The sequence below is a fragment of the Lemur catta genome, chromosome 15, assembly GCF_020740605.2.
Source record: "Lemur catta isolate mLemCat1 chromosome 15, mLemCat1.pri, whole genome shotgun sequence".
Classification (NCBI taxonomy): domain Eukaryota; kingdom Metazoa; phylum Chordata; class Mammalia; order Primates; family Lemuridae; genus Lemur; species Lemur catta.
In genome coordinates, this window is record NC_059142.1 from 12253406 (window position 1) to 12394525 (window position 141120).

The window sequence follows — 141120 nt, forward strand, 5'->3', positions numbered from 1 at the left end:
TTTCTGGCCCTTGAGTCATCTGGTGGAGACTGATGGTAAAGGGTTATGCCATTATCTGATTGGTGTAGTCTGTGAATATCTGCTGACTGCTGGCATGATACCTTCTAGTAATAAAATGAACTTTTTTTCCTAGATAGAGTCTAGATGTCAAGAGTGCTCGGTACACAAGGTCTCATTGTGTTGCTCAGTCTGGTCTCACACTCCTCACCTATAAGCCAACCTCCTGCCTTGGCTTCCCACAGTCCTGGGATTCCAATATACTTATTTTCTCATTTTACAACAGGGTGGCTTCCATCCCTGTTCTTAGGGATTGGGGATAATCCCAAGTGACAGGAACAGCTCTGGACTGATCTCCTTCAACTTTCAGGAAAGATGTCAAATGACAAAAGGGAGGGATGAAATGGCAGGACAGCATTGTACTTAGTTTTCAATCCCCTTTTCCACCTCTACACGTGTTGAATGAGATTTACGTGCTTGACACACCTCCATGGGTGTGTTCAGGTTACAGGTGAGAGCATAAGGTGAGCTGTAGTTCTATAGAGTGGAGAGCCAAGGGCTCCAGCACCCTCTCTCACACAAGAAAGCAAGAGCAAGTGACATTATTGATGGGATAACTGGAGTCCCTTCTAATTTAAATTTAAAAATCATTCTGAAACTTAGGTTTGAATCTGTGTTCCCTCTACCACATAACAGTTGTGGGGTCCTCCAGTGTCCTACACTTTTTCTCTTTTGTGCCCAAGAAACACAGGGTGCCTCAACTGCTCTGTGACTAAGCAGCTGCATGCTCTCCCAGCAGGCTTGAATATTCCCAGACATGGATAAAGGTGTTTAGGTTGTTGCCCAAAACACTGAAAGAAACTGGTCCGGGCCCTAAGCCCAGTTCCTTAAGCCCTTCTACAAACTCCACACGGTGAGGCCCTGGCTGCAACATCCCCAGCAGAGCTCCTCTCTCGCTCCTGTCTACTGTGAGGAGCGCTGCAGCCCACTCTATGTGTAAGTTCCCCAATAAGTGCTCTTGACTCATCACCTTGGTGTCTACAGTGTCTTTCTTTGGAATCCCAACTGACCCCAGCTGACGATGGTTTGAGGCACCCCCTGGTGGGGACTCCCCTGCTGCTGCTTTCGGGGTGACTAGGGTGACTTCAGCTGTGGGTTTGGCCAGGACAGAGCACAGCTATTACTGATTAGTTCTTTTATGCTACCTCAGAGCTCTGTGCTTAACTTCCATGTGCCTGACTTCTCATCTGCAAGATGGTATTTATAATACCTCCTGTGGGACTGTCCCCCAATATCCACTCTCCCCTTCTTTTTTAACCCTTGGTGACTAGAATGTGAACACGATGGCTGGAGCTACCCACCCAACTTGGACCATCAGGAGGAGGTGACGTAATAAAGATGGTAGAGCCAAGAAATAGAAGGAACCTAGATCACTTACAACAGTAGAGCTACTAACCAGTTTGCACGGCTCCCCTTCAGACTTTGCTCATACGGGATGGGCGTTTATTTCAGTTTTCTGTCAGAGGCAAACCCAATCCTGATGGATTTACTAAACCTTTCGACATTGCTGTAAGGATTAAAGGTGATAATGAATATGAAATGCCTACCAGTTTGTCTGGCACAAAGAGAACAGCAATTTTTTTTTAAAGTAACGAAACATTGAGGCTGTTGGAACTTGGTTTTGAGAATTTTGAAACATGTGGAAAGACCAAAGAAATAGTTTCTACTTTCGTCATCACATCTTTGAAATTGGCAATGATCAGAATGGTTTTGACTGTGTTGGGGTGAGGGGGAAACTTCCTCTTTCCCCTGAAAGTTCACTGAAAGATCAACTCACAATTAAGGCAGATTAACAAGAGGAATAGGTTTGTTTACCATGTGCAGGGGGAGAATCACAGAGTGATTACCCAATATCCCAATGGGATCCATATATTTTTATACCCTCCTTTGGTGGGGGGGGCAGTGAGGAATAGAGGTAATTCTGTTTAAGGGCAATAAATGGTTGCTAGGGAGGATGAATGGATGGGGGAAACAGATTGACTTATGAATGACTCTTTGCAAATTAAATCAAGCTCAGAGATGGGTATTATATTTCACATGGGCCAGGTTTGGGCCAGGTATGATTGCATTCTTGATCATCTTTCCTACAATATATTGAGATAACAGACAGGGGAAGGGAAGTCAATTTTTCTTTTTGATGGATCAGTCTGGTTTATGTAGATAGAGGGAAATGCTCTTCCAATGCCTGTTGATCTCAAAGGGTCTTTAATTCAAAATACTTTTTAAACCAAGGAGTCATATTTTGGGGTGAAATTTCCCAAGCTCCTTCAACTGCTGCTAAATTTTATGCACTTTCAGAAAAAACCTTTCTGAGACTTGGTTTCCTCATATTTTTAAATGAGAATATTTAAATTTACTATATAGGCTTTGCAGAATTAAATGAACTAGTGCTGAGTACTTGGAATACACAAAGTACTTAATAAATGGCTATAGTTATTACCCAAGTATGATGGTTAATTTAATGTGTGAACTTGGTTGGACCATGCTGCTGACACATTTGTTCAAACATTATTCTGGATGTTTATTTGAAGGGTTTTTTTTTTTGGATGAGATCAATGTTTAAATCTGTGGACTGTAAGTAAAGCAGGTTGTGAGGGGGGTTGATCCAATCAGTTGGAGCTTGAATTGAACAAAAGACTGACCTTCCCTGAACAAGAAGGAATTTGGGCACTAGATGGCCTTGGAACTTGAACTGAGACATTAGCTCTTCCCTGGGTCCCCAGCCTGTTGGCTTACCCTGCAGAGTTTGGCCTTTCAGCCTTTGTAATTGTGTGAGCCAATTCCTTAAATCTCTCCCTTTCTCTCTCTCTCTCTAACTGCCCCCCCCCCACACACACACCTTATTGATTCTGTTTCTCTGGAGAAGCCTAATATACAAGGTGCAATGGACTGAATCTGTCTGTCTCCCCAAAATCCACATGTTGAAACTCTATACTCCAAGGTGATGTGTTAAGTGGCGAAACCTTTGGGAGGTGAGTAGGTCATGAGGGCAAAGCTCTCATGAATGGGATTAGCATCCTGATAAAAGAGGCCCCAGAAAGATTCTGCACACTGCCACCATGTGAAGACACAGTGAGAAGGTGCCATCTGTGAACCAGGAAGAGGGGCCTCACCAGACACCAAATCTTCCTTTATCTTGGTCTTTCCAGCCTTCAGGAGTGTGAGAAATAAATTTCTGTTGTTTATAAGTCACTCAGTTTAGGGTATTTTATTACAGCAGCCTGGACAGACTGAGACACCAGGAATATGGCATCATCTTCTGAATCAGTAGAGAAGCAACAACTCTTTAGGAGGAAAGAGGTGTGTAGTTAGTGGAGGTTGGTGAGATAGCTGGAATGTTAGAGGAGAAACACTGCCCTGATTTTAGTTTCTGAGCCCAAGAACTGAGAGTTTCAATGCTTCATACAATCACTTATTGCTTAATGATAGGAATATCTTCTTAGAAATGCGTCATGTGTTTGTTATTGTGCAAACGTGACAGAGGGTACTTACACAAATCTAGATGGTACTACACACCTAAGCTGTATGGTGTAGACTATGGCTCCTACTCTATGAACATGTAGAGCATGTTAGTTGTACTGAATACTGCAGGCAATTGGGACAGATGATAAGTGTTTGTGTCTTCAAACATCTAAACATAGAAAAAGCACGGTTAAAATATGGTATGAGAGATAAAAAAGCTCACTGGGCACAGTGGCTCATGCTTGTAATCCTAATGTATTGGGAGGCCCAGGCAGGAGGATAGCATGAGGCCAGGAGCTCAAGACCAGCCTGAACAAGAGCAAAAAATCTCTACAAAAAATAGATAAATTAGCAGGGCGTTATGGCCCTCACCTGTAGTCCCAGCTCCTCGGGAGGCTGAAGCACGAGGATCACTTCAGCCTAGGAGTTTGAGGTTGCAGTGAGCTATGATGCCATTGCACTCTAGCCCTGGCAGCAGAGCAAGACTGTCTCAAAAAAAAAAAAAAAAAAATTACACCTACATAGGGCACTGTGATATTGTGATGTATATATATTGAATTTTGTCCATGGTTCTTGGCTCATAACTGCTATAGACCTTGTTACAGTCTTTTATTATAATGTTGGGCCACTTTATACCCTAGAAGCAGGCCTCAGGAAACAATCTTTCTCTTTGACCTTCTCCTGACCTCATTTTTTCAGCCCAATGCGGGACTCTAATCTCCTTGTGGGTCATAAGACCCCCATTCTAGACAGGGTCCTGCCCCATACCCTGGAAGAAGGAAAGGTGCACAGAGAGTCTAAGAAGAATCTATGGACAGGCCTTGCTGGGTTTCCCCAGTCTATTAGTATTAGATCACACCCTTTCTGTCCAGTCACATTTCTACATGGTTGTCAATCATGCCTATCCAATGAAGTCTCCATATAAGGCGCATAAAGAAAGGGTGCAGGGAGCTTCTGGATAGCTGAAGGAACAGAGGCTTACAGGGAGCTGAACGTTGGATGGCAGCAGAGCAAGACTCTGTGAAAAGAAAAAAAATGACACATACATAGGCCACTGTGAAATTGTGGTTCATAGATGGCACCTCCAAGCTTTCAGACGGCTTATAACACTGGCTTTTCTCCAAATCTCAGCAACTCTCCCTAGCATCCCCTGACCCTGCTGGGAAGTCACACCAAGTACCAAAGTCAGTCTAGGGGGCACTTAGCAGCAAATGCTCCCATCGATCATTTCACAGAACCATGCTTTCAGAAAAGTTTTTGAGAGCCATCTAGCCCAATTCTCCCCATGAACAAGGACAAACCAAATCCAGGGAAGTGAAGGTGATGTGTTTTGTCGTCCTAACTGGAAACGGAGCCCCCCAGGCCTGGTGTTTTAGCTTCTTGGCCTCTGAAGGTTCGTGCCTGGCACAGAGTAAAGACACCTCCATAAACAAATCTGAAGAGCGCTTTCACCTACTCCAACGTTCCACGTGGAAAAGACACTGAGGCGTGCAGGGCAGGCACCGTCGGTTTTACAGTTAAAGTAACTGAGTTCCAGACAAGAACCGGGACCAGAAGGCGGCGGTGCCTGGAGATGTTCAGAAATATCAGCCAATTGGATCAAGGGAAGCAACCGTCCGGCGCATTAGACCTTTTGCGCTAATTGGCGGAGGATCAATCAAACCTCCGGGGATCTGGCCGGAAGGCAGAGAGAGGAGGCCACCGAGCCTAGCAGTTTTGGTTAAGATGCCTGACAACACTCTCCGAAGACCCCTTACCGCTCCATTGTAAGCAACAGAAGTCCGGCCCTGACGCCTCAGCGCAAGCGCAATGGCGCAGAGCAGCTGCAAACCACGACCCGCGAGCCTTGCGGCCGCCGGCACCACCCCAACCCACAGTGCGCACGCGACCTGCTCACCGGAGGGCTAAAGTTGCCTGAGCGCAGCAGCGATTTGGAATTCGGAGACACCGGCCCTGGTTCCTCGCCGGCCTTGCCTCAGCCAAGCGGTCCTGCTGGCGAAGCGGTGAGCGCAGTCCCTCGTGGTGACAGAGCTGAGGAGATGGAGATGGGCAAGGACAGACTGGTGGACAGACTAGGGGGCTGTGCGCGCGGGACCTCCGCATGCAAAGCGGCGGGCGAAGTGGACGGCGGGAAAATGTTCCGGAACTGGAGGGGCGGGCCCGGGTCTGATTGACAGGCGAGAGACCAATGCCGGGGAAGGGCCGGCCAATGAAGCCGCCAGCTGCAGTTGAACTGGAGTGGCCGGTAGGCGTTATTAATATGATAGCAGGTGACGCGTGTCAGGGTCTTTAACTTGGCCCAGCGATGGTAAGCACTTTTCATAAATTGTCTTATTTAGCGGTCACTACAGCAGCATGAGTGAGCACTGCTACCCATGTCTGTTTTACCTATGCGGAAACTGAGGCTTAGAGATACTAACTGAAGCAAGGACACAGCTGGGATCCCAACTTTGGGAACCTCACCCTAGAGCCCATCCTGGTAAGGGCTCTACAGTTCCACTGGCCCTTGGAACTGGGAGTCAGGGCGGAGCGGGGTCAGTAAGAGGACTGGGATGAATGCAACGGACCAGATTGTTGGCGGAAGTGTCAAAGCAGTGAACATAAATACGAATAAATACCTGGGTGGGTCCTACACAGTCTGAGAGCACGGAGGATGGAGATGGGGGAGGCAGGACAGAGCAAGAAGAGAAAGTGGGTGTTGTGGGCCAGGCGCTCCCCCCGCTGGTGGAGCGTGGCTGCACTGCAGCATGACGTGGCTCTGGATTAACCACAGGTGCAGAAAAAGTTTTTCTCTTGAGGGCTGTGGTGTTTTCCAGGTGTGTGAAGTTAAAGCATTTTAGGAGCACAGCTCTATTACAGTACCTAGAACACAGTTGCCTGGGTCAGCTGGGGCTGCCATAACAAAATACCATAGACTGGGTGGCTTAGATGACAAAAATTTATTTCTAACAGTCTTGGAGGATGGGAAGTCCGAGATCAATGTGCTGGCAGATTCGGTTCCTGGTGAGACCTCTTCCTGGCTTGCAGACAGCCACCTTCTATCTGTGCCCTCACGTGGTGGACAGAGATTTCTTTTTCCTTCTCTCATTATAAAGCCACCTGCACTTTTACGACTTCATGTAACTTTAATTACCTCCTTAACAGCCTTATCTCCAAATACAGTCACATTGGGGTTTAGGACTTCACCACATGAATTTGGGGGGACAGAGTTCAGTCCCTAGCAATAGGATATGCTCAATAACCAAGTAATGAATGATTGAGCACTGAAGAAAATGAACACTTTCAGAACTCAGGTGCACCTGAAGTGCTTTCACAACTACTACCGGGTTTAATGGGCATGAGGTGTGCTGCGCTGGTGTGAGCCTTAGCAGTGGAGGCGCATTCTGAGAACTTGGGTGGGAGGTCATGGTACCTCCACATGGCCACCCTGAAGTTCTCTGAGAAAGTCACACCACATGTCCTTGATGGAGCTTAGTGAATCCATTATTCCCAGATTTATCTAAACCTTTCTTTCACTGTCTGTGGACCCCAACCCCCAGGGCGGCAGACCAGTATGGGTCCATGGCCTGTTAGGGACTGGGCTGCAGCCACTCCCCATTGCACTGCCTTTCCTTCCCCTGCCTCCCCTCTGTCCATGGAAAAACTGTCTTCCATGAAACTTGGGAACCAGGCTGCACATCAGGTGGTGACCAACAGGCAAGGAGCAAAGCTTCATCTGTCTGTATTTACAGCTGCTTCCTATCACTGGCATCACCACCTGAGCTCCGCATCCTCTCCCATACCCCAGGTCATAGAAAAATTGTCTTCCATGAAGCCTGTCCCTGGTGCCAAAAAGGTTTGGGACTGGTGACTGTGATGTAGCCTGTGGTGCTTCTGGAATAATGACAGCCACCATGACCTCCCCCAGGGAAATGAAATAATGACTTTGTTCTGTATTGTTTCTTGTTGTCGTCATACAGTTTGGTAACCAAGTCCTTTTTCATCCTGCTTGCCCTGGTGGGAGGAAGAGTGGTGCAATGCAAAGCTCCAGGGCTTGGGGGTCTGCAGATACGGTTCCAGTCCTGGGTTCAACCACCTGTTGAGTGACCTAGGGCAAGTCACTTAACTTTTCTGAATCTCAGTTTCTTCATCTATAAAACAGAGCTAAGAAGAATACTGAGAACACAGGGTGGTTGTGAGGCCAGCTGAAAACAGTTTGAAACCATTAAAAAACTAGCCATTGAACGAGATATTCACATCATGGGCCCTCCTCTGCTCACACCAAGAACAGAAACCTCTGCTACAGGCCCCACATCTGGCTGGCTATTCATTCATTCACGCATCAGATTTTTATTGAATACGTGTGAGGTGCTGAAGCACCTAGTTCTGAGTCCTGGGGCCAGGGAAGAATGAGACAGACAAGGTCCAGCCATTAATGTAGCTTATGTCCCAGTGCGGGAGACAGATAAATAAAGTGGGTGAGGTAGTGCTAAGAGGTATGAGGAAATGAAATACAGGGTCATGTGCTGAAAGAGTGAAAGCATGCCCCGGGGCCTGCTGGAGAATCGGACTGGGTGACTCAGTTTGTGCAGGAGAAAGAAGAAAGGGACCTGGTGGACCGACTGAAGGTGAGATGGGGGTAAGAAGAAGGACAATGATGAAGGAAACAGCTTCAGCAATTGCTTTGGGGCGATTGCAAGGTTCGGGGAGCATGTGTTTGTTTTGCCTTTGTGGAGCCTCCTCAGTCTCCCTCCGCTTCCCTGAGTCGATGGTGCGGCCCCTGTGCTGTCTGTCTCCAGCTGAGGTCAACAGGCCTCCACCGGACAAGGGGCTGGTGGTTCCCATTTGTTACTCACCTGGGAAAGGAACCTAATGGTTGCCATTGGCAGCGTGGTTCCGTGGCTGCAGACTCAGTGAAGGAACGAGTGTGAGTGGGAGCATGTGGCTTTGGGAGGGAGGATGCAGACTGCCGCCGTGAGCAGGGAGGCCGGAGCCTGCGGAGGCTGAGGGTCTGGGGAGGGGAGGCTGCAGCAGCCTTGAGTGTTGGCCAGGAAGGAGAGCTGCCCTGTGCGGAGGTGCGGGCTGAGTGGCCCCAGACGCTTTAGGAAAGGCCGGGGCTTCCTGTGTGAGTTTCCTCTATGGCTGCCTGACCCTTTAGGAGGAGCAGATCCGGAGGAGGAAGCGAGAAGAACACCTGCAGCGGATCCATCACAACTCGCAGCTCACGTATGCAGCCAAGCGCCTGGTGAGTGTCGTCTCAGGGAGGGGCTGGGGTCATGTCCAGGCAGTGTCACTCTGCCCTGTGTGGAGACTCTGGGGAGTGGCCAGGCCTCGGTCTCCTCTCCCCGACCCCCGCTGGCTAAGTTCCCTGCACCCTGGAGCTGGGAAGTATGAGTAGAGCCCAGATCCTGGGAGCCTGTCCCTTCTCCCATGGAGAGGCGAGGCCTGCGCTCACGGGCACACGGGAGGCTGGGTTCGCCTGGGCTGGGCACACCCGTGCTGAGACGTCTCCCGCTCATGCACCTCCAATACCCTGGCCAGAGACAGGAAGAAGAAACCGTAAACCATAAAGGCATCCTTAGTCTGAGTTTTCCTTTTTACCTTAAGACTTCTGTTAATCCAGACTGGTAGGTTTCTATTAATACCTTACAAGCCATAACGTGCTGGGTGAGTTAGAAAACACTGCACAGCAGGCCATTTCTGGACCACACGACCCCTTCTGAGAGCCCCGTTTCCATTCACACTTTAACCTCACCAGCACCTTTCGAGCGTGTGCCCTGGGTGTGCACCGCCCAGATGCTGTGGACAGAGAGCTGTGTAAGGCGTGGCCTCTGCCCTTGGAGAGCTTGCATTTCTGTGGCAAGAGACAGATAATAAACCTGAAAACGAATAGCTCCTATTTGAATCAGCATGTTTGCCGACGAGCAGAATGAAAGAGGTGCAGTGGATGGGGTGTGGGGCTACACCTCCAGGGGAGAGGTCAGGAAAGGCCCATGGATGCTCCTAGTCTGGAAGACGGTGGGGAAACGCCCTTGCTGGACTTCCCCTCGCAGAGCATCTGCAGCTCCAGGTTTCAGCCCCTCCCTGGGTCTCACCAGGTCACGTGATCCCCCCGGACAACATCCTGCCCATCGTCCTCTGCAGCAGCATCTCCGGCCAGCCGCTGGAATTCACGTTCCAGCGCAGGGAGCTGCCGCAGATGGTGAGTCCCGGCCGGCCTGCCTGGCCACACTGCGGCTGGGGAGGGGACTTCCTGGGTAGAGGCTGCTCTGGTCCATCCAGAGGCATCTGTCCCGGAGCCCGCTCAGGGTGAGCAGTGTCTGTCTAGATGTTGATCAAGGAAGATCTGAGCTTCCCCCACCCCCACCCCTTAGGCTGCTAAATAAGTTTTCTGGAAACCTCCCACATCCCTTTATGACGAGGCGCACGAGAAAGCTGCTTGTCTCCTTTGGTTCTCTTCCCTTCGGTTAATCCGCCCCTGCCTTGGGCAGGGATGCAGGTCTTGGGGCACAGCTCCATGCCTGGGTGTTCAGCGCCTGACCTGTCTTAGGGGGTGCCCATCAGGACACTGGGAGTTGCCGTTCCCATGGCAATGGGAGTCTGATCTCTGGGACACTAGCACTGGGAGGGTCAGAAAGGCGACTGGTGGCCAGAAGCAGCAGCTGGGGGGGTTGAGGGGACGGTGGCAGGTTCCACTCTGATTCCCACTGAGAGGAGCCTCTGGGCAAAGTCCTTCTCCCTGCCTATAGTAACACTGTGGTTCTCTGTCCTCAGTTTTGAACCCCAACATTAAGAAGCCATTTATGGGGGGACTTCAGGGCCTGCTCCCCATGGGGGAGCTCTTTGTCTTCCTTTCTCAGATGGACGAGGCAGGTTGCATTCTCTGTAACCTGTGCAATGTGGTTCCCGGAGGGGTGGTCTGTTTCTTCCCCTCCTACGAGTACCAGCGCCGGGTCCACGCCCACTGGGAGAAGAGTGGCCTGCTGGGCCGCCTGGCCGCCAGGAAGAAGGTCAGTGGCCCTTCAGCCGCACCTCCGGCTCGTGAGGACGGTGCCACCCAGAGCTCTTCCTGGGCTTTCCCACGCTCAGGAGTCGGGGTGGTTGGGCTTCTCCTGGCTCCTCAGCCCCACGGCTCCCCGTCCCTCACTACAGAGGATTTCCCCAAAGCCCATAGCTCTGTGAGGCTCTCTCGTCCCCCAGCTGGGACACACAGGGCCAGAAGCAGACCTGAGACCCAGCGCTCTGGACCCATCTCTGGGAGACATTCTCTGCTTCCAGATTTTCCAGGAACCCAAGAGTGCAAAGCAGGTGGAGCAGGTGCTGACGGAGTATTCCAAGTGCACTGAGGTGAGAGGGTCACTCTGAGGCTTGGGTCTGGAGACCATGTGGGATTCACAGGTGGAAACATTTCGGGTGACATCCAAGCAAGCTGTGGCTCAGCAGCTCTGGGCTGGGTCTGTCCCACAGCGCTGTGGCCAGGCAAAAGGCCGGGTGACGGGGGCCTTGCTCTTCGCCGTGGTTGGAGGAAAGATGAGTGAAGGGATCAACTTCTCTGACAACCTAGGCCAGTAAGTAGTGGTCCCCGCTCACCTCCTGGGGCTGCAGTACCCGGCTGCCCCACACTCCAGGCCGCTGGGCCCCTGCCTGCGATCTGCTGCCATCCGAGTCTGCCACCAGGCTGTGCCTGCTCGGGGTCCCTCAGCGGTGGGGGGTGTGTTTCAACAACGCGATCTGGCCCTTGGAGAGCAGGTGGGAAATTGAGTCATAACTTTCCCAGGATGCTGTTCATTGTAGACTGGATCTCTGCACTGAGCAAACCCTTTCCAGGTGGTAGGTACAACAGTGGGGAGTGACAGAGCGACCGAGCACAGCTGGGGCGGCCCGAGGAGTGGTGGAACGTAGCGGCTGGTGGTGCAGGGTGAGGATCCGGGCAGGGCCTAATACCACACACACTCGCCCACGTCTCTGCCCCAGGTGTGTGGTCATGGTGGGCATGCCCTACCCCAATGTCACGTCTCCAGAGCTACAAGAGAAGATGGCCTACCTGGATCAGACCCTTGTGAGTACCTCTACTATTCAGAGGATGCGAGGACAGCAGGGGTGGCGGTGACACCCCAGGCTGAGATGGCAAGGCCCACTGACCCATGTTTCCTGTCTACTCAGAGGTCTGGCTACACTTCCAAACCATCTTGATCTCCTCTGTGATGTCACCTGTGGCATCTGCTGCTGCCACTGGCCCTCATAGCCTCCTGGTCCGGCTCTAAAGCCTGGCAGGGTGTTTCCCAGGGAGAGTGGGGACGCTAGGCAGGAGGCAGGACACAGCCCTCCCATGTCACCTCCTTTACCCTTCCCAGCCTAGAAGGCCACGGAAGGCCCCCCAGGGAGGGCTTTGGTGGAGAACCTGTGCATGAAGGCTGTCAACCAGTCCATAGGTAAGCCTGGGACCGCGGCTGGCTATCGAGGTGGACGGGCGGAGAATGCGGTAGCAGGGAAGGGGGCTCACCTGCCCCATCTGACGGCTGAGGAAGGGTAGGGGACCCCGACGGGACGTGCTGTCGGGGAGGCAGGTCTGCCTCAGAGCTCCAGCCCCTCGTGCCCATCCAGGCAGGGCCATCAGGCACCAGCGGGACTTTGCCAGCATAGTGCTCCTGGACCAGCGCTACGCCCAGCGCCCCGTCCTGGCCAAGCTGCCAGCCTGGATCCGAGACTGTGTGGAGGTCACAGCCTCCTTTGGCCCTGCCGTAGCCACCCTGCAGAAGGTCAGTCCTGCCTCTTCCCTCCCGAGAGCCTCCCCCGCCCTGAGGTCTGGTTTCTCACGGCCTTGTCCTGTCCCCACAGTTTCATCGGGAGAAGTCTGCCTCTTCCTAATGCGCAGGGACACCACTGCCCCTGCCAGGCCCTTCCTTCCCCAGGGCTGCCGGAGATGCCGTGTGGCTTGGGCCTGGCCGGCAGGGAGCCTGCCCGGGAAGGGGATGCCCAGGGGAGGGCGCTGCGTGCAGTGTGCTGCCAGGGTCCAGGCACAGGCAGCCGAGCCCGTGGGAGACAACTTGGCCAATCCTGGAGAAACGGGGGGTCGCGGCCATCCTTGGGCCCATCCCAGGGCAGCCCCCTCCCTGGAATCCAGTCTGTCTGCCCATTCAGCACGGCCAGGGCCCATGTGCCTCTGCCCTTTCTCACTAAAATGAGCTGTTCTAGACCTTTCACCCTCTTTTCTAAATTTAAAGTGTCCCCTATTTCCAGCCCCTGGTGGCCCTAGAGCTCCTGAGTGTCCCCAGCCACGTCACTCCTCCCAACCACTTGAGCAAACTGGAAGACACCTTCTACCCTGACATCAGCAATTATGCCAAGGGCCATTAGCCTCTCAGCGTGACTATTTAGAGACCCCACATCTGTCACTGAGACGCTTTTTCCTGTGGGAAGATGTTCTCCCTCCCGTGGGCAACAGCTGCCCCTCTCTGTGTCTGACCCCAGAGAAAGGGCCCTTGGTGCCCCGGGACATTCCGCCCCATCACACAGACCCCTTCGGGGCGGGAGGACGGCCGCAGGCTCTGAGGAGATGTGCGCGCCCTGCACGGCTCCTGCTCCTTAATTAAAAGCCACTGGTGGTTTCTGCTCAGTTCTGGTTACGCCTCTTTATTGACCCGCCTGCTCGTGTCTCTCCAGGTCTCTTCAGGGAAGATGAGCCCTCGGGGGAGGGGTGGCGCACAGTCACACAGTGGGGCCCCAGCAGCCCTGTGGCCTGCAGCCAGCCTCCCCGTCCTTGACAAAGGTCCAGGCACACCTGGGGCAGCCTCCATCCCGGCCCTTCCGTGTGAGGGCAGCAGCCCAGGCCTGGGTTGGGTGGGACGGCGCAGGCCCCTAGGACTCCCAGTCATCCTCATCCTCCTCTCCTTGCGGCTGCTGAGGCGGAGGCAGAGGCGGGATGGAGTCTGACACTCGGGCAAAGGCACCTCCTGGGCCCTCACTGGCCCCTGACCCAGGTCCTTTCCCGGAGATCCCTGGGAGGGAAAAGGCTGAGAGTGAGGGAGCTCAGAGGGGGCACCAGTTCACCAGTCCCCGGAGACTTAAAGAAAGGAGAACATGGAAGATGCAAAATATCCCAGGCCCGGCCCAGGGAAGGCAGCTGTGGCTCCTACCTTTGCGCCTCATGGCCAGCTTGTTAAAGAGATCCGACATCAGGTCCCCGCCTTGGCCTGTGGCTCTCACTGCAACACAGAAGCCACAGTTCGGGGGTTTAGTGACACGGGCCTCCTGGTTCCCTGTCCTCCTGAGACAGTCCCCAGCCCTCCATGGCCACCGTGTTCACCACGAGCTCTCAGAGCTTCATCCCTGGACCCAGCACTGGGCACCAGTAAGACAAAGGTGACGTTTGAGGAGTACTCCCACAGCCACCCTGGGAGACACTGCACGGGGGAGGAAAGTGGCCCAGAGAGGTTGGGCAACCCGCCTGGGACACAAAGCATGGCAGCAGCAGGACCAGGCAGTCTCAAGAGGCTTCGAGAAGTGGCACTGAGCTCACGCTCAGGTCTCTGTCTCTAAAGTACCTGATGATTTCCTTGGACAACTCTTGCAGGGTCTGAGAAGATTTTGTCCTAGTTTGAGCTGGGTGAGCTCAGACAGGAAAGCTCCACTAAGCGGCTCCCAAACCAGGTGGGAGCCCGTGGCCGCCTGGGGCTTCCAGCAAGCGCCCTGGGGAAGCACAGCGGGCTGGCGAGGAGCTGGGGTGTGAGCCTCACCCGGGGGAGGGGGACAGAGGGCACCCTGAGGGACCTGGGTGGTGTGGGAGGGCAGGGTGGTGGTTTGCTTGGAGCCCTCCTCCTGCAGTGGCCCTGGGGTCCCCTCACCTTGTTCCTGCTCCTTCTGTTTCTTCTTCTCCAGCTTGCGCTCCTTGACGCTGCGCAGCTTGGCCTTGCCGATGCCCCCAGCCTGGCGGATGGACTCCAGCAGAGAGGCCCGGCCGCTGGAGGGCTCGGCCACCTCCCTGGGCGCTCCCTGGACCGGAGCTGGGAGGGGAGAAGGTGCGAGGAGGCAGCGCTGCTCAGGCAGGGCTGGGCTGTGGGACGGCCTCGCCCAGCCTGCGGTGGGGGGGACGCTCCAGTCCTGAGTTGTCCCCTCAAGAGCCTGGGGGAGGCGCCTCCTCTTAAAAGAGGAAGCGGGTGGCGCAGCCAGGCCTTCGGAGACCCAGTGGGGCCGGGACACTGATGTCTGAGCCGCCCGAGCTCAGGAGTGTTGTGTGCAGTCACCTCCCGCCCTGTCCACCCCCGTGACCAGCTGCCACCCTGTGAGTTATCCACGTGCTCACAGTGTCTACTCGACACGGGAGCCTGCAAAGCGTTTCTGTGCCGTTTCTGGATCCTGGACACGGACTGGGAGATACGACATTAAACCTGGAATTTTGTAACTTCAGGGACACTGAATATTTTGTTGCTGTAGTTTTCAATTGGTTTTTAGCAGACCCCTTTCTTACACTGGTTTAACTGGGGTATGGGGGTGGGGGGCCAGAGCCCCACAGTTCTGGAGGTCAGAATTCCAGAGCTCTACAGTTTGAAAACCACTATTTTATGAACCTAGTGAAACAAGATACTTGAAATGAGGACTATTCTCAAAATCGAGGATTTATGACCACTTAACATACCTACATAAGATCCCTCAGGGATCCAGAAATTAGAGGCCCCCTCAGCAAAAGCCCCCACCCCCGCACTGCTCCCACCTGAAGGGGACACGCTGCTGCCGCTGTCGTCCTCCCTGGCACCTTGGCCTGCAGAGGCCACAGTCTGGGGAAGGGGGGTGCTGACCAGCGCTGCAGGAGCTGGGGGAGGCGGCGGTGGGGGTGGAGGTGGTGGGGGTGTGCTTAGCACCCCATCTGCTAGGTCTGAAAGGGAAAGTGGGAAAGTGTGAGATGCCCAGGGAAGAAGGTGGCCCAGAAGGGAGCTCCCAGCGCCCAGCTTCCCCCAGCTCACCTGGCTTGAAAGGCTCAGCTACCTCTGTGTTGAAGGTGGGCAGTTCTGGAATGGTGCCAGGGGCAGAGGGGGCGATGCCAGGCCCCAGGTCAGCGCTGTACGTGAGGTCATCCGCGATGCCGGGCAGGTCAGGCAGGTAGGACGGCACGTCGATCTCAGGTACCTGGCCCAAGTCTGGCACATAGAAGTAGTTCTCTGGAACCTGCAGGATTAGGTGGGGGCATGTGAGTAGTGACAGGAACCTGTAGGGGCAGCCAGCAGGTCCTCGTGTGCACCCCACAGAGCTGGGTGGGATACCGCCTGGAGAACAGCCCGGGCAGCCCCCGCCTCCCTCCCCACCTGCTGCTCCAACTGCTCCCTCTTGCTGATGGACAGGGGGGCATCGAACAGCTTCTCCTCCGTCTCTGCCCCCAGCATTATGTGGGTCTTTGTGACAGCACCAGCCAGGGGATCCAGGAGGACATACTTCTTGTACCTACAGGGGCAGGGTGGGGGCAGGCAGGACATCGTCTGTCCCAGGCCTCCAGAGCCAAACCCCACAGTCAGCCCCTAGCTCCCAGCCTCATGCTCCTGCCAGCCAAAGTCTGCCACCCCTGGGGTCCCCGCTGAGCAAGACAAGCCTCCCCCAAAACCCCATGGCCCTGCCACCGTCTGGCCATACAGGTTCTCAGTGGTGTTGAAGAGCAGCAAGGAGCTGACAGAGCTGATGTTGCTGGGAAGAGCCCCCAGCCCCTCCTCGGCGGCGTCCTCGGGCTGCGGCGTGGTGCTCACACACACCGGGAAGTACTGCAGCTTCTCCTGGGGAGGGCAGGAGTGACAGACGGTTAGAAATGTCAGTGCCAGCCAATGCGACCCAACCCCGTCTTGGAGAACAGAACCCACAGTGGGCCCTCTGCCCCTCCCCAGCAGCCAGCCTCTAAGCAAGTGGCCAGTGGCAGGGGTGGCCCTCACCTGTAGAGCCCGCCCATCCAGGGGCCGGTGCTTGCTCTGGATCCTGTGGCGGGGGCGTCTCTGCAGGCCAGGGTCCTGGGCGCCCGTGAAGATGGAGCTGTGTTCCTGCAGGTGCTCTGGAGCCGGGTACTTGGCGCTGGAGAACACCTGTGGACACGGGGCCAGCCTGAGGGGCCCGAGAGGCTCCAGACAGCCGAGGGTTGGGCGGCAGGTGGAGCTGGGGCCGGGGCCCTGGGCGGCAGGAAAGCCCCAGGTCTGGCTGACAGCAGGGGCAGGGACCTGAGCAACCTCTGACACGGGAGAGGGAGGCGCTGCCCACCAGCCACACATACAGGGTCACGAGTGCTACCTTGATGGCCTTCTTGCTGCCCTTGATCTTCTCAATCTTGGCCTGGGCCAAGGAGACCCTCTCCCCGATGGCCTGCAGCTGGCTCCGGCTCAGCTCCACTCGCTGGGAGATCCTGCCACAGAGGAGATCCCTGAGTCTCGGGCTGCTCCCGACCCCCGCAGCCACCGGCGCACCTCTCCTGACAGCAGCCCTGCCAGGCCGGGGACTCGGCCAAGGGCTCTTAAGTCGGTGCTACCCACTAGTCAGGGCTGAGCTCAGTGCTGCCCACGTGACCTCTACAGGGAAATCCGACCTGGAGGGTCTGGAGTTAACTGCACTGGGTCCTCGGAGCTCCCGGAAGGGATGGAAACCGCCCTGGGCCCGAGCTGGCACCTGTACCCACCATCAGTCAGGCGCACAAAGAACCCCAACTGCTCACAGGCAGGCGCACAGCTGTGACAGCTGGCACCGCCTTTCCACACACCTCACCACCACATGACGGAGACAGACCTGGCCTCTGCAGAGGACACTGGAGTTCAGAGAGGCCAGAGACTGGCAAGGCTCGACCTAAGTGCCACCAGCTGAGTTCAGACCCTAGACCTGCGGACGAGGACGTGCCCCTGCATGTGACCAATGTGCACAGGCTCTTTCTGGTCTGGCTGCTCACCTGCGCCCTCTCTCCCCGGACAAGGGTGGGCTCCGGGACATCAGCCACCTGCTATTCCCTGCATGTGCAAGCATGTCTGTTTCATGGCCTCTGCATCCAGTGCACTGCGTGGTGCAGACATCCACGTGGCTGGCTCCTGCATGTCACCGAGTCCCCTCCTCACTGAGGCCCTTGTGACCCGGAATCCGGAGATGCACCTGCCACGTCCCAACCCCACGCCTGCTGTGCTTTCCTCCACGGTGACACTGGATGTGGCACATCTCTTGCCTGCTGTGCTCCAGTCCAGGGGGTCAGGGCTGGGTTTTGTCCCCTGCTGCATTCCCAGAGCCTGGGACAGTGCCTGGCACGTGGTAGGGGCTCACTCCAGAACTAAGGAATGACTGAGGTCTAAGTGTCTAACGCTTAAAGGTACAGGCCCCACTCGCACTTTTCCACATTGTTTGGCCAGAGGGACGTTCTCACTGCAGAGTGAACTCTGAGTCACAGGTGCCCTGCTGTCCTCCTCTCAATCACCCGTAGCTCCCCTACTCCCAGGAACCCCAGCCCTTGGCGACGACAACCGTGCTCCACATCCAGAGCGGTCACCTGAGGCCCCCTGCGAGAGCAAGTGTGTGACAGGCACGAGAAACTAGAGGCAGAGGCTCAAGTCTGCTTTTCGGGGAAAGGTAGGAGGGCGAGGTGGGGTGACACAGGGGCCTCACTGTCTCCAAGGTCAGAGACCCCAGGACCAAGAACGACTGTGATCTCGCTAAGGGTGAAATGCACAGTCAGGAACCTGCCCAACCTGCCTGAGCCACTCCCACCAACTCCAGAAGGTCTCGGCCTCCAGAAAACCCACCCATCAGCCACTTGCACAGTCCAGGGGTCTCCCGGCCCCTCATGGGTGGGGGCGCAGCGAGGGGGCGGGGCTGGACTACAAGCAGGCCCCACAGCAGCCAGCCAGGTGGGCAGAGGAGGCCACCGCTTCCTTCCCGCCAGAGGAGGCAGAGCGCGGCTCCGTCTCTCCCGACGGGGACGAGCTGCTTTAATGCAGCCCCATTCTGCCCCCGGGTGCTGAAGCAACGTTCCCTGGTCACCTGCGTGACCACCCGAGGTCCACGGGGGACAGGGCAGGACACTGGGACTGGAGACAGAGGCTGCTCTGTCCGGCGCTGCCGTCCAGGAGAGAAGGGCTGATGGCTCAAAGTGGCAAAGAGCGAGCTCAGCAACAGCCTGGCAAATTTCTCCAGTGGATTCTTACACCGGGTCGGTCAGCACTTACGAAAGGAAGAGGCGAGTCCCGGGCCCAGTGCTGTGCTCGGGTCACAGCATGTGTGCTCTTGGCAGGGCTATTACACTGGTGTGAGGGGAGAACCCGCAACACAGCGCCCCTGGGGCGGATTCTGACGGCTCCTGACGGAACCCTGTGGAGGAGACGGGGCTGTGGGCTGGAGGCGAGTACACAGGGGACAAGTCACAGCAGACGCACCACAGCGCCCACACGGCCCTGCTGGGGAGAGGCTGACCCCAGCCCTGCATGTGGGGCGCTGGCAGGGCCCGTCCAGTTCAGCCAACACCTGAGTAGGAAGCTGGGGACATCAGGCAGTGAGGGCCAACGGCCGCACAGGGGCATCGGTGACAAGAGGGAATTCCCAAACAAGGAACGTGAGGCTGCTTTAGGTTTAAACAACCACGTGCGCACACACAGAAGGTAGAGGGAACGTGGTTTAGAGCAGTTCCCGTGAAGAAAGACCTGGAAGTTTCAGTGAAGGAGAAGCTCGGGAGGGGCCGACAGCAGTGTGGTCTGGAAGGCCGTGCTGGGAAGGGCTCTCAGGCCGCGCTGGGGCTGGGATGTTGACGGGCAGCGCCCACCACGAGGGCGATTTGATGCCCATTCCCGGTCCAGACGCCCCTGGCCTGGGCCTACTTCAAGGCAGGTCAGTTTCCAAGCTCATGGCCGAAGCCGCGCCCTGTGGCACATCTGCCCACCACGCGGGAGGAAGCTGCCTCTGCCGGCCTCACTGGGTCTGCTCAGAGCTTGGCCTCAGTCCCTCTCCCTCCACCTGCCCTGGAGGGGACGTTTCCCAGCATCCTCTCTTGCTGCTTCTCCTCCCAGCCCTCAGCGATCAACACGTGACTTGAGTGTGTTTGGTTCCTGAAGCGCAGAGCTGCGCGGTGCGGCCAGAGGGGATCAGACGGCGCACAGCTGCCCCCAGAGCCATTCAGGTCTAGCGGGGAGGCACGAACTCAACATCCGTAACCACAGCGTCCCACGGACCTGGGTCCCACATCTCATTCGCAGCAGGGTGGCGTTGGTTCACCCGAGAAGGTGCTGGCTCAGCGCTGAGACACAAGGAGCTGCAGCTCTCCAGCTCAGAACCACCAGTGGCCCCTGAGGCCCCGCCAGCCCCTGCTTGCTCCAGGCACACGGGCTCCTTCCAGGTCCTTCCCACTTCTGCCTGTTAGCCCATGCCCTTTCTTTCTGGAATGTTCTTCTTCCCGATCTACCCACTCGCTCACATACATCTCCCCTGATCCCCCCAGACCAAGCCAGGACCTGTCACAAGTCCCATAGCCCATGTCCCCTTCACAGACAGATGCCAACAACCCCACAGAATCTGGGCCACAACCTGGTTTGAATGGTGGCTATGCCATGTGACCAAGTCTCTCAGCCTCTCTGTGCCTCAGTTTCCTCATCTGTACATTGGAGGTAACAACAGGACCTCCCCATACAGTGTAGCAAGCATAAATGAGTTAGTGGTACATACTAAATGCTATATAAATAATAATCACAAAATATTATAAATATGTCTTCACCATTGTCATTAAATAACTAATCATCCCAGTGGTTGTTCGTCTCTCCTGCCAGGATGTCCTCTAGCTGGACAGGGCCGCTGCGATATTCGTTGCTGTATCCACAGAGAGTATTAGCACAGGGCCTCGCACACAGCAGTGCCGGGTAAACACCTGCTGGCTGCAGGAACCAGTGAAGGAACAGGGCCCGCGGTGGGAGGACCAGCACCAGCTGGGAGAGCAGAGGCACCGCCGGGGCCCGAGGCACCCACAGGAAGCCGGAGGCCAAGGGGGGCGGTAGGCAGTGAGCTCCCAGGCACTGAGGAGAAAACGCTTGTGCACTGGGCTCCTGCCTTGGACCCCTCCTGCACAGGGAAGCCAGCCGGGTCCCCCAGGACCAAGAACCAGCAAAGGGGCTGCTCCCAGAGGGTGTGTGCCTGGGACTGGAGAGAGGACTGCAGGGACAGGGGAGGCCCTCTGATCAGGTGGGGGTGGGGGCGGCACCTACCTGCTAAAGATGTCTGCGGAGACCTTCTGGAGGTACTGCAGGGCATCCGCCACCTGCTGGATGGCCTCCTCCCGCCTCAGGTCTGGCTGGATGAGGGGCACCGCGTACGTCTGACCTGCCAAGCAGTGCTGGGTCCTCACGGGAGTCATGGTGCCTGTGTGGGCGAAGCGGAGCTTCAGGACCACCCCACGCTCACCCCTCCCACCCAGCACAGCCTCATCCCACCCGCCTGCACAGGGCAGAGAGCATCTGGTGGGGGCAGGAGCTCACAGGAGGCAGCTGATGCCCGTTAAGGGATTGAGGGAGGGCGAGGGCAGGACCAGGGACCGGGGAGTTGGTAGGGACAGTAGGGGAATTCAGAGAATGGGGCAACATTTCCTGTCTCCCTAAAAGGTGCATGGTACCTGCAGGCACCCTGTCCATACATGGTCTCAGTTCAACTCCCCACACGTGGAGAAACAGGAGAGAAACCCTGGCCGCAGAGTGAAAAAGAGGCTGGAAGCAGAGGGATGGATGGGGGAGGGGGAGGACGCTGCCTGAATCAGCCCCAAATGGTACCAGATGTGGAAAAGCACAGAACATGTGCACACTTGGGTTCTTCCCACTGGAACCCCCAGGAACTCGGGGCCTGCTCCTGACACAGACTAGGCAGTGGCGAGTGACTCTAGGTAGAGGAGCGTCCAGCCTCTGCTCACACAGGCTGGAGCTAAGGGGCCAGGAGGGAGAAGGTGCATGGGGGGCAGAGGACAGGAAGGAAAGACACTCCTCGAATTGCAAGGCCAGGGCAGGGTCTATTCATATTGAGTCTAATTAACTCCTCTCCCTTATGCCACTACAGCAGCAATCACCTGCAGATGGCGCTAATTTGATTGGCAAGACTCAGGCCAGGCAGAGTATTAAGGTATCAGGCCCCTATAATTAGGCCTAATCACAGTGCCTCACTGGAAGACCGTGAGCAAGACATTAATCAGCCCTGGCACTGTGCCCAGATATGCTCCCTAGGCACCACACTGGGGCCTTTGGTTGCAATGGAGGTGTGGATGGGGACTGACTAAGTATGGCAGGAAGGGCCTAGGAGGCTTCATTTGAGCTTAAAGTGCTGTGTGACCTTGGGTAAATTGCTAGCCCTCTCTGAATCTCTGATTCTTTCCATTTCCCATTCTCCAGACTGAGAACTGACACTGCTCTTAAGAAGTGGTTATTCCCAAAACTAATAATGCATATGTTAGACAAATATATCACACAAACACGTTCACCAAGCCGGAGCCCACTCCTGTTCCTCCTGCTGGCTTCTCTAGCCCATCCTTCTACCTTCCTAGTTCTGTCCTACCCTCCTGAGGCCACCACTTTCTGTGCTCCGAGATGACCGTTCTGCTCTTCAGCTCTCTCTCCAGCAGCCAGTTCCTCCACTGCACTCATGCTTCCAGGCAGGACACCCTCAGAGTCCCAGACCTGCACCTGCCCTGAATGCTCATCAGGGCCAAGGAGTTACTCCTCCCCTCCCCACTTCTCTTCCGTCCTGTCAAATAACCAAAGCAGGTCCCCAACCATCTCAGGAACCTGACCCCCTGAGACCAGCACATGCCTTTCAGGAATTTTCTTTCCCCTGCCCTCCTTCCTGTTTATACTGACGCAGATCTGCTGTCATTCCTGACTTAGTCTGTGCCTCTGGCCTTCCAGCTGTAAGATCTGGAGGCGGGAAAAGATAGAAGATACTTTCTGCACATATCTGGAGATGAATTCCTTGTTAGTTACCACATCTGAATGTATGTGTTTGTGTAGGCACACATGGGAGAGGGCACAAGTCTCCTAAACAAGGAAGTAGCAAGTCTGTTCAAGAATTAAGAGACCTGGCCAGGCACGGTGACTCACATCTGTAATCCCAGCACTTTGGGAGGCCGAAGCAGAAACAGGAGGATTGCTTGAGGCTAGGAGTTTGAGACCAGCTGGGCAACATAGCAAGATCCCATCCCCACAAAAAATAAGAAAAATTAGCGAGGTGTGGTAGCATGTGCCTGTAGTCCCAGCTATTCAGGAAGCTGAGGCAGAAGGATTACTTAAACCCAGGAGTTTGAGACTGCAGTGAGCTATGATGCAACTGTACTCTTCCTGGGAAACAGAGCAAGACCCTGTCTCTATTTAAAAAAAAAAAAAAAGAATTAAGAGACAGAATACAGCTGATTAGTGGCTTACCCTTTCTGTCTGCAAATGTCTTCTGATCATCTATTAAACACAGGACAAGACTGCAACAAGGATGAATAAGACACCACACTAGCCAGGGAGATACCTCAGAAACAATGAAACCTCATGTGATAGGTGCTCCAATCCTGCCAGGAATACAGAGCTAAGGAATGATAAATCCCTTCTGGGGTTCGGGGAGTCAGGAAGAGCCTCTTAGCAGAATCTGTACCTCTCTACCAGGCTCAGGGAGACAGGCCAGAGAGCACTCCAGGTATAAGAACAGCTTAAACAAAAGGGGTGTAGGGGAATGGCACGTGGTCTTGAGTGTGAGAATATAATCATCCTTGGGGAAGTATTAAGAAAAAGAATGATGAAGACAGGCCAGTTTGGGAGAAACACTGAATACCAAGGCTAGGAACCTGGACTTGAGCCAGGAATGAAATCCTTAGAGCTGTGCTACCAATATGGTAGCCACCTGCTACACGTGGCTATTGAGCACTTAGAATGTGGCTAGTCCCAAACGAGATGTATTTTAAGTATAAAATTCACAGCGAATTTCAAAGATTTAGGAAAAAATATAAAATATCTCATTAAAATGTTTATATTGATTATATGATGATATACTTGTTTATGGATATACTGGGATTAAAAAATGTACTAGTAATTTCACCTGTTTCTTTTTACTATTACATAGTTTTCTTTCTTTCCTTTTTTATACTCAGTCTCCTGTGATTCCACACTTGATCTTAGCCAAAAGGCCGAGAAGTTATCCGTCTCTTGTGATCCTAAAAAAATAAGTCTCTGTTTCTCTTTTCAAGCAGAAGATACACTAGAATGGATTCTGGCCTAATCATCAAAATTAATCATAACATTATAACTTTGTTGCTTCTTCCTTCCTACATTTGATAGTTCTTAAATTATTATCACGAAGACAATCTTATTGTCCTTCGTTCTGCAAATAGTATTGTATTATGCTACAATACTACTACTAATTACTAACATTAGCTAATAATACCTATATATGTTAGAACCATTCTAACTCCTTCTCAAGAATCATCTCATTTGTTAGTATGTCAATTTATCATCCCCAATTTTAGATAAGGAAATGGAATTGGACAGACCAAATAACATTTTTGTCAACATCAAAACACTAGCGTGTGATCAAGCCCAGTCTTGAACCTATCTTGTCTGAATTCAGAGCGTGTGTTACTTATCAGTATGTTTTATTGGTTTTATACATTAAAAAAGTAAATCTTAAGAATCCAACACTTTGTTATTGCTACCAATTGTAAGACACCTTATCTTGATACTCTGTCCTCACATAAACCTACACTAGATCTTTTCCATATTAAGGGAAAAACAAGGGGATCTCACACTAGCTGAGCCCCTCCTGTGTGGGAAACACTTTCATTACCATAGCAGACATCAACCCAATTGTTTACCTTCACAACAAAGCTTCGAGTTATGTATTATGATCTATTTTTATGAATGAGAAAACCCAGACACAAAGACGTTACTTGACAATTATCTTTTGAAAAGCCTGTGGTGCTCATCTAAATGGATGATGCATAATCTCTTATTTAGTGGAAACACACAATAAATAGTTGAGAAGACACAGGGGGTTTAGTTAAAAAAAAGTTTAAAAATTTAACAGCAGTCTTCTATTAAGGAGTTTTAGAAACCGTAACTCCTCAGTTCCGTAACAGATGATTGTAATTCACTCTAGGTCTGTGATATTTCCTGCTCATCCATTTTTGTTACTGTTTAATGGATTCCATAAATACATATTCTTTAATAACCGTGCTTTTCTGGCATCTATGCCATGTTCAAGCTTTTTTCCAGATTCTTTTAATTGACAAACATTATATATATTTATCGTGTATCGCATAATAGTTCTGTAGGACAGCGCTGCCTTAGAGAATCTGGGAAGAACTACGTAAGCTCCCAGAGAAACGAACTACACCACGCCCCTCTCTCATAATACGGTTTACAATTTCGGAAGTGCGCGGCACCCTTCCTGCAAACCACTCTGACGCCCCGCGCCAGGCTCTCGACCCCAAGTTTGAGAACCTCAGCTGTGGGCCCCGGGCACCGAGCAGGGCTTAGGCAGCGTGGGGGCCACTAAAAGTGGCCGGCGGCCCGCTCAGTAGCGACGGGAGCTGCAAAGGAACCGCGCGACGATTCGCTTCGGCCCGTTCCCAGCACCGGGACGCAGAGGGAGGGAAGGCGCGGGACCGTCCCGGGCGGCGGGCGAGGGAGGCAGCGGGGCCTGGAGCCCGCGGTCCCCGCGCCCAGCCGGCCTCTGCCTCGCCGCGCGGGGGGTTGGGGGGCCGGAGAGACAGGTCGCGAAGCGGGACGCAGACGCATCTTCCGGCGGGCAGAGAGGTCCCCACAGAGGCGGATGTGGGACCTCCGGGCCCAGGCGCCTCTGAGGGCGCTCGCTCGCTCCGGTCCCCCTGAGGGCAGCGACCTCGTATACGGCTCCGCGCCCGGCCTCCCGCCAAGAAAGGGGCGCAGGGGCCGCCCAGCCGGGCCCTCACCCCCACCCCACCCCTCTGGGCCCACCCGCTGCCAGGCCGCCCCCAGACGCCAGACGCCCCCCAGACCCCACCTGCAGCCGGCCGCGGCGGCGCTCCGCCCCTACGCGCGCACGCACGCGCGCTCCCGCCGCCGCTGCGCACGCGCCGCCGGGTCCTAGCACCGCCCTTCCCGGACGCCCAGACAACCTGCCGCGCCGCTTTGGACCCGATGACCTGGAGTGCTCCCTGGACTCCCCGAGTCGCCACCGGAGCAGAATCCCACGCCCCCGCCGAGTGTCCCACGTCCACGCGGCCGGATCTCTTGCCTTCCGAGCGCCAGGCCGCCCCCACCCGCGCGCCCAGCGCTGCAGACCGTCCTCCCACGCCCCTGTCCCCTCTCTGAGTCCCCTCAGGCTCACACCCCGGCTGTCGCCGCCCTCGCCCCCTGCGGGCAGCCCGCGCCCCGCAGGTGCCCCCGCAGGACGCCCCGCTCGGGTCGGAGCCGCGGCCCCTCCCGCCGCACACACCGCGCTGCTCCCGTCGCCTCACCCGCCGGCTCTTCCCGCCGGCACCTCTGCGGGGCTCTCCGGGCCCAGAGTTCCCGCGCACCCCCTTTACAGGGGAGCTCGGGCAGCCAGACGCAAAGGACAGACGCCCCGTGATTCCACGCCCCTGAGGCACCTGGAACAGCCACAGTCAGAGTCGGGGGGTGGGGGCGGCCTGGGCGGGAAGCGGGGCGGGAGCTGCGCAGGCAGCGTTCAGTGCCACAGAGTTTAAGAGGACGAAACGCTTCGGAGATGGATGACGCGATGCGAATGGACTTCATGCCACTAAATGGACACTTAAAAATGGTTAAAATGGTCCATTTCATGTTATGTATATTTCACCACACACACCAAAAAAAGCTAATAAACAGCTGGTAAAAAGAAAGAAAAAAGAGGCTTTAAAAAAGTTAAATATATAAAGGAAGCATCGGTCGAGAGATCCAGCAATAGTTCCTCCTGGAATCCACTGTCTTGCCGCAAGACTTTCTGGCCCTTCTCTTTTAGGGTTGCCAGATAGAAGTACAGGATGCCTAGTTAATTTGAATTTCAGATGAACAACGAATAATTTTTTAGCATAAGTATGTCCCCACTGAGCATGGAGATGACATACAACATACTTATACTAAAAAAGTATTTGTCTAAAATTCAAAATTAACTAGACGTTTTATTTTTTATTTGCTAAATCTGGCAACTCTATTCCCTTCCTCACACTCTCCCACTCTCCCTGTTTTGTCCTCCTTCCTTGCCCCCCTCTTCTGGGGGAGTTAGGTTGAGTTGTAACAAGAACATGTCACTGTCTGGATGGCTGCAGCATATGGTCCCCACAAGTGATGAGGAAAAGAGGTGGGTTTCCACCTATGTTGCAGACTGAATGTTTGTGTCCTCCCAAAATTCACCTGTGGACACCCTAACCCCCAATGTGATGGTGCTAGAATCGGGCACCTTGGGTAGATAATTAGGTTAGATGAGGTCATCAGGGTACAGCCCTTATGATGGGTCTAGTAAGAAAAGAGTGTGCTTGCAGGCATGCTCTCTCTCCCCGCCCCTCCCCCACCATGTACCAACACAGAGAGAAGGCAGCTGGCTGCAAACCAGGAAGAGAGCCCTCAGCAGGAGCATAATCAGCTGCCACCTTGATCTTGGACTTCCCAGCCTCCAGAACTGTGAGAAATAAATTTATGCTGTTAAAGCCATCCAGTCTGTGGTATTTTTGTTTTGACTAATACAACTTGCAAACACATTTCTTCTTCACCCCACATGAGCAATACCTGAATTGCCTAAGTTACCCAGGACATATCAAGGAAGGGGAAATGTCCCAAGCACAAGGCCCAGCCATGCCCAAGAGAAGCAGCCTGGCATAGAGGAGAGCACACAGGCTTGGGGCTCCGCCACTCATTCTTTGTGTTACTTGGGCACGTCATTGGATGGGACCTCAGTTGTTCCATTTGTAAATCAAGATTAAGAGACTTTGCCTTGCCTCCTTTTTAGGGCTGTAGAGAAAGGATGTCAAACCACTTTGTAACTTGTAAAGTTTATTTGAACACAAAAGGAAATGTGCTCATGCCTGTAATACTAGCATTCTGGAAGGCCAAGGTGGAAGGATCGCTTGAGGTCAGGAGTTCCAGACTAGCCTGAGCAAGAGTGAGATCCCTGCCTCTACAAAAAATAGAAAACTTAGCTGGGTATGGTAGTGTGCACCTGTAGTCTCCACTTCCTGGGAGGCTGAGGCAGGATGATCACCTGAGCCCAGGAGTTTGAGGTTGCAGTGAGCTATAATGATGCCACTGCACTCTAGCCAGGGTGACAAGGCGAGACTCTGTCTCAAAAAAAAGGGTGGGGGGAAAATGTGCTTGTGCTGCAGGATGTCTGTGTACATAGACACACACACACACACACACACACACACACACACACACACACACACACACCACCACATCAGAAATCAAGCCTGGCTGTATCTTCTTACAAAAGGGCTGCTAGACAATACCCCCAGTTCTAGAACCAGACCAGCCCATTCGCACTGCAGACAGTTAATTCTCACCTCCATAAAAGTTCTCTACCTTGTCTCCTACTGACAGGCTCATCCCAGACCTAATTTTAAAGATTTTCTAGGAGCTAAATTGCAAAGATATTTAACTTCAGCCCCTCAAGCTGCAATGGGAATCCTTGACCTCAGTCTAGACAAAGAAAAGCTGGATGTTGTTCTAATGTGTGGACAGGAGGCCCTGTGTGGGTCTGGAGGAGAAAGGCTGCGGGTGGTCCTTGGCAGTCTGGCTGGGGCTGCCAGCATTTGCCAGCCTCAGGCATTTCCCATGATCCAGCAGCGGGGATGTTAGAAATTCCTCGTGGAGGTGTGAAGAGAGTGTAGCAGGGTATTCTGGGGCCCAGATCTACAGGAAGAAAACTGGAAACCAGACTGAGAACTTTGTTTAAGTTGTTTCCTCCCCTCCTCCCCCAGCCTCTAGCCCACGTGCCCTTGTTCTTGCAACAGCCTCCCCTCTCCGGGAAACCACATTTCTCTCCAGCACTCAATGGCGCCACGACAACTTGCTGTGTGGGAAGGCTTCCAAGGAGGATGGAAATGTCCCACCCTCTAGACAGACAGACAGATGTAGTCAGATAGAAGTACAACCAGCTTCTCTTGCTCAGGTTCCTAAAGGATTTGAAAGGAGCGTGGGTCCAGAACTCTGTGCTGGGCAGGCAAAGACAAGAACATTCCCCTGTGGGAGCCTTGGGCTAACATCATTGCTGGCACCAGAGCCCATTTTATTAAACACCCATGGACCCCTGTGTTCACAGGACGCTGAGTTACTCACAGCGTCTACTCCTCCAGGAAGCCTCCTTGAGGACTGCAGCCCAGGGACCTCCCTGTTAGGGCGGCCTTGCATCTCCCAACTTTCTAACAACAGCTAAAAATCAACCTTGAGCTCTTCCTACTCTTAGCTGCTAGTTTCTGTCCCAAACTAGCAAGCAGCCTGCTGGGACTCTGTTTTCACAAACATCCGAAAAGAGCCAAAAGAAAGGAAATGTACGTCTTTCTGTTCACATTCCCCAGCTCACAGACTTTAGAATCTGTTTCTCTACCCCAAAGGAGTTCCTAAGAAGCTATGGGACCAGACAGAAGGAGGTAAACTCCAGGCCTTCATTTCTTGCCCAAAACCGTATCTCAGGGGCAAAAATCACATCCCCTGTGATAGGCCTGACTACATCTCAAAGATTACCAAGTCTCCAGGAACAGAAGAAATAACAAAGAGGACAACTGACTGCCTGCTAATTACTTCACAAAATTACTATTTTTCTCTTTGTCTCCATAAAAGCAGTGAACCACATGGCCTTGCCTTGCTGCTGGCATCTCCCTTTTCTTTCTTTGGGATGCCACCCATCTCTCTGCTCTCCCCCCTTCTCTCTCTCTCCCTCTCTCTCTGTCCTTCTAAAGGATAAAATAAATTTTACTTTTATATATCTTAATCTCTGTGTGAGAAATCTTTTTCCACCCACGCCATGAGCACCTACCAGCCTTTCCACCCTAACGCTCCCCTTCTCCGAAATGTGCAACATCTGAGGCTTCACCAGACACCTTAGTCCCCACATGTTACCAAAAGCCCGGCCACTTGCTCACAAGGCCCAATAATGAGGACAAGTGGTTTGAGGAGGTAAGAAACAGTCTGTTTTGCCGGCAAAGGAGGAAATATGGTAGACCAAATATGGTAGACCTTCTGGTCTCAAAATCCCAAATTTCCTGAACCTATGCAGAAATAGAGAGCTTTTAAAGGGAGGGTTCTTGGCTTCAGGCAATTACCGTGGTTAACTATTCTAATTGTCCCATCTCTGCCAAAAACAAGCCTGTGAACCTCTGCAGCCGCCCACCTCCGGGGCTGGTGCCATCTGGGAGTTTTAACAAAAGATTTCACCTACCTCAAGGATGCAGGCCAGGCTGCAGCTCCCAAAAGAGTGGGGGAAGTTTTCCAGCCCATTCCATCTGTTACACACATGGTGCTATTTGGGTTGTAGAGTAGAGCGGTTACTAGCAAGGCCTCCAGATCTGGACTGCCTGGGTGGAATCCTTATTCTGCTTAATAGTCATGTGATCTTAGGCATGTTACTCGGGCCTCAGTTTCTTCTCTATAAATTTAGGGACAGTAGCTGCATCTGTCTTTGTGGTGAGGATTAAATGAGTTAATATATATTACGTACTTAAAATGATGCCTGGGTACATGGAAGGATGAGTGGATAAACAAATTGTGGCATTTACATACAATGGAATATTAGGCACCGTCTAGGGGATAGACACACCTGGAGCTCTGATTGGGGGGAGGGGAGACAAGGGCAATATACATAACCTAAACTTTTGTACCCCCATAATATGCTGAAATAAAAAGAATAATAACTTATAAGAAAAAAAAAAAGAAGGAATGAAGAACAGACACATGCCACCACGTGGTTGAACCTCAGAAACATTATCTCAGGTGAAAGAAGCCAGACACAGGCACATGTTGTATAATTCCATTTATATGAAATATCCAGAGTAGGGAAATCTATGGAGACAGAAATCAGATTGTGGTCTCCAGGGGAGGGGAGAATGGGAAGTGGCTGCTATTAGGTCAGGAACCAAGAGAGAGACCTGCTGTGTAGCAAAATGCTGTTTTATTTTGAGCATCTGGGTGCAGATGGGTGTAGGCCAAAGAGTGTCCACCCCGAGGGAGGGGAAAGCCTTGGGTTTTATAGAGGGTTTCTTTGGGGGCAGTAAGTACGTGGGCCAGAACAGCCGCTGCAATAAAATTTTTTTAAATAACCAATTTCTGTGACCCCTGCGTCTGTCTCATGTTGCAGGGATAAGAGAGGGGTAGGGGAGATAGGAATGCCACAGCTATCTGTGAGATTTTACAACCTCTGGGGATTCTCCAGACTCCTGCAGTTATTGCTTTACAACCCTAAGTTTTCCATTAACCCGCATTCCACCCTGTACATACTTTTCAGGTTCCCACCTGAAACAAACCTAACAGCTGCTTAATGGGTACAAGGCTTTATTTGGGGATGATGAAAATATTTGGGAACTGCAGAGAGGTAGTGGTTGCACAACACTGTGAATGTACTAAATGCCACTGATTGTTCAGTTTATACTGATCAATTTTATACGAATTTCACCTCGATAAAAAAAACAGCACTCAGGGCATAAGAAGTGCTGTATAAATCCTAGTTGTTATCAGCAGGCACGGGTTCCTTTACTTTCCCGACACCAGGGCTGACGCTGTCTTACACTTTGATATCTTCCTTGGTGGGGAAATTTACTCGATGCGAGGTGGAATCAGAGGAAGTGAGATCCTGGGAAGGCCCAGAGATCACAGAGCCGATGCTCCACTGGGGCGGGGAGGACACTGGCCTCTTCTGGGCCCTCCAGGGACACTTTTTTGTTTCTTCAGGTCCAGGGTGGGGAAGATAGCACAGTTCCCCATGCTGCCGTTCTCTCAGCACGCGTTTATTGAGTGCTTGCCCTGTGCCTTCAAACAGGTCAGAGAAGCAGACACTTAACCAAACGATGCCAGTGATGGGTGTTCTGACAGCAGCGGAGGGGAGTGCAGGGTGCTTGGAAGCATGTCACAGAGGAACTTATTCAGCAAAGAGGACTTTCAGTTGTGCCAGATAGAAACCCAACTACAGGGCTTAAGCACTGGGAGTTCATATTTTCCACATAACAGGATAAGGGAGGTAGGCAGAACAGTGGTGTCACGATACCTTCAGGAAACTAGAACTTTCTACTCTACCTGAGCACTTTGTTTTCATTCTAATGGTTGTAATATGTGTGCCCCTAAACCCAGGTATTGCATCTGGGTTCCAGGCAAGAAGAAGGCAAGCACAGAGACAGAGGGTAAAAGGCAGAAACAAGCCCAATCTGGTCATTTTTTTAAAAGCCATAAGTGCACCTTAAGGAAGGTGTGCATGTAGTGTGTGTGCACCAAGCGGCACTGGTGTATGTTTGTGTGTGTAAATCTTTGCACACCCAAGCAGGCGTATATAAGTATGTTGAATGTTAGAGTTTAGCTGATTCACCAGAAGCAAACAGGTGTTCTTGTGGACATGTGAGTTGGGTGCCTGAGCAGAGTTGGTGCTAGGAGGTCAGTTGAAGCTATGTGTTTATGGCTTGGCTGGCTGAGGTTTTATGCTTCTAACTTCAAGAGTCTGTGCTATGGAGGGCAGGATCACAGCTCTTCCATTCACAGCCCAGAGCCCACCTCCTGCGGATGCCTGAAGTGGAGGGGTGTAGTGAGAAGGGGTGTCAGAGGCAGCGAGCAGCAGGGAAAATCATAGCTGTGGGTCTTCAAGAGGCCGCCTAATCTCTCTTAGCCTTAGTTTCTTCATCAGTCAAATGGAATTAATAATAATAATATGAACAATAATAATTATATTATTCGCAGGATTATTCTTAGGGCATTCAAAAGTGTTTTATAAATCAGAAACACTGCACAAACGCACTCCTGGAGAAACAGTGCATGCCCACAGTTGGCGGGAAGCAGGGGGAGGTTAGGAAACAGCGTAAGTGGCTGCTCTGGCGTCCTGAGGCATGACCTGGAGCGAAGCAGCCTCTGAGGCTGGCAGGGGCCTGGTGGACTTGATCTGTCCTCCCTGCTGGCTTTGCCTGGCAGCCAGCCAGGCACCCGTCTGCCAGGTAATAAAGAGATCTCTTGCAAGGGTAGCTGGCAAGACGCAGTCACAGGTCTGGCTCTGTCATTCATGGTGTGCCGCCCAGCCTGGAGCTGGAAGCCCTCTTGGTTCCTACAAAGTCTGCTGGAGTTCAAACAACTGGGACTCCAGGTGGGCAACTGAATGGCTCTGGGGTTGCTGGCAGTGCCACCCTGCTGGGCAGGAAGGAGAGAGGGCCCCAGGAGCCCCAGGACTGAGAGGAAGCCCTGACAGTTCCCGGGCTGGCTAGGGTGGTGAGTGCAGATGGAGAAGGAGGCTGGGGCCTGCCGGCACGCCCGAGTTACAGACTGTTTCCTGTTCAGAGCTGAGCTTCCCCAAGACTGCCAGGTCGGTGCCAACACTGTGCGACATTGAGCAAGTATCTTAGTCTCTCTGAGCTTCCCCATCTGCTTCACGCATCCAGCATTGTCTCATACTCAGACTCAACAAGCCCGCATCCCAGCCAAGACGGTTTACTCGCTTTCCACTGAAAAACACTCCCACACTTCAAGCCCTTCCACCTCTCTTATCTCCACTACCTGTGGCTGTCTTGCTCATTTATTCACCAAAACTGGGTGGGAGTGATGGCTAGTGTTCGGCTGTCATGCTCTGCAGGCTGTTGTGTTCAGCCCATGGCCGGGAAGCGAAACTGGCACCAGGGAGCGTTTTCCAAATAAAGGAAAGCGGGACGGCCCCTTCCAGAGTCGCTGGGAGAAACCCTGGGTAGCGACGTAGCAGAGCAAGGATACCTGGATCTGAGAGGGGAGCATCCTGTGGGTGGGAGGTGGAGATCCTGGAACCCAACACAACGGCGACCCTGGTCTGGGTGCGGTTTCCTGGGGGCTGGCTCTCACTCAGGTTCTCTTTTTGCTGATACTCTCCCAGCCCCACCTGGAGGTCCGGACAAGATGGGCAAGTGCACGAACCGCGTCGCCGCCGGGGGACCCGCTCCTGGCGGGCTGCAGGTGCAGCCGTGGCTGGTGGGCGAGCAGGGCGAGCAGGGCGAGGAGGACCGAGGGAGGCTGCTGGGGCCGATGCTGGGGGAGGTCAGTGCGGACCGCGGCCGGGAGCCGCGTGAGTGTCGGGGACGTGCGACTCCGCCGGTGCCACTGGGGGCGGGGCACCCGAGGAGTCCGTGGGCGCTGGAGAAACGAGAAGGGCCGGGGCGCGAGGTCTGGTGCACGCGGTGCCTGATAGGAAAAAGCAAAGCGACAGGAACGGGAGAGACGAGTGGCATTTCCCTGCTCGAGTGGAGGGAGTGGCGACGATGAGACGCCCGCCGCGGTGCGCAGCGGTTCCCCCACGCGGCCGGGGTCCGGGGGCGGGCGGTTCCTCCTCGCCTCCTCCTGGTTCAGGTCTCCCGGGGCGTGTTCCCAGGGGAAAGCGAGCCGAGCCATCGTGAAGGTTCACCGACACCGCCGCCCTCTCTGCAGACCCCAAACTTGACTCTGAGCTGCGTCCTGTCCCGCAGGAGACGGAGTCGGGCGCCTCCTGCTGGTAACGCTGCGCAAGCACAAAGGCCTGCAGGTCCCGACCGGTTCTGCAAGCGCACCTGGGTTCTCAGTACACCGCCCCAGGGCCCAAGGCGAGGCCCTTTTCCCTGGCCACGGCTGGGTGCAAGACGGTGGCATTATTTGCCTCCCCGAGGGCACTGGTGAGAGCGGTGGGGAATGGGGTGCGGCACCTGACGGGCCGGGAGAAGAACGGATGAGGTGCTATGACATAAGGGGGACACGAGAGAGATGAGGGAGAGCAGGGGAAGTGAAGGAGGGCGAGGCTGAGGAGGGTGGCTGATGGAGAGGCCCAGCGCAGAGGGGGTCCAGGGCAGCGAGTGCTCTCGTCCCCTACTCCAGCCCGGACTGCGAGTGAAGAGCCCCAGAACCTGTGTAAGCAGCAGTGGGAGCAGGAGTTCGAGGAAAGGAGGAAGGTGTCCCGTGAGCACCAGAAAGCCTCTGGTCCCCTACCAGATCCCAAGAAACCCGCCGCCCCACAGACGCCCGACTCTGGTGGGGCTCCTGGAAAGATGGGTTAATCCCGCCTAGAGCAGGGAATACACAGCAGGACCTTCCCGGGGACGGGTGATCCCTTGAGGATAAGGATGTAAACTTTACTCTCTCACTGACAAAAGTGTGAGTGCCGGGTTGAGGCTGGGCGCTTGCATCCCAGAATGCAAGGCGGGATCCTTTTTTGATCTCTTGCACTCCATTCTTTCCACAGGTTGAAGGACTTGGCCATTAAGGGGACACTGGATCTCACAAACTGTGTAAAAAGACTGCAAGATTTTTAAAATAATATTCCCATATGGAAAGACTCTCCTGGCTGGTCAGTTACCACAACCTCCCAAAGCCTATATGCAGATTTCCAACCCAGGGGTTTGAAAGAAGAGGGGCAGAGAGGGCAGGAGAGTGCTATGTTGGTGGATCAGGACTCAGAGCTCACAGGGTGCTCCCCAACAAACCTAGAGTGGGTTTGTTATTCCTGGGAGAATGATGCCCTCTCAGGGCACCAGTTTCTCAACGGTACAAACCCGGTGCTCCTGAGCCTTTGTATGAGCCTTCCAGCCTGGCTGGTGCTGCCTCCAGGGAGGGAAGACTTGGCGACCCTGCTGAGAAAGAACTCCAGGTGCTGTGCTCCCTCTGCTCACCCACCATCCCAGACATCACCCCACCTTCTCTTTGCCTCCCTCTTCTCCCATCTCCTCCTCCTTCCCTCATCTCCTCCATCTACACCCCCTTTGTCTACACTCTCCTCCTCCTGTGCTTAAGCTTTCTCAGCTTTGGCACTATTGACATTTTGGGTCACATAATTCTCTGTTGTGAGGGGCTGTCCTGTACATTGTAGGATGGTTAGTAGCATTTCTGAATTCTATCCATTAGATGCCAGTAGCATCCCCATAGTTGTGACAACCAAAAATGTCTCCAGATATTGCCAAATGTCCTCTGGGGGCAAAGTCACCTCATATACCAGTGAGAACCACTCACTGGTATATGCCATCTCCTTCTGTAGCTCCTTCTTTTCTTCTTCCTCTTCAGTCACCACCATCATTGTTTTCTTCTTCATTGGACATATCTCAGCCTTAGGGAAGAATTCAAGCTTCCAGACAGAGCAGCAAGAGTCTGAACAAAGCCTTAGAGAGCTAAAAGCTAGACCTATTTTTGGGAGGAGTGGATAAAGGAAATATTTTGTGCTATATTTGGCTAAAGCCTGCAGAGGAGGGTAAAAGAAAAAGTTGGTTGGGTGTGTCAGTACATGGCGGAAAGCCAGAAACTTCACCCAGGGAGCTCCAAGTCTGAAGGAAGACACTGGCCATGGAAACTTTGCATTTAGGGCTTCAATTCTGGGGAGAGTGATTGGAGTTTAAAGTATAAGATTTGTACAGGTAGAGAAAGGGTCCACCCTGGCAAATGAGAGAAGGACAGGTTCCAGAACTGACTCCAATCCCTTTATCTATCCTTAACCCTGACCGTACAGGCTGGATCTCTGTTTGAAGCTTATTTCTCCCTGCTGGATTGGGTCAAGCCTAATGTCATTATTTCTAAGTAGCAACATGTAGCCCCTTGGTCATGCTGAAGCTTCAGCCTGAGGGAAGACTCTTACCCATGGTCATCCAGGTAAGAGGACCCAGGTGTGCTGCCCCAGACATTGATCCCCTCTAGGGACTTAGATACACAGGCCCTTAGCCCCTACTCTCTGTCCTGCTGTAGTTCCAGCCCTCTCCACATGGATGCTCCCAACCTGTGCTCTTCCTGCCCTCAGACCACCTCCACCATCGCCTGGCTCTTGGCCAAGACCTGGGTCTATAGCTCGTATTTCCAGCAGCACCAGTTACAGTCATACCTGCCGAGGGGACACCTCTTGGCTGAGGCTATTTCTGTGGCCACAATGAAGAGCTTGCCCAGCCTGCATCCTATCTGCAAGGTATTTCAGCAACACTGTCATTCTGCATCTGACTGTCTTTTGCATTTCACACTCTTTGCTCAGGAGGCATCTACCCAGAGTCCAACCTTGTAGCATATTAGGTTAGCAGCAGTCTGGGTTTACACAGACACACACACACACACACACACACACACACACACACACACACACACATGCATACACACAAGTGGAAGCACCCCGGGCACATACCTGAGTTGGGGGAGAAAGTGAGAATAGCTTTTGCAAAGGAGGTGAAATTTGGGTCGAGGAGGTTGCCAGGTGGGTAGTGAGGAGTAGGGACATTCCAGGGAGATCTGTAGCAGTGAGGCAAAAAAGGAACATGGATAATGGCTGGTATTAGGGCTGATCGAAGTGTAGGGTGAGAGTTCAGTGAGGAAGAAAAAAAGGTAGGAGCAGACAAGAGAGGAAGCCATGTCACTCAGCGAGGAGAAGAGTTAAGAGTTCTATTCTGGCCACGTGAGGTGTCCAGTGCCTGCAGAGACCCCTTCGCATATGTCAGGCGGGCAATTAGATGTATGAGCCTGGAGTTCCTAGAAGAGGTGAGGGTTGAAGATACAGACTTTAGAGTCATTAGAACACAGAAGTATCTACAGTCATTGCACTGGATGAAGTTTTCTAGGGTTTGTAGCTACAGCAGAGAATTTGGACCAATACATAACCTTAGAGGCCCTCAGAAGACATTTCCCCGTCTCTCTTCTCCCAGGTCTTGCCCTGACCAAATCCAATCCAACAGGAAGTCTCTCAGCTTCGCAAAGACTCGCCCTTTCCCTCCCTTTCTGTCCTTTAACATCCCTCCCCTCATGGATCCTGGGATCTCTCTTACTGACTGTGTCCCATTTCTTACTTCCACAATCAGCTCCCGATGCCCCACTTTCACTACACCATGGGGATCGACACGCTGGCCCAGAGTGATCTTGTCTGGAAATGGGGAATTTTTGATCTGGTGTGGAAATGGATGGATAAAGAGGGCGGAGGGTTCAATGTCGGAAGAATCCCACGGGTTGTTTCCCACTCCTCCCCGAAGCTCTGCTTCCTCCACCGAAGGCCTCTCCCTTGTCTGCCTCACACGTGAATAGCCTCCTGGTTATGGGGGCCTGAGTAGGACCACTAGCCTCGAATCTCCTGGTCCGAATCTCTCTCCCCCCAGCACTTGGCAGGGCTAACCCCCGTTTATCTGCTGTGGGTCATTGTCCGGTGGTGAGCACTGGTCGGGGAGGCCATGTGGACATTCTCCAGAAGAGACCAGTCATGCCCCTGCTGTCTGAGTTCTGACCTACAGAAACCGTGAAACCATGGGATGATTTTCAGAATTTCAATTTGATATTTTGTAGATGCCAGCTACCTATTGAAATTTTCTGTTTTCTTATTATCCTGAATATACTAATCATATTTATTTTAAAGTCTATGTATGATGTCTATAATATCTATGTAATTTGTGATTCTTTTTCACTTTTTTCCCTTGGTCTAAATTCTTCCTTTAAAGTCAGGATCCAACCAGTGTTCATGCATTGCATTTGGTTATGTTTTTGTAATTCCTCTTAATAAAAGACAAATTTTCGTATCTTTTTTGTTTTTCTGTTTTTCTTGACATTGCATTCTTCAAACAGTCCTGGCCAATTGTCTTGTATGCTGACATACATTGTGGATTTATCTGGTTGTTTATTGTTATTACATAAGTTTATCGTTATCATAAATAATTCTACGTAAATGATGATAATATCTCTTATTTCACCGTATGAGGAAGTGACTAGTGTCAGGTTGTCCTACTATTAGTGAGGTAAAGTTTGATTCCTTTGTAAGGTAGCAAATGTCATCATGTATTTCAATTGTAAAGATTCATTTTGTTTCATATTAACAAGTAATTGGTGTGAGATACTGTGTTAGTTTCGTATAACAAATTAACACAAATATGGTGACTTAAAACAACAAAAAATTATCTTACACTTCTGGAAGTTAAAATCCAAAATGAGTCATGAGGGCTATCTTCTTTGTAGAAGCTCCAGGGATAATCACTTTGACACTCCTGTCTCCCTCTTCCAAAGACCCTTGGGGTTATATTAGCTCCACTGGATAATCTGGGATAATCTTATCTCAAGATCCTTAGTTTAATAATATCTGTAAAGTCCCTTTTGCCACATAAAATAACAACTCGCAGGTTTCAGGGATTGGACATGGGGGCATTAATCTGCCTACCCCAGGTACTTTTATAAATCTTTTCATTATGAGAAATTTCAAACTGTCCAAAAATAGAGAAAATAGTTTAATAAACTCCCTCATCCTGTGAGCCAGTTTTGACAATTATCAACTCAGACAATGTTGTTTTGTCCATATCCCCATCCACGTGCCCCACCTTGCTTATTTTGAAGTAAATCTCAGTGATTGTATCATTTATCCATGAGCATTTCACAATACGTCACTAAAATATAAGTACTCTTAACATATAGAAATGTTCTCCATATCTTTGTATTTTTCTTACATATCTGTTGAGGAAATCAGATCATTGTCTTGTGAAGTGCCACAAAAATCTAGATTTTGCTGATTACATACCCACCGTGTCATTTCATCTCCTAACTTGTCTTTGTTCCTGTTGTCTTTTCTTCGTGGTATTTTGCCTTCCAATATTTCCTGTATTTTCATTTCAGTGAAGAATAGAGAGGGAGAATATGGAAATGCAATATAAGAACTAGAAATAATGCCTAAATTTTATGCTTTTAAGAAGTTATTGAGTATATTTACTTAGGTAAATATGCACTTAGAACCTAATATAAAGTGTATTTACTTTAGTCTCGGAAGGAACCTCTTGTTGAGAACCTGTTCCCTCTTATGTCATACATAGGTCTAATAAATTTGTTTATTTGATTTAAAAACCTGAAGCATATTATACATGTGGAGATGAAGAATTACAGGTAGACACTACGATTCAGAAGAATCAAAGTAGATATTGAAATTTTAAACAGCATGGCCATGTGGAATCGTTCAGTATAGAAGTGAGTAGTGCCAAACACTTTTAGAGTCAGAATGGCATTCACAATGTTATCATTGATATTTACAATGACCCAATTCATCACAAAAAGGTAAGGTATTTGAAAAACCCTTTCTAAACAAAATTATTAAAATAAAAATGGCTTCTATGATGGAATGAACAAAATAAATAAATAAAAATAAAAAAGAAATAGAATTATTAAAATCATTTCAAGATTTGTATTTCAAAGATCAAGCACTTAACAGCACACATGACTCATTTCCCCTAGCTTTCTAGGTAATGGAAAGTTTTATTTCATTTTATTGAAATGAAATTTATATTACATAAAATTTACCATTTTAATAATTAAAAAGTTTACAGTTCAGTGGTTTTTAACACATTCACAATGCTGTGCAACCACCACTGCTACATAATTCCAGAGCGTTTTCCTAACCACGAAGAGAAACCTCACTCCCATTAAACACCTCTCTCACCCACTGTCCTATATCAGACTGTATGGATTTGCCTGTTCTAGACATTTAAAATAAACGGAATCATACCATATGTGGACTTTTATGTCTAGTTTCTTTTAGATAACATGTTTCAAGTTTCATCCATGTTGTCACATGTTTCAGGACTTCATTCCTTTTTATGTATGAATAATATTTTGGTGTATGCCTATGTCACATTTTATTCATTTATTATCAGTTGATAGATATTTGGGTTGTTCCCCCTTTTTGGCAATTGTGAATTATGTTGCTATGACCATTCATGTACAAATTTTGTATGAACATATGTTTTCCATTTTCTTGGATATATACCTAGGAATGGAATTGCTGGGGTATATGGTAATTCTATGTTTAACTTTTTGAGAAACTGCAGGACTGTTTTTCACAGTGGCAGCACTATTTTATTTTACATTTCCACCAGCAATGTATGAAGATTCTAATTTTCTGTTTTGTTGATTTTAGCCATTCTAGTGGGTGTGCAGTAGTATTTCATTGTAGTTTTAATGGTCATTTCCATAATGTCCAAAGGTGTTGAGCAGGTCATTTGTGTATCTTCTTCGGAGAAATGTCTATTCAAGTCATATGCCCATTTTAAAAGTGACTTGTCTTTTGTTGTTGAGTTGTAAAAGTTCTTTATATATTCTGGGTAGTAGCTGCTTATCAGATATGTTATTTGCAAATACTCCCTTCTATTTTGTGGGTTGTATTCTCGATTTTTTAAAAATAGTGTCCTTTGATGCACATGTTTTCACTTTGATGAAGTCCAGCTTATGTATTTTTCTTTGTTGCTTGTACTTCTGTTGTCATATTTTAGACACCATTATCTGATCTAAGGTCAAGAAGACTTTCACCTGTGTTACTTTTTAGCAGCTTTCTAATTGTAGCTCTCATGTTTAGGTCTTGGATACATTGTTATATGATTTTCAAGATAGTATGAAGAAATCCAAATTCATTCCTTTGTATGTGGATGTCCAGTTGTACAGGCACCATTTGTTGAAAAGACTATTCTTTCTCCATTGTTTGGTCTTGGTACCCTTGTGGAAAATCAGTTGAACATAGATACATGGGTTTATTTCTGGACTTTTAATCCCATTCCATTGATACATATGTCTACCCTTATACACTATTCTAATTATTCAAAATTTGCGCTAAGTTTTGAAATTGAGAATGGTGACACTTACAACTTTGTTCTTCTGTTTTCAAGGTTACTTTTTCTATTTAGGGTCCTTTGCATATCCATATAAATTTTAAGATCAGCCTGTCCATGTCTGCAAAAATGACAACTGGGATTTTGCTAGGGATTGCATTGAATCTGAGATCAATCAGAGTATTGTCATCTTAACAATAGTGTGTTCTAATCTATGAACCTGGTATGTCTTTCCACTTACTTAAGTCTTCTTTAATATTTTTCACAATGTTTTGTAGTTTTCAGTGCACACGTCTGGCACTTTCTTGTTTAGATTTATTCCCAAGTATTTTATTCTTTTTGGTGGTATTGTAAAAGAAATTGCTTTTTTTTTTTTTTTTTAAGAAATTGCTTTCTTAATTTCATTCTAGGATTGTTCTTTGCTGATTTATATATTGATCTTGTATCTTGCAACTCTGTTGAACTCATTTATTACCTCTAATAGTTTCTATTTTTGGTGGATCCTAAGGGCCATCTAGACCAGTTCCCCCCATTGGACTAAGGAGAAACCAAGTCCAGGCAGGTGCGGGTGATGTAATTGTTAATGAACCCACAAGGGGCCTTAATGTTGTCTGCGGCACAGAAAGCAGTTACTGAGACGTTGAGGATTGTCAAGGGTTTTTTGTATGTTGGGAGGAGAAGTTACGAACTGTCCTCCTAATTGGAAGGGGAGCTCCCTAAAACAGGGCTGGTGTTTCATCTTCTCAGCCCTCTGCAAGGTCGTGCCCGGCACGGAGTAAAGACAGTTCCCTAAACTCATCATGGCTCCTAAGAAGTACTTTCACTTACACCACTGCTCCCCGTGGAAGAGATACTGAGGTGTGCAGGTTTTAGAGGAAAAATAACTGAGGTCCAGACATGCTTAGGCCTGACGAGAGATGGGGGAAGACAGGTGGACTTGGATAATTATCGCCCACTTTGATCAGGCCAAGCAACTGTCAAGATCGCCCACCACGGCCTCCACGGAACCCTCACGCCCAGGGTAGCTGGAGCCAGTAGCAGCCCAGCCCAAGGCCTCTGCGCAAGCGCAACAACGCCCGGCGGGAGCAAACCCGCCCCTGCAAATCGTGGCGTCCACAGAGTCGGGGGCTGTGTTCACCGAAGACCCCTGTTTGCAAAGGGGCTGGGCAAGCTGGGCGGATGGGTAGAGGAAAAAGGTTCCGGGACCGCAGGGGCGGAGCCAGTGTGTGATTGACAGTCGTGAAACCGACGCAGGAGAAGGGTCAGGCTAACGGAGACGCCACCTTCGGTTGAACTGTAACGGCATAGAGGAGCTGTGATAAAAGGTAATACATGTCAGGGTTCTTAATTTGGCTCAGCTACGCCGAGCGCTTTTCGTAAATTATCTTGTCTAGAGGTCTGCAACAGCATGAGTGAGCACCATTACCCATCCCTATTTTACAGATGCGGCAACTGAGGCTTAAGGATACTAACCTAGGCAAGGACACAGCTGGGGGCCGAAAACTTGGCAGTCTGCCCCGGAGCCCAGCCTGCTAACGGCTCTACAGTTCTCCTGGCCCTTAGAACTGGGAATCAAAGCAGAGCGGGGTCCGGTAAAGAGGACTGGGATGAATGCAGTTGACCACATTGTAGGCGGAAGTTTTAAAGCAGTGGACATAAATACGAATAAATGGCTGGGTGGGTCCTACACTGTGAGAGCTCAAAGGATGGAGATGGCACGGGAGACAGGGCAGAGCAAGGGGAGAAAGTGGGTGCTGTGGGTCAGGCTGTCCCCCAGCTGGTGGAGCATGGCTGCCCTGCAGCATGACGTGGCTCTGGGTTAACAGCAGGTGTAGAAAGGTTTTCTCTTGAGGGCTGTGGTGTTTTCCAGGTGTGTGAAGTTAAAGCATTTTAGGAGCATAGCAGTATTGCAGTAGCTGGAACACAGTTGCCTGGGTCGGCTGGGGCTGCCATAACAAAATACCATAGACTGGGTGGCTTAGATGACAAATTTGTTTTCTCACAGCGCTGGAAGATAAGAAGTCTGAGGTCAGTATGGTGGCAGATTCGGTTTCTGGCTTACAGATGGCCACCTTCTCTCTCTCCTTATAAAGCCATCAATCCAATTGGATTGGGACTGCACCCTTATTACTTCATTTAACCTTAATTGCCTCATTAAGAGCCTTATCTCCAAATACAGTCACATTGGAGGTTAGGCCTTAACCACATGAATTGGGGTGGTCACAGTTCGGTCCACAGCAATACTTTCTACTCAATAAATAAATAATGAGTGATAATTGAAGACTGAAGAAAATGAACACTTTCAGAAATCGCATGCACCTGAAGTGCTTTCACAGCTCTTACCTGGTTTAATGGGCATGAGATTGGCTGCGCAGGTGTGGGCCTTAACAGTGGGAGGGCATTCACAGAACCTGGGTGGGGGGACGTGGTTGTCTTCCACACAGCCGCCCTAAAGAGGTCTGAGAAGTCACACCACATATCCTTTTTGAAAATAATTAATTAATTAATTTTATTTCAGCATATTACGGGGGTACAAATGTTTAGGTTACACATATTGCCTTTGCCCCACACAAGTCAGAGCTTCAAGCATGTCCATCCCCTAGACAGTGCGCACCACACCCATTAGGTGTGAATATACCCGTCCTCCCCGCTCCCATCTGCCTGACACCCGAAGAATGTCACTACTGTATGTGCACTTAAGTATTGATCAATAAATACCAATTTGATGGTGAGTACATATGGTGCTTGTTCTTCCATTCTTTTGATACATCACTCAGTAAAATGGCCTCTAGCTCTATCCAGGATAATACAAGAGGTGCTAGATCACCATTGTTTTTTGTGGCTGAGTAGTACACCACATATCCTTTGTAGGGCTTAGTGAATCCATTATTCTCAGGTTTATCTAAACCTTTCTTTCACTGTGATGTATCCTGCCCTGCTTCTGGAATAATGGGAGCCATGATGACCTCCTTCAGGGACATGAAATAATGATTACTTTTGTTCTGTATTGTTCTGTATTGTCATTGTAGAGTTTGGTATCCAAGTCTTTATTTTTCATCTACTTGCCCTGGTGGGAGGAAGAGTGGTGCAATATAAAGCTGAAGGGCTTGAGGGTTTGGCAGATACGATTTCAATCCTGGGTTCAACCACATATTGAGTGACCTTAGGCGACTCACCTAACTTTTCTGAATATCAATTTCCTTATCCTTTCTTAAATTTCAAAGTATTACGGTGGTACAAATGTTTTTGGTTACATGGATCACTTTTGTAATGCTTGAGTCAGGGCCAAAAGTGTGCTTGTCACCCAGATGTTATTCATTGTACCTGTTGGGTAAGTTTCCACCCATCCACTCCTCCCTCTTACCCCGGCTTGATTTCTGTTGAGTTTTACATCCCTCTATGCACATGTGTGCTCATCAGTTAGTTCCAATTTAATAGTGAGTACATAGTGTTTGTTTTTCCATTCTTGAAATACTTCACTTAGGATAATGGTCTCCAGTTCTATCCAAATTGTTGCAAAAGGCATTAAGTCATACTTCTTCATGGCTGAGTAGCATTACATGGCATATATATACCACATTTTCTTAATCCATTCATGAATTGGACATTTGGATTGATTCCACATCTTTGCAATTGTGAATTGTGCTTCAGTAAGTATTGGGTACAGGTGTCTTTTTGATAAAATGACTTCTTTTCCTTTGGGTAAATACCCAGTAGTGGGATTGCTAGATCAAATGGTAGGTCTACTTTTAGTTCTTTGAGGAATCTACATGCTGTTTTCCTGAGAGGCTGTACTAATTTGCAGTCCCACCAACAGTGTATAAGCGTTCCTTTCTCTGTGCATCCACGTCAGCATCTATTGTTTTTGGACTTTTTAATCAGAGCCTTTCTGACAGGGGTAAATTGATATCTCATTGTGGTTTTAATTTTGCATTTCCCTGATGATTAGTGACACTGAGCATTTTTTTCATATGTTTATTGGTCGTTTGTTGATCTTCTTTTGAAAAGCTTCTGTTCATGTCTTTTGCCCACTTTTTAATGGGGTGCTTTGATTTTTTTTTTCTTGCTGATTTGCTTGAGTTCTTTGTAGATTCTGGATATTAGCCCTTTATTAGATGAATAATTTGTGAATATTTTCTCCCATTCTGTAGGTTGTCTATTTGCTCTGTTAATTATTTCCTTGGCTGTACAGAAGCTTTTTAATTTAATCAAGTCCCATTTATTTATTTTTGTTGTTGCTGTGATTGCCATTGGGGTCTATAAATTCTATTTTTCTTTCTTTCTTTCTTTCTTTCTTTCTTTCTTTCTTTCTTTCTTTCTTTCTTTCTTTTCTGTTTTTTTTTTTTTCCTAGGAACTATGGCCTGACAATTCTTCATAAAGAAGAATTTTTGCCCAGGCTGATATCTATAAGAGTTTTTCCAACATTTTCTTGTAGAATTCTTATAGTTTCATGCCTTGTGGGGAATTAGCTATGCTCCCAGCAAAAATCAGGTCCCTCTGGCAGGGGTCATCACAAGAGATAAGGAAATAATAGAATATAGAAATAAAAGAATACACAGAGACGAAAGTACAGTTTTATAAAGTATAGATTTTATAAAAGTTGGGGGATCAGGAGACCTCCAGCATTTCCATGAGCTGAGAGGCCCCGAGTAAAGTTTCACAACAGTATTTATTGGTACAGTGATCGGTTGCCAGGGGTAACGGATTTATATAATGACAAGTAGTTTGTTTTAGGTTAAAAGTCTTTTTTAAAACTTCTAGAGATCCCTTAACTCTATCTACGTGAGCAAACGGTTACAAAATCTTTCTAACACAAACTTTTAAGTTCTAAGATAAAACTATCACTTAGCAGAAAGGTTAAACAGAGATACAGTGGCTCTATATTTCTTTATCTAGTTTTTGTGGATTCAGACAGGTAGTCAGGAGTGAAGCAGGAACTGTCCCTTAGGCTAATTGCTTTTAGCTGCAGGTGTCTGTCTGTCAGGTGGGCACTCTTGGATCAGTTCTCACCCTGTGGCTTCATGTATGCCAAGCTTTGTTGTATAGAAGCAGGCGAAAACTGACAGGTTTGAGACACAGTGTCACCTTGGAAAGCGGCTGACTGACCAGTGAGATGCCCTCCTGAGGCGAGATGGCTTTTGATATGTGAACTAACATGTTCACATATTCCTTCAGGGCAAAGCCCTGCAAAACTCCTGAAATCATTTCTGTCTCTATAGGGCAACAATTCTATACAGCAATATTAATCTATGGAACAATATTAATCTATGAAACAATAATGCCTTACATTTAACTCCTTCATCCATCTTGAATTAATTTTTGTGAGTGGTGAGAGATATGGATCCTGTTTCATTCTTCTGCATTTGACTATCCAATTTTCCCAGCACCATTTATTGAATAGGGATTCTTTCCCCCAGTGTATATCATTGTCTGCTTTGTCAAAGATCAGTTGGCTGTATGTGTATGGTTTTATATCTGAGTTTTCTGTTTTACTCCATTGGTTTATGTCTCTATTTTTGTGCCAATACCATGCTGTTTTGGTTACTAGAGCCTTGTAGTATAGTTTGAAGTCTGGCAATGTGATGCCCCAGATTTGTTCCTTTTGGTTAAGATTGCTTTGGCTATTTGGGCTCTTTTCTGGTTCTGAATGAAGTGTTCAATTATTTTTTCTGGATCTGTGTAATATGATGTTGGTATTTTGATGAAGATTGTGTTCAATCTGTAAATCACTTTGGGCAGTATGGACGTTTTAACATGTTGATTCCACCAGTCCATGAGCATGATGTGTTTTTCCATTTGTTTGTGTCATCTGTGATTTCTGTCCTCAGTGTTTCTTAGTTCTCCTTGTAGAAATCTTTCACCTACTTGGTTAAGTATATTCCTAAGTATTTTATTTTCTTTGTAGCTGTTGTGAATGGTATTGAGTCTTTGATTTGACTCTCAGCCTTACTGATATTGGTACATAGAAATGCTACTGAATTATGTACATTGATTTTGTAACCTGAGACTTTGCTGAATTTATTTATCTATGCCAGGAGTCTCTTGGTGGAGTCTTTGGGATTTTCTAGACACAAGATCATATCTTTCAGTGAAACCATGTCACAGTGATGTGACATTAGGTTGTTAATTTGTGATCTTTCTGTCTTTTTGATGTGGGCACTTAAGGCTATAAATTTTCCTCTAAGGAATGCATTTGCTGAATCCCATAGATTTTGATAATTTGTGTCCCCTTTGTTGTTCAGTTCAAGTAATCTTTTGATTTCCATTTTAGTCTCATTATTATAGCACCCAGCTAACTCAGCCAGTAGAGCATGAGACTCTTAATTTCATTATTGACCAAAGAATCATTCAGCAGCAGGTTGTTTAATTTCCATGACTTTGTGTAGATTTGAGTGTTTCTTTTGGAATTGATTTCTTCACTGTGGTCTGAGAAGATACATGATATAATTTTGATTTTTTTGAATTTCTTGAGACACGTTTTGTAACCCAAGATATGATCAGTCTTAGAGAACATCCATGTGCTGATGAGAAGAATATATATTCAGTAGTTTGGGGTAGAATGTTCTGTAAATGTCTGTTAGGTCCATTTGTTTTAGAGTCCTGTTTAAGTCCAGTGTTTATTTATTTTCTGCTTTGATGATTTGTCCAACTCTGACAGTGGGGTGTAGAAATCCCCGGCAATTATGATGCTACTATTTATTTCTCTGCTTAGCTCTAGTAGAATTTGCTTTATGTATCTGGGAGCTTCTGTGTTAGGTATCATACATATTTAGGATTGTTATATCTTCTTGTTGGATTGCTCCTTTTACCATTATATATAATGACCATCTTTGTCTTTCTTTACCATTGTTGATTTAAGTTCAATTTTATCTGATGTTGAGAATGGCTATACCTGCTCTCTTTTGGCTTCCATTTATGTGGAATATTTTTTCCATCCATTCACATTGAGTGTTTGTGCATTATTGTGGTTTAGATGTGTTTCCTTGAGACAGCAGATATTTGGGTTGTGTTTGTTCATCCATTCAGCCAGCCTATGTCTTTTGGATGGAGCATTCTATAATATTATTCAATGTTAACATTGAGTGATATAATTAATGTGTGGGATGTTGTTCTGTTCATCATGTCGAGTAGTATCTTATTGCTTTGTTTTGCCTCTTGTGCTATTTTTTTATAAGAGTTGTGAGCTTCAGCTTTTTGGGGTGATTTTACGCTGGTAGGTATCTATTGTACTGATTCATGTATAATGCAGTTCTATGTATTTTCTGCAGGGCAGGTCTGGTCATGACAAATTCCCTCAGTGTTGGTTTGTCAGAAAAAGACTTTATTTCTCCATCAATTGTGAAATTTAGTTTTGGAGGATACAAAATTCTAGGCTGGCAGTTGTTCTGTTTAAGAAGATTGAAGATGGGGCTCCAATCCCTTCTGGGTTGTAAGGTTTCCACTGAGAAGTCTGCAGTTAGCCTGATGGGTTTTCCTCTGTAGGTTAGTTGTTGCTTTTGTCTTGCTGCTGGTGTGAATCTCTGGCTATACCAGGGAAGTTTTCCTCAATAATTCTCCCAAATATATTTTCCATCCTTTTAGTTCTTTCTTCTTCTCCCTCAGGGATGCCTATAATTTGTATGTGTGCACTGAGTGAAGGAATAAAAGAAAGTGATTCATCCCCTTTCTCTCACTTGCTGATGGGAACATATCACTCTTTCTGGAGATGACACAGGCATCTCTTGGGACAGGAAGAGTGCAGACTGGGATACTCTGTTGTTCCATTTTGTTCTCTCATATACAGCGAGATAGTAAGTCCTGCCAATTAACAAAGAGTGGGTTAGGAATATAGCATGCATGGTGTCCTTAGTATTCTTTTTTCAGTCCTATCATTTAAACCCAAGGCCGTATGATTTCTTCCCCTACCAACCCACTGAAATCTTTTTTTAGGGTCAGTAGTGACTTCCTGGCTAGCAGATTTGGGTATTTCAAGTTCATATTGTTGAATACACCTTCCTTTTGTTGTTGTCATTTAAAGTAATTTTAAAAGTTAATCAAAGAAAAATGCATAAAATGCATGACATTAGGGATATTTGACATCTTTAAAATATTGAGTCTTCCAATCCATGAACATGACATATTCCTCCATTTATTTCGGTATTCTTTAATTTTTTTCCCAACAATGTATGTTTTCCAGTGTTGAGGTCTTTTACCTCTTTTATTAGATATATTCTTAGGCATTTTTTGTTTTAGTACTATTGTAAATGCTCTTTTTAAAAGTTTATTTTCTAATTGTTTATTGCCGGTACATAGAAAGCAATTGATTTGGGGCAGAGAGTTTATGTATTTATTTTAATCTGATAAAATATATACATAACATAAAATTTACCATTTTAACCATTTTTAGATATATAGGTCAGTGACATTAAGTGCATTCACACTGTCATATAACCATGCCAATGATTTTTAATATTGGCTGCATTGAGGTTTAACTTAAGTGTTTAAAATTCCTCAATTTTACATGTACAGTTCAATAAGTTTTAATACATGTGTAAGCATCTAGAACCTTTCCAACATCCCTCAAGGTCATATATGCCCCTGTACAGAGAATTGTAACCTGCCTTCCTTCCTGGCCCCTAGCATCCACAAACCTGCTTTCTCTCACTATAGTTTTGCCTTTGCTAGAATTTCATATAAAATAATTATACAATATTTACCTCTTGTGTCTGGCTTCTTTCACTTGGCATAGTGCTTTTGAAATTTATCCATGTTTTTGTTGGGCATATTAGTAAGTTGTTATTTTTATTATTGCATAGTATTCCATGGTATAGATGTACCATAGTTTGTTTATCCGTTTATTAACTGAAGGATATGTGGGTTGTTGCTGGTTTGTGGCAAGCAGAATGAAACATTCTTGTATGAATTGTTGTGTGGAAATACGTTTTCACTTATCTGGGATCAACATCTAGGAGAATGATGTTGGGTCATATGATAGTATGTGTTTGACTTTATAAGGAACTGCTAAACCATTTTCCAAGGTGGCTTTACAATTTTGTATTTCCACCAGCAATGTGTGAGAGTTAACTGTGCTCTGCATCCTTTCCAATACTGACTGGTCTTCTCATTTTAATAATTCTAGTGAATGTGTGATATATCATTGTGATTTCAATTTGCATTTCTCTAATACATAATGATGGTTAGCATCTTTTCATGTACTTTTTGTCATTTTGTATACCTTCTCTGGTGAAATATCTGGTCAGACTGTTTTCTTATTGACTTATAAGCCATAAATATATGGAACAGGCTGAATAACGTCCCCCAAAGACATTCAAATCCTAATGCCCAGACACCGTGAATGTCTTACCTTACGTGACAAAAGGGAATTTGCAGATATGATTAAACCAAGGATCTTGAGATGGAGAGATTATTCTGGTTGATCTGGGCGGGTCTGATATAATCACGAGAGTTCTTATGAGAAGCAAGTAGGAGGGTCAGAGTCAGAGATGTGACTATAGAAGCGGAGGTCACTGTGCTGTGGGGCCAGAAGCCAAGGAATCCCAGCAGCCTCTAGAAGCTGGAAAAGGTAAGAAAACAAAGTATCTCTGGAGCCTCCAGAAGGATCACAGCCCCGCTGAGACCTTGATTTTAGCCCACTGAGACTGATTTTGGACCCACACCTGCATGAATGTAAGATAATCAATTTGTATCCACGTATTTGTGGTGATTTGTCACAGCAGTGGCATGCAGGCACGCAGCATTTAGTGAATGACTTGTGCTAGCTTCTCTAAGCCCATGTGGTTTCTGTTTCTCCCATATTGTTGTGCGTAGAAGGGAGCAAGGCACTGCAGGTGGTGGGAAGCATACAAGGAAGCCACCCCAAGGTGAACACGAGCCACTGAGGCCCAGCGAGTAGACAAGTCTTAGATGATGAAAAAAGAGTGTGTTGGAAGAGCAGGAGATGAGATTGAGTGGGTGGAGTCTACCAGATTGAGGAGGCAGAGGAATGTGGGATTGACACAGTAAGAAGCCAGGTAGCTGCTGGAGAGCTTGTGCAGTTCGTCAGGAGTATGGGGGCAGCTGGACTGGGCAGAAGCAAGCACCAGGGAAGACAGCCCTGCCCACCCCACTCACGCAGCTCTGATGGGAAGACAAACCTGGCATGCTATTTATTGTTGTTCTAGAACAGTGTTGCACAGTTCCATGGACCAAGCCTATTCTGTTAATGAGGGGTAGGGCATCTGGGAGGCCAGGGACATCTCAGCCCCAAGGGACCCTCTGGTTTCTTGGACTGCCCAGCACACCCCATCCCTCAATCTCCTCCAAACTGGTGCTGGCCTCACTGATGACATTTGGAGATGACATCCGTCATCCTGATTAGCACTTTCCCCCAGCCCCTCACTATGGTATTCTGTACCCTGAAAATGCATGGAGTTTGTTGCAGGGGTGCCTATTGTGTAGGAACCAAAGCACACTGCTGTCTGGGAGCTGGAGAGGTATGCAGTTGTCTTCTTTGCTGTTCTGACCCTGGTGGCACAGGTCTCAACAGTGAGAATGTGGGCTGGGTGGCTGATGGCTTCACACCCCTGTCTCCCCACCTCAGGATCCAACTGAGACTCTGCTCCTGGGGACCCAGGATGCCTCAGACCACATGAGAATGAATTTTCAGTTTTCTTTCCTATTTCTTCCTACCCTAGAGCACTCTTTCAAACCCAGCCTCCTTCAGGAAGCCTGTACTGATAGCTCTACCTACCTAAAAACACTTATTTTTTTTTTTGTGCTAGACATTTTCAATGCTAAGTGATTGTCAGTTCAGCAAATCATTGCACATGGTCTTACATGGTTCTTTAGTGGATCTGGACAAGCAAGTGTGAGATGGATGCCTTGTCTTCTAGGAAGATCACAGAGTCATTGAGGATGGGGAGCAACCTTTCCTCATTTGTGCCATGTGTCAACAGATATGTTGTAAACCACTGGAGGACAGGTGTTGTTTGACTTGACAGCGGTTTTATGATGCCCTTCTGATCCTTATTCAGTAAACTCTTCAGGAAAGGAATGAATGGACTGAGACTAAGAGATGGGGAGGGATTCTTTGAAAGTCCTGGAGAGATCATTTGTTAATTGGAAAAGGCATTTCCTGTCTAGTAGGGTGGATGTCTAAACATAGGGCCCAACCTGTCAGTGGCTCTCACTTTGTACACTATAAGATAGTCCCCTTTTGCTTTTTTTCTGGACTCTCCTTTCATTTATCCAATAGACAGCTGATGTTTACTGGACGCCCTGTGTGCTAGAGATTAAGGATTCAAAGATGAATGTAGGTGCTCCTTCTCTGCAGGTAGCTGTCTTAGCTGCTCCAAGTCTCTTTTTTTTCAGCTTATTATGGGGGTACAAAAGTTTAGGTTATGTATATTGCCCATGTCCCCCTACCCACCCCCAGTCAGAGCTTCAAGCATGTCCATTCCTCAGACAGTGCGCATCGCACTCATTATGTAGGTATACACCCATCCCCTCCCCCACCCCCCACATCTGCCCGACACCCAATTGATGTTATTCCCAAATGTGCACTTAGGTGGTGATCAGGGAAACCAATTTGCTGGTGAGTACATGTGGTGCTTATTTTTCCATTCTTGGGATACTTCACTTAGTAGAATGGGTTCCAACTGTTTTCAGGAGAGCAAAAGAGATTCTATATCATCATTATTTCTTATAGCTGAGTAATACTCCATGGTATACATATACCACATTTTACTAATCCACTCATGTATTGATGGGCATTTGGGTTGTTTCCACATCTTTGCAATTGTGAATTGTGCTGCTATAAACATTCGGGTACAGATGTCTTTGTAATAGAATGTCTTTTGTTCTTTTGGGTAGATGCCCAAGCTGCTCCAAGTCTTTAACTCTCTCTGTCTATGTCCCATACACATCTTTATCTGTAGTCCCAAGTCTGTTTCCTACCTTAGGTATTAGACAATTTTCCAGATGTCAAGCTAGAGACATTTACCCTGCAGCACCAAGAGAAGCTGAGGTAATGCTTGTCCTGGCCAGGAAGGGGCACAGGATACCACATGTCCTGTGGAAGCAGCGGGCCAGTGTGGGGGTGGGTCTAGGCGCTCCCCCATATCTGCGGCTTCCACATCTGTGGGTTCAACCTGTCAGGGATCAAAAATATTTTTTAAAAATTGCATCTGGTGGGTAGGGGGAGGGGATGGAGGTATAACTACATGGTGAGTGCCAGGTGCACTGTCTGGGGAATGGACATGCTTGAAGCTATGACTCGGGGGGATGGGCGGGACATGGGCAATATATATAACCTGAACTTTTGTACCGCCATAAGCTGAAATTAAAAAAAAATTGCATCTGTACTGAACATGTACACACTTGTCATTCCCAAACAATATAGTATAACAACTACTTACGTAGCCTTTACATTGTATTAGGTATTAGAAGTCATCTAGAGATGATTTAAACTATTTGAGAGGATGTGCATAAGTTGTATGTGAATACTGTACCATTTTATATCAGGGACATATATCAGGCATATATAAAAAATACTGTGCCTGAATTTTGGTATCCTTGGGGGAAGGTCCTGGAACCAATCTCTCTGTATTTGGATTTTGGCAGAAAGCTGAGAAACCCAAAACATAGATACAGCCATCCCCCTACCAGTAGAAAGCTGAGTTGAAGTCAGAAGTAGCTAGTGGTTAAATTCAGTCTTTACACACAAGAGCCAAACTCAAGTGTTATAACAGTGGAGGAAAAACTTAATGATGGCCTTAGTTAAGTAAACAAAAGCAGTGATCGTAACAACAACAGGATATATTGAGAAATAAGATGAATTCCAACGAGCTTAGGGTTTAGTAAGGGAGACAGAGCCACCCTAAGGATGTGCCCCCCTGTTGAAGCACTGACCTGCCTTCTGCACCTGTGGGCGTGGGAATGGTGTGGGAGCTGACACTGCATCTCACTGGCCCCTCCATCCAATCTGTCTCCCTAGGCAGCTGGGCAGCCTCCCGCATCCTGCATCAGCTCCTGTTTCTCTGTTTCTGCTTCTCCTTCCTCCACTTGTTTCTGTGGGGCGGGTAAGGGAGGACTCTGACAATGCCTCACATTGCCAGGAGAGGGCAGCACATCATTGCCCCATCCCAGGAGGGGCCTCAGCGCTGTCTAGGGGCCTGGGCACTTTGCCAGTGGTCACTGAGTGCTCATAATGAGCTGGGCTCTGTACCAGGCACAGCGATGCAAAGCTGGTTAAGATATTGGTCCTGCTCTGGAGGAGCCCCTGGTCTAAAAGGGTGAGACAGCCTTGGAAGCAGGTAACGTGCCAAACGGTGGCAGGAGGTGCTAAGACAGAAGGCTGTTCAGGGTCTGTGGTGTCCCACGGAAGGATGGGGACAGGAGGGGCAACAAAGGAAGCCGCATAGGAAGAGATGCTTGAGGTGATCTTGAAAGCTGATAGGTTTCTCCCAGAGTAGGAGCCCAGGCAGGGCACCCCAGACAGGGGCACCAGGGTGAGCGTGACATTGCACAGCAGGCTCAGGCTTGAACTCGGGGTGGGGCAGGAGGAGAGGCTTGGGGAGTTGGAGGATCATGGGGGGCCGTCTCAAGTGCCGTGCTAAGGGGTCTGGGCTAGAACCAGGAAGGAAATGGTAAGCCATCAAAGTTTGTAATTAGGAGAATAACAATCAGATTTGACATTTGCAAGTTCCCTGTTCCTCCCGTGTGGAAGATGGATGTGGCAGGGGTATAGGAAGGGCAGGACTGAGGCAGGCGGCCAGGTAAAGGTGTGCCTGAACCAGGTGGAGTGAGAGCTGGTGGTGGTGTGAACTAAGGTGGTAGCAGTGGGAACGGAAAGGAGGGGTTGGACCTGAGGTTGAAGTGCCAGGTCGGGTCTTTGGTTAGATGGGGCGGGATGAGGGCGGCGCTCTCCAGGTTTCAGGCTTCAGTGGCTGCCGTGAATGCCGGTGGCAGCTGATGAGATGGAGAACACAGGGGAGGAGGAGAGATCTCTGGAGAAAGATTATGAGTCATTGGCAAATGTGGGGTGTCCTCCCCAGCCCTCCATTCCATCCCCACTGGGTCCCCCTCAGCTTGATCCTGAACTGCTCTTCACTGGTTGTGTGACAGTGGCTTCCCATTGGGTCTCACAATGTGCAGTCTCCTTCCTGCTGGAGTCACTTACGGAGTTTTCCGTTGAGAGCGCGTTATTGCCAGTGTGTTCTGGGCAGGCTCAGCGATGAGCTCCTCCCCCCAGAGGTCATGCCCCAGGGCAGGGGTTGGGGAAGAAGGAATAGACACTGAGGTGATAGTTGCCCCACAATGTGAGAAGTACTGTGGTAAGTGAAGAAGAGGCTACAAAGAGGACATCCCAGGAGAGGCATGTGCCTGGATTTAAGGGTACTGAGGAAGGTTCCCTTCCGTTCCCTGCCCCTCAGTCTTCAGCATCAGCAAACCCTGAGAGCCCTCACCTGGGAGGCCAGGCCTGGCTCTCTGTATTCCATCCTCCTGGCGTCCCGATCCTTGCCTCAGGGCTGGGGAGGTCACGCCGGGTCGCTGCATGGCCACAGGACAGAGGCCCTCTGGTTAGAGTGGCAGGAGCCCTGTGGGCAGGACTTGGCAGGACTGTAGGGCAGTAGTCGTGGTGTCAAGGATCCGTGGCTCCTGCCATCAAGAAGGGGCCAGAGATCGGGAATCCTGGTTGAAAAGTAAACATTTGAGGGCTGAGCAAGTAGGTTAGGAACCAACACGAGGAATTCTGATATTGGGAATCCCTCGCGCAGGTAGAGCACTTTCCAAAGCACTTTCACGGCCAGTCCCCCAGGACGCCTTACGGTTACGTGAGGGAGGCCGGGCAGGTTTCCCTCAACGCCACAGAGAGAGGAGTGAAGCCAGGAAGGGTCAGCGCCAGTATCAAACCCGGGTCTCCTGGCTCCACATCGGTCGTGTTCTCCCTCCTCCTGTCGGTAGCCAGGGGCAAAGTTCTCTCTAGGAGCTTCCTGCTGAGTGTGCGCTGCTGCTGGGTGGGAGGGGTTGGGGTCTCGGTGTGCAGGTTCAAGCAGAAGCTGCCTGGAGACAGACCAGGGCTGCTGTGCACAGGGTGGGCCGTGTGGCTGCCAGCAGGTCTTTGGTGGCGTTCCCAGTGGCCCCTGTCCCGGTCAGCACCACCCCTCTTGGCTCCACAGGTGCACACAGGCAAATACCAGCTCATGGGGGAGTTGCTGTCCCAGAGCTTCGGCTTCCTGAAGAGCCCGCAGGCCTTCCTAAGGGCAGCTGCAGTCACGTTCATAGGTGAGGCGGTGGCTCCCGGCAACTCCTCCCTCCTCCTTCAGCAGGGAGCCCCCCTTGACCTCTGCTAAAGGCCAAGCAGTCCCATGGTGTGAAGAAGCAGGTCCCCTCTGTCCCAGCCTGAACCTGATTGGAGAGGTGGGCCTGTGACCAGGCCTCAGATTCTCCCTTAGAGAGGCTCGTGGGGAGAAGGTGAAGCCATGAGCCTTCACCCCAGGTCCGCGTGGTGCCCCCACGGCTGGGCTCTGCTTTGTGGGGCAGAGAGCCACGTGCACTGGAAATGGGGGGAAAAAAACCAAACTGTTGCTTCCACTGGGATCCTGGAACTTTCCAAAATATTTTTGTTTTGTTTTATAGTAGAAGTGTGTGTTTTTTAGTTTTAGAAAAACTAAAAAAATCAGATTGACAAAAAGAAGAAAATAAATAATGTCAGAAACTTCACCATTTGCAGTTAACCACTGCTAACATCCTCGAGTCCATTTGCTGGTATACTGCATTCAGGTAAACACACACACACACACACACACACACACACACACTTATATAACCTGTTTTAAACACTGCACTTTTGTATTTTTTACTTGTTGTGTCACAAACACATATAATATATTCTTCAACATCATTTTTAATGACTGTGTAATATTAATTCCATTGTTTGGATGAATTTATGAAATAATTTATTTAATCAGATAATAATTTTGAGTATTGGGACTATATCATTTATTGTTTTTATAGGAGAGACACAGTGGTTAAATCTCTACATGCCATCATATTTATTTTGTTAATTTAAATTTCAAGTAGAATTGCTGGACACAAAGGGTGTGCAAAATCCTAAAACTTTTGATGCTAATTCCCAAACTGTTCTCTAAAAAGGTTGAATTATTTTCTACAAAAACCAATACTGTATGTGAGTATCCATTTCTACAGACATTTGCCAACCCTGGGTAATATTTTTTAAATCATTACTAATTTGATAGGTGAGTAATAGGATCTTATTATTTTGACGAATAATATTTTTTCTCCCAGCCTGAGCAAGAGCAAGACCTCCTTCTTTACAAAAAGTAGAAAAATTACCCAGACATGGTAGTGTGCACATGTAGTACCAGCTACTTGGGAGGCTGAGGCACGAAGATTGCTTGAGCCCGAGTTTGGGGTTGCAGTGAGCTGTGAGGATGCCGCTGCACTCTAATCTGGGTGACAGAGTGAGACCCTGTCTCCAAAAATATATATATATTTTTTCTCAGAAGTCAGGTTAAAGCTTTTCTCTGTTTGTTGGCAATGTATATTCATTTTTACTCGTTAATAGCCATGTGCCCTTTGTCCATCTTCCTATTGGTGTAGCGTGGGCTCATGCTCTACTTGTCACTTGCTCACAATAATTTTTGGGTCACAGCCACTCTGAAGGTTGTTCTTTTACTAAATCACTGCTATCCAGGCTACAGTTCATCCCTTAGGTGAGACCTAAGTGGTAATATTTTTTAAATTGTTACTGATTTGATAGGTGAGTAATAGGATCTTATTATGTTGATTAATAATTTATAAACAAGTTGGTAGCACTTATTTATAAATGTCCTTGTTTACTACTAAACACGAGGAAAGGGGTAGCCCAAAGTCTAGGAATTCTGGAATGGCTTTACATGTGTCCTGCTTTCATTATAGGATTCACAGTCAAGAGGATAAAGGTGAATCACACACGTGAGGGAGGAGGATGTGCAGGTGATATGGAAAGGTGAGGCTGGGCCTTGTACCTGGGTTCTGGGTTACACGAGTGGGTGGTGTGGAATAGAATGTAGGATGGGGATATTTATTAAGGACGTGTTTCATTCTTTTACTTTTATCATGACCAATGTAATATAGAAAAGTAGAAAATGGAGAATAGTAGTAGAAAGAAACAAATTTTTCATTGTCCTACTAGTTAGATAAAAATACTGCTGACATTTTTGGGATATATCATTTCAGTCTATGAACATTTATTTTGTGCTGTAGGTGCTTATACTGTTAATGGTATTCCAGGCAGACACAGTCCTTGCCCCTGAAACTAAAACACTTGCATTTTTTCTTCTTATTTATTGCATTAAAATATTTTAAACATTAATTTATATTTATAGAAGAAGTACATGAATATATTCTCTTTGCAATGCAATAAAAACATCATCAGTAACAGTAAAGTCCCATTTACCCCCTCACTCCATCTTGCCCTCTCCCCTTCTCTCCTGCTTGTGTTCTACAGAGTCCTCTGTTCTTTTTCTGTGTATACATTATGTGTCTATTTATACACTTGCACTCCTATATATATGAACAGATTCTGCCAACTTGCTTGTTTTCCCACTAATATGTAAGCACACGCAGATCTACAGCATTCTCTTAGCTGCTGCATGGTATTCTATAGTATTGATATACTACAGTTTATTAATCGTTTTTCAACAGATGAACATTTAAGTTGTTCCTAACTTTTTGCTACTCAAACAATGCCACCATAAACATTGTTATAGAGGCCTCTTTGTATATATATAAAGTGTTCTCTGGGCTAGATACCAAAACATAAACTTTGGTTATGCATATTTTACTTAACAGAGTATAAAGTAAAATGACATTTTAACCTTCCTTCCTGTCTTGACATGAATTCCCATCAGGGTCCTTCCCAACTTACAGACTTTGTTAGACAATATTTTGGTTTTATTTTTGTTTTGTTTTGTTTTGTTTTGTTTTGTTTTGTTTTGTTTTGTTTTGAGACAGAGTCCTATTCTGTTGCCCAGGCTGGAGTGCCATGGCACAGTCACAACTCCCTGCAACCTCCAACTCCTGGGCTCAAGCTATCCTCCTGCCTCAGCCTCCCGAGTACAGGTGCAGAACACCATGCCTGGCTAATTTTTCTATTTTTTGTAGAGATGGGGGTATCACTGTGTTGCTCAGGGGGGGTCTCAAAGTTCTAGCCTCAAGTGATCCTCCTGCCTCGGCCTCCCAAATTGCTGGGATTATAGGTGTGAGCCACTGTGCCCAGCCTAGTTCTATTTTTTTAACCCAGAATGTAGATGCTATGATTGTTGTTGTTATTTTATATAAACTGTTTAGTCTTACATACATTCATCATCATTCTCCTCTGCACCTCTGATCATCCTTGGGGATCATTTTCTTCATCCTGGAATATATCTCTTAGAAGTTTCTTTAGTACTGGCATGTTGATGATGTGCTCTCTTGGTTTTTATTGGCAATCATTTTATCTTTCTTGAAAGATAGCTTTACTGGTGATGCAATTCTAGGCTCAGGATGATTTTCTCTCAGCACTTGGAAAATATCATACTATTCTTTAATGGTTTTCTTTGTTGCTATTAAAAGCCTGAGGCCATTCTAATTTTTGTTCCTTTGTAGGAGATCTATCTGTATTTTCTGAGTGTTGTAAAATTTTTCTTTTTGCTTTGAGTGTTCTATAGAAGTATAGAGAATAGTATTGAAGACTCCCGTGTACCCACCCCCAGCTCCAACAAGTATCAATTCAGAGCCACCTCGTTTTTTCTATTTCCCTGCCTATCCCCTCTCCCTGCCAGGATTATTTTGAATCAAATTCCAGACTTTATATTATTTCATCTATAAATATTTTAGTACATATTTCTAAAGCATTCTCTTTTAAAATTAAAGCATTTAAAAATTTATAGTATACTTATGAAGTAGAATGGAAACTATGCCTGAATTTTTAAGATAAAAGAGGTTCCCAGAATTTATAGATTGTATGGGGGTTGGGGCAAATCATACAGAGGCCTGAGGCTACCAGTTGACTCTCTTCTACCTCTGAAGTTAGGAGCACTTCAGAGAAGCATCTACTAGTTCTAATTTACAAGCCTACTAATTTCAGAGGCTGAATTATTTGTCCAAGGTCACACAGTGAATTATTTAGAGATTCACTATGAGAATTTCTAATTCAGGCTCTTCCCACTATGCAATGTTCCCTACATTGTTCTTTAATCTTACCAAAGTCCTGAGAAAGAGGTAGAGAATCCAAGTTGGGGGTATAGAGGAAGTAGAGCTGATATTTCCAGAGTATATCAGAAAAAAATTTGACCTCACCTTTCAAACACCTTTGTTGGCTCCCTTAGCCAAACAACCACACCCATGTTTTTTGTTTGTTTGCTTGTTTGTTTTTAGAGATGGGGGGCATCTCCCTATGTTTCCCAGGTTGTTCTCAAACTCCTGGCCTCAAGCAATCCTTCTGCCTTGGCCTCCCAGAGTGCTAGGATTACAGCCATGAGCCATCATGCCTGGCCAGATTGTCATAAATTGAGTACAGTGAAAAGCAAGAGTTGAGATTAGAGAATACCAGTGGGTCTTGGAGGCATGATCAAGACTCAGGATTTTACTTTGACTGGTGCGGGAGCTCCATAAACACAGTTCCTCACTCCTCTGAGGGAGTGACGAGGGGTTTAGGGTGCAGTGATAGGTAATGGGGCTTTTCATTTTTCAGCTCATTCCAGTAGTAAATGGATATGCTTTTTGAATTAGTTGTTCTTCACCATTTTTCATGCCAGTTTCCTTCTTTTGATGCAGAGACAGAAAGAATGTTTGGTTTCATAAGTTGTATGTCTAAGTTCTTTGTATTTAAGAATGTACATGTATATTTGAATATCCTGATGTGAAGGTCGCAGGTTTGCTGTTGTTGTCTTTTTAGTGTCGGCCACACTTGTCCTCGGGGTGCTTTTCTCCTGGTCTGAACTCTATTAGGCTATCCCAGTGCCTGCTTGGGGGATAGTATTTTGTTTGCTGTTTTTCAGATCCTGGTGCATAGTGCCCCAGACGAAATGCCTAGCAGACAAGTACAGATGGACAAGTTCTGATTTTCTTTATGATTCAGTCACAGCCCTTTGTCTAGAGAATCAAGCATTGAACTAAATGATTTCTAAAGGTCCTTTCTTTTCTCAAAATCAGTGCTTTAATGAGAAAAAATGAGTTCCAGCATCAGTCAGTTGAGGTTCAAGTACTAGCTCTACCAGTAACTCGCCTTGAGAACTTTGGTGCATTACTTAATCTCTGTGCTTCCGTTTCTTCACCTGTATGACAAGGATAATAATGCTGATGTTAAACATTGTAAGTATGAAAGAAGAATGTATGTAAAGCACAGAGCTTTCCTGAGCACATAGATGTTTCACAAATAAGCATTGCATTGACTCAGGCTTTTGGGCTCGGGCAGAAGATGGTGTGGAGAGTGGTAGGTAGGGAACATCCTTATGGCTGTGGTCAAGGAGAAATGAGCTTGTTACTCACTTCTCAGAGAGTAGCTGTGCTACCTCTAGCACACCAATAGCTAAGCAGCAGTATCTGTCCCCTTTGGGCTCTACCCTGGCTTCAGTGCTGACCCTTGAGATTTTGTACCTCTGACACTTTCTCTCCTTTGTTTTTACAATGGTGGTCTCCACTGTATGTCCTACACTCCTCAGTCCTCCACAGATTTCCTTGCCTTCCCAACCCACTAGCCTCCAATAAAGACTTCATAAGTCATCTAGACAGGAGGTAGTTTTTCCCAAAGAAAGTAATTCCAGTTACACTTACACCCAAATCTAGTGCCCAAGAAACTTTGTGGTCAAGAAATGATCATCCCAATGGCTTACATCTTTTTTTTTCTCTTCTAAGTATAGATGGAATCATTGAGATGCTGTAGACTTTGATGGGTTTGGAGGACTACAAGTAAAAAGGTTGTTGAGCCGGATTCTTTCTGTTGTCTTTGTCCTCTTAATGCTAAGGAATTTTCTGTCTCCATCCCATTGTTCCCATCCTAATGTAAACCCTCACCACTGTGACAACCTCATCCTTCCTCCGCTCTGTGCTGTTCTCTACTTAGCAGCCAGATTTTCTGTAAAACATGGCTGTAAAACACAGACATTGGGTCATGTCCCCCCTTGCGTTAAACCTTCAGTAGGTTCTTACTACTCTGAGGGTCACAGTGTGACCTGGATGCTCTGGCCTCTGCCAGCCTCTCCCCCCTCAGCCTGCATCACTGCCCCCTCCCCAGAAGCTGCAGCCACACTGGAACTTTCTACACCATGAACAGACCCCTCCCCCATGGGGAATGCTTCTGCCCTCGCCCTGCATGGGGCTGGCCCTCAGGCCAGCTCCCCTGCTTTGGATCTTGGCTCAAATGTCCCCTTCTCAGAGAGGTATCCCCTGACTGGCTTGTCTGAAGGGGTCCTTCCTAGTTACTCTCTCTCATTAGTGGCTTCAGCTTCCTTCTTCGAACTGAATTTGTGTCACTTGTTTATTTGTCTTTCCCGCACCAGAGTGTTAACCTCTTGAGGGTGGGGATCCTATGCCTCTTGGTCACCCCTTTACTCCCAGCACTTAGCACAGTGCCTGGTGATAGGATGTACTCAATAAATAGTTGCTGACTGAATTCATGATTATTTGTAACAGCAAAAAAATTGCAAATAATCTAATTATTCACTAATGGGGGGTTCATCAAAAATTATGTGGTAGAGTCATGTGATTGGCATTATGCCATATGGATGAATATTTTATGGGAAGAAAAACGTTAATCCTATTTATGTTAAAAAAAAAAAATCTGTCTGTGCCCAGGCAGGTGACTCATGACTGTCATCCCAGCACTTTGGGAGGCCAAGGGGGAAGGCCTGCTTGAGGCCAGGAGTTTGAATCCAGCCTGGGAAACAGAATGAGACACCATCTCTATGCAAAATTTTCAAAATTTAGCTGAGTGTGGTGGCATGTGCGTGGAGTCCCACCGACTCAGCTGGCTGAGGCAGGAGGATCCTTTGAGCCCAGGAGTTCAAGGCTTCAGTGACCTGTGATGATGCCACTATACTTCATCCTGGGCAACAGAGTGAGATCTTTCCTCTAAAAAAACAAAAAACTTATATACATTAGGTATTTTTTAAAAGAAATACTAAAAGTCTAGAGACCATAATATTAGTGCTAATTCTGGGATGAGTTATTTGTATTTTAAATATTTTCTACAATGAAACAAGTATTGCTTTGATAGTGACAGAAATTATTCTAAGTGGAGTGATGTGGTAACGATGTGGCATGTAAGGTGGAAAAGGATGGGGTTTGGGTCGATGATCCGTAGGCACCTGGAGTCAGAGTTGCCCTCCTCTGGTTTCAGCTCTTGAAAGTATGGAGAATGATCCTTTGGCCCATGGAATTCTCAAAGAAATTGATGCCGATGCTAACTCCAGTTCACCTCTACTTCCAGGATTCCCTGAAAGAGAAGGAACTTTGTCAAAGCCTCTGGCATCAAAGCTCCAGAAAGAAAGAAGCACCTTTTAAAGCTTATCAAACAGGAAGGAGATAATGGCAACCGGAAAAACACAATTTGCAATTGGTTCCAAGGTCCTGTAAATGCATTACACAAGTGGCACAATAAGAAGGTGAAAAATCCTCCATTTATAACAGGCAGTTTAGACAAGCAAGGCATAAGCGCCAACATGTAAAAGGCCAGCTAGAGACTTCCTTGACTTTCCCTGAGCAAGAAGGAATTTTGACAGTAGATGACCTTTGGACTTGAACTACAACATCAGCTCTTCCCTGGGTCTCCAGACTGAAGACCTACCCTCCAGATTTTGGACTTTCCAACCTCCATAATCACATGAGCCAATTACTTAAAATAAATCTCTCTTTCCATCTATATATACACGTGTAGACCCTATTGGTTCTATTTCTCTAGAGAACCCTGACTAATAAATGAGATGCAATAAACTGAATGTGTACCCCCAAAGTCCACTTGTTGGAAGATAAAAACTGTTACACCTACATAGGGCACTGTGATATTATGAGGTTATAGGTATTGGTTTTTGTCCATGGCTCTTAGCTCCTAACTCCCATGGCCCTTGTTACAGTCTTTTGTTATAATGTTGGGGTGCTTTGGGCCCCAGAAGCAGGCCTCAGGAAACAGAATCTCTCTCCCTGACCTTCTCTTGCCCTCCTTTCCCCAGTCAAAGGCAAGACTGTAGTCTGCTTGTGGGTCATAAGATCCTCATTCCAGAGAGGGTCCTTCCCTATACCCTGGAAGAAGGAAAGCTGCCCAGAGAGGCCAAGAAGAATCTATGGGCAGGCCTTGCTGGGTTTCCCTACTCCATCTATTATAACAGTATCAGATCACACCCTTTCTGTCCAGTCACATTTCTACATGATTGTCAATCATGCCTATGCAATGAAGTCTCCATAAAAGGCCCAGGAAGGCAGGGTTCGGGGAGCTTCTGGGCAGTTGAACACATGGGGACCTACAGATAGGTGAACAAGAACTCACCTGTGTGCCGGGAAGGTGGTGCGCCCCAAGTCCGTGGGGACAGATGCTCCTGCACTCAGGATCTTTCCAGACCTCACCCTATATGTCTCTTCATCTGGCTGTTTATTGGCATCACTTATAGTGTTCTTTGTAATTCACCAGGAAATATAAATGTTTCCCTGAGTCCTGTGACCACTCTAGTAAATTAATTAAACCCAAAGAGGGGGTCATGGGAACCCCAGCCTAAAGCTGGTTGGTCAGACAATCTGAAGGCCCAGACTTGTGACTGCGGGGAAGGAGAGGGCAGTCTTGGGGCCTGAGCACTCACCTGAGGGATCTGACGCTATCTCCAGGTAGACAGTGTCAGAATTGAATTGGAGGGAGGACACCTGGCTGTCACTGCTGCAGAACTGATTGCTTGATGGATACGTAGGGAGAAACCGCCACAGATCTGCTCATGGAAGTCTTCTGTGTTGACCCCTGTTGTGGTGTGAGAGCATAGGAAAAAGAGATTTGAGTTGGCCTTTGCACACACAGGCACTTCGCACGAATGGAGCTTGCAGGACGGGGAGTTGCTCTGGGCGAGTCAGTGAGTGAGCAGTGAGTGAATGTGGCCTAGGACACTGCTGTGTGGTGCTGTAGACTTTATAAACACGGCACACTTAGGCTAGGCTAAACTTACAACAAATATTTTACTTTGTTCAATAATAAATTAACCTTAGCTTACTGTAACATTTTTACTTTTTAAACCTTTTAATTTTTTAAACTTTTCCACTCTTTTGTAATGACACTTTGCTTAAAACACAAAAACATTGCACATCTGTACACAACTATTTTCTTTCTTTATATCCTTATTATATAAACTTTTATCTATTTTTAAAATTTCTTTTACTTGTAAAACTTTTTGTTAAAACTAAGACACAAGCACACAAATTAGCCTAGGCTTACACAAGGTCAGGATCATTGATATCCCTGTCTTCCACCTCCACATCTTACTCCACTGGAAGGTCTTCAGGGGCAGTAAGGGGCATGGAGCTGTCATCTCCTGTGATAACAATGACTTCTGTAACATCTCCTGAAGGCCCTGCCTGAGGCTGCTTTACAGTAAACTTTTTACCCCCAAATCTCCTTGACACACTTCTGCCCCGAAGCATCTTCTCGCCCCTTCAGCTCACATTCTCCCAGTCCTGCAGACTCTTATGTGCACCCAATTTCCCCTTTGTCTCCTCCTCACACCCACTTGCTTCCCTTCCTTCCACCACAACAGTCCCCTCTCCTCTGGCCCACCGCTCAGTTCTCCTGCTCAGGATGCCCTTGCGGAGGGCGGTGGGGGATTTGATGAAGGAGGGCTCTGGGGACAGTGCCACAATTCTGGGCATGCTCTTTCTCTTTGCGACAGCCTCAAATGTCACCAGGTGCTGGTTGGGTTGCTGGGTGCATGAGCCCTGCAGCTGTGGCTGCGCCAGGAGCTGTCCGTGGTGCTGACACGGTGACTGGCTGGCGGACTGCGGCCCCTGGGAGTGAGAGCTGTCCGTGGTCTTGGAGAGGTTCCTGGGCCCAGGCGGCGGTGAGTGCGGTGGCTGGGGGAGCTGGCAAAGCGGCTGAAGGGGAGTGGAAGAGCCTGACAAAGGCTGGGCTTGCAGCAGGTCCTGGTGCTCCCACAGGCTGCAATTCTTTGCACTCCAATCGTCAGTGCACTGGCGCTGGGTGTGGACGAGGCTCTCCTGGGTCTGCAGGATGGCCGTGAGCTCCTTGAGGCGTAGAGCGCGGCACGCACCGGGTTCTCCAGCAGGCTCTCCAAGTCCCTATCCGCCACCAGCGTCCTTGCTGCCCCTGGGCAGGCGCAGGGGAGCACGAGGGCGTACAGAAGCCCAGCAGCCCCAGCGGTGCCTCTTGCCTCTCTCTCCCGCTGGCCCAGCCTCCCTCCCCGTCCTGGGTGCCACATCACCACACGCAGATGTTCACACACACATTGCCACTCTCACATTTTGAGGTATTTGTTATGGCAGCACCCCACTTCCAGTACTAAAATCTGTGTTAGTTATCTATAGCTATGCAATAAATTTGCCACACACTTACAGGCTGAAAACATCATACATTTATTATCTCAGTGCCTGTAGGTCAAGAATCTGGGCACAGCTTAACTGTGTCCTCCACATGGCTGCAATAAACATGTCCATAGTGATGGAAAGTACACAGTGGTTGCCAGGAGTTGGGGGAGGGGAGGATGCGGAATGACTAATAACCGGAAAAAGGTTTCTTTTTGGTATGATGAAAGTGTTTTGGTGCTGAGCATGGTGGCTCACACCTGTAATCCTAGCACTTTGGGAGGCGGAGGTGGAAGGATCCCTTGAGCCCAGGAGTGTGAGGTTGCAGTGAACTGTGATGATGCCACTGCACTCTAGCCCAGGCAACAAACACGCTGTATCAAAAAAAAAAAAAAAACTTTTGAAACGACATAGTGGCGATGGCTGCACAACTTGGTGAGTGTACTAAAAACTATTGAATTGTATGTTTTAAAAGGGCAAGTTTTGTGGTATATAAATTATATTTTAATTAAAAACAAAAAGGTGAGGGCACATTTTCCCAGGACCCCTTGAGGCCATGTGCTTCAAGCTGGTCATACACATTTGGCTCAGAATAAACTTATTTAAATTAAGAGAAAAAATATGTCAGTCAGAGCTGGATGGGCTGGAATGGGGAAGGATCTGCTTTCAGGCTCACAGGGCAGTGCTCAGCTCCATGCAGGCTGCAGCATGGAAGACCTCAGGCTCTGTCCCCTGGAGGTGTCGCCCAGCTAATTGCTGCTGCCCCTCTGTGTGTGGCAGCTGGGGACATGGCAACCTGCTTCTTCCAAGGCAGCAGGGGCTTGCCTCTAGTAGGATAACATGACAATTTTACAGTTTTATGCAATTAATCACATTTGTGTAATCACATACGTCCTGCCACCTGGCTGTTTTCTCTCAGTCACAGTCAGAAGCAAGTCACAGGTTCTGCCCACACTCAAGAGGAGGGGATTATGCAGGGGTATGAATGCCAGGACATGAGGTCATAAGGCCACCTTCATGTCTGTCACCACCTAGGCTGTTTTAAGGTGGTGAGATGTGAGTTTTGAGCTGAAGTGTCACACAATCTGACATGTTTTAAAAGGATGTCTTTGGTTGCCACGTTGAGATAGACTGAAGGGGCAAGGACAGACACAGGACAGCAGTTAGAGGGCTACTGCAGAAACCTAGATGGAGCTGGGGTCTGGGCTATGCTGTGGGACTAACAGGGACACCATTCCCGTCCATTTCTGAGGAGTCCCAGGAGCTGCCCGAGGGGATGACACTCCTGCTAGCAGGCTTTGGCCCCTCCCCTTCCACTTGGCTCAGGTCCTCGCCTCCTCTATCCTTAAGATCTCTTCTGTCCCACACACACCCCAGCCCCCTACAGCAGACAGCTCTATCACTGCTGCTCAGCCTGTCAGCAGACATGGATGGGGAGTGTCCTGTGAGTGCTGCTGATCCTGGGAATACAGGGAGAAATAAGACCCCGGCCCTGAGCTGGAGAAGCTGGTGGCCCAGGGGTGATTATGCTGCCATAGGTGAGACACACTCTGCCAGCACAGGAACAGAGGCGTGGGGCTTTGGGGATGTCTATGACACACCTAAGCCTATGCTATAGGAATTGTCTCTATACCACTGTCCCCACCAAGCTACCTTTGGCCTTGCCACAGCCAACCTTCTGATCCGCCTTGCTAATTCTCCTCCTTCACTTGAAGCCAGAGTTAGGTTCCTCTTAGCAGCCTTTATGTCCAGAGAAGAGCTGTCCAATATAAATATCAAGTGAGGGACATATTAAAAATTTCTAGTAGCCATAACAAAAATGTTTAAGTGAATTTAACTTCAATAATACATTTATCTAACCCAATATATGCAAAATATTCTCATTTCAACATGTAATCATAAAAAATTATTAATGAGATACTTGAAAAGAATTCCTTTTCGATGCTAAATCCTAGAAGTTTTTTCTGTATTTTTTAGCATAAGTATGTGTCTCCTCCATGCTTAGTTTGGGACATACTTATGCTAAAAAATTATTCATTGTTTATCTGAAATTCAAACTAACTGGGCATCCAGCAACCCTAAAAGAGAAAGGCCAGAAAGTCTTGCGGCAAAACAGTGGATTCCAGGAGGAACTATTGCTGGATCTCTCGACTGATACTTCCTTTATATATTTAACTTTTTTAAAGCCTCTTTTTTCTTTCTTTTTACCAGCTTTTTATTAGCTTTTTTTGGTGTGTGTGCTGAAACATACATAACATGAAATGGACCATTTTAACCATTTTTAAGTGTCCATTTAGTGGCATGAAGTCCATTCGCATCGCGTCATCCATCTCCGAAGCGTTTCGTCCTCTTAAACTCTGCGGCACTGAACGCTGCCTCCGCAGCTCCCGCCCCGCTTCCCGCCCAGGCCGCCCCCACCCCCCGACTCTGACTGTGGCTGTTCCAGGTGCCTCAGGGGCGTGGAATCACGGGGCGTCTGTCCTTTGCGTCTGGCTGCCCGAGCTCCCCTGTAAAGGGGGTGCGCGGGAACTCTGGGCCCGGAGAGCCCCGCAGAGGTGCCGGCGGGAAGAGCCGGCGGGTGAGGCGACGGGAGCAGCGCGGTGTGTGCGGCGGGAGGGGCCGCGGCTCCGACCCGAGCGGGGCGTCCTGCGGGGGCACCTGCGGGGCGCGGGCTGCCCGCAGGGGGCGAGGGCGGGGACAGCCGGGGTGTGAGCCTGAGGGGACTCAGAGAGGGGACAGGGGCGTGGGAGGACGGTCTGCAGCGCTGGGCGCGCGGGTGGGGGCGGCCTGGCGCTCGGAAGGCAAGAGATCCGGCCGCGTGGACGTGGGACACTCGGCGGGGGGGGGAGATTCTGCGCTGGGCGGCGGCTTCGCGAGCCCGGGGGGCGCTTCGGTTCGCAGCGGCCGCACCTGCGCGGAGGCGGGCGGGGCGGCGGCGCGGGAGCGCGCGTGCGTGCGCGCGCAGGCGAGAGGGGAGCTCTGGCCGCTGCAGGGAGAGCGTGGGGGGCGCGCGGCGTCCGGGGTGGCGAGGGCCGGGCGGGGCTGCCGGGCTGAGGGGCCCCGGGCGGTGACTATTCCCCTTCCTGCGCGGGAGGCCGGGCGCCGGGCGGTGTCTGCGGCCACGCGCGGGGACCAGGGCGAGCTAGTGCCCGGCACAGGCGCCTGGGCCTGCGGACCCCGCGTCCGGCTCCGCATCCGCCTCTGCCGGGGTTTTCGGGCTGCCCGCCCGAAGACGTGTCTCCACCCTGTTCCGGGACCCTCCTCCCCGGAACCCTCCTCCCCGGGGCCACACGCGTCCCCCGACCCCCCAACCCCCCGCGCGGCGAGGCAGAGGCCGGCTGGGCGCGGGGACCGCGGGCTCCAGGCCCCGCTGCCTCCCTCGCCCGCCGCCCGGGACGGTCCCGCGCCTTCCCTCCCTCTGCGTCCCGGTGCTGGGAACGGGCCGAAGCGAATCGTCGCGCGGTTCCTTTGCAGCTCCCGTCGCTACTGAGCGGGCCGCCGGCCCCTTTTAGTGACCCCCACGCTGCCTAAGCCCTGCTCGGTGCCCGGGGCCCACAGCTGAGGTTCTCAAACTTGGGGTCCAGAGCCTGGCGCGGGGTGTCAGAGTGGTTTGCAGGAAGGGTGCCGCGCACTTCCGAAATTGTAAACCGTATTATGAGAGAGGGGCGTGGTGTAGTTCGTTTCTCTGGGAGCTTACGTAGTTCTTCCCAGATTGTCTAAGGCAGCGCTGTCCTACAGAACTATTATGCGATACGCGGTAAATATATATAATTTCTGTTTGTAAATTAAAAGAATCTGAGAAAAAATCTTGACGAACATGGCATAGATGCCAGAAAAGCACCATTATTAAGGAATATTTATGTATTTATGGAACCCATTAAAAAGTAACAAAAAATGGATGAGCAGGAAATATCACAGACGTAGAATGAATTGCAGTCATCCGTTATGGAATTGAGGAGTTAGGGTTTCTACTTATAAAACTCCCTAATAGAAGGCTGCTGTTGATAAATTTTTCAACTAAATCCCGTGTGTTTTCTCAACTATTTATGGTGTCTTTCCACTGAATAAGAGGTTATGCATCGTCTTTTGAGATGAGCACCACAGGCTTTTCAAAAGATAATTGTCAAGTAACCTCTTTGTGTCTGGATTTTCTCATTCATCAGAATAAATCATAATACATAACTCGAAGCTTTGTTGTGAAGGTAAACAATTGGGGTGATGTCTGCTAAAGTAATGAAAGTGTTTCCCACACAGGAGGGGCTCAGCTAGTGTGAGATCCCCTTGTTCTTCTCTTAATATGGAAAACATCTAGTGTAGGTTTACGTGAGGACCGAGTATCAAGATAAGGTGTCTTACAATCAGTAGCAATAACAAAATTTTTGAACTCTTAAGATTTGCTTTTTTAGTGTAAAAAAAACCAATAAAACATACTAATAAGTAACACACGCTCTGAATTCAGAGAAGATAGGTTCAAGATTGGGCTTGATCACAAGCTAGTGTTTTGATGTTGACAAAAATGTTATTTGGTCTGTCCAATTCCATTTCCTTATCTAAAATTGGGGATGATGGTAAAATGCTATATTTAGAATTAAGTGAGATGGTTCTTGAGAAGGAGTTAGAATGGTTCTAACATATATAGGTATTATTAGCTAATAGTAATTATTATTAGCAGTAGTATTGTAGCATAGTAAAATATTTGCAGAAAGAGGAGCAATAAAGATTATCTTCATGATAATCATTTAAGACCTATCAAATGTAGGGAGGAAGAGGCAGGAAAGTTATAATGTTATGATTAATTTTGATAATTAGGCCAGAATTCACTCTAGGATATCTCCTGCTTGAAAGAGGTACAGAGACTCATGTCTTTAGAATCACAGGAGACAGATAATTTCTCGGCCTTTTGGCTAAGATCAAGTGTGGAATCACAGGAGACTGATGTGAAAAAGGAAAGAAAGAAGTAATAGTAAAAAGAAACAGGTGAAATTAGTAATACATTTTCTTTAAGCCAATATATCCAAAATATGGTTATATCAGCATGTAATTAATATAAAAATTTTAATGAGATATTTTATATTCTGTTTTTCCTACTAAGTCTTTGAAATTTGGTGTGTATTTTACACTTAAAACACATCTCGATTGGGACTAGGCACATTCTAGGTGCTCAATAGCCACGTGTAGCAGGTGATACCATATTGGATAGCACAGGTCTAAGGATTTCATTCCTGACTCAAGTCCAGGTTCCTAGCCTTGGTATTCAGTGTTTCTCACAAACTGGCCTGTCTTCATCATTCTTTTTTTTAATACTTCCCCAAGGACGATTGTACCCCCACAGTCAAGACCACATGCCATTCCCCTGCACATCTTTTGTTCAAGCTGGTCTTTTACCTGCAATGCTCTCTACATCTGTCTCCTTGGGCCTGGTAGATAGAGAGGCACAGATTCTGCTAAGAGGCTCTTCCTGACTCCCTGAACCCCAGAGGGATTTATCATTCCTTAGCTCTATATTCCTGGCTGGATTGGAGCACTTATCACATGAGGTTTGACTGTTTCTGAGGTATCTCCCTGGCTAGTGTGGTGTTTTATTCATCTTTGTTGTGATCCTGTCCTGTGCCTAATAGACGATCAGAAGATATTTGCAGACAGCATGAGTAAGCCACTAATCAGCTGTATTCAGTCTCTATTTTTTTTTTAACAGAAACAGGGTCTTGCTCTGTTTCCCAGGAAGAGTACAGTGGCATCATAGCTCACTGCAGCCTCAAACTCCTGGGTTTGAGTGATCCTTCTGCCTCAGCCTCCTGAGTAGCTGGGACTATAGGCCTATGCTACCTCACCTGGCTAATTTTTCTTATTTTTTGTGGGGATGGGGTCTTGCTCTGTTGCCTGCGCTGGTCTCAAGTGATCCTCCTGCTTCTGCTTTGGCCTCCCAAAGTGCTGGGATTACAGGTGTGAGCCACCGTGCCTGGCCAACTCTCTTAGTTCTTGAACAGACTTGCTGCTTCCTTGTTTAGGAGACTTGTGTCTATACTACCCTCTGCCACGTGTACCTGCACAAACACTCACATTCAGATGTGGTAACTAACAAGCAGTTCATCTCCAGATATGGGAAGAAAGTATCTTCTATCTTTACCTGCCTCCAGATCTTACAGCTGGGAGGCCCGAGGCACAGACTAAGTCAGGAATCACAGCAGATCTGCATCAGTATCATACAAAGGAGGGCAGGGGAAAGAAAGTTCCTGAAAGGCATGTGCTGGTCTCAGTGGGTCAGGTGCCTGAGATGATTGGGGACCAGCTGTCCATGCTTTGGTTATTTGACAAGAGGGAAGAGAAGTGGGGAGGGGAGGAGTAACTCGTGGGCCCCAATGAGCATTCAGGGCAGGTGCAGGTCTGGGACGCTGAGGGTGTCCTGCCTGAGTAGTAGTAGTAGCACAGTAAAATACGATTTGCAGAAAGGAACAGTAAAGATTATCCTCATGATAATCATTTAAGAACTATCAAATGTAGGGAGGATGAGTGCGTGAGTCCAGAGGAGGAACTGGCTGCTGGAGAGAGAACTGAAGAGCAGAAGGGGCATCTCAGAGCACAGAAAGTGGTGGCCTCGGGAGGGTAGGAGAGAACCAGGAAGGGAGGGATGGAATGGAGAAGCCAGCAGGAGGAACAGGAGTGGGCTTCGGCTTGGTGAACGTGTTTGTGTGATATATTTGTCTAATATATGCATTATTAGTTTCGGGAATAACCACTTCTTAAGAGCAGTGTCAGTTCTCAGTCTGGAGAATGGGAAATGGAAAGAATCAGAGATTCAGAGAGGGCAAGCAACGTACCCAAGGTCACACAGCACTTTAAGCTCAAATGAAGCCTCCTAGGCCCTTCCTGCCATACTTAGCCAGTCACACCCACACCTCCATTGCAAACAAGGGCCCCAGTGTGGTGCCTGGGGAGCATATCTGGGCATAGTGCCAGGGCTGATTAATGTCTTGCTCACAGTCTTCCAGTGAGGCAATGTGATTAGGCCTAATTATAGGGGCCTGATACCTTAATACTCTGGCCTGAGTCTTGCCAATCAAATTAGCGCCATCTGCAGGTGATTGCTGCTGTAGCGGCATCAGGGAGAGGAGTTAATTAGACTCAATATGAATAGACCCTGCCCTGGCCTTGCAATTCGAGGAGTGTCTTTCCTTCCTGTCCTCTGCCCCCCATGCACCTTCTCCCTCCTGGCCCCTTAGCTCCAGCCTGTGTGAGCAGAGGCTGGACGCTCCTCTACCTAGAGTCACTCGCCACTGCCTAGTCTGTGTCAGGAGCAGGCCCCGAGTTCCTGGGGGTTCCAGTGGGAAGAACCCAAGTGTGCACATTTTCTGTGCTTTTCCACATCTGGTACCATTTGGTGGCTGATTCAGGCAGCGCCCTCCCCCTCCCCCATCCATCCCTCTGTTTCCAGCCTCTTTTTCACTCTGCGGCCAGGGTTTCTCTCCTGTTTCTCCACGTGTGGGGAGTTGAACTGAGACCATGTATGGACAGGGTGCCTGCAGGGACCATGCACCTTTTAGGGAGACGGGAAATGTTGCCCCTTCTCTGAATTCCCCTACTGTCCCTACCAACTCCCCAGTCCCTGGTCCTGCCCTCGCCCTCCCTCAATCCCTTAACGGGCATCAGCTGCCTCCTGTGAGCTCCTGGCCCCACCAGATGCTCTCTGCCCTGTGCAGGCGGGTGGGATGAGGCTGTGCTGGGTGGGAGGGGTGAGCGTGGGGTGGTCCTGAAGCTCCGCTTCGCCCACACAGGCACCATGACTCCCGTGAGGACCCAGCACTGCTTGGCAGGTCAGACGTACGCGGTGCCCCTCATCCAGCCAGACCTGAGAAGGGAGGAGGCCATCCAGCAGGTGGCGGATGCCCTGCAGTACCTCCAGAAGGTCTCCGCAGACATCTTTAGCAGGTAGGTGCCGCCCCCACCCCCACCTGATCAGAGGGCCTCCCCTGTCCCTGCAGTCCTCTCTCCAGTCCCAGGCACACACCCTCTGGGAGCAGCCCCTTTGCTGGTTCTTGGTCCTGGGGGACCCGGCTGGCTTCCCTGTGCAGGAGGGGTCCAAGGCAGGAGCCCAGTGCACAAGCGTTTTCTCCTCAGTGCCTGGGAGCTCACTGCCTACCGCCCCCCTTGGCCTCCGGCTTCCTGTGGGTCCCTCGGGCCCCGGAGGTGCCTCTGCTCTCCCAGCTGGTGCTGGTCCTCCCACCGCGGGCCCTGTTCCTTCACTGGTTCCTGCAGCCAGCAGGTGTTTACCCGGCACTGCTGTGTGCGAGGCCCTGTGCTAATACTCTCTGTGGATACAGCAATGAATATCGCAGCGGCCCTGTCCAGCTAGAGGACATCCTGGCAGGAGAGACGAACAACCACTGGCATCATTAGTTATTTAATGACAATGGTGAAGACATATTTATAATATTTTTATGATTAGAAATATTTATATAGCATTAAGTATGCACCACCATTGATCTGAGCGCGTTAACTCATTTACGCTTGCTACACTGTATGGGGAGGTCTTGTAGTTACCTCCCATGTACAGATGAGGAAACTGAGGCACAGAGAGGCTGAGAGACTTGGCCACATGGCACAGCCAGAGTTCAGACCAGGTTTTTGGCCCAGATTCTGTGGGGTTGTTGGCATCTGTCTGTGAAGGGGACATGGGCTATGGGACTTGTGACAGGTCCTGGCTTGGTCTGGGGGGATCAGGGGAGGTGTATGTGAGCGAGTGGGTAGGTCGGGAAGAAGAACATTCCAGAAAGAAGGGGCATGCACTAACAGGCAGAGGTGGGAAGGACCTGGAAGGAGCCCGTGTGCCTGGAGCAAGCAGGGGCCGGCGGGGCCTCAGGGGCCACTGGCGCTTCTGAGCTGGAGAGCTGCAGCTCCTTGTGTCTCAGCGCTGAGCCGGCACCTTCCGTGTTCATGGGGCAGGAACGCGTGGATGGTGTTTGCTGTTTCCGTGCAGGGTCTCAGGTTGTGCTGGGGGAGCAGGTCCTGTCCCTGTCTGGCCAGGAGGAACCGGAAATGAAGCTGGGTCTCCTTCCCCGTGCCACCCTGTGCCTCCCACGAGGGCTTTCCTCCCATGCAGTGTGAAGTGTGTGACTCAGCGTCCCCTCAGGGTCTAGGTCACCCCCCACTGGTTGGACGCCAGACCTGGAGCCCCCCCCACTCCCGTGCATCTCCTCCTGCACCGGCTGGACATCCGCATGTCCTGGAGCCCCCCCACTCCCGAGCATCTCCTCACACGTGTGATCCTAGCACTTTGTGAGGCTGAGGTGGGAGGATCGCTTGAGGTCAGGAGTTTGAGACCAGCCTGAATAAGAGTAAGATCCCATCTCTACCAAAAAAATAGAAAAAATTAGCTGGGCATGTTGGCGTGTCCCTGCAGTCCCAGCTACTCAGGAGGCTGAGGCAGGAGGATTGCTTGAGCCCAGGAGTTTGAGGTTGCTGTGAGCTAGGCTGACGCCATAGCACTCTAGCCCGGGCAACAAAGCAAGACTCTGTCTCAAAAATAAAAAAATAAAAAATAAGGAAAATATGCAAAGCAATGAGACCGTGCCTGGCAGCGAGTAAGCATTCAGGAAACGTCAGCTCTTCCCTGCTGATGTCATCTCTGAGCTTAGAGTGTGGGGTGGGAGAGCACCGGGCTGGGTGATCCCTGGTGCACAGCATGAACTGCGTGGGCTGCTAGGGTTCGAGAGAGGAGAGGAAGAAGTCAGACTCGGAGGCTGCCCTGCCGGTCAGGCCCCCAGCCAGGTTAGGCAGAAAGTGAGCATCAGCAGAGCAGGCTTGGGAGCGGAAGGGCTCAGACGGTTCATCAGGACCTGGTTTTGCTTTCTCTCCACTTCAGCGAGGCTCTTTGTGTTGGCTCCGTTGCCACACAGGCCTTGCTCTCCTGGTGGAAGGTGACAACCGGTTGGGCCAGAGCTCTGCCCTCAGGGCCAGGTCTCAGGAAAGTACGCCCCCCACTGGGCAGCATCTCCTCCGGAGTCACACTCGCCCCATTTGGCCTGGCTTGGTTCTCATATCGACCCAGAATCAATTCCTGGGGCCGGGGGATGTGACTCCGCGATTGGCTTAGACCTGGGTCACTGCCTCAGCCCTGAGCCCTGGCTGTGGCCCCCCTGAAGCACAGGGACCGAGCCTGAGGGAGAGGTGGGTTCCCCCGAGGAAATGGGGGCCGTTCCCCGAACGAGGAGGAAGGAGGTGCGGGGAGGAGAACTGCGCCGGCTGCCCAGGGCCGGGGGCTCCTGGAGGAGGGCAGGGCTGGGAAGGCGGCCGTGCGGCTCATCTGGAGGAGTCGGGACATGGGGGCCACAGGCTGGGAGAGAAGCCCAGATGTGGCCTGGACAGCGGCGTGTCACGGGCTGCCAGGGGAGGCTGGCCTGAGCAGGGCTGCTTCTGTACGGGGGGCACAGACGTGCCACCTGTCCCTTACGCTCGGCTCCTTCACTGCAGAACAAGGTGGGGACACGTGACCTCGGTGTGCCTGTGGGCTGGCTTCCCCCCGGGGTGTTCGCCCCTGCGTTCCTCTGCGTCCTCCACGGTGCTGCGGGAGAGCTCCAGGGCAGGCAGGGTAGCGCGGCGGGAAGGGCAAGGTTGGGTTGAGTGAGTGAGGGCCGGTGGGGTCCTCATAACAGGACAGGTCGTTGAGCTGGACTCAGGGGTCTTAGGCAGCCACGGCAGGTCCTCGCACAGGGAGGTGACGGGACGGAGAGTTCTGGGAGGGCTCGTCAGGCAGCCGTCACAGCGTGGACAAGATGGGGAGGCGATTTCCAGGGTCCCGCAGAAGTTGTCGCTGTGGTGGGGACATGAAAGGGATGAGGCCGCAGTCCAGGGGCCGAGCAGGCGGCAGGGCTGGATGAAACGTTGCAAAGGAAACAGTGACAGGACGTGGTGACAGATTGGGGACAGGATGGAGGAGAGGAGGAGTCAGTGATGGGTGGTGGGGCAGGGAGGCTGACACCCATCCTTGTCCCCTGTCCCCCCACCCTGCAGCCATCAACAAACTCCTGAACTTTTCATTTTTCATGGTCCTTTTTGGTGGGATGTGAGTGGCTTAGACTCTCCTCCCAACATGCTCCTCCTGCAGAGAGGGACAGATGGGTAAGGCAGAGACGGTGTCCCCAGCACCCCCATCTCGGGACCAGGCCTCGGCCCTTGGCCGCTGGAGCCCATGCCAAGTGGCCAGGTATGTGAGCTCATGGCGATTTATCACTCCAACCTGTCGCACCTTCCTCCCTCTCTGCACTGCGTGGAGCCATGCAGAGGCTGGAGAGTGGGACAGTTGCCTCCCTGGCTCTCTTGAGCTGCCCCTGCCAGCCCCTCTCTGCCACCTCCTCCTGCCTGGCAGATCCCAACCCCTCTCTGCCACCTCCTCCTGCCTGGCAGATCCCAGCCCCTCCATATGAGCGGACTTCGCCTGGGAGCAGCCAGGTCCCAAAATACCTGCCCAGAGATGTCACCTGCTCCACGTGACATGGATGACAAGGCAGGAAGGGTTGGGGTGGCCTAGCTCGGAAGAGTTGGACAGCTCCTGTGTGTGGGAGTTTGGATGATGTCATCTGATGTCCCTGCAGCCCCAGCCCAGCCACTTCACCCATGAAGCAGCAGCCACTTTCCAACTCCCTCCTCCTGAGGAAGGGGGAATGTTGTCTGCACGGCTGTCTGTCCTTTCCTCCCCTTCTTCCTTCTCCCCACCTCTTCCTTCCTCCGTTTCCTCCCTCTTCGCCTTCCCTGTCCATCCCCTCCACCTCCCTCCTCCCCCTCCTTTCTCCCTATGCGCCCTCTGTCCGCCCTTCCCCACCACTGCCTGGCACCTGGTGGCCCCCAGAGCACCCAGCACTCAGTCAGCCGCTGCGTTACCAGCTGATCGTTCTTAATTGTCCCAGAGGCTGCAGAAGACAAGGTGAAGGCCAGAGCCCAGGGTCAGGGTCTGCGTCCTTGGGGTTATGACAGGGGTGAGGGGAGGACACGCAGCAAACCTGGGTCAGGGGTGGGTGTTCCTCCTCCCCAGCAGCCTCTGGGGCTGGTGCGCTGATTGTGACAGGCCAGTGGCAGCTCTGCAGGGACTGGGGCCGCCTGGCTTCATAGGAAGCCTCCCATAGTGAATGCGAGGTTGTCTTGAGAGATGCTGGAACAGGGAGCCCAACCCTGTCCTGGCCACTCTGCTCTGCTGGGAGGACAGTGGTCCCCACAGAGCCTCCTCGAAAGCTTCACGCTGCAGCCAGAGGAGCTGCCTGCCGTTGCTCTGACACCTGTCCTCTGTGGCGATCCCTTTGAAAGTGCCTGTTTCCTCTGCCTGGAACTTGCTTCTGCGTCTGCTCAACATGCCTCTTCCCTGAACCTTCCCCAGCCGCCCTCGTCCTGCTGTGCAGAAGTTGGAGATTTCCTCTGAGTGTGTGTAGCCCCCACCCCTCCCAGTCTCACGGGCCATCACAGCAAATGTTAACCTGTCCTGGGCCTTCAGCCAGGACTGGAGCTCTGCACAGGATCCGCACATTGGATCCTTCACGGTAATTCCATGAAATAGAAGTTATCAGATTGTTTTTCAGCTGAAAAAGCTGAGGCGTAAACCAATTAGTGACTTTCCCAAGGCCACCCTGCTGCGAATGAGACGTGGGACCCAGGTCCGTGGGACGCTGTGGTTACGGATGTTGAGTTCGTGCCTCCCCGCTAGACCTGAACGGCTCTGGGGGCAGCTGTGCGCCGTCTGATCCCCTCTGGCCGCACCGCGCAGCTCTGCGCTTCAGGAACCAAACACACTCAAGTCACGTGCTGAACGCTGAGGGCTGGGAGGAGAAGCAGCAAGAGAGGATGCTGGGAAACGTCCCCTGCAGGGCAGGTGGAGGGAGAGGGACTGAGGCCAAGCTCTGAGCAGACCCAGTGAGGCCGGCAGAGGCAGCTTCCTCCCGCGTGGTGGGCAGATGTGCCACAGGGCGCGGCTTCGGCCATGAGCTTGGAAACTGACCTGCCTTGAAGTAGGCCCAGGCCAGGGGCGTCTGGACCGGGAATGGGCATCAAATCGCCCTCGTGGTGGGCGCTGCCCGTCAACATCCCAGCCCCAGCGCGGCCTGAGAGCCCTTCCCAGCACGGCCTTCCAGACCACACTGCTGTCGGCCCCTCCCGAGCTTCTCCTTCACTGAAACTTCCAGGTCTTTCTTCACGGGAACTGCTCTAAACCACGTTCCCTCTACCTTCTGTGTGTGCGCACGTGGTTGTTTAAACCTAAAGCAGCCTCACGTTCCTTGTTTGGGAATTCCCTCTTGTCACCGATGCCCCTGTGCGGCCGTTGGCCCTCACTGCCTGATGTCCCCAGCTTCCTACTCAGGTGTTGGCTGAACTGGACGGGCCCTGCCAGCGCCCCACATGCAGGGCTGGGGTCAGCCTCTCCCCAGCAGGGCCGTGTGGGCGCTGTGGTGCGTCTGCTGTGACTTGTCCCCTGTGTACTCGCCTCCAGCCCACAGCCCCGCCTCCTCCACAGGGTTCCGTCAGGAGCTGTCAGAATCCGCCCCAGGGGCGCTGTGTTGCGGGTTCTCCCCTCACACCAGTGTAATAGCCCTGCCAAGAGCACACATGCTGTGACCCGAGCACAGCACTGGGCCCGGGACTCGCCTCTTCCTTTCGTAAGTGCTGACCGACCCGGTGTAAGAATCCACTGGAGAAATTTGCCAGGCTGTTGCTGAGCTCGCTCTTTGCCACTTTGAGCCATCAGCCCTTCTCTCCTGGACGGCAGCGCCGGACAGAGCAGCCTCTGTCTCCAGTCCCAGTGTCCTGCCCTGTCCCCCGTGGACCTCGGGTGGTCACGCAGGTGACCAGGGAACGTTGCTTCAGCACCGGGGGCAGAATGGGGCTGCATTAAAGCAGCTCGTCCCGAGGACGGAGCCGCGCTCTGCCTCCTCTGGCGGGAAGGAAGCGGTGGCCTCCTCTGCCCACCTGGCTGGCTGCTGTGGGGCCTGCTTGTAGTCCAGCCCTGCCCCCTCGCTGCGCCCCCACCCATGAGGGGCCGGGAGACCCCTGGACTGTGCAAGTGGCTGATGGGTGGGTTTTCTGGAGGCCGAGACCTTCCGGAGTTGGTGGGAGTGGCTCAGGCAGGTTGGGCAGGTTCCTGACTGTGCATTTCACCCTTAGCGAGATCACAATCGTTCTTGGTCCTGGGGTCTCTGACCTTGGAGACAGTGAGGCCCCTGTGTCGCCCCACCTCGCCCTCCTACCTTTCCCCGAAAACCAGACTTGAGCCTCTGCCTCTAGTTTCTCGTGCCTGTCACACACTTGCTCTCGCAGGGGGCCTCAGGTGACTGCTCTGGATGTGGAGCACAGTTGTCGTCGCCAAGGGCTGGGGTTCCTGGGAGTAGGGGAGCTACGGGTGATTGGGACGAGGACAGTGGGGCACCTGTGACTCAGAGTTCACTCTGCAGTGAGAACGTCCCTCTGGCCAAACAATGTGGAAAAGTGTGAGTGGGGCCTGTACCTTTAAGCGTTAGACACTTAGACCTCAGTCATTCCTTAGTTCTGGAGTGAGCCCCTACCACATGCCAGGCACTGTCCCAGGCTCTGGGAATGCAGCAGGGGACAAAACCCAGCCCTGACCCCCTGGACTGGAGCACAGCAGGCAAGAGATGTGCCACATCCAGTGTCACCGTGGAGGAAAGCACAGCAGGCGTGGGGTTGGGACGTGGCAGGTGCATCTCCGGATTCCGGGTCACAAGGGCCTCAGTGAGGAGGGGACTCGGTGACATGCAGGAGCCAGCCACGTGGATGTCTGCACCACGCAGTGCACTGGATGCAGAGGCCATGAAACAGACGTGCTTGCACATGCAGGGAATAGCAGGTGGCTGATGTCCCGGAGCCCACCCTTGTCCGGGGAGAGAGGGAGCAGGTGAGCAGCCAGACCAGAAAGAGCCTGTGCACATTGGTCACATGCAGGGGCACGTCCTCGTCTGCAGGTCTAGGGTCTGAACTCAGCTGGTGGCACTTAGGTCGAGCCTTGCCAGTCTCTGGCCTCTCTGAACTCCAGTGTCCTCTGCAGAGGCCAGCTCTGTCTCCGTCATGTGGTGGTGAGGTGTGTGGAAAGGCGGTGCCAGCTGTCACAGCTGTGCGCCCGCCTGTGAGCAGTTGGTGTTCTGTGTGCGCCTGACTGATGGCGGGTACAGGTGCCAGCTCGGGCCCAGGGCGGTTTCCATCCCTTCCGGGAGCTCCGAGGACCCAGTGCAGTTAACTCCAGACCCTCCAGGTCGGATTTCCCTGTAGAGGTCACGTGGGCAGCACTGAGCTCAGCCCTGACTAGTGGGTAGCACCGACTTAAGAGCCCTTGGCCGAGTCCCCGCCCTGGCAGGGCTGCTGTCAGGAGAGGTGCGCCGGTGGCTGCGGGGGTCGGGAGCAGCCCCAGACTCAGGGATCTCCTCTGTGGCAGGATCTCCCAGCGAGTGGAGCTGAGCCGGAGCCAGCTGCAGGCCATCGGGGAGAGGGTCTCCTTGGCCCAGGCCAAGATTGAGAAGATCAAGGGCAGCAAGAAGGCCATCAAGGTAGCACTCGTGACCCTGTATGTGTGGCTGGTGGGCAGCGCCTCCCTCTCCCGTGTCAGAGGTTGCTCAGGTCCCTGCCCCTGCTGTCAGCCAGACCTGGGGCTTTCCTGCCGCCCAGGGCCCCGGCCCCAGCTCCACCTGCCGCCCAACCCTCGGCTGTCTGGAGCCTCTCGGGCCCCTCAGACCGGCCCCGTGTCCACAGGTGTTCTCCAGCGCCAAGTACCCGGCTCCAGAGCACCTGCAGGAACACAGCTCCATCTTCACGGGCGCCCAGGACCCTGGCCTGCAGAGACGCCCCCGCCACAGGATCCAGAGCAAACACCGGCCCCTGGATGGGCGGGCTCTACAGGTGAGGGCCACCCCTGCCACTGGCCACTTGCTTAGAGGCTGGCTGCTGGGGAGGGGCGCAGGGCCCACTGGGGGTTCTGTCCTCCAAGACAGGGTTGGGTCGCGTTGGCTGGCACTGACATTTCCAACCGTCTGTCACTCCCGCCCTCCCCAGGAGAAGCTGCAGTACTTCCCGGTGTGTGTGAGCACCACGCCGCAGCCCGAGGACGCCGCCGAGGAGGGGCTGGGGGCTCTTCCCAGCAACATCAGCTCTGTCAGCTCCTTGCTGCTCTTCAGCACCACTGAGAACCTGTATGGCCAGACGGTGGCAGGGCCACGGGGCCTGGGGGAGGCCTGCCTGGCTCAGCAGGGACGCCAGGAGTGGTGGACTTCGACTGGCAGGAGCATGAGGCTGGGAGCCAGGAGCTGACTATGGGGTTTGGCTCGGGAGGCCTGGGACAGACGATGTCCTGCCTGCCGCCACCCCGCCCCTATAGGTACAAGAAGTATGTCCTCCTGGACCCCCTGGTTGGTGCTGTCACAAAGCCCCATGTGATGCTGGGAGCAGAGACAGAGCTGTCTGATGCCCCCTTGTCCATCAGCAAGAGGGAGCAGCTGGAGCAGCAGGTGGGGGGGAGGCGGGGGCTGCCCGAGTTGTTCTCCAGGCGGTATCCCACCCAGCTCCGTGGGGTGCACACGAGGACCTGCTGGCTGCCCCTGCAGGTCCCTGTCACTACTGACGTGCCCCCACCTAATCCTGCAGGTTCCAGAGAACTACTTCTATGTGCCAGACCTGGGCCAGGTGCCCGAGATCGACGTGCCATCCTACCTGCCTGACCTGCCCGGCATCGCGGATGACCTCACGTACAGCGCTGACCTGGGGCCTGGCATCGCCCCCTCTGCCCCTGGCACCATTCCAGAACTGCCCACCTTCCACACAGAGGTAGCTGAGCCTTTCAAGCCAGGTGAGCTGGGCGCTCCCTGCTGGGCCACCTTCTTCCCTGGGCACCTCACACTTTCCTACCTTCCCTTTCAGACCTAGCAGATGGGGTGCTAAGCACGCCGCCACCACCTCCACCCCCACCGCCGCCTCCCCCAGCTCCTGCAGCGCTGGTCAGCACCCCCCTTCCCCAGACTGTGGCCCCTGCAGGCCAAGGTGCCAGGGAGGACGACAGCGGCAGCAGCGTGTCCCCTTCAGGTGGGAGCAGTGTGGGGGTGGGGCTCTTTCTGAGGGGGCCTCTAATTTCAGGATTCCTGAGGGATCTTCTGTAGGTGTGTTAAGTGGTCATAAATCCTAGACTTTCAGAATAGTCCTCATTTCAAGTATCTTGTTCCACTGGGTTCATAAAATAGTGGTTTTCAAACTGCAGAGCTCCGGAATTCTGACCTCCAGAACTGTGGGGCTCTGGGTCCCCCCATCCCCCAGTTAAACCAGTGTAAGAAAGGGGTCTGCTAAAAACCAATTGAAAACTACAGCAACAAAATATTCAGTGTCCCTGAAGTTACAAAATTCCAGGTTTAATGTCGTATCTCCCAGTCCGTGTCCAGGATCCAGAAACGGCACAGAAACGCTTTGCAGGCTCCCGTGTCGAGTAGACACTGTGAGCACGTGGATAACTCACAGGGTGGCAGCTGGTCACGGGGGTGGACAGGGCGGGAGGTGACTGCACACAACACTCCTGAGCTCGGGCGGCTGCAGACATCAGTGTCCCGGCCCCACTGGGTCTCTGAAGGCCTGGCTGCGCCACCCACTTCCTCTTTTAAGAGGAGGCGCCTCCCCCAGGCTCTTGAGGGGACAACTCAGGACTGGAGCGTCCCCCCCACCGCAGGCTGGGCGAGGCCGTCCCACAGCCCAGCCCTGCCTGAGCAGCGCTGCCTCCTCGCACCTTCTCCCCTCCCAGCTCCGGTCCAGGGAGCGCCCAGGGAGGTGGCCGAGCCCTCCAGCGGCCGGGCCTCTCTGCTGGAGTCCATCCGCCAGGCTGGGGGCATCGGCAAGGCCAAGCTGCGCAGCGTCAAGGAGCGCAAGCTGGAGAAGAAGAAACAGAAGGAGCAGGAACAAGGTGAGGGGACCCCAGGGCCACTGCAGGAGGAGGGCTCCAAGCAAACCACCACCCTGCCCTCCCACACCACCCAGGTCCCTCAGGGTGCCCTCTGTCCCCCTCCCCCGGGTGAGGCTCACACCCCAGCTCCTCGCCAGCCCGCTGTGCTTCCCCAGGGCGCTTGCTGGACGCCCCAGGCGGCCACGGGCTCCCACCTGGTTTGGGAGCCGCTTAGTGGAGCTTTCCTGTCTGAGCTCACCCAGCTCAAACTAGGACAAAATCTTCTCAGACCCTGCAAGAGTTGTCCAAGGAAATCATCAGGTACTTTAGAGACAGACACCTGAGCATGAGCTCAGTGCCACTTCTCTAAGCCTCCTGAGCCTACAGAGTTCGTCTGCTGTGACTCCCAGACACTGGCGTAGCGTGATGCTGGGGCACGCAGCAGTAGTGTCCCGGCAGCCCCGTCCTGCTGCTGTGCCCTGTGTCCCAGGCAGGTTGCCCAACCTCTCTGGGCCAGTTTCCTCCCCCGTGCAGCGTCTCCCAGGGTGGCTGTGAGAGTGCTCCTCAAACGTCACCTTTGTCTTATCAGTGCTGGGTGCTGCGTCCAGGGATGAAGCTCTGAGAGCTCGTGGTGAACATGGTGGCCGTGGAGGGCTGGGGACTGTCTCAGGGGGGACAGGGAACCAGGAGGCCTGTGTCACTGAACCCCCCACCTGCAGCTTCTGTGTTGCAGTGAGAGCCACAGGCCAAGGCGGGGACCTGATGTTGGATCTCTTTAACGAGCTGGCCGTGAGGCGCAAAGGTAGGAGCCACAGCTGCCTTCCCTGGGCTGGGCCTGCGGTATTTCGCATCTCCCATGTTCTCCTTTCTTAAGTCTCCGGGGGCCGGTGAACTGGTGCCCCCTCCGAGCTCCCTCACTCTCAGCCTTGTCCCTCCCAGGGATCTCCGGGAAGGGACCTGGGTCAGAGGACGAGGATGACTGGGAGTCCTAGGCGGCCCCAGGTGTGCCTGGACCTTCTTCCAGGACGGGGAGGCTGGCTGCAGGCCATAGGGCTGCCGGGGCCCCACTGTGTGACTGTGCGCTACCCCTCCCCCAAGGGCTCATCTTCCCTGAAGAGACCTGGAGAGACACGAGCACGCGGGTCAATAAAGAGGCGTAACCAGAACTGAGCAGAAACCACCAGTGGCTTTTAATTAAGGAGCAGGAGCCGTGCAGGGCGCGCACATCTCCTCAGAGCCTGCGGCCGTCCTCCCGCCCCGAGGGGGGTCTGTGTGATGGGGCGGAACGTCCCGGGGCACCAAGGGCCCTTTCTCTGGGGTCAGACACAGAGAGGGGCAGCTGTTGCCGACGGGAGGGAGAACATCTTCCCACAGGAAAAGGCGTCTCAGTGACAGTGACAGACGTGGGGTCTCTATAAATAGTCACGCTGAGAGGCTAATGGCCCTTGACATAATTGCTGATGTCAGGGTAGAAGGTGTCTTCCAGTTTGCTCAAGTGGTTGGGAGGAGTGACGTGGCTGGGGACACTCAGGAGCTCTAGGGCCACCCGGGGCTGGAAATGGGGGACATTTTAAATGTAGAAAAGAGGGTGAAAGGTCTAGAACCGCTCATTTTAGTGAGAAAGGGCAGAGGCACATGGGCCCTGGCCGTGCTGAATGGGCAGAGAGACTGGATTCCAGGGAGGGGGCTGCCCTGGGATGGGCCCAAGGATGGCCGCGATCCCCCGTTTCTCCAGGATTGGCCAAGTTGTCTCCCATGGGCTTGGCTGCCTGTGCCTGGACCCTGGCAGCACACTGCACGCAGTGCCCTCCCCTGGGCATCCCCTTCCCAGGCAGGCTCCCTGCCTGCCAGGCCCAAGCCACACGGCATCTCCAGCAGCCCTGGGGAAGGAAGGGCCTGGCAGGGGCAGTGGTGTCCCTGCGCATTAGGAAGAGGCAGACTTCTCCCGATGAAACTGTGGGGACAGGACAAGGCCGTGAGAAACCAGACCTCAGGGCGGGGGAGGCTCTCGGGAGGGAAGAGGCAGGACTGACCTTCTGCAGGGCGGCTATGGCAGGGCCAAAGGAGGCTGTGACCTCCACACGGTCTCGGATCCAGGCTGGCAGCTTGGCCAGGACGGGGCGCTGGGCGTAGCGCTGGTCCAGGAGCACTATGCTGGCAAAGTCCCGCTGGTGCCTGATGGCCCTGCCTGGATGGGCTCGAGGGGCTGGAGCTCCGAGGCGGACCTGCCTCCCCGACAGCACGTCCCCACAGGGTCCCCTACCCTTCCTCAGCCATCAGATGGGGCAGGTGAGCCCCCTTCCCTGCTACCGCATTCTCCGCCCGTCCACCTCGATAGCCAGCTGCGGTCCCGGGCTTACCTATGGACTGGTTGACAGCCTTCATGCACAGGTTCTCCACCAAAGCCCTCCCTGGGGGGACCTTCCCCGGCCTTCTGGGCTGGGAAGGGTAAAGGAGGTGACATGGGAGGGCTCTGTCCTGCCTCCTGCCTAGCGTCCCCACTCTGCCTGGGAAACACCCTGCCAGGCTTTAGAGCCGGACCAGGAGGCTATGAGGCCAGTAGCAGCAGCAGATGCCACAGGTGACATCACAGAGGAGATCAAGATGGTTTGGAAGTGTAGACAGACCTCTGAGTAGACAGGAAACATGGGTCAGTGGGCCTTGCCATCCCACGCCTAGCGGGTCACTGCCACCCCCACTGTCCTCGCATCCCCTGAATACTGGAGGCACTCACAAGGGTCTGATCCAGGTAGGCCATCTTCTCTTGTAGCTCTGGAGACGTGACGTTGGGGTAGGGCATGCCCACCATGACCACACACCTGGGGCAGAGACGTGGGCGAGTGTGTGTGGTATTAGGCCCTGCCCGGGTCCTGACCCTGCACCACCAGCCGCTACGTTCCACCACTCCTCGGGCCACCCCAGCTGTGCTCGGTCACTCTGTCACTCCCCACTTGTCGTACCTACCACCTGGAAAGGGTTTGCTCAGTGCAGAGATCCAGTCTACAATGAACAGCATCCTGGGAAAGTTATGACCCAATTTCCCACCTGCTCTCCAAGGGCCAGATCGCGTTGCTGAAACACACCCCCCACCGCTGAGGGACCCCGAGCAGGCACAGCCTGGTGGCAGACTCGGATGGCAGCAGATCGCAGGCAGGGGCCCAGCGGCCTGGAGTGTGGGGCAGCCGGGTACTGCAGCCCCAGGAGGTGAGCGGGGACCACTACTTACCGGCCTAGGTTGTCAGAGAAGTTGATCCCTTCACTCATCTTTCCTCCAACCACGGCGAAGAGCAAGGCCCCCGTCACCCGGCCTTTTGCCTGGCCACAGCGCTGTGGGACAGACCCAGCCCAGAGCTGCTGAGCCACAGCTTGCTTGGATGTTACTCAAAATGTTTCCACCTGTGAATTCCACATGGTCTCCGGACCCAAGCCTCAGAGTGACCGTCTCACCTCAATGCACTTGGAATACTCCGTCAGCACCTGCTCCACCTGGTTTGCACTCTTGGGTTCCTGGAAAATCTGGAAGCAGAGAATGTCTCCCAGAGATGGGTCCAGAGCGCTGGGTCTCAGGTCTGCTGCTGGCCCTGTGTGTCCCAGCCGGGGGACGAGAGAGCCTCACAGAGCTATGGGCTTTGGGGAAATCCTCTGTAGTGAGGGACGGGGAGCCGTGGGGCTGAGGAGCCAGGAGAAGCCCAACCACCCCGACTCCTGAGCGTGGGAAAGCCCAGGAAGAGCTCTGGGTGGCACCGTCCTCACGAGCCGGAGGTGCGGCTGAAGGGCCACTCACCTTCTTCCTGGCGGCCAGGCGGCCCAGCAGGCCACTCTTCTCCCAGTGGGCGTGGACCCGGCGCTGGTACTCGTAGGAGGGGAAGAAACAGACCACCCCTCCGGGAACCACATTGCACAGGTTACAGAGAATGCGACCTGCCTCGTCCATCTGAGAAAGGAAGACAAAGAGCTCCCCCATGGGGAGCAGGCCCTGAAGTCCCCCATAAATGGCTTCTTAACCTTGGGGTTCAAAACTGAGGACAGAGAACCACAGTGTTACTATAGGCAGGGAAGAGGACTTTGCCCAGAGGCTCCTCTCTGTGGGAATCAGAGTGGAACCTGCCACCGTCCCCTCAACCCCCCCAGCTGCTGCTTCTGGCCACCAGTCGCCTTTCTGACCCTCCCAGAGCTAGCGCCCCAGAGATCAGACTCCCATTGCCATGGGAACGGCAACTCCCAGTGTCCTGATGGGCACCCCCTGAGACAGGTCAGGCGCTGAACACCCAGGCATGGAGCTGTGCCCCAAGACCTGCATCCCTGCCCAAGGCAGGGGCGGATTAACCGAAGGGAAGAGAACCAAAGGAGACAAGCAGCTTTCTCGTGCGCCTCGTCATAAAGGGATGTGGGAGGTTTCCAGAAAACTTATTTAGCAGCCTAAGGGGCGGGGGTGGGGGAAGCTCAGACCTTCCTTGATCAACATCTAGACAGACACTGCTCACCCTGAGCGGGCTCCGGGACGGATGCCTCTGGATGGGCCAGAGCAGCCCCCACCCAGGAAGTCCCCTCCCCAGCCGCGGTGTGGCCAGGCAGGCCGGCCGGGACTCACCATCTGCGGCAGCTCCCTGCGCTGGAACGTGAATTCCAGCGGCTGGCCGGAGACGCCGCTGCAGAGGACGATGGGCAGGATGTTGTCCGGGGGGATCACGTGACCTGGTGAGACCCAGGGAGGGGCTGAAACCTGGAGCTGCAGATGCTCTGCGAGGGGGAGTCCGGCAAGGGCGTTTCCCCACCGTCTTCCAGACTAGGAGCAGGGACGGGTGACACTCGCCCACGCACCCCATCGCCACAGGAGCACTGGGCAGGAGGGGCAGTGCAGAGCGTGAGCACCAGGGAGCTGAGCTCAGAGACAGCCAGGACAGGGCGAGGCTCCCACCCTGGGGTCCCCTCAGCCCGGGCCTGACAGCGGTACGTGGTCGCCCTCGTGCAACAGGGCCAGGGCGCGAACGCTCGGCTCGTCCCACCCCGGACGCGGCTCCTCACCACAGGAAAACTCCACCACTCGCTCAGCTTCCGCCCCGGCACAGGCCAGCAGCTGCTCCCGGAAGTCAGACACCTGCAGACCACAAGGTAAGGCCTGTGACCTCCCGAGGACCAGCGCAAAGGACCCCGGGCCTGAGTGTGGCCCGGGCTGGGGAAGAGAGAAGACAGGAGTCTGGGCTGAGAGGCACAAGTTCACACCAACAGAAAAAAGCGGTAAAAGAAAAGGACGGTAACAAACTGGCAGAAAGAGAGAAACGTGAACGGTGTCCAGCACTGGCTGTCTCACTGAAACCACCTGTAGGGACAGCAAAGGTGATTCGACACATCTGATTCTCCACCCAGGCTGTGCATCAAAATCACCGGTGGGAATTTATGAAATACACACGGCCGGGCCCAGCCCAACTGCTGAGCAAGAATCTCCCGGGCTTCACCTGCCAGACTGGCACAAACCCCGCAGTTCAAGCACCCTGTGGAGAAATGAGCATCCGCAGCCATTGCTGGTGGGTACAAAACAGTGCAATTCTCACCAGGGGGAACGGGACAGTATTTAAGAAATGTCCCGTATAACCCAGGACTCCCAGATTTACGAGTCTGCCCCCAGGACACAGCCCACAAACACCAAACAACACGAGCACCAGGATCTTTCCTGGAGCGGCAAGACTGCCCGTGCGGAGGGCTCGGGTCGGAGGAGCTGCGCTACACGCACCCGACGGAGACCACACAGCCAGCGACAGGAGTGATTGCAAGTAACGGCCGACCACGGTGCCGCTCGTGTAAATGGAAAAGGGAAAAATGAAGACACACAGCTGCTGCTTTTTGTATTAAAGAAAAAGACGCTGGAAGTGTAGACTAGTAGCTAGTAAGACTGATCACCTGCAGGGGGTAGGGAAGAGGCTGGAGAGGGATGCAAGTGAGAATTTTCTGAATGTATCTTTTTACATAGTTTTGACTTTTGAACCACACAGATGTTTACATATTTTTAAAAATATAATTAAGTCAAAAAAGAGAAAAGCAACTTCTAAAATTGAAAACAAAATGAAACAGAAACAGCCTGCTGTCTATCAAGCTAGCAACATGACACACACAGAAAAGCTCATCTCAAGTGACTTCCTAGCCCGGAGACCACACCTCAGTAGTGGGATATGCTCCCAGGGCCAAAAATAAATGCAAAGAAGTGCAACTTCAATCAGATTTATTGTGAGAAATAACATTGGTATTATAATTTTGAAACTATTTTATAGTATACTGCAGGATACAGCATATTATGTGAACGTAATTAAGAAACCAAATGTTCAGCTAAGAGAAAAAGAGACACAATATAAGGTCAAATTTCTAAATAAAAATCATAATTTATGTCAATACGGACTCATGATTTTTAAAAACATATTTCCTGGGTCTGTCTACTGAAATGCCCTATGAACAGCCATAATCCAAGAGCACTGCAAACACCCTAGCACCCAGGTCTAGATTTCTAAATACCACTCCCCATTAACAGAAACCAAGGCACTCTGGAGAAATGAACGAGTCTGGCTCTGGGGCCAGGAACATGCATGCCAAGCTTGGGACATTTTGTTGTGCTAGAAAGAAAGACTGACGGGGCCAAGTCAAAAGGACCAGAGGGCCGGGTGCCGTGGCTCATGCCTGTAATGCCAGCACTTTGGGAGGCTGAGGCAGGAGGCTGGTGTAAGACCAAGAGTTCAAGACCAGCTTGGGCAACATAGCGAGACCCCATCTCTACACAAAATTTCAAAATTTATTTAAAATTTTTTATTTAATTAAAAATTAATATAAAAATTAGCCTGGCATGGTAGTGCACACCTATATTCCTAGCCACTCGGGAGGCTGAGGTGGGCTGGCACCACTGCACCCCAGCCTGGGTGACAGAGCGAGACCCTGTCTCCAAAAAAACCAAAAGGTCCAGAGGTCGTACGATGGGGCTCTCACCAGTCAAGTTTGAGACAATGCGAGCCTGAAAAACAGTAGTGACCATAAGCAACTTTAACATACCGAATGAATAAAAACCTATGAAAAATCTATGAATCTGCACAAAGAAATATAAAAGTAAAAAAGCTACAGGTGGCTGGGGCTGGGAACCACTTCTTTTGGATTCTGATCAGCATCTACTAAGTCCTTTTCTAGGCTGAAACCATCACTGTGCAGGAATCTGGTTACATTTATCACAGTATTGTGTGGTCTAAGTATCTAACAAAAGACGACTAGTTGTATAAAATATAATGTACACGCAGAACTGGAACACAGCGCCGGCCAGAGTGGGGCAGAACAATGCAGACTCTCTGACACGGAAAAATGTTTATGACACATTGGTGCTTGTGAAAAAAGCAAATTATAATAACAGCACGTAGAGATAACACCATTTTTGTTTTGGTTTTAAAATACGTATGCACATATGTAAAAATTCTGCATACAAAGACCGTATAATAATATATACCAAAATGAACCTTTTGTTGGCAGAATTATTTTTTTCCTATCTCTGCTTTCTACAATGAAAATATAGTACTGTCATTAAAAAATACACAGTAACACACATTTCTAAGGGAGAAGGTTGAGATGGTGGGTGCGGGAAGAGAACGGCACTGAGGCACCTACCTGAGAGTGTGAACCACACACGGGCTTTCTCTGGAGAAGCCTGACCCCCGGCTGGACGTGTCCAGAGCAGGGTGCCCACCGTCCCCTCCCCCAGGGGGACATCCAGAGCGGGGTGCCCACCGTCCCCTCCCCCAGGGGGATATCCAGAGCGGAGTGTCCACCGCCCCCTCCCCCAGGGGGACATCCAGAGCAGGGTGTCCACCGCCCCCTCCCCCAGGGGGACATCCAGAGCGGGGTGCCCACTGCCCCCCTCCCCCAGGGGGACATCCACAGCGGGGTGTCCACTGCCCCCTCCAGCCTAAAGGGCCGGGCAGTGAGGTGGTGCCCCAGTGCCACCTAGTGGACACTGCTGGGCCTGCTCGAGCTGGCCCCTTTCAGGTCTGGGGACCTGGACAGGGAAGAGGCCTGATGTGTCCTTCCCTCGTCCCTGCCCCACCCCAACGCCTGGGCACAAGAGGCTGGGGCTGGCGTGCTTACCGGCTGCAGGGTGCCCCCCGCAATGACCAGGGCCCGGCACTCCTTCACCACCTGGGCAAAGTGCACGGCTGGATTCAGCAGCAGGAATTTGAGGCTGCTCTGACTGAGGGTGTCTGAAAAGAGGACAGTGACACGTGGGGAGAGGCGGGTGGGTGCAGGCCACACAGACTTCCAGAGTCAGGGTGAAGGGGCTCTCAGGGGCTCCATGCACAAGGCTCAAGAGCCAGCACTTTCTCTTTAAATCACATCCATTGAACCTCCGGGACACCCATCCCTCTGAGGTAGACAGCTGTCATCTCCCCTTTCACACGGGGACACTGAGGTTCAGAGAGACACTGGTCCAAGCCACACAGCTCGCGGGTGATGAAACCATGCCTCAAACCAAAGCCCACCTCACCTTAACCACCAGGCCCCAGGGCGTCCCCCGCAACCTTGCCGGACAGGCCCTGACCCCCAGCACCTGTGTCCCCTCCCCCCATCTCCACCGCTTGCCCCGGCTCACAGGGGGGCTGCCCTGTTTCCTCCTCCTAACCCAGGAAGGTGCCAGGATGGACGGACAGACTCCCCTCGTGCTGTGGCTCCCGGGCTCCGGGCCAGCTCCTGCTTGGGGACAGAGCCTGGCCAGGAAGCACCTAATTACCTTGGCGGCTCAGGATGACCCTGCCGTCCTGGTTGGCCGTGGTGAGAGCTGCGAGGAAGCCTTCAACGTGCATCAGTGGGGACGTGGGGGCTCTGGCCTGGCCCTCGTCCACAGGGACTGCAGGGGCTACACAGGGCAGACGGGGGGAGGAGGCCTCCCTGAAGTCCTGTCCCCACACGAGGAACGGATGCTCTTGCCCAGGGCCTGCAGGTGGCTCAGCCCTGCCGCCCTCCTGACTCACCCTCAGTCACCCCGGGCTGCAGGCTCTGCAGGAACTGCCGAAACCCAGCCAGCCTGGACCGCTCCCGGGAGCACGAGAGGACCGCGCCGTATCGTTCTGTGAAGCCGAAGAGCTGGGTCGGGACAGAGAGCCCCGTGCAGAGGCGTGAGCACCAGCGGAGGGAGGGAGACCGGGTGGACCAGAGGCTCCGCCAGGCCACCTCCCTCCACCCCAGCAAGGCCACTATGCACCAAGAAGGACAGGGAAACAGGGGACCCTGGAGTTCCCTGAGGGCAGGCCCAAGACAGGGAGCAGGTACCTTTCTGCTGACCATGCTCTTCTCACAGTACCGCTGCACCTGCAAAACCCAGCCAGCTGCAGGCCCGTGCACACACTAAGCAAGCTGTCCTCTAAATTTACAAAGAGGCCACCACCTTTCTCCACCCTGGGAGCAGGATGCACTGTCACCTCTTTCTCTGAGAATGCTCAGTAACAGTTATGTCCCCCCTGCTTTCCTTCCAGGGGACAGCATCTAAGCTGTGCCTGGAAGAATTAAAAGTTGAAAAACAGAACTGTGAGCAAAGGCATAAAGCAGGGGGTGGGGCCTGCACAGGGAGGGTGGGGACAGTGCAGCTGGTGGGCACAGCAGTGTAGGTTAGTGCAGCCCTCGGCGTGGGAGGCAGAGATGGGGGTTCGAGCCTGTCGAGCTTTCTGAAGAGCGCCGTCCCTCAGTGAGCACTCACCAGATGGCAGTTCATAAAGCCTACGAGAAGGGGACAGGACAGAAGCAAGCGGAGTGGAAGGACAGCGAGAGTCGCAGCTAGCAGGCGAAGAAGGGACATTCAGAGGTGTCTGAGGCCTGGCGGCCGTGTGGGTGAGGCGGGAAAGGGGAGAAAGGTATCAAAGATGCTCTGGATTTCTGGACTGTCAGAAAGGGACAATGGCAGAGACAATGACCAAATGGGTAAATCAGCGGAAAGCCAGTTTTGAGGAAGAACGCAGGCGGATGGAAAGAACGCAAGGCCGAGTCAGTGTGGCCGGCCCGGACACCAGCTCTGCCGGGCACCATCGGCTCGCTCGTGGGAGGCCCGGGCACACCACCTTCCCGACGTGGCCTCTCTGAGCCTTGGTTTCCTCGGCTCACGAGTGGCAACAGGACATAGTAGCTCGGAGCCACAGAGCCTGGCACACCGCCTGGAATACAGTCCATGCTCCATCCATAGAGGTGCCCACAGTTCCTAGAGTCACTAGGTTGGAGTCAAGTGGCACTGGGCACTCAGGCCTGGAGTGAGCAAGGCTCTGAGGCTGTGAACAACGCCAAGGCCCGAGTGGGAAGACCAGAGTGTGGCCCCCAAATCAGCCTGCTGCTCCCGTCCAGCAGCCCAGGGGGAGACTGTGCCAGAAGAGAGACAGAGTAGGGCGGTGAGGACCTGTGTTCCCATCGGTGCCTGTGAGGCACGAAGGCACCTTCCTCACCATCCCCGCAACCCCTCGCCCTAGAATCAAGATGACTTTTTCTTGCGAGGACATTGCTCTAACGGTCAGGTAATTACAAATGTGTGTGTTTTAGACCCTTAGACCTTACACCGCTGGACGACTGAAGGAATTTGCCCTTCGTTCCCTCCCTCATCTTAACACAGTGCTCCGCCCACAGGTGCTGATGGGAAGGAAGTCTGATGGGTAACATATGAAGAAGAAAACCTCTACCTTGAACAGGTTGATGTTGTCGATCTGGCTCTGAAAGAGGAAGTCGTTGATGGTCTTCAGCTCCGTCCCTGAGAGGAGACAAACGAAGCCCGGGGCGTCAGTCCCAGAGTCAAGCTCAGGAGCGGCTCAGGTCAGCCCCGGGCCCTCTGACCGCCACTCTCTCACCTGTCTGCGGGAGGCTCTGCGTGCTGGGATTTTGCTTAATGTTCCCTGAAAGGAGAATCCCAACAGGTCAGGAGGGAGGTCTGGCCCCACCGCCCATCTTCTCACCCTCCGCCCTGCACCCTCGGGTGGGAGGAGCACGCATGTGCTCAGCGACCGTTCTGCTTCCCGCCGTTCACACAGGGGACCCACGGAGAGGGCAGGAGCGTCCGGGAGTCTCAAGTCTGACCCATGTGTCTGTACGTGGGACCAAAGCCTTGTCAGTTCGTTCTTCTGACGCCTGCTCCAGGAGACAGGGACAGGCAGCAAGCCAGCGGACCCTGCCACTTTACGCAGGGGCATGTGGGCGAGGGACGGGGGGAGGCGAAGGACACCAGCACGAGACCAGATCCCTCAGGAAACCCCACGGGCTTTGTGCCCTTCACTTCTGCGGAAGCCTTCCCAGGGCCACCTGGCCCAGAAGAACGCACAGCGCGTGGGGGCTGGAGCCAGAGTCCCGTCTCCCCAGCAGGCCCGAGCCATAAGCAGCCCCTGCCGAGCTGCCGTTTGCTGGTCTGTGCAGGAGGGTTGAGATGCCCGTGCTGCCCACACCGGCAGACGACACTGTGCACGTGCGAGTGAGTGCTCTGCAAACTCCAAAGCTTTTGTTCAACTGCTACACAAACCTTCCCTGCTTATATTATGATGTGTCATTACTTCACCTGCAGAATAGGGTCTGATGAGATAAAAAGGACTCAGAACATGGGCAAATAGAGTCGTAAGAAAGGATCTTAGGTCTGACAACAAGCTATAAAGGAGAATTTTCCCAATCAATGACCAAGACAATTCCTAAGGACGTAGAAAATCTAGGTGTCCTGCCTGGCATCCAAGGAAAAAGAAAACCAGCAAGTTTTGCAGGCCGGATTACCATGGGGGGGCGCTCTCTTACCCCCCAGCACGGCCACAAACTTCTCCAGCACGTACAGGATCTGTTTGATGTACATCAGGTTCTTGGCCTGCAGACGCTTCCTGAGGGAACAGCAGTGCACATGAGGCGGCCATGCCCCAACGCCACCGTGCCCTCCACCTCCCCCACCCGGAGACTCTGCATCTGGCGCCTCTCAGCAGGGTCACAAGCTATGGCCCCAGGCCCTCAGAGCCCACAGCTCTGTCCCCAGCTTCCCAGCCTGGGCGGGGAGCCAGGACGTGGACAGCACGCTGACCCACCACCCCACTGCGGGTGCAGGCTGAGGTCGTAACCCCCGTGCTCCCCCTCAGAGGCCGAATGAGGGGCCGCTGAGGCCGTGTAGGATTCTCCCCTGCACTCAGAGGGCAGTGTCTCACCCGTATCGTTCCATGTACTGGAGCAACTGGGAATGGGCCTGGCAGAGCTGCGGAGACACAGAGAACGGATGGGCGTGGGGCCAGAGCAGCCTCCGGGCAGGCAGCCAAGGGGGGCCGGTGAATCTCAGACCGTGCCTAGGAGACGCCGGCCCCAGACACGCAGGAGGCGTCCAGGTGAGGAGACGGGGCTGGGTGCAGACAAAAGGTACGGGTTTCAAAGGCCCTTAGGCTGGTGGGAGCTGAGAGAGAGGAAGGAAGGTAAGTTCTGCTCAAGTGTCCACTCTGGGTCAGGGAAAAGCAAACTCTCCCTGCTAGTTTGTACTGGGTTGGGAAAAGACCTGTCGTCTCTAGGAGTGATGGTTCAAGGTCAGCATCACATCCTGGCCTAGGCCAACCCAGGCACTGGTCCGCAGAAGTGGTGGGATGTAATAGGGGTTTCATGGTCAGAGAAGCCAGTGGTGACATCCCGGCTCCCCCCGCACTCACGAGCTGTGCGATCTTAGGCATGTTGCTTAACTATCTCCGAGTTCCCGATATAAACAGGACCCCTGCCCTGCCCCCAATGGGAGAGGCGGCGTGAAGAGCAGACACCTAGTGTCGTGCAGGGCACATCACAGCTGATCAACAGTGGCCTGCGGAGGTCTTGGGCATTCCTCAGTCAAAGCCCCTCAAACCCACATCAATAATAATGAGGTCCAGCCGCACGAGGACTCCTGCTTCTCTCAGGCCACCACCCCAGGTCACAGAGGACTGGCTAGCAGTGCCCTGGGCCAGGAGACTCAGGATGACAAGGGACGTGAAGGGCAGGGAGACGAGCCTCTTGCTGGACCTGGGTCCCCAGACTTCTGGGATTTGCTGGAAAGCCCCAGTCAGCCTCTAAGTCACTACCTTGATGCAGTACACCCTCTCCCAAGCACCACCTCCAGGGGAGTTCCAAGTCTAGGACTTTGGAGAAACAATCCATGTCCCTTTGCCCTGTGGCAGGCCCTGGCCCGGGAGGGCAGCCAACCCACCTGGGAGCCGCTGACCTCCACACTGTGGATGCCCGTGATGGTGTCGATCAGGTTGTGGGCCTCGTCGATGATCACCACCTGGCCCTGCAGCCGGATGCCCGCCGCCTGCCGGGTGGCCGCGTGCAGCAGCATCTGGTAGGGCAGCACCACCAGCTGGGAGGAGAGATGCGGCCACCTGAGCAGGGCGGACTTGCCCTACGGCAGACTGGCCCGCCCTGCTCTGAGTTGCTGGCGTGAACGCTTCTACATGTAGGGATGCTGAGTTCTGCACAGCCCTGTGCTCGCAGCACCCGGCCCTTTCCTCAAAAGTTCTATGTGCAGGCCGGGCGCAGGGGCTCACGCCTGTAATCCTAGCCCTCTGGGAGGCCGAGGCAGGTGGATCGCTCAAGGTCAGGAGTTCGAGACCAGCCTGAGCGAGACCCCGTCTCTACTAAAAATAGAAATAAATTATCTGGACAACTAAAAATATATATAGAAAACATCAGCCAGGCATGGTGGCGCATGCCTGTAGTCCCAGCTACTCGGGTGGCTGAGGCAGTAGGATCGCTTAAGCCCAGGAGTTTGAGGTTGCTGTGAGCTAGGCTGACGCCACGGCACTCACTCTAGCCCCCGCAACAAAGCGAGACTCTGTCTCAAAAAAAAAAAAGTTCTATGTGCAAATGTACAAAACTCGTCAGCTGGAGCAGATCTGACCCCGACTGAAACAAGGGCAGGTGGGGGAGACTGGAACCTGCTGCTTCACCACCTCTATGCCCCAAAGGTAGCCCTGGAGCCCCCAAGCTTCCTCCCAACACTGTAGCCTCTGTGTACCAGAGGCTTCTACTCCTGTAGCTGCTACTTCCCAGCTGTGTGGCTCTGCAGAAGTTTCTAACCTCTCTGATCCTGTTTCCTCATCTGGAAATCGGGCCTGACACAGTCTACCGCACATGACAGTTAAGGAGCAGAGGCGGGGTAACAAAAACACAAGCATCCTATAAATTTTTAATTACAAGTTGTTACAGAGATTTTCCAGTTGAAAAAATACTGATCTACAAAATGAAAATCCAGAAAACTGGAAACTCGGTGCCCAGGTGTTAATACTGGCTCCATCCTTCACTCACGGTGAGTAAACAGATGAATCCCTTAACCTTTCTGGCTCCCAGGGTCCCCATGTGTAGACTGCAGCCATGTCACTGGAGTACCAACAAGGCAAAACAAGGTGAAAAGTGCTTTAAAAATTGAAAGCCACACAATTTCAGGCCATCTTACGGCATCTGTGCAGAAATGGCTCCAGCACTGCTCTGGCTCTGAGGCAGGGACCTGAGGGGCGCCGGACGCCGGTGGGGGCGGGACACGCTCCTCCGACTCTGTGCGCACCCACACTCAGTCCCGGTGGGGCCCTGCTGAGCACTTAGCTGCCCTGGAAAACGGTTACTAACACAGTTCCCTGCAGCTCTCAAAACCTGCTGGATGACACTGAATTCTCCCTGAGTAATATCCTCTTTCCAAAGTCCACTTAAGGAATTAGCAAGAAAACAGTTCAATCATACCCATACCAAGTAACAGTAAGATGCCATTTTGACCTGTCAAATTAGCAACTTTTCCTGAAACTGCTTAAAGATATGGCAGGTCTCAGAGAACAGTATTCTCATGTGCTGCAGGCAGGTGTGCGAGTGGGACTGTCACTCCGAAAAACCATTTGGAACTGCAGTCACGTGCTGCGGTGCCCTTGTTGCACGTCTCTCAGCTCTCGCTGTGGCTTTGCAGGGAATGCACGATCTTTCCTGACTCCCATCTGCTGTCCCCAGGAACGCCAACTGGCCCTGCAGCCCAGAGCCACCAAGGGATCCACGGGCCCCCTCCGACCCATATGCCAGGGGAGAATGGGTTAGGTGCCATCAGCACATGGTGCAGCTGTCAGTCTAACCACAGTGTGTGGCGTCCTCCCAAACTAGAGGAAGGAGGACTCCCCCATGGCCTAGGCCACAGTTAGAGCCAAGAGCTACTTCCCCTCCAGAGTCCTCACCTGGGCTGCAGGAATGGCAAACCGGCTCCCATAATAGGGACAGGCCCGGGCCTTGTTCCCAACGGCCACCAGCTGCTCAATGTCCTTCACCTCTGCCAGGATCTCGTCCCGGAGGAGGTGCATCTGCTCGTGGTTGTAGAAGGGGCAGGAAGCCCTCTTCTGCCTCCTTCTCTTTGGCTTCTCCTCCTCAGCTTCATCCCTCTTCTCTGAAGGTGGCACAGGCACAAGGGGAGCACAGACAGAGAGGACAACGGCTGTCTGTGCAGTCAAGAGTGGGTCTGTCCTGTTAAGACCCATTTCTGGGGGGTGGGGCGTATAAAACCCTTCTCAGTACCCTCATGTGGTCTTGGCAGGACACTCTGGGATTTGGCTTTATGTTCTCCATAAAGAGCCTATAAAATCACCTCCAAGCCAGGGGCGTGGGCTAGACACTGGCCCAGAAGCAGGAACTCCCTTTCCCAAGGAGAGCGTCTTTAGGAAGGAACCAGGGTCTGCTCTGCCATTCCTCCCATTTAAGATACTTATGGTCTTTATCTCCCGTGTCCCTGGCCCCGTATCCTCGGTCACTTCCTGCCCTGCCCCACTCTCCCCAGACCGCAGGATGCTGCAGCAGAGTCCCAGTGACTACCGTGTTTGCTTCTCTGCATGTCCACGCAGCGGTCGTTAATAAGCTGCACAGAACCCAGGCTCTTCACGTCTTCGTTCACACAAAGGTTCTACAAGACAGGAGAAGACAAGAGGCAGAGACGGTGGTGCCAAGTGAGACGCAAGCAACCCAGCTGACCCGCCCGGCCCAGCCCAGCCCGCCCCGCCTCTCCTTTTCCTTCCAGCGACCCACTGGTCAGGCCAGGGAAGGGGCTGAGCGGCCGGCCTCACACCCAGCACCTTTCCAGGCCTGGACGAGGAAGACAAAGGCACAGGGGAAGGAGCAGGATGGCACCTGGGCCGAGACACCTCGCCGCTGTTTACCTGCCGAGAGCCCAGGGAGACGAGCCGGATGTCCTTGCCAAAGGGGCTCTTGTGTACTTCATGCACAAACTGGGACAGCTGGGAGTGTGTCCGACTGCAGTAATAAATCTGCTCGGGGAAGAGAAAGGCATTTCAAAGAGGGGACTCTAAGGCTCTAATGCACCTGCACACCGAGGCACACCGTAGCCTGAGAGGCCGAGGGAACGGGCAGAGCAGCTGCAAATGTCCACCCTGACGCAGGGGACTGCCCCTGTCAGGTGTCGTCTAACGAGGGCCCCAGGGACTCCCCGAGTCTCCTGCAGCTCCAGAAGTTTACGGAAACAACCACAAGAGGTAACTCCTACTAGTCACACTCAGCCTCTAATCCAACTACTGCAAGGGCCTGGCAACCTCAGGAAAGTGTATTTTCCCTGAGTGGCGACTGTCAGCATGGCAAAGATTCCTACCGCCCTCGGGGGTGTCGAGGGAGGGCTGTTTCCACACATCCCCAAAGAGAGAGGAGGAGGCTGAGCTGAATATTCTCTCTCTACTGCTCTAAGGCTTAGAGAAGAGAAAAATAAGGGAAAATTCTACTTTCAACAGAAAACTGAAGTCTGGAATGAATGAAACCAAGCATGTGTAAATTTGAGAAGGGTCAGACCACACGCACCTGACAGCACTCCATGCAGATGGACATACAGAGAAGAGAAGAAACACGCCAGCAGAGACCGGAAGGGCAATGCTTTTGCCTGTCCTCCCCGACACCTCCCACCACCCGCCACCAGCACCCCATGGAGGCAGGAATCACCCCAGACTTCGGCCCAGAACAGCTGCTCCTCGACACCCTGGAGCAACAAGCCAGGCCTCGCTCCCAGGAGAGGCCTCCCCAGGGCCCAGCCTGCCAGGTGAGCAACGAGGGACCAGGTTGGTTCTGGGAAGCCACAGAGTCCGCAGGCTGGAAGCCCCTCCTTCATCGATGGCAGGGTGAGCAACAGCCGGAGCCACTCTGGCCTCTCCCCTGGGGTGGAGAGCCCGGGACGGAGGCCCAGACACGGCAGCACCTGAGGACATGGGTCTCACCTTAGTCACATGTTCTTCCTCCAGGTCATCCTCATCCTCATCCACTCTGCACACGAGAGACAACAGAGAGCAGTCTTCCCTCAGCACACCAGGTCAGCTAAACACCATTTCCTGAGCATCTACTAAGCCCCCACGACAAGCCCTGGATGGCCGGTGACCCTGGAGTAAGACACAGCCCCTTCCTCACAAGCCAACAGAACTGGGGCTTGCGCTCTGGGCCAGAAAGGGGAAACACAATCCCAGTAATGGTGCCACCAAAGCGGCAGGTGCTGCTTGTCCAGAGACAGCCCCAGGCAAATGCCAGCCTGGGCCTTCCAGGTCAGTGGACACAGGGACACTCGGAGACAAAGGAGAAAGAGCACAGCACCCCAACCCCGAGCTAGAAGCTTCGCTCCATCATGCGACCTGCAGTCATCGCAGCTGCTCTCCTCCCCCTGCCCTCCCTCCAGCGAGCTGCACCTCTCAGATCCCCGAGAGACACTTGCTCTTCACCACCTCCGGCCTTCGGACACGCTGTCCTGGCCTGCAATGCTCTCTCCCCCACCTCACCAACTCCCAGTCAAGTCTGAGATCACAACATAAGCATCGCCTCCCCCAGGCAGCCTTCCTTGACCTCCTCAGTAGGCACGGCCGCTCCGACACACACCCACGGCACCTATACCTGCTCTTAACACTCGTCTCATTCAAAATTGCTTCCTCTTGGTCTGTCTCCCCCATCAGATCGTCATGTCCACAAGGGCAGGAACCAGGTCTGTTTCGGTTCTTTGGGGTCCCCAGGGTCCACCCCCCCTGCCCCGAGCCTGGCACACGGCAGGAGCCCCACATACATTTCCTGGATGAAGCCACAACCAACCGATGCAGTGAAGGAAAGACGCTATCACTTATGACCAGGAAAACCTCTTCTCCCCTCAGTGCCTTAGTCTGCCCCTTCAGCTGGGATTATACCACGGGACTGAAACTAGTGGTGCCTATTCGTTCAGGTCAACTAGCTATTGAGCAAACCGTATCACCAAACACTAGGTCAGCTCTGGAAATACGGAGTCAAAAAGATGCGGGTCCTGCCCTGAAGCAGCTCACAGCCCGGGGAGGGAGAGGAGGGGAAACGACAGCTAAAACACAAACGGGTCCGTGAGCGAAGCAGGGAGTGGCTGGCACCGAGGCCACCCAGACAGCATCTGAGCCACCTTAAAAGAGGTGAAGGCATTTGTCAAGGGAGCAGGGCGGGGTTCTGGCAAGAGGGAAGGGCACGTGCAAATCCTCGGATATGACGAGAGAGGCCTGGCACATTGAGGAAAGGCCAAGGCAGCTGGGACATTGGTGTTTGGCGGAGGGAGGCTGGAGGTGAAGTCACAGGGGCCTGGATTATCCTTCACGAGAGTCGGCGGAGGGTTTCAGGCCCTGGAGTCACCTTCCAGACACACGTGGTGACCATGGTGCCAATGAAAACATGGGACATGTCATCACCTTTAGAGAAGCAGGAAAGACCCCTCCCCAGCGGGGGACCTAAGAGGGAAGAATCTGTAGGAATCCTTGTGCCTCTGGGGACAAGCCACGACCTTCAAAGCCAGAATGACCTTTCTGGTGTGCAAATCAGATCACATCATTTCCTCGCCTCCCTCTGCCTCCCCCTGCATGACAGCGACATCCAGCCCTTCCCTGGCCTCTGGGGCCTGCAGATGCGCCAGCTGCTTCCTCTCTGACCTCTTCTTCCTCTCTCGCCCTCCTTCACCTTTGCTCTGGCACCTGGGCCTTCAGCCGCTCACACACCACACCTGTCCCCACTCCCGCCCACTGCACTGGCAGGTCTGTCTGGAACTCTCCCCTCCCAGGCCTTCCCACGGCTCCTGCTTGCCCTCCAGGGCTCGGCTCACAGTCACTCCCGGGAGGGCCTTTCCTGACCTCCCTCCTGGAGGTGCAGCCCCACCCATCCACTGCACCTGCTTCATTCTCCGCCTAGTGAACGTGCCGATTTCAAACAGGCATCATTTGTTTTCAGGTTTATTATCCGTCTCTCTCCACAGAAACGCAAGCTCTCCGAGGGCAGGGGCCACGCCTGTCTTATCCACCTCTGAGTCCACAGCATCTGGACGTGCACACCAGGGCTCACGCTCCAGGGGTGCTGGTGCTTCACTTCCAGAAAGTGTGAATGGAAACGGGGCTCTCACAACGGGTCGTGTGGTACAGAAATGGCCTGCTGTGCAGTGTTTTCTAACTCACCCAGGACGTTATGGCTCATAAGGTATTAATAGAAACCTACCAGTCTGGACCAATGGAAGCCTTAAGGCGACAAGGAAAACTCAGGCTAAGGCTGCCTTGACGGTTTACATCAGAACCTCACACAGTGCAGCTCGGCATTTAGGAGCATGAGATCCACAGCCAGCCTGGCTGGCTCTCCACCCACTGGCCTTGTGGCCTCGGCCGAGGCAGGTCCCCTCCCTGGGCCACAGCTTCCTTGTGTGCGAAGCACAGACACCCGTATTCTGCCGTCACTGGGCTGCCGTGAGGATAACTGAGTCAACAGCTATGAGGCCAGTGACTGAAGGGCTGGCTGTCCCTGGTGCCAACATTTATGGTCCTAAGAAAGAGCGTGGCTTGGAGAAAGGGGGCAGATGGCTGTCATTCCCTCTCACCGGTGCTCTACGAGTGTCTCTGGCAGGAGGGAAATGGCTGCCCTGGCGGGAGCCCCACACAACCCAGGGCAGGGGGGAAGTGGCAGCAGCTGTCTCACCCTCGGGCTGTTCTTCTCTCCTCGTCGCTCTCATATTCGGCCAGGACCAGCTCCTCCTCCCCAGACTCCAGCTGCTCCGGCTGCTCAGCCCCCGTTCCTGCTGCCAGCATCTCCCTGCTGAGGCGGAGGAGACTCTCGGTATCTTCTTCCTGTCTCTGGCCAGGGTATTGGAGGTGGATGAGCGGGAGACGTCTCAGCACGGGTGTGCCCAGCCCGGGCAGAGCCAGCCTCCCCGTGTGCCCGTGAGCGCAGGCCTCGCCGCTCCACGGGAGAAGGGACAGGCTCCCAGGATCTGGGCTCTACTCACACTGCCCAGCTCCAGGGTGCAGGGAATGTAGCCAGCGGGGGTCGGGGAGAGGAGACCGAGGCCTGGCCACTCCCCAGAGTCTCCACACAGGGCAGAGTGACACTGCCTGGACATGACCCCAGCCCCTCCCTGAGACGACACTCACCAGGCGCTTGGCTGCATACGTGAGCTGCGAGTTGTGATGGATCCGCTGCAGGCGTTCTTCTCGCTTCCTCCTCCGGATCTGCTCCTCCTAAAGGGTCAGGCAGCCATAGAGGAAACTCACACAGGAAGCCCCGGCCTTTCCTAAAGCGTCTGGGGCCACTCAGCCCGCACCTCTGCACAGGGCAGCTCTCCTTCCTGGCCAACACTCAAGGCTGCTGCAGCCTCCCCTCCCCAGACCCTCAGCCTCCGCAGGCTCCGGCCTCCCTGCTCACGGCAGGCAGCCTGCATCCTCCCTCCCAAAGCCACACGCTCCCACTCACACTCGTTCCTTCACTGAGTCTGCAGCCACGGAACCACGCTGCCAATGGCAACCATTAGGTTCCTTTCCCAGGTGAGTAACAAATGGGAACCACCAGCCCCTTGTCCGGTGGAGGCCTGTTGACATCAGCTGGAAACAGACAGCACAGGGGCCGCACCATCGACTCAGGGAAGCGGAGGGAGACTGAGGAGGCTCCACAAAGGCAAAGACGAACACATGCTCCCCCAGCCTCGGAATCGCCACAAAGTAATTGCTGAAGCCGTTTCCTTCATCACTGCCCTTCTTACCCCCGATCTCACCTTCAGTCGGTTCACCAGGTCCCTTTCTTCTTTCTTCTGCACAAACTGAGTCACCCAGTCCGGTTCTCCAGCAGGCCCCGGGGCGTCTGCGGTCTCTCGGCAGGAAGCTGAGAGAAGTGGGGGTGGGTCCTTCTCATCCTGAGAGGGGCCAGTTTCCAGGAGACGCGCCTCTTCTTGACGCTTCTTCTCTTCAAAGTCACGGAGCCAGGAGAGGGCCCCACAAATGAGACTTAAGGACTTTCCCTGCAGGAAGAAAAACGATCTTCAGAAATAGAAGGAAAAAGAAAGGCTGGTCACAGTGCCTCACGCCTGTAATCCTAGCACTCTGGGAGGCCGAGGCAGGAGGATTGTTTGAGCTCAGGAGTTCGAGACCAGCCTGAGCAAGAGCGAGACCCCATCTCTACTAAAAATAGAAAGAAATTAGCTGGACAACTAAAAATATATAGAGAAAAAATTAGCCGAGCATGGTGGCACATGCCTACTCGGGAGGCTGAGGCCGAAGGATTGCTTGAGCTCGGGAGTTTGAGGTTGCTGTGAGCTGGGCTAACGCCATAGCACTCTAGCCTAGGTAACAGAGTGAGGCTCTGTCTCCAAAAAAAAAATAAGAAGGAAAAAGAAAACTTCTCAAGTCATCTTTCCCGATTTTATTGAGGGCCTCAAAGGAGGTCTGGCTTTAAATGTTAGAGGATGCTCCAAGACCACCCTAGGAGAGGAAAGGAAGGGAATTAACTATACAATAGCCAGAAAAAACAAGAAAAAGGAAGAAATAAAAGCTGGGCCCAAGAAACAGGAGAAAGCTTCTTTGTTTAATGTTACAGCTCACTGTTCTGGAAAAAAAAACTTTTTAAGTAGTTTATCAGGTTATATATAAATACTGCAAGTTAATGTAATTAGAAGGTGAGCAATTAGGTAAATAGCCCCAAAAAGAATTAAGGCTAAAAACACACAGCGTGAAATCCCATCTACCTGCCCAGGGGAAGCCACCTCGGCCTCTCAGCTTTCACGCAGCTGATGCGCAAATGACGTGGTCAGTCACAGGAGTGCCAGTGCTGACTTTTTTTTTTAATTTTAATTGCTCTGGAAAATATTACTCTTGGCTTAAAGACCAGAATTTTCCCTGCGGGCCCTTGTTATGGGTTGAACTGTGTCCCCCCACAATTCCTATGCTGAGTCCTAACCCCAGTGTGTCACCATGTGACCTTATTTGGAACTGGGATCATCGCAGATGTAATCAGTTAAGATGAGGCCAGTAGGGTGGGCCCTAGATCTTCATAACGACTGGCAGCCCTATCACCAAGGGGAGATTTGGACACAGACATGCACTGGCGGGAGGGGACGTGATGGGACACAGGGAGGACACAGCCACCCACAAGCCAAGGAAGGGGCCTGAGCAGGTCCTTCCCTCACGACCTTCAGGAGGAGCCAACCTCGCTGACGCCTTCATCTCAGACTTCCAGCCTCCAGGGCCGTGAGAGGACACATTTCTATTGTTTAAACCTCTCAGTTTGTGAGCCTTTGTCACAGCAGCCTAGGAAACTGACACAGTTCTCCTAGAGGGGACACTGCTCTGCGTTCCACCAGGCTGCTGCATCTGGGTCCAAAGGGTGGCTCAGTTCAGTGAGTCTCTGCAGGAGCCAACACTTTCTGGTCCTGGGAATCGGCTCCCCGAACGAACCTGCTCAACCCAGAGGGGAGCTCGGGGTACCCCGGGCTGGGTGAAAAACTATGTGTGTCTCAAGTCGGGGCTGGCAGCACAGCAGAGTGTTCCAGGCTGCCCAGGGGGCATCCTGGCTCCTCCACCTGCCAGCCCTCTGGCCTTGGGCTGAGCTCTCCAGGCTCGTTTCCACATATGCAAAATGGGAACGATAAGAGTTGTGCCTTCCTCATGGAGTCGCTGCAGACATTCAGTCAGTCCATGCACACGAAGGTTGACACCTACACCAGGATTAGAGGGTACCTGGCACATTACAAGTGATCAACTGGGGACAGCTGTTTTTTGCTACCATAAAGCAAGAGTAATAAAATTATCATTATCCTGGGATGCAGGATCTGTTAGCTTTCACCAAAATCTTGAAAGGCCCTGTGGCAGAATGACACTTCTGATGAATAGAGGGGCCACGTATTTTTAGAAAAGCCCCATATATACCATTTCTCTCAGCTTTTGACAGCTACTGTCATAAATGGTCAAGAGTGCCAGGCAGCCATCCTCAGCACAACCTGGGGGCAGCTATTCTGTGATGCCTGTGAAACGGGAACCACCAGCTTTAGCTGTCACCGTGCTGGGGGCAGGTGAGACGTCCCCCTGCAACACCGGCCCAGGGACAGCCAGATCAGAGAGTCAGGACTCTCCACTTGACTCCGGGCTGAGGCAGTTCCTGAGGGTCTAGTCAAAGCTATCTTCCAAAAACAACTGTGGGTATGTTCCGACACAAAGACAAAAGGATGGAGACGGTTTTCTACACCCTGTAATAAGACCACAGACATTTTAGATGGGAAAATGTTAAAAGGATGTAGACGCTATGGTCTCATCAGTCATGAAGTAAATTTAATAAAGTACTCACAGGATGCCTAGCTTTGAGCAATGTTACTTCCTGGGGTACCATTTCAGATAACGCTATTGTAGAATTTATGCCAAGACAAGTTCATTCATTCATTCTAAACACCTGTTGGTTGTGGCAAGCACCAGATTTGGTGCTGCGGTCACAGAGGTGCAGAGCCCCTAGGAAATGCTCACGGGCACAACCTTAACACATGGTTTGAAGGACGGCATGGTCCCCATGAAGCACGGACTCCAGGTTTTTGCACTCTCAGAATTGCAGCCTCACACGAGGCATGGCAGGCACGAAGCTGAGATGTCAACTCCAATTGGCAGAATCGTAAAAGGCTTAAAAAGGTGACTCTTAAAGGATAAACAGCATCTCAGGCAGCTAAGGCGGGACACTTGCACATGGAGGCAGGGAAGGGCACAGGAGGCTCGGTGCTCAGGGTGCGAGACAGCGCGGCTTCTCCTGGGGGCAGTGGGCACCCACGACAGGAGAAAGAGAGGGCAGGGTGTGAAGGGTAACTAAAGTCTGGGCAGGTTTACACAGAAGGTGCACAAGAGGAGGCTGCAGAACTGACAACATGAACGATTCAGGGCTGAGCAAAGGACTGAGCTGGAAAGACCTGGGAGGGAGGAGACTGACGGTCAGTTACACAAGGCGGAATGAACACGTGCTCTTCGGTGTTCTTTTCCAAAACACACCAAAATTAAGCCAAAGTCATAAAGAGGCTTACACCCACGAAAACAAAGAAATTCAAAGAAGGGACAGTAAAAAGTTTTAGGAGAGAAGACAGAGAAGTGCGACCGATTCACCAGAGACAATAAAGCCCAGGTACCTCCAGAGATCCCCCAGTTCACCCTCAGAAAGACCCAGAAACCCGCAGGCACGTGACACGGCACTGAAGACAAAGGACGGATTGAAATTCTTTTCAGGAACAATGAGATCCCCAGGTGTAGTCCCCACTCCCTGCGGAAGACAGAAGTGGATTCTCCGTGGCAGCTGAGCCAGGAGAGCTCTGGACACAACAGGCAGAACAAAGAGGGAGGAGGGCGAGGGCCAGGCTGGAGCAGGGCACTGAGGGACAGACTGTGCACCTAGTGCCGCTTTCCCTGGACAGCTGTCACGAAGACCAGCTGTCGGGCTCGTGCCCCTGCGCCGGCCAGGCCAGAGTCAGAGGAGCCCTCTCTGGAGAAAATGAACAGCTCGAGGGAAAACCCCACAGATGTGCCGGCCAGTGGAGGCCCCCAACAAGCAGCCCAGCCCACCGGCCCGCAGCCAGCCTGCCCAGCAGACTCTCGACCTGCCTGCTAGTGGCTTATTCTGCAACACCAAGAATAGAAAGCCAAGGACCACTGGTCATTTGAGGAAAGTCTCCAAACAAAACATAAAACTCGCCAGGGTCTGGATGTGGTTTGTTTGGCCCCACCAAGACTCACGTTGAAATGTGACTCACAGTGTGGTGGTATTGGGAAGTGGGGCCTCGTGGGAGGTGTCTGAGTTACTGGGGTGAACCCCTCATGAACGAACGGCTTGATGCTGCTCTCGCAGGAGTGAGTTCTCGCTCTCCCGAGACTGGACTGGTTCTCGTGGGAATGGAGTGAGTCCCCCGGGAGCGGGTTGTTATAAAGCCAGGACACTCCTCAAGCTTTCCCGTCTTCTTCGCAGGGCTCTGTTTCACCGTGGACCTCCTCCACAATACTGTGAATCTGCATGAAAGCCCTCACCAGAGGCCAGGGCCATGCCCTTGAACTTCTCGGCCTGCAGAACCGTGAGCTAAATAAACGTCTTTTCTTTATAACTTACCCAGGCTCAGGTATTCTTTTATAGCAACACAAAATGGACTAAGACAGAGCCCAAACTGTGGGGGGGCAAAAACAAACAAAAAAATGAAACAATGAAGGGGGAAAAGCCCTTCAAAATACTACTGTAAGTGATACTCTCAGAAAGATGTTGTTTCTTGACATTGAACAGGATGCTATTTCAAAAATCAGGGAATAAGAACAAATTCTTGAATACTAAAAATACAATAGCAGAAATAACCTGAATAGAAAGACTAGGCAATGAAGTCAAAGAAATCCCAAGGAAGTAGAATTTAAAGCAAAATATACTAGGGTTTATTAGTTACTAATAAAGCAGTTAGAAGAAAGACAATAACAGGATTACTAGGAGGTCCAAAACCCAATGAATGGGAACACCAGAAGGAAAACACAGAAAAGAATATTATCAAATCTAAGAAAATTTCTCAGAACTGAAAGGTAGAAGCCCACAGGTTGAAAGGACCCGGCAAGCGCCCAAAAAAGGAATTAAACACACACATCAGGCCCATCAACATGAAATTTCAGAACACAAAGGACAAAGAGAAGAGGCTGAAAACTGTGGAGGGTGGGGCAGGATCAGGTCACAAAGGACTGAGATGCCATCTGTCACTGGACTGCTCAACAGCACCCATGGAAACTAAAGGACATAGGGACCAAGTCCGAGGGAAATTCTTTCAAGCTAGAATGATACCCCAACAAAACTATCAATATCAATCGCGTAAAAAGGAAGAATCAATGTACGTTTGGACAAGTTAAGCCTCAAAAACTTTCCTCCTATGCAACCGTTCACAGGAATGTGCTCTATTGAGATGAGGAAGTAAACCAAGAAGATACAGAATCCAGAGAAAAGACAGCAAAGCAGAAAGAATAAGAAAAGAATACACACAACGACATGAATGAATGCTCAAGATATTACTCAGGCTGATCAAGAAAAGCCAAACACAGGAGTCCACATACTGCATGATTCCATTTTTATGAAATTCTGTTACGATAAAACTACAGAGACAGAAAGTAGATGAATGACTGCCTGGGACTGGGAGGAGTGGGCAGCAGGGGCAGGGAACAACTGCCAAGAGGTGCCAACAAACTTCCTGGAGTGATGGGAATGTTTTGCATTTTGATTGTGGTGGTGGAAATATGGGTGTCAAAACTCACAGAATTTGAAGAATTACAAGTAACACATTTTATTGTATGTCAATTATACTCAAAGCTCTTTTTTTCTGGAGACAGGGTCTTGCTCTTGTTGCCCAGGCTAGAGTGCAGTGGTGTCATCATAGGTCACTGTAACCTGAAACACCTGGGCTCAAGCAAGTCTCCTGCCTCAGCCTCTCAAGTAGCTGGGACTACAGGTGCACGGCACTACACCCAGCTGAATTTTTTAGAGAAGGGATCTTGCTATATTGCCCAGGCTGGTCTGGAACTCTTGACCTCAAGGGTTTCTCCCCCTTCAGCCTCCCCAAGTGCTAGGATTACAGGTGTGAGGCACCTTGGCCAGCCTCAAAGTTAATTTTTACAGAAGGAGAAAGGGAAATCTAGGACTTCCCTAGGAAATGCTGTCAAATAGGTCAAAGGAACAACTAATTCAGATTGGGGCGGGGAGAGGATGGTGGATTAAGGACAGCTCCAGGGTAAAAATGGAGTTGGTAATGGCTATGGACTGAATTGTGCCCCTCCCAATTGATATGTTGAAATCCTAACACCACCCCACCCCCCCACGGGAAGTACTGGAGATAGGGCCTCTAAGGAGGTGATAAAAGTTAATTGCATTCCTAAGGGCACAGCCCTAATCCATGGAGCCCATATCCTTACAAAGAGGAGACACCAAAGATCTCTTTTTCTCTTCTCCACATGAGAACACAGACAGAAGGCAGCCATCTGCACACCAGGAAGAAATCGGTCTTCTGAAAGCAAACCCTGTCCGAACCTTGATCTTTGACTTTCCAGCCTCCAGAATGGTGAGCAAAGAAATTTCTGTTGTTTAAGGTCCCCAATCTATGACATTTTATCGTGGCAGCCCTAGCAGACTAAGACAGTCGTTTTCTCTGTGGAAAATCATATTGAGAGGCCAGAGGATAGTGTGGGAGGGACTGGGATAGGTATATGAAAAACTAAACATACTTTAAAAACATGATTATCAACTCCAGAAACAAAAAATTATTAAAGGAAAAACACACAATCATAATATACTGTTAGACTTAGCAGAGACTAAAACTGAGAACTCTTCTGGAACAACTGGGAAAGGGAGGGAAAAGAGACGGTGAAACCCGTCCACTTATCACAATAGGAAGGGCCCCATGACAAAAAATCAATAAATCAAGAAATAGCACAAGCTTAGGATTGAAAACATACATGCAACTGTAACTGTTCCTTAAGAAAAAGTTTAAAAAGAGAAAGTACTTGCTCAAGGAACTAAATTTCCTACATTGACTTTTTGAAGGACATGCATTACTCTTTAACTTTTTAGTTACTTTAAACAAAAAAGGATGTGCTGAGCATGGTGGCTCACGCCTGTAATCTCAACACTTTGGGAGGTTGATTTGAGAGGATCATTTGAGGCCAAGGATTTGAGACCAGCCTGGGCAACACAGCCAGATCCCACTTCTAACAAAAAACAAATAAATAAAAAGGTAGCATGCCTACAGTCCTAGCTACTCGAGAGGCTGAAGCAGGAGGACCACTTGAGCCCAGGAGTTTGAGGTTACAGTAAGCTATGATGGGGCCACTGCACTCTAGCATGAGCAACAGAGCGTGACTCTGTATATAAAATATGAAAATTAAAAAATAAAAGGCAAATATATTCAAAAATATCATATGTAGCAAGTGGTCAAGTAAGGACTTGAAATACCCAAATCTGTAAATCAGAAAGTCACTACTGACCGTAAAACAACATTTCAGTGAGTTGGTAGGGCAAGAAGTCGAATGGCATTGGGTTTAAGTGGTAGGAATGTTAACAGAACACTATCTAAGAAAACCATGCATGCCATTTTCATGACCCACTCTTTGTTAATTGGCAGGACATACTGTGTCTCATTCACTGTATATGAGAACAAAAATGGAACAACAGAGTATCCCACTCTGCACTCTTCTTGTCCCAAGAGATCCCTATGTCACCTCCAGAAACAGTGACACGCTCCAATCAGCAAGCGACAGAAAGGGGATGAGTTGCTTTCTCTTATTCCTTCACTCAGCACACGCACAGTAAGAGCCTCCTAAGGGCCAAACTTGCTAAGCCCGAAAGGCTCACAGTTCATTCCCCTGTAGGAGGCCCCACCCTAGTTGGGGGCCCTTCAAGGCAACACAGTCATTTTACCATCACACAGTATTGGCTATAACGGGTAATAAACAAAGGGCAGGAGAGACACTGGGGACTGTCACAGTCCTACTCCTCCTCAACTGCCAACGTCTAATACATGCTTTCTTTTGAGCCAGGGAAGAAAAACTAAGGGGCACTTGATCAGATCCCTCCAGGGCTCAGTAACCCAGTTCCTAGGGACTAAAACAATATGTTTTGGCTGGTCACCGTGGCTCACAACTGTAATCCTAGCACTCTGGAAGACTGAGGTGGGAGAACTGTTTGAGCTCAGGAGTTTGAGACCAGCCTGGGCAAGAGCAAGACCTCATGTCTACCAAAAATAGAAAAAATCAGTCAAGCGTGATGGCGTGCACTTGTAGTCCCAGCTACTTGGGAGTCTGAGGCAGGAGGATCACTTGAGCCCAGGAGTTCAAGGCTGCAGTGAGCTATGATGACGCCACTGCACTCTAGCTGGGGTGACAGAGCAAGACTCTGTCTCAAAATGAACCAACATGCTTAATCAGTGAAAAAGCCAAAGTAATTTCTGTGTTTTCTCATCATCAAACCTGTATGTGCCCAGAGAAATCTGGAAAGTTTCAGTGCTATGGGGCATGGCTTCCACGGCCATGCAAATCCTCATCTGCGTCGAGCATAATTTTTCCTCAGACCCTGCTGCTTTCTTTGTTTAACGCTTTTTATAGAAGAAGTGACTATTACTCAGAAAGATAAACTGACACACTACTTTGCTGAACTTCAAACCATGAAAATCTCTGCATAGGCAACTAGTAAAAGTGAGCAAGACCGCCTCTGAGTTTTCTTATCATGGCTCTCACTATTCGTACTCACAGTGCCAGTTGGACTCTCGAATATCCCAATCTTGCCAGCCTCCAAAACCTGGTACAGCTCTGCCATAAAGTCCTTCTGGATGGAATAGGGTGTGAAGGGAAAGGGAAATTGGATGCCAGGAATCTTCTGGGTTCCATCAGCCATGGTCCTAGGAAAAATAAATAAATATGGTAGCTCTCTCATGACCCAGGCAGGGGCTTGAAAGCTAGAGCAGTACCTAAGAACAGTCTCCACACGTGTCACAGCATGTCTCCTGGGCTTGCACATTTTCTTGCGAGCAGAGAACATTCCTCTCCGTCTTTTACAGGCCCACATGAAGCCACCCCACAATCAAGCAATGCATCCAGGGACAATTAATGGCCACAGCAGAATGCAACCTAGGACAGCCCCCAAACCGATCTCTACTACCATTCCAGCACTGCTTAAAGACCTTTCTAATGCCTCCACGAAAGGCTTAGAGCTGTCCCCTCGAAGACGTGCGCCCCTCAGATGAAGGATGAAAAATGACTTTTGCAGAATTCTTCTCACGCGTCTCTGCAATGCAGCAGCCGCACGCCACAGCCGCCTCACTTCACCGTGTCGTGAAGACCTGGAAGATCACGGCACACGGGCAGAGACAGCTGGTTTCGATGGTGCAAGTGAACACACACGTCAGTACCTTACAGGTATCCTTCCTTTGCTTCTTACTCACCCTACCCCTGCTTCCCGTACAAACCAGAGCCGCCTCCTAACACTTGCTCTGTCCTCGAGAAATAAGAGCTTTCTGTTTGGCTCCAGACTGGAGAGCTCCCTTCACAGCCACTGAGCTCTGGCTGGAACAGCTTCCCAATACTGAGACCTCGCCTTTCTCTTTGCTTGCTAGACCAAGGTCTACGAGGAACCTCTGCTCCATGTTTATGTCATCTTTTTTCTCCTCTTCGGAACCTAATTTTCTCTGAGATGGCTTTTACCTACCCTTTCTTCCTTGAGTCACCATTTGGAGGACTGACTCTTCCATCCTGGTTCCCACATCTCTCTCTTTGAGCCACTTCTCCAAGCTATTTGGGAGGACCAACTAAGTACAAATGTTAATAAGTCTAAAACCCATTTTATTAATACTAACAGATCTAAAATCCATCTTTACTACCCTGGCCTCAATAAGATCAGAGACAGTGTCAGTCCATTGAGGAGAGGGAAGGTAGCTGCCCTGATGTTCTTCCAGTTACAATTTAGGGGCAATGAAAAAGATCTCCTTTAATCTGCACAACACGAGGATACAGCCGTTGGATACAGGTGCTTACAGAAACTAAATAATTGCTCAAAGTCAGAGGCTAATAAGAGGAAAACCACAGATTCAAACCCAAGTCCACATGGCTCTGTTTCAGTCAAGTTCTTCTGGGTGCAAGACAGAACCAGCCTACGTAAAAGGGAGGTTAACTGAAATGATACACAGTGAGAGATTAAGAGCTGAGACTAGCTGGGAACACCGAGAACAGCTGTTGTCAGGGCGGGACTTCCTGCAGACTAGAGCTGCAAGGTGGCCTGGATTCCAAGGCAGCTCTAGGAACCTCACTGACAGTTAAATACCCATCGATTTTCATTCTCCTGTCAGTCAAGTGGAGCCACAACCTGACTTCCTCAGCTGACTCAGAGTTTGTGCTTTCCCCAAAGGTTCACCCTTCTACCTTTTAGCTTCAGCTCCCACTGCCAAGTGAAATTCTTTTCATGTCTCCTAGTTCTAAATCCCAAGAGAAAATTCAGATCAGCATCTCTTTCCTTTTCAGACAGAGCACTGGTCAGCCTGCAGACTGGTCGGGCACCAGCCTGCTCTCATCAGCTGGGCCTTGCACGTGCTGCTCCGCCTGCCTGGGGAGTGATGAGTCCTGGACGTTTAGGACTCAGCTCACCTCCTCAGAGAAGCCTCCCCGGCTATTGGGACACCCCACAGTGGTCCAACATGCCCCCACTGCCCGCAGCACACACAGACCCCCGCCGCTATGCTTTCAGTCACTCTTTCAGCACATGACCCTGTATTTAATTTCCTCATACCTCTTAGCACTACCTCATCCATTTTTATTTGTCTGTCTCCTGCACTGGGACATAAGCTACGTTAACGGGCGGACCTTGTCTGTCTTGTTCTTCCCTGACTCAGAACTTGGTGCTTCAGCACCTCGCAGGTGTTCAATAAAAGTCTCATGAATGAATAAATAGCCAGCCAGACGCGGGGCCTGTAGTAGAGGTTTCTGTTCTTGGTGTGGATAGAGGGGCCAGTTCTTTAATAGTTTCAAAGTGTTTTCAGTTGGCCTCACAACCCTGTGTGCTCAGTATTTTTCTTAGCTCTGTTTTATAGATAATGGAACTGAGATTCAGAAAAGTTAAGTGACTTGCCCAAGGTCACTCAACAGGTGGTTGAACCCAGGATTAGGACCATATCTGCAGACCAAGCTCCACAACGACAACATGAAACAATACGGAACAAAGTAATTATTATTTCACTTCCCTGGGGGGGTCATGGTGGCTCGCATTATTCCAGTAGCAGTACATGCTACATCACAGTGAAAGAAAGGTTTAGATAAATCTGAGAGTAATGGATTCGCTAAGCCCCATCATGGACATGTGGTGTGACTTTCTCTTCAGGGTGGCTATGTGGAAGACAACCATGACCTCCCACCCAAGTTCTCCTCAGAATGCTCCTCCACTGCTCAGGCTCTCACCAGCACAGCACACCTCATGCCCATTAAACCCGGTAAGATTTGAGAAAGCACTTCAGGTGCACCTGAGTTCTGAAAGTGTTCATTTTCTTCAGGTCCAATTATTACTCCTTACTTATTGGAGTGAACTGTGTCCTCCCACCAAAATTCATATGGTAAAGACCTGACCCCCCAGTGTGACTGTATTTCAAGATAAGGCTTTAAGAAGGTAATTAAAGTTAAATGAAGTTATAAGGGTGCAGCCCCAAATCAGTAAGATTGATGGCTTTATGATAAGTGAAAGAAAAAGAGGTCTCTGTCCACCACGTGAGGGCACAGTTAGAAGGTGGCTGTCTGCAAGCCAACAAGAGGCCTCACCAGGAACCGAATCTGCCAGCACATTGATCTCGCATTTCCCATCCTTCAGGACTGTGAGAATATAAATTTCTGTCGCCTAAGCCACCCAGTCTATGTTACTTTGTTATGGCAGCTCCCTCCAGCTGACCCAGGCAACTCTGTTCCAGGTACTATCGATAAGGAAAACCCCCATCTATTACTTGGCACAGCAGCCACCTGAGACCCCCACCCCTCACGGAAGACCCACATCAGCATAATACTAACCTATTACCTGGTCCATCAACTAATCTATTACCTGGCACATCAGCATAACACTAAACCTGTTACCTGGTGCTTGAACTACCCTATTACCTGGTGCATCAACATAATACTAATCTATTATCAGACACACCAACTAACCTATTACCTGGCAGGCATTAGCTGCCTGAGACCCCACCCCTCGGACCACCCCAACTTAATAAAAGTGGGAAATATCAGGTAGACGGGGCTCAGAATTTGGTGGCAAGCGAGACCCCTCTGAGCCCGCCAGCGAATAAACCTTGATTCTCCAACTGTCCGTGTGCCTCTCGGTTTGTCCTCGGGACCACCCGCTGTAACACTTGCTGTAACACTATAGTACTCTATACTCCTATAATGCACGCCTGGAAAACACCACAGCCCTCAAGAGAAAACCTTTCTGCACCTGCTGTTAATCCAGAGCCACCACGTCATGCTGCAGGGCACCCACGCTCCACCAGCTGGGGGAGAGCCTGGCCCACAACACCCACTTTCTCCCCTTTCTGTCCTGTCTTCCCCACCCCCAATCTCCATCCTCAGAGCTCTCGCACTGTGCAGGACCCACCCAGATATTTATTCCTATTTATGTTCACTTCTGTGACACTTCGGCCAACAGTCTCAGCAACTGCATTCATCCCAGTCCTCTTACTGACCCCGCTCCGCCCTGACTCCCAGTTCCAAGGGCCAGTAGAACTGTAGAGCCCTTACCAGGATGGGCTCTAGGGTGAGGTTCCCAAATTTGGGATCCCAGCTGTGTCCTTGTTTAAGTTAGTATCTCTAAGCCTCAGTTTCCGCATAGGTAAAACAGACGTGGGTAGCAGTGCTCACTCATGCTGCTGTAGTGACCGCTAAATAAGACAATTTATGAAAAGTGCTTGCCAGCACTGAGCCAAGTCAAACACCCTGACACGTGTCCCCTGCTATCAAATTAACAACTCCTAACCCGCCACTCTAGTTCAACTGCAGCTGGCGCCTTCATTGGCCGGCCCTTCCCCGGGCATTGGTCTCTCGCCTGTCAGTCACACCCTGGCCCGCCCCTCCAGTTCCGGAACATTTTCCGCCGTCCACTCCGCCCGCCCCTTGCACACAGAAATCCCGCGCGCACAGCCCACTAGTCTGTCCTTGCTCATCTCCATCTCCTCAACTCTGTCACCACGAAGGACTGCGCTCACCACTTCGCGAGCAGGACTGCTCAGCTGAGGCAAGGCCGGCGAGGAACCAGGACCAATGTCGCCAAATTCTAAATCGCTGCCGCGCTCCTACAACTTAAGCCCTCAGGGAGAGCTGGTCGCGTTGCCACGCCCCCGCGTCGTTGCGCGTGCGCACTGTGGGTCGGGTGGATGCCGGCGGCCGCCGCGCTTGGGGGGCGTGGTTTGCGGCTGCTCTGAGCCATTGCGCCTGCGCGGCGGCCTGAGGCGCCGACTTTGGTACTTTGCCTAAGGCTTGGAATGGAGAACTGAAGGGTCATCGGAGAGTGTAGTCAGGAATCTTAACCAAAACTACTAGGCTCAGTGCCCTCCCTCTGTCCTCTGGTCAGATCCCGGGAGGTTTGATTGATCCTCCGCCAATTAGCGCAAAAGGTGCAAAGCGCTGGACAGTTGCTTCCCTTGATCCAGTTGGCTGATTTTTACCGAACACCACCAGGCACCACCGCCTTCTGGTCCCGGTTCTTGTCTGGGTCTGTTATTTAAACTGTAAAACCGACGGTACCTGCCCTGCACACCTCGGTATTTTCCACGTGGAGCGTGAAAGCGCTTTTCACATGATGTGTTTATGGAGGTGTCTTTACACTGTGCCAGGCACGACTCTGCACAGGTCCAAGAAGCTAAAACACCAGCCCTGGGGTGCTCCGTTACCAATTAGGACAAAACACATCATGTTCGTTTCCCTGGATTTGTCCTTTGTTCATCGGGGAAATTGGGTTAGATGGTCCTCTTCTGAAAGCATGGTTCTGTGAAATGATCGATGGGAGCATTTTGTGCTAAGTGCTCCCTGGACTGACTTTGGTACTTGCTGTGACTTCCCAGCAGGGTCAGGGGATGCTGGGGAGAGTTGCTGGGACTTGAAAGAAAGGTTTTTGAGTAGAGGAGCTAGTGTTACAAGCTGTCTGAAAGCTCGGAGGTGGGTGTGAACTAAAATAAAATCTTAAGGCACCCCCCACTGGCTGACTGAATGGACCCCCTCTTGGCCAAGGGGATACCCTAAAACTGAGTTACTAGCCAAGAGAAGGGAGGTCAGACATGCCTCATCCTCCCCTCCCCTTCCTGGAGACATCCTTCGTTACTCATTAACAAGCCTAAGGCTATACAAGACAAACCTGCATTCCTCGATTTACACAACAAATAGACGGCCAGTAGCTTTTCTCAGATTAACAGACTTCATCTTAATTTAAAACATTCCAAGCCTTAGGCAAAGTTTCATGTCTTTAACCAATTATAAGTCAAAGAGTCTTTAAAGCTACCTATAACCTGTAAGCCCCACCCCACCCCCCACGCCTCCTCCCCGCTTTGAGATGTCCCACCTTTTCCAGCCAAACCTGTATATGCCTTCCATGTATTGATTATGACTTTTACCTGTAATTCCTGTCTCCCTGAAATGTATAACACCGAACTGTAACCCAGCCACAGTGAGTCCACTTGATCAAGGCTTCCTGGGTGTGGCTCTGGACCATGGTCCTCAAATTTGGCTCAGAATAAACCTCTTTAAATTATTTTACAGAATTTGGCTTCTTTTCCGTTGACATGGGAATTTACAAAAGGTGATTCCGGGGTCAGTTTTTTGTCATGTGCTTCCAAGTACCTGGGGCAGTTTGCAGGGGGCTGGAACAGACACCATTCAGGGTGTTGGAATGTGGCCCAGCAAAATCATTAAAAAGTCTTTAAAGTCCTAGCATTAACTTTAAAATTCATGTAAATATTATATTCTACCCTGTAACATCCGTGCTTGTTTTAGCATAAAAAATGTTTTAAAGTAATTGTTTGCTGGTACATTGACACTTCCAGAATAGAGGATGCACTAGGTTTTACCCTGTTGCTTCACATCCTCCCCCCTCCCCCCAACCCCACTCCCACTCCTAGGGTGTGAATCCTCCACTTTAAGATGATCAGTTAGGGGTCAGCCAGGGGCTGGTTGTAGAAGGCTTTAAACAGCAAACTAGTAAATTTACAGTTCATACTGTAAGAATTTGCAAATCACGGAAACATTTTTAAACAGAGGAATAAAATTGCAATCTCTTGGAAATGTTAAGGTGGAAGCAGTGTGAAGGATGGTTTGTTTCTAGTTTCTGGAAGAGACCAGAAACAAGCAATGAAGTTAGGCTGTGCAGTGAACCACACAATGCTATAGGGACTTGGACCTCAAGAGTGGCAATAGGAGTGGAGAGGAGAAAGGCAGTTAATACCAGGCTGTGAATCTGGATCATCTCTCTCTATTCTCCCCTCATTCCCACCCAGGAGGTTTATGAGAGCTACACTGCTAACTTTAGGCCTAGACTTTGTCTTGTGGGGACCCTGGAGGTTTGCTGAAAATCACTGAAGGGAGGCAGATTGATTAACAAGACAAAAGACATACAAATCTTTTTAACGTGTATACAAGGAGAACCTTCAGAATTAAGACCCAACCCTCCAATGAAGTACAGACCTTATATGCCATCTTGAGGTAACAGAAAGGATGGGGGCTTGGATCCTGGCAGAACAGGTTATGGAGGGGGAAGAAAAGGATTCCATTCAGGGGCAGGAAATGATTACTAAGGGAGAATGACTGGATGGGGAACAGAATTCACATGTAAGGAGCTCTCTTTGGAATTTGAATGAGTCTGAAAGGTGGGATATTATCTTATAAAGGAGTCTGGACAGGTGTGGTTACAGTCCTAGTCTTACCAGGAGGGGGAGTAAAAGACTGTTGTTCCCTTGGAGGATCTAGACCTTAGGCAGAAAGGGAAACTTCAACTTCTTTGGGAGAGGCTGTGGGGAAGATGAGGTCTTAGAGACCTTGAGGCTCCAGTTCAGCATGTCAAAATGCCATATTTTGGGGTGTCAGTTCTCAAGGCCCAGCAGCCTCAAAAGTTAAATCAGAAACCAGCCCTCTGTGGATGACCTCTGTATTTCTCACTAAACAGCCTTAGATGGTGCCATTCATTGAATTAACTCAAAGACCTTAACAAACTCCCCTTAAAACTCAGGGCTAGCATGAAAAATTCTTGTACTAATGTACACATATGCTTTCTGTGACTCAACAGTGAGAGATATTTACAGTCATTATGTATTCATCTTTGCCTCCACTGCTAGTAATCTCAGAGCCAAATATTGTGTGTTGTTATAGTTTTCACTAGCCAGCATTTTTTTGATACTTTGTTTTTTCCATTCTCATTAGTTCTTGCTAATTTTAGGCTAATTTTGGTTACTTTGCTAGAGCAGCTCACAGGACTCAGGGAAACACATTTCCTGAATGAATACAAAGGATATTTTAAATGACACCAATAAACAGCCAGATGAAGAGACACCTAGGGTGAAGTCTGGAATCCTGAACACAGGAGCATCTGTCCCCGTGGAGTTGGGGTGCGCCACCCTCCCTGCATGAGGATGAGTTCTTGTTCAGCTCCCTATAGGCCTCTATTTGTTCAACTATCCAGAAGCTCCCCGAACCCTGTCTTTATGGCCCTTATATGGAGACTTCATTGGGTAGGCATGATTGACAACCATGTAGAAATGTGATTGGACACAAAGGGTGTGATCTAATACTAATAGACTGGGGAAACCCAGCAAGGCCTGTCCATAGATTCTTCTTGGCCTGTCTGTGCAGCTTTCCTTCTTCCAGGGTATGGGGCAGGGTATGTCTAGAATGAGGGTCTTATGACCCACAAGCAGATTAGAGTCCTGCCTTGGGCTGGTGAAATGAGTGTTACCAAAAACGCAGCCACAAGGACAAGCAGTTTGAGGAGGAAGGAAAAAGTTTATTTTGTTGACAAAGGAGGAAATTTGGTAGACCTTCTCTTCTCAAGACCCCAAATTTCCTGAACATAGGCAGAAATACAGAGCTTTTAAAGGGAGGGTTCTAGGCTTCAGGCAATTACTGTGGTTAACTATTCTAATCATCCCATCTCTGCCAAAAACAAAGCCTTTGAACTCTGCCAGCTGCCCACCTGGGAGGCTGGCATGCCACCTGGGATTTTAACAAAAGACTTAACCTGCCTCAGGGATGCAGGCCAGGCTGCAGTTCCCAAAAGAGTGGGGGAAGTTTTTCAGGCCATTCCCTCTGTTACATGAGGGCAGGAAAAGATCAGAGAGAGAGATTGTTTTGGGGGGCCTAAATCACCCCAACATTATAACAAAAGACTGTAACAAGGGCTATGGGAGTTATGAGCCAAGAACCATAAATAAAAATCAATATATATAATCATAATATCACAGTGCCCCCATGTAGGTGTAACTTTATCTGTTTTTATTTTTTTGTTTTTTTGAAACAGAGTCTTTTTCTGTCACCAGGGCTGGAGTACAGTGGCATCATCATAGCTCACTGCAACCTGAAACTCCTGGGCTGAAGTGATCCTCCTGCCTCAGCCTCCCAAGGAGCTGGGACTACAGGCAAGGTGAAGGGCAGAAGGGGGAGCAGGAGTGACTCCATGACAGGCTGAATCTCCTGACACAGGCCTAAGTTTCGGTTTCCCCAAGACGGGTGGGCCTAAGTCACGAGTTCCCGGGATGGGTCCTCCTCTTCCCACCCAATGACTCTGCAAAACAGCTGGAAAAGTATTGGGACGTGGAGCACCTTGGAGCCAACCAATCAGGAGACAACTCGATCAAGCCACCTTTGAAGGAGCAAATGAACTAAGGGGGGAGGAGGAATGGTGTGCACAGCGTATGTAACCTACTGAGAGGCATAAAAGCTCAGTTTTTACCCCAGAGCGGGGTCCTAGTTCATAAAGAGACCACTGCGTTGGTGCTCTGGGACTTGGACCCTGGCTCGAGCCAGCCAATAAACTCCTTTGCCTTTTGCAGCCTTGGACTCTGCCATTCTGTTCCTGGGGCTGAACAGGGAACCGGTTCTAACAAAGGGCCACAACGCACAGCTAATTTTATCTATTCTTGTAGAGATGGGGTCTTGCTCTGGCTCAGGCTAGTCTTGAACTCCTGCCTTCAAGCAATCCTCCTGCCTGGACCTCCCAAAATGTTAGGATTATAGGTGTGAGCCACTGCACCTAGCGAACTTTTTTATCTTTCATACCGTATTTTAACCATACTTTTTCTATGTTTAGATGTGTTTCAAGACACAAACACTTAACCATTCTGTCCCAATTGCCTGCAGATTCAGTACAAGTAATATGTTCTACATGTTCATAGACTAGGAGCCATAGTCTACACCATATAGCCTAGGTGTATAGTACCATCTAGGTTTGCGTAAGTGTTACTGCCCAACCAGGTTCATTTGCCTGCTGCCCAAGAAGCCAGTACGCTGAGTCAGCAGGTTTTGCAGCAGAGAAAGAGTCTTTATTCCACATAGTGCTAAGCGGGGAGACGGGATAAATTTCTCAAACCCGCCTCCCCAAGAATTTGGGAGACAGGCTTTTTAAAGACAGTTTGGAGCCAACTAAATCTGCTAACTGGCTGGTTTAGGGGAGGAACCATAGGGTTGTAGAAATTGTCTTCTTTGCTGAACAGGTTCTTGGGTGGGGGTCACAAGACCAGTTGCGTCAGTTCCTCAGTATGGGCCACAGGTCTGGGTGGGTCAGCCGTTCCACTGAAATGTGGGACCTGCAAGATGTCTCAGAAACTACCCCTAGGTTTCAAAAAGGTGACATTATCTATGGAGAAAGCTAAAAATCTTTATGGACACCAGCTATGGGGAGAAGTGAATAATCTTTATAACCACCAGCTGCATGGCTCCAGAGTAGCAATTACAGAGAAGCAAACAGGGGGCCAGCAACTAATTATTATCAATATTTTTAGCTTTACCACAGTTCTCACGTTATACCCCATTATTGATATGTGTGAAGGGCGGTTTCATAAGCACCCTCTGTCAAGTTTGCACAGTGACAAAATCACCTCATGACGCATTTCTCTGAAGATATTCCCATCATTAAGTGATACATGATTGTATAAAACATTGAAACTCTCAGTTCTTGGGCTCAGAAGCTAAAATCAGGGCAGTGTTTCTCCTCTAACATTCCAGCTATCTCACCAGCCTCCACTAACTACACACCTCTTTCCTCCTAAAGAGTTGTTGCTTCTCTACTGATTCAGAAGATGATGCCATATTCCTGGTGTCTCAGTCTGTCCAGGCTGCTATAATAAAATACCCTAAACTGGGTGGCTTATAAACAACAGAAATTTATTTCTCACAGTCCTGAAGGCTGGAAAGACCAAGATAAAGGAAGATTTGGTATCTGGTGTGGGCCCTCTTCTTGGTTCATAGATGGCACCTTCTCACTGTGTCTTCACATGGTGGCAGTGTGCGGAATCTTTCTGGGGCTTCTTTTATCAGGACGCTAATCCCATTCATGAGAGCTCTGCCCTCATGACCTGCTCACCTCCCAAAGGTTTTGCCACTTAACACATCACCTTGGGGTATAGAATTTCAACATGTGGATTTTGGGGAAACACACACATTCAGTCCATTGCACATTGTGTATTAGGCTTCTCTAGAGAAACAGAATCAATAAGGTGTGTGTGTGTGTGTGTGTGTGTGTGTGTGTGTGTGTGTGTGTGTGTGTGTGTGTGTAGAGAGAGAGAGATATTTATTTTAAGGAATTGGCTCACACAATTACGAAGGCTGCAATTCAAACTGCAGGGTAGGCCAACAGGCTGGAGACCCAGGGAAGAACTAATGTCTCAGTTCAAGTTCCAAGGCCATCTGCTGGCAAAATTCCCTCTTGTTCAGGAAAGGTCAGTCTTTTGTTCAATTCAGGTCTTCAGCTGATTGGATGAAACCCACTCACAACCTAATAAACAAGGAAACTTGTAAAAAAGTTCTAGCAAGCAGTATACATAAGCGAGGACTTGCACCCTGCATGGTAGTACCTTAGTAATAAGAACCCTCAGAGCAGCTGTGACCCAAAATTATTGTCAGCAGGGGACAAGTCGAGCATGAGCCCAGGATGCTAACCCGCACGGGCTCCTACACCAGTAGGAAGATGGACAAAGGGCACAAGGCTATTAATTAGCAAAAATGAAATACACGTTGCCAACAAACAGAAAAAAGATTTAACCTCGCTGCTGACAAAAAATATTAACAATCAAAACAACAAGATACCATTTTTCATCCACCAAATTGGTAATGATTTTAAAAATATTACCCAGGGTTGGCAACTGTCTGCAGAAATGGATGCTCATGTACAGCACTGGTGCGGGCAGAAATGCGACCATTTGAGAGAGCATTTTGGCAATGAGCATCAAAATCCTTAAAATTTTGCATACGCTTTGGGTCCAGCGATTCTTCTTGAAATTTATCTTAACAAAATAATCATGATGTCATGCAGAGACTTAACCACTGCATCTCTGCTTAAAAAAAAAAAAACCAAGAAATGACACAGTCCCAATATTCAACATTATGATCTGATTTAATCAATTGTCTCACACATCCGCCCATACAATGGAATTAATAATATGCAGTTATTGGCTGGGCTCAGTTGGTTCATACCTGTAATCCTAGCACTCTGGGAGGCTGAAGCAGGAGGATGACTTGAGCTCAGGAGTTCAAGACCAGCCTCAGAAAGAGCGAGACACCCTGTCTCTACTAAAAATAGAAAAATTAGCCAAGTGTTGGGTGTTGTGCTGCACACCTGTATTCCCAGCTACTCGGGAGGCTGAGGCAGCAGGATCTCTTGAGCCCAGGGGTTTGAGGTTGCTGTGACTTATGAGGACACCACTGCACTCTACCCAGGGCAATGGAGCAAGTTGCTGTCTCAAAAAAAAACAAAAAAAGCAGTCATTAACAATAAGGTTAAAGAATATAAAATGATATACAGGATGTCCTACATTCTTAGGAAAAAGTCCCCAGAATGTTTTCCATGGTTAAATATAAATGTTGGAATTTATGGCATTATTTATTTTCTTCTTTTTCCTAATCTGAATTTTTTCATTTTTCTAACATTAACACATATTCCTACTGTAATTAGAAATAAAAATATTTTGGAAAGTCACGGGGTCCCAGTGGAAGCAATAGTTTTTTCCCATTTCCAGTGCACATGGCTCTCTGCCCCACAAAGCAGAGCCCAGCCGTGGGGGCACCACACGGACCTGGGGTGAAGGCTCATGGCTTCACCTTCTCCCCACGAGCCTCTCTAAGGGAGAATCTGAGGCCTGGTCACAGGCCCACCTCTCCAATCAGGTCCAGGCTGGGACAGAGGGGACCTGCTTCTTCACACCATGGGACTGCTTGGCCTTTAGCAGAGGTCAAGGGGGGCTCCCTGCTGAAGGAGGAGGGAGGAGTTGCCGGGAGCCACCGCCTCACCTATGAACGTGACTGCAGCTGCCCTTAGGAAGGCCTGCGGGCTCTTCAGGAAGCCGAAGCTCTGGGACAGCAACTCCCCCATGAGCTGGTATTTGCCTGTGTGCACCTGTGGAGCCAAGAGGGGTGGTGCTGACCGGGACAGGGGCCACTGGGAACGCCACCAAAGACCTGCTGGCAGCCACACGGCCCACCCTGTGCACAGCAGCCCTGGTCTGTCTCCAGGCAGCTTCTGCTTGAACCTGCACAGCGAGACCCCAACCCCTCCCACCCAGCAGCAGCGCACACTCAGCAGGAAGCTCCTAGAGAGAACTTTGCCCCTGGCTACCGACAGGAGGAGGGAGAACACGACCGATGTGGAGCCAGGAGACCCGGGTTTGATACTGGCGCTGACCCTTCCTGGCTTCACTCCTCTCTCTGTGGCGTTGAGGGAAACCTGCCCGGCCTCCCTCACGTAACCGTAAGGCGTCCTGGGGGACTGGCCGTGAAAGTGCTTTGGAAAGTGCTCTACCTGCGCGAGGGATTCCCAATATCAGAATTCCTCGTGTCGGTTCCTAACCTACTTGCTCAGCCCTTAAATGTTTACTTTTCAACCAGGACTCCTGGGCCCCTTCTTGATGGCAGGAGCCACGGATCCTTGATACCACGACTACTGCCCTACAGTCCTGCCAAGTCCTGCCCACAGGGCTCCTGCCACTCTAACCAGAGGGCCTCTGTCCTGTGGCCATGCAGCGACCCGGCGTGACCTCCCCAGCCCTGAGGCAAGGATCGGGATGCCAGGAGGATGGAATACAGAGAGCCAGGCCTGGCCTCCTAGGTGAGGGCTCTCAGGGTTTGCTGATGCTGAAGACTGAGGGGCAGGGAACGGAAGGGACATATCTGTCAGCTGCCCCCTCTGCCCACTGAGCCCACTGTTGTGTCCCCAGGATGAACATGCAGACCCAGCTTCCTCAGAGACTCTCACTCACCAGGCACTTGCAGGTTTCTCCCATCACCTGGAGGTGGTCGCTGAGGGTGGTGAGCTGGGCCAGAGCATCCCACACGGGGGAAGGCGTTCCAGGTGAGAAAGCACAGCCCAGGTGGGACACTGAGGGAGAGGAGCCAGAACCTACCCTCACCAGAGATCCCAGGGGAGGAAGTGGCAGAGCCGAACAAGAAGGAGCAAAATTTTGGTGGAGACTAACCCCCGAGGGATGTGGATCCCAGCAGAAAGGGGAAGTGGGAGTCCCCTCTCACCTGTGGTGGGCTGCCAGTTCCCAAGCTGTCAGAGAGCCTTCTGCCCTGACAAATCCAGGCACAGCTGCCATTGGTGAACCGAGAGCTTCTTGGGAGCAGAGCACTGGGCTGCAGGCCCATGTAGGGTCACCAGTTGCTCTTCTGATATATTCAAATGGATCTCTGTAGCAGTGGAAACTTTACATGGTCAGAATAGAACTCTTGATTCTTCTCCTGAACAAATAATATGGCTTCCTCTGCCACCTTCTCTCACGTCCCTGTCCTCCTCACCCAACTCACACCCTACACTTCAATCACACCTAATATCAGCCGTTATCCACGTTCCTTTCTTTCCCCACCCCTACAGACAGATCCCTCTGATTAAAATTTCCATATTCCTCACTATCCATCTGGCAACCTCCTTAGCCCACCTCCTTTATGCCACAAGATTAGACTCTGGGTGGATGGTTCCTGAGGAGTGTGCAATATGAAGGACATATTGAGAACAACACAAATGTTGAAACACCGTCTAGATAGAATGCAAGCTCCTCATCATAGCCACAGAAATAGTCTCAGCCATGAGGTGTCCCCTCAGCAAGTGACAGTGTAACTTGTGCAGCTGGAAATCAGAGCTAGGGACTCAGGTCTTGGCCAGGAACCAGGCTGTGGGAGGATCTGAGGGCAGGAAAAGCACACGTGGGGCAGGGGGTGGTCCCAGCTGAGGTGACTGGAGCTATAACAGGAGAGGGACTGGGAGGTGAGCATCCATGTACAGGAGTCACTAAATGGGATCAACAGCTGGGGGCAGGATACCTGGGTTCTCTTACCTTGATGACCATATATAAGAGTCTTCCTTTGGAGTGCAGCTTCATCATGACCAGAGGGTCTGCTACATATTGATGCTTAAAACTGATGACATTAGGCTTGGCCCAACCCAGCAGGAGGAAATCACCTTCAGAGATCCAGCCTGGAGACTGGGGAGCAGGTATAGAGAAAGAGGTTGGAGTCCTCCAGATCTGTCCTTCTCTCATTTTCCTGGGTGGAGCTTTCCTTTGTCCACCCAAGTCTTTTACTTTAAACACTAATTACTTTCCCCAGTGCAGCCCTGAATCTAGTATTTCCATGCCCTGTGTCTTCTATCAGACTTGAAGCTCCTTGAGGTTAACTTTCTGGTTTTCTACCATGTAACCTCCAAACAAAGACTTCCCTTATCCTCTAATCTGCAGGCTTTAGCCAAATGTAGTATAAAATACATCCTTCATAAAGAAAAAAATGTTTTAGCTCTCTGTGGAGCCTGGTCATTCTCCCTTGCTGTTTCTCTCCAGAAGCCTGAGCTCTTCTCTAAGGCAAAGATATGTGTAATGAAGAAGGAAGAGATGAAGGAGGACATTAAAGAGGAAGAAGAAAAGGAGGAGACACAGAAGGGGATGGTGTAGATCAGTGGTTCTCAACTAGGGGTGATTTCGCCCCCAGAGGACATCTGGCAATGTCTAAAGACATTTTTGGTTGTGAGGACTATGGAGATGCTACTGGCATATAATGGATAGAATTCAGAAAAGCTGTTAAACATCCTACAACACACAAGACAGCCCCTCACAACAAAGAATTATGTGGCCCCAAATGTCAACAGTGCAAAAATTAACAAACCCTAACTGCAGATAGAGGAGAGTGCAGATAAACGGGGTGTAGATGGAGGAGATAAGGAAAGGAGGAGGAGATTGGAGAAGAAGGAGGCAAAGAGAAGGAGGGGGTGATGTCTGGCATGGCGGGTGAGCAGAGGGAGCACACCACTTGGAGTTCTTTCTCCAGCTGGTCCTCCAAGTCTTCCATCCCAGGAGGCAGCACCAGCCTGGCTGGGAGGCTCGTACAACGCCTCAGGAGCACGGGGTTTGCACCACTGAGAAACTGGTACCCTTAGAGGGCATCATCCTCCCCGGAATCACAAACCTACCCTAGGGACATCAGTTGGGGGGCACCCTGTGAGCTTTGAGCTCCAGATCCCACCAACATAGCACTCTCCTGCCTCCTCTTCCCCTCTTCTTTCTAATCCCTGGGTTGGAAACCTGCATATAGACTTTGGGAGGTTGTGGCAGCTGACCAGCCAGGGCAGTCTTTCCATGTGGGAAGATTATTTTGAAATCCTGCAGTCTGAGGGGGTTCAAGGTGGCTGACTAGAAACATCAGATGCCAGTTCTCCTCAGAAAGAAAAACCAAAATTACAAATAAATAATCATGGCTCAAATAGAATATCAAGGAGAAAATACTAGAACCCAAATGGAGAAGTCACAGGAAAAAACTGAGGCATAGAAAAGAAGGAAGCAAGAGGCCACTTGGCCTGCAGAGACCAGCTAGGAGCCCGGAGGGACTTAGTGTTGTGCGGAAGGGTGTTTGGGCTCCCTCAGCCCTGGGGCAGACCGCCCATATTCAAACTGCGGGAGCACTCAGCCCTTGCAAACTCAGCCCTTGCAAACCCTGACGCTACTGTGGGCGGTGATTTGGAGACTTCTTTTTTTTTTTTTTTTTTTTTTTTTTTTTGAGACAGAGTCTCGCTTTGTCGCCCAGGCTAGAGTGAGTGCCGTGGCATCAGCCTAGCTCACAGCAACCTCAAACTCCTGGGCTTAAGTGATCCTACTGCCTCAGCCTCCCGAGTAGCTGGGACTACAGGCATGTGCCACCATGCCCGGCTAATTTTTTCTATATAGATTTTTAGCTGTCCAAATCATTTCTTTCTATTTTTGGTAGAGACGGGGTCTCACTCTTGCTCAGGCTGGTCTCGAACTCCTGACCTCGAGCGATCCACCCGCCTCGGCCTCCCAGAGTGCTAGGATTACAGGCGTGAGCCACCGTGCCCGGCCTGGAGACTTCTTGAGACTTAAAACTCACACTGAGTCATTCATTCAGCCTTACCCCTAGACTCAAGCAGCTGTAGCAGGGCACCACTGTGAGGGTGCAGCCATGAGAGAGGACTATATCCTGTCCTGGAAACCTCAGTCCTTATATCTCCACATCCTGGGGACTCCCACTGACATTCTGCAGTACACACCCGGGAGGGGGGGGACGCTCTAGTGGCACAGTGCTAGCTGGACCCAAAGGAGCTACAGGGTTCCCAATAACCCAGCCCTCGGGGAGCACTACTCCTACAGGAAAGAAAAGTGCAGAGCACCAAGGGGGCAGCCCCTGGAACAAAGGAAACCAAAGTGTGTGCTTTCCAGTGCCCAAAAGCTCCCTGCTTGGGCTGTAAGGGGTGGCACCACTCCCAGCAGGCAGAACTCCGGCTTGGCTCTGCAAGTGAGGAGTGAAATCTCACCCCACTGGCCGAGCGGCCTCTGTGCTTGAGCCCAGGCACAGAGAGAGGGACTTCTCCTCCTCCTCCAGCCACGACTGTAGACACAGCCACTTCTGCTGCCATGGATTTTTTTCCTTCATGTTAACTTTAGATGATTTTATGACTATATCACAGTGAAGTCCTTCTGACAATGTATTTCCCTGGTGTTTGCTGAGCCCCTTGTGTCTGAATGTCTAAATCTCTTGCAAGATTAGGGAAATTTCCATCAATTATTTCCTTAACTAGGTTTCCCAAACTTTTTGCTTATTCTTTTCCCTTGAGAATATTCATGATTCATAAGTTCAGATGCTTTCTGTTGTCTCATACTTCTTGAAGGCTTTGTTTATTCTTTTATAATCACCTATAAGGAAACCCCATCAGACTGAGTGGACTTCTCAGCAAAAACCTTACAAGCCAGAAGAGATTGGGGTCCTATTTTCAGAGTTCTTTTTTTTTTTTTGTCTTTTTTTTTTTTCATAAAAGTTATTTGCTTTTGATAACTTCAGAGTTCTTAAAGAAAAAGCTGTCAACCATGAATTTTATATCCTGCCAAAATAAGCTTTAAAAATGAAGAAGAAATAAAGTCTTTCCCAAATAAACAAATGCTGAGGAAACTGTCACCACTAGTTTACAAATGGATAACTTGTTTTAAGAAGGGACAAGACTACGTAAAAGATGAAGCCTGCAGCAGCAGACCATCCACTTCAATTTGTGAGGAAAAAATTATCTTGTTCATGCCCTAATTGAAGAGGACCAACAATTAACAGAAGAAATATCAAACACCATAGACATCTCAACTGGTTCAGCTTACACAATTCTGATTGAAAAATTAAAGCTGAGCAAACTTTCCACTCAATGGATGCCAAAATTTTTGCACCTAGATCAGCTCCAGATAAGAACAGAGCTTTCAATGGAAATTTTAAACAAGTGGGATCAAGATTCTGAAGCATTTCTTCAAAGAATTGTAACAGGAGATGAACATGGCTTTATCAGTATAATCCTAAAGACAAAGCATAATCAAACCAATGGTTACCAAGAAGTGGGAGTGGTCCAGTAAAAGCAAAAGCAGACCTGTCAAGAGCAAAGGTCATGACAACAGGTTTTTGGGATGCTCAAGGCATTTTGCTTGTTGACTTGCTGGTGCGCCAAAAAATAACAACATCTTATTATGAAAGTGTTTTGAGACAGGAGGCAAAGCTTTAGCAGAAAAATGCCCAGGAAAGCTTCACCAAAGAGTCCTTCTCCACTACAACAATGCTCCTGCTCATTTCCTCTCATCAAATAGGGCACTTTTGTGAGAGTTTCCATGGGAAATCATTAGGCATCCACCTTACAGTCCTGATTTGACTCCTTCTGACTTCTTTTTGTTTCCTAACCTTAAAAACATCTGCAGGCTGGGTGCAGTGGCTCACGCCTGTAATCCTAGCACTCTGGGAGGCCAAGGCGGGTGGATCGCTCAAGGTCAGGAGTTCGAGACCAGCCTGAGCAAGAGTGAGACCCCCATCTCTACTAAAAATAGAAAGAAATTATCTGGCCAACTAAAATATATATAGAAAAAATTAGCCGGGCATGGTGGCGCATGCCTGTAGTCCCAGCTACTTGGGAGGCTGAGGCAGGAGGATCGCTTAAGCCCAGGAGTTTGAGGTTGCTGTGAGCTAGGCTGATGCCACGGCACTCACTCTAGCCTGGGCAACAAAGTAAGACTCTGTCTCAAAAAAAAAAAAAAAATCTGCAATGGGCACCCATTTTTTCTTCAGTTAATAATGTAAAAAAGACTGCATTGACATGGTTAAATTCCCAGGACCCTTCTTTAGGGATGGACTAAATGGCTGGTATCATTGCCTACAAAAGTTTCTTGACCTTGATGGACCTAATATTGAGAAATAACGTTTGTATATTTTATATTTAAAAAATAAAAATAAAAGATATAGATTGGCAGAATGGATAAAAAACACGAACTAAGTATATGCTGCTTATAAGGAACTCACCTCCCTGATAAAGATACTTGTGAACTAAAGGTAAAAGGTTAGGAAAAGATATTTTATGCAAATGGAAACCAAAAGCCGGCACGAATAATTACATGTATATCAGATAAAACAGACTTCAAATCAAAAAGGGCAAAAAAAGACAATGAAGGTGCTTATATAATAATAAAGGAATTAATTCAAGAAGAGGGTATAACAATTACATATATAATTGTATAGGTGTATAATTGTGTATGTGTATATGTGTACCCAACACCAGAGCACCTAGATTCACAAAGCAAATATTACTAGACCTAAAAAAAGAGATACACAGCAATACAATAATAGTGGCGGACTTCAACCCTACTCATAGTACTAGATAGATCACTGAGACAGAAAATAAACAAAGAAACATGGGACTTAAATTGGACTTCAGGCCAAATGGCCCTAGTGGATATTTCCATAACATTCCACCCAACAACCATAGAGTATACGTTCTTCTCATCGACACATTGAACATTCTCCAAGATAGACCATATGTTAGGCCACAAAACAAGTCTCAATAAATTTTTAAAAATCAAAATCCTATCAAATATCTTTTCAGACCACAATGCAGTAAAACTAGAAATAAATATGAAGAGGAACTCTCAAACTACACAAATACATGGAAATTAAACAACACACTCCTGAACAATCTTTGGGTCAATGATAAAATTAAGATGGATATTAAAAAAATTTTGAAACTAATGGAAACAGAGATAGAACATACCGAAACCTCTGAGATAAAATAAAAGCAGTCCTAATAGGAAAGTTTATAGTATTAAATGTCTACATCAAAAAATAGAAAAATTACAAATTAACAACCTAACATCACAACTCAAGGAACTAAAAACAAAAACAAAGCAAACCCAAACATAGCAGGGCAAAAATGACAAAGACAAGAGCAAAACTAAAAGAAATTGAAACCAAAAAAATCAATAAAATGAGAAGTTGTTTCTTTGAAAAAATAAGTAAAATTGATAAGCCTAAGGTAGACTAACCAAAAAAAGGAAAGAGAAGTTCCAATTAAACATAATCACGAATGAAAAAGGAGACATTAAAATTGAGGCCACAGAAATATAAAATATCAGCACAGACTACTATGAACAATTTTACACTTATAAGCCAGAAAAATCTGGAGGATATTTATAAATTCCTGGAAACATACAGACTCCTAAGATTGAATTAGAAAGAAATAGAAATCCTGGACAAGTAAGGAGATTGAATCAGTACGAAAATATCTCACAACACAAAAAATCCAGGACCAGACAGATTCACAGTTGAATTCTACCAAACCTACCAAAAGAACTGATACCTATTCTACTGAAACTTTTCCAAGAAATCAAGGAAGGAAGGAATCCTACCCAACTTTTGTATCACCCTGATACAAAAGCAAGACAAGGATACAACAACAATTAAAAAAAAAAAACCCACAAGCCAATATGCCTGATGAACATAGATGCAAAAATCCTCAACAAAATACTAGGAAACAGAATTCAATAGCACATCAAAAAGATAATACACCATAATCAAGTGGATCTCAATCCAGGAATGCAAGCATGCTTCAAAATAGGCAAATCAATAAATGTGATTCATCACATAAACAGAAGTAAAAACAAAACCATATGATCACCTCAATAGATGCAGAAAAAGCATTTGACCAAATTTGGCATCCCTTCATGGTAAAAGCTCTCAACAAATTAGACATAGGAGGAACACACCACAAAATAATAAAGGCCATATGTAACAAACCCACATCCAACATACTACTAAACAGGGAAAAGTTGAAAGCAATCTCCCTAAGAACTGGAACAAGACAAGGATGTCCACTCACCATTCCTATTCAACATAGTGCTGGAAGTCCCAGCTGGAGGATTCAGGCAAAAAAAAAAAAAAAAAAGAAAGAAATAAAAGGCATACAAACTGGAAAAGAGGAAGTCAAATTATCTCTCTTCACTGATGATATGATCTTATACCTAGAAAACCCTAAAAGTCCCCCACCAAACTCTTACATTTGATAAATGAATTCAGCAAAGTTTCAGGATACAAAATCAAGGTACAAAAATTAGTAGCATTTCTACACACTAATAACAATCAAGCTGAGAACCAAATCAAGAAAGTCATCTCATTTATGATAACTACAAAAAAATACCTAGGAATATATTTAACCAAGAAGGTAAAAGATCTCTACAAGGAAAACTACAAGACACTAAGAAAAAAATTGTAGATGACACAAACAAATGCAAAAACATCCTATGCTCATGTTTTGGAAGAATTAATATCATTAAAATGACCATACTGCCCAAAGCAATCTACAGATAAATCCAATCCCTATCAAAATACCAATGTCATTCTTCACAGAATTGTAAAAAACAATCCTAAAATTCACATGGAACCAAAAAAGAACCTAAATAGCCAAAGCAATGTTAAGCAAAAAGAACAAAGCTGAAGCCATCACATTACTTGACCTCAAATTATGCTACCAGGCTATAGTAACCAAAACAGCATTGTACTGCATATAAAAATAGACATGTAGATCAACAGAACAGAATATAGAACCCAACAATAAAGCCATATATCCACAGCCAACTAATCTTTGACAGTGTCAAGAACACACACTGGGGAAAGGACTTCCTTTTCAATAAATGGTGCTGAGAAAAATGTATTGCTATAGGCATAAAAATGAAATTTGACCCCTCACTCTCACCATATACAAAAATCAACTCAAGATGGATTAAAGACTTAAATATAAGACCTGAAACCATTAAAATACTAGAAAAAAAAAACCTAGGTAAAACTCTTCTGTACACTGGTCTAGGCAAAGAATTCATGACTAAGACCTCAAAAGCACAAACAGCAAAAATAAAAATAGTTAAATGAGACTGAATTAAACTAAAAAGCTTCTGCACAGCAAAAGAGTAATCAGACAACCTGCAGAATGGGAGAAAATACTTGCAAACTATGCATCTGATAGGGTATTTATATCCAGAATTTACTAGGAATTCAAACAACTCAACAACAAAAAACATAAAGAACCATATAGTGAGATATCATCTCACACCAGTCAGAATGGCTATCACTAAGAAGTCAAAAAATAACAGATGTTGGTTAGGATGCAGAGAAAAAGGAACGTTCTTAGTAGGAGTGTAAATTCATACAATCTCTATGGAAAACAGTATGGATATTTCTCAAAGAACTAAAAATAGACCTGCCATTTGACCCAGCAATCCCACTACTGGATATCTACCCAAAGGAAAAGAAATCGTTACATCAAAGTGATACCTATACTCATATGTTCATCACAGCACTATTCACAATAGCAAAGATTTGGAATCAACCTAAGTGCCCATCAATGGGGATGATTGGATAAAGAAAATATGGTGTGGGATTCTTGGAAGATGGTGGACTAGAAGCAGCCCACAAACACACCACTCTCAAAAAAAATATTGTAAATTGCACACACATGCCTACCTATGGATAGCTCTTCTGGGAAAGAACAGTGTGAAATCCCAGAGAAACAACATGGCACACTTAGAGTGAAGGAAAAGGTGAAGGGTGATCCATTTGACAAGATGGAAGGGATCTGTGGGGAGGCATCTACATGCAGGGAAGATTAGGGAGATAGAGTGCTGGGTGCTCTGCTTATCCTGTAGGCACTGTGGCCAAGTTGTGGAAGGGCTCCCTCCACTGCCACAGACACTCTGTCTAGACTGACCAGGGAGCTTCCTAGAGTCTGTATAAAATCATTGCACTGAAGAACAGGTGTAGTAAGGACCTAGTGGCTGCTGATCCCAGGTTTCTGCAGCTGATGCCATCCTGAGCTCTCAGGTCCACAGCACCAGGTCTGCATGGGACTCAGCTTTGCAGCAGTAGCCTTTACCTCGCCACCACTAGGCTAAGGAAGGAGCAGACTGAGCAGATGCTTCCCTGAGCCATACCCTGTGACGGAGAGCCAAGCGCCTCTCCCCTCCAGCATTGTGGGATCTGAGCAGAGGAGGTGCCTTGGGTGCTATAGGCTTGACTTTGGGCAACTGTCTCAGCAGCACCTGGAGGGTGGGGAGAACCCCACAGTCCCTGGGACACTGGAAATGACCCCTGCCCATGCACCTTGGCATCTATGGCCCTCGAGCCGGTGAAACAGTCTGCTGCCTACACGGACCTGCCTCTGTGCCCAAGTTCAGGACAGCCCACCACCTGTACAGTCCTGCTTTCATGGGCCCCAGTTCTAGCTCTGGGACTCTTGTGCCAGAGCTCGAAGCTCTGCACCTGAGGTCCCAGGGCTCCCACCAGGCACAGGATATCGCCCCCGAGTTTCCAGTGCTGCACCTGGACCCCCAAGGCCACATCCCCGAGTCTCCACCACTGCTGCTGAGACAGAAGAACTGCCCCACTGTCGAACACCCCACCAGGGACCCCCAGCCTCAAGCCACCATTATACTTGGACCCGGTTTAAGAAAATGTCCACAGCCCAAGCACCCACCACCACTGCCTAGACAGCCTCACCCAGCTGCCACTGTCACCTCTGTGGGGAGACCCTGGGCAATCCCAACACCAGCCTCCATGCAGAGGGTCTCACGAAGCCCCCAACTTGAACTTACTACGACTATCTGGGAAACACCCACCACCATACACAAAGATCATCCAGCACCAGCTTGAACTGTGGCGATCCCAGGTGAACAGGAGAAAACAACAGCTGTACTACAGGCTTTTAGTGCACAGGCCCCTCCCCTGATACACCAACATTTCAGAATAGCAGAAAAGCACCATCTAGGGCCCTTTCCTTCTTCTACTTAAGCAGGAGAGTTCCCAGCAAAGGAGATCAGGTGCCATGAAAACCTATAAGCCCTGAGCCAAGAAATTCAGATGAGAAGAAACAAGCAATAGAACCCTGGCAACATGAAAAAAAAAAACTGTTCAATACCCCTAAGAAATCACAATGGAGCTACAGTAGTTGACTCTAACCCCATGAAAATTGCTGAAATGACAGAAATGAAATTCAGAATATGGATGGCAAATAAGATGAATGGAACTGAAGAGAAAATTGGAAACCAATAAAAAGAAGCCAAAACATATTTCAGGAAATCAAAGAAAAAGTTGCTAAAGAGCTAGACAACATAAGAAAGGACATAACAGAACTTAAAGAAATCAAAGCATCATTTAGGGAATTTCAAAACACAGCAGAAAGCTTCAACAGACTAACCCAAAAAGAGGAAATAATCTCAGAACTTGAAGACAAGTCTCTCCAGTTAACCCAGTCATTCAAAGAGGCAGGGAAGAGAATAAGGAAAACTGAGCAATCACTTAGAGAAACATGGGGTTGTGCACAGCAAAATAATGTACAAATTATAGGTATCCCTGAGGGAGAAGAAGAAAGAGCTAAAAGCATGGAAAACCTATTTGAGGAAATTATTGAGGAAAACTTCCTGTTGTCACCAGAGATTCAGACATCCAGATACAAGATGGACATCAAACACCGGGAAGATTCATAGCAAATAGGACATCTCCAAGACACATAGGAATCAACCTGGCCAAAGTCAAAATAAAGGAGTCCCATCTATGTTGTTGCAAGACAGGATTTCATTGTTTTTAATGGCTGAATAGTATTCCATTGTGTCCATATACAACATTTTTCCTCTCTTTTCATTAATTCACTTTTCATTTATTCAACCTTCCCCCCACCCCTGCTTTCTTGACTTCACCAGTCTCAGCCCTCATGTTTTTCCCAAGGCAAAAATTCCATGTTAGCCACCCTTTCCTAACCCTTAACTCAAATTTCCCTGCCTGTCCCTAGTCTTCATTATCTGTGCATTTTCTTAATCGCCGGCCACGTCCACACCTGTCCTACATTATTACATGTTACTTTTATTAATCACACCTGTCCTGGTCTTCGCCTGTCCACACCTTCACGTGTCCTCCAAATGGCATTTTTCATGTTAGGTACAATCACATTCTCTGACCTTCCCTACCTCCAGCCTCATCTGTTGCCTAAGAAATTCTACCTGTGGGACCCGCAACCTGCATCCCACGTGTCCTAGAGAACAAATAGTTCCCTGTTGCTACCCTTATCTGGCTCCATCTCACCTGGCCTCAGCATCCTATCATTTATATTTGTTAACCTGATCTGCCCTTAGTCTCACCTGTACTTATTGTATCCACTTCCCCTCGAAGGCACATATTTTGTGTCTATTCTCACCAGCCGTTGCCGTCAATATTGCTGTTACTAATTACTTAAGGTGACAAATTCTACATATGCTGTCCTCAAACACCTCCATCCTCCACCATCAGTGGGCTCCCAAGTATTATGGTTCATTCATTTCGTTCACCTGTCTCCTGCTCGAGGGTCACCTACCATCTCTTATTCCATGTGGTCCCCTCACCTGACCCCACCCCACCTTGGTCTGGGTCCCATAGAGATCTGCTTTCTACTTGTGTCTCTGTTTTCTTTCATCGCTGCAACTGCCACTCTCTGTCCTCACCTTCTTGGAAGCCTGGCCCTCTGGGATGAGATGGCTTATTCCCTCTCACCGCCTGTCAGCCTCTCTTATTCCAGGTGTAACTTCCGGACTTCAGCACTTTCTTTCGGTTCCCTTTCGTGCGTCCTGCGTTCTACAAACCTGCAAACGTGACCTGCCCTGTGCTCACCCTTCTCCCGCCCCCTCCGACCTTCCTTCCCCTCCCCCTCCCCCCAGCAGCTCCCAGTCCTTGGGCCCCCTCCCGCCACGCTGCCCGCTCACCGGTGCCCTCGGACAGGCTCAGGACGCCCTCGCCCCGCACCCGGCGGTAGCACGGGAAGGCCGCCTCCACGCAGGCTCCGGGCCCTGCACCGTGATGCGGTCCCAGAACCACTTGTAGTCCGCCAGCCAGTGGTGTTTGAGCAACTTCACGAACTGCATGGGTCCCAAGTCCTCAGGAACGTCAAGATCAAACTCCTCCTCCTGTGGGGGCGGGACCCGGGAGAGGCAGTTAAGCTGAGGGGGGATGGAGGCGAGATTGGGATCAGGTGGTCGGAGGTGGAAGGCGGGGCCCTTACTGGAGCCTCAGTACACCAGGGCTTCCATGACAGTGCCACCTCGTTCCCTCCCCCCACGACCTATCCTGTGGGTCTCAGATGCCCGATGTCAGGGAAGGACAGGGCCTTAGTGCGTGGCCACGGTGACTTGAGTTGATGACTGAGCGTCACACCTGTGTGGGTCCCACTGACTGACCTGTCACCGCGCCCGTGCTTGGAGCAGCTTCTCGTTTGACCACTGGTCATGTACTTACATCTGGGTCATTTGGAGAAGGACTTGGAGGGCGACAGAACCAGGGTCGGGGAAGGGAGAAGTGCTCTCTGCGTGGGTCACTTACAAGTTTTTCTGGAGAGACCGTGAGGTACAGATTGAAAGGACTTGAAGACTGAGCATCGGGAGAGGAGGGAATGAGGGAGATTCAAGGATGAGTTAGGTTATGAGTCTGGTCGTGATTGGACTGGAGAGATTTGGAGGGAAAATTGTTCAAGTCTGAGTGACAATGACACACTGGTGGGAAGAAGTTCACCTGACAACTGAAGGGGTCATTCGGCCCAATTTGGACTATCACGGCTGACGGTGGGCGGGCCAAGGACTCTCGGGGACTCTGACGATTAGGGATTTGAGGCAGATGAGTGAAGCTTGGGTAGGAGAAGGATCAGCTTAGGAGATAAGGGCGGGGACAGAAACCCCCCAGGTGGCGACCCTCCTGCAACTCTCTCTCT

General features: G+C 50.4%; 3 protein-coding genes and 2 long non-coding RNA genes across 12 annotated transcripts; 2 read left to right on the top strand and 3 right to left on the bottom strand.

Moving 5' to 3' along the window:
* Positions 1-13115: 13115 nt before the first annotated feature.
* On the bottom strand, positions 13116-26035 carry LOC123620506 (WASH complex subunit 1). 3 transcript variants are annotated; one of them, XM_045525789.1, is made up of 11 exons: positions 25934-26035; positions 20685-20838; positions 16759-16870; positions 16410-16556; positions 16120-16256; positions 15798-15933; positions 15459-15660; positions 15209-15370; positions 14343-14501; positions 13635-13703; positions 13116-13496 (listed from the first exon to the last, which is right to left on the bottom strand). In XM_045525789.1, the coding sequence occupies exons 2-11, from the start codon at positions 20831-20833 to the stop codon at positions 13357-13359; spliced, it is 1413 nt and encodes a 470-aa protein (XP_045381745.1). In that variant the 5' UTR covers positions 20834-20838; positions 25934-26035; the 3' UTR covers positions 13116-13356. The 3 variants fall into 3 exon arrangements, with proteins under 3 accessions (XP_045381745.1, XP_045381743.1, XP_045381744.1); XM_045525787.1 differs by lacking the exon at positions 25934-26035 and adding an exon at positions 25477-25550; XM_045525788.1 differs by lacking the exon at positions 25934-26035 and adding an exon at positions 22878-23539.
* Positions 26036-58107: 32072 nt separating this feature from the next.
* Positions 58108-63674, top strand: LOC123621263. The gene is made up of 2 exons (XR_006729020.1): positions 58108-58155; positions 63619-63674. It is a non-coding gene; the product is annotated as an uncharacterized LOC123621263 (long non-coding RNA).
* Positions 63675-73746: 10072 nt separating this feature from the next.
* LOC123621136 (WASH complex subunit 1-like) lies at positions 73747-85470 on the top strand. Its single transcript, XM_045526982.1, has 9 exons — positions 73747-74624; positions 82120-82231; positions 82434-82580; positions 82734-82870; positions 83056-83185; positions 83322-83523; positions 83595-83756; positions 84460-84618; positions 85331-85470. Exons 1-9 carry the CDS (start codon positions 74476-74478, stop codon positions 85468-85470), a joined length of 1338 nt encoding a protein of 445 aa, XP_045382938.1. The 5' UTR covers positions 73747-74475.
* A 942-nt stretch (positions 85471-86412) lies between these two features.
* LOC123650606 (putative ATP-dependent RNA helicase DDX11-like protein 8) lies at positions 86413-118707 on the bottom strand. 6 transcript variants are annotated; one of them, XM_045569493.1, is made up of 27 exons: positions 118574-118707; positions 114100-114247; positions 105602-105844; positions 104985-105071; positions 104533-104687; positions 101805-101850; positions 100746-100853; positions 100405-100492; positions 99777-99982; positions 97772-97924; positions 96759-96805; positions 96364-96443; positions 95439-95483; positions 95274-95341; positions 93886-93924; positions 93588-93699; positions 93347-93472; positions 92707-92819; positions 89623-89695; positions 89189-89292; positions 88382-88531; positions 88045-88113; positions 87824-87924; positions 87332-87416; positions 86958-87036; positions 86631-86785; positions 86413-86551 (listed from the first exon to the last, which is right to left on the bottom strand). In XM_045569493.1, the coding sequence occupies exons 2-27, from the start codon at positions 114241-114243 to the stop codon at positions 86522-86524; spliced, it is 2706 nt and encodes a 901-aa protein (XP_045425449.1). In that variant the 5' UTR covers positions 114244-114247; positions 118574-118707; the 3' UTR covers positions 86413-86521. The 6 variants fall into 6 exon arrangements, with proteins under 6 accessions (XP_045425449.1, XP_045425452.1, XP_045425453.1 ...); XM_045569496.1 differs by lacking the exons at positions 105602-105844; positions 114100-114247; positions 118574-118707 and adding an exon at positions 105304-105426; XM_045569494.1 differs by lacking the exons at positions 86413-86551; positions 86631-86785; positions 86958-87036 and adding an exon at positions 87058-87226.
* Positions 118708-127867: 9160 nt separating this feature from the next.
* LOC123620182 lies at positions 127868-129021 on the bottom strand. Its single transcript, XR_006728783.1, has 3 exons — positions 128888-129021; positions 128082-128243; positions 127868-127932 (listed from the first exon to the last, which is right to left on the bottom strand). It is a non-coding gene; the product is annotated as an uncharacterized LOC123620182 (long non-coding RNA).
* Positions 129022-141120: the final 12099 nt, after the last annotated feature.

Excerpts from the sequence above, each read along its gene's own strand:
- LOC123621136 (XM_045526982.1), top strand. The coding sequence starts at position 74,476 with ATGACTCCCGTGAGGACCCAGCACTGCTTGGCAGGTCAGACGTACGCG. Across the intron at positions 74,625-82,119 it reads TCCGCAGACATCTTTAGCAG|GATCTCCCAGCGAGTGGAGC; the intron begins GTAGGTGCCGCC and ends CCTCTGTGGCAG. Across the intron at positions 82,581-82,733 it reads TGGATGGGCGGGCTCTACAG|GAGAAGCTGCAGTACTTCCC; the intron begins GTGAGGGCCACC and ends CGCCCTCCCCAG.
- LOC123650606 (XM_045569493.1), bottom strand. The coding sequence starts at position 114,243 with ATGGCTGATGGAACCCAGAAGATTCCTGGCATCCAATTTCCCTTTCCC. Across the intron at positions 99,983-100,404 it reads CATGCAGAGAAGCAAACACG|AGAAGAGGGATGAAGCTGAG; the intron begins GTAGTCACTGGG and ends TGCCACCTTCAG. Across the intron at positions 97,925-99,776 it reads TTGCCATTCCTGCAGCCCAG|CTGGTGGTGCTGCCCTACCA; the intron begins GTGAGGACTCTG and ends CTCTCCTCCCAG.
- LOC123620506 (XM_045525789.1), bottom strand. The coding sequence starts at position 20,833 with ATGACTCCCGTGAGGACCCAGCACTGCTTGGCAGGTCAGACGTACGCG. Across the intron at positions 16,871-20,684 it reads TCCGCAGACATCTTTAGCAG|GATCTCCCAGCGAGTGGAGC; the intron begins GTAGGTGCCGCC and ends CCTCTGTGGCAG. Across the intron at positions 13,704-14,342 it reads ACAGAAGGAGCAGGAACAAG|TGAGAGCCACAGGCCAAGGC; the intron begins GTGAGGGGACCC and ends TCTGTGTTGCAG.